Source organism: Ambystoma mexicanum, chromosome 10, assembly GCF_040938575.1.
Source record: "Ambystoma mexicanum isolate Mex_15411 chromosome 10, UKY_AmexF1_1, whole genome shotgun sequence".
Classification (NCBI taxonomy): Eukaryota; Metazoa; Chordata; class Amphibia; order Caudata; family Ambystomatidae; genus Ambystoma; species Ambystoma mexicanum.
In genome coordinates this window covers 653,833,764-653,977,942 of record NC_090932.1, presented here as the reverse complement: position 1 = coordinate 653,977,942, position 144,179 = coordinate 653,833,764, and positions in this window count along the sequence as shown.

Here is a 144,179-nt window from a genome sequence, read left to right as displayed (position 1 = left end):
CCAGGTTACATAGTATCTCACTTAAACTTGTCATCCCCTTTTTTTTTTGGGCACCTCAACTTGGTCATCCCATTAAACTCTGTGACTCTGTGACCATTCCATTTTTTTCCTCTTAATACTCTATTACTCTGAGGACCCTTTATTGGAATCTCACTCTCATCACCGTCCGTCAGATGAAATCCAGAAGAAGACTCAACACAATTTACCTGATCTGCGTTGGCAGTAGCTAAAGCTTGTTTCACTTTAGAATTTTTTAATTTACCCCTTTTTTTCGGGGGGAGGTTCGGTCTTGTTTTTATTGAGTTCCTTTTTTTTGCTATTGTAATAGGCCCATATCATTTAGGTGTTGAATCTCTTCTTGGTATCACCTGATCAGGAGGGTTAGTTGAACTGACTTCAATATCCTCATGTACTGTCAAAATCGAGTTGTCCTTATAGAGCACACTCACTTGTGATATTTCTGCCCCAGGTATATCATAAGAATCAGTCTGTGACCCAGTCGACATATAAGCTGTATTGCTTAAAACCATTTTCACCAATTTACCCACCCCCTCCTTCAGAAGATGTTGCTCTTTAAATATTGTATTGCACATTGTAAAGAGAGCCTTTAGGATTTTCAGACTCTCGATTCACTCACCAAATCATCTTCAGATTAATCTAAGGATGAATAAGAGTCATCCACACGGGCGGATAGTGCCCCGCCCTAGCTGCAATATTCTCTAAATCTGTTGATTGTTCGAGATTAGTGACTTGAAGCGAGTCCACTACCAACTGACCATCCACCCCAGGTGTAAGGTGGCCCTCATCATTGGTGCTCACCTCACAAGGAACCCTCCTACTTGGATTTAATAGGTTTAACACCATGTTCAGGAGTACATTATTACCAATTGGAATTATCTCAATGAGGTCAATATCTATCAGACCTTCACTTTCTATGTTCTTTTCTACTACCGTACCTGTGTCCATACTTAGGACACCCTGTTTAATCATTGGTTTTAGGTACATAGTCATTTTAGCTTGCACAAATGCAAATTTGCCTCTCCTGTCCCATACTGTTTCTATCACAGCCTTAGTCAATCCCTCAGAGGGGGCACTATGGGCCTCATTACGTGTCCGGCGGTAGCCGTGCCGGAAAAACTGCCAGGCTGCCGCCGGACCGGTAGTTCCATTCCACCTCCGTGATTGCTGGAATCACCGGGAATTACAACCCCAGTGACCCGGTAATTCCGGAGGCGGAATTCTGTAAATCCCCATTCCCATGGAGTCCTATAGGACTCCATGGGGATGGGGACCATGGAAACACCGGTTCCGTCTATGACAGAGCTGATGTTTCCTGTCTGCCTGCAGGCAGGTGGTGTTACTCCCGCCAGGTCTGACATGGCAGGAGTGACACCTCCCACCTGCAGGACTCGGAATCAGCCTGTCCGGAAACAACAGTGGTGGCAGATTTACCTCCACCGTTGTTTCCGACCGGCTGACTCATAATGAGGCCCTATGTCTCATGGGGAGTGTTTTTTAACAATCAGATCACCATTCAGCTTTTTCATTGTTAATTTAGTGTTGCTCCTTAGCTGATACCTTTTCTTGACAGCTGGCATAATACAGGCAACAAAATGCCCATTAGAACCAGTTCCACACACGCCACTCACACCACGAACAGCAGGAACAGCACTCACTGGGCACTCAAGCAGGGCGTGCACGCAGGGCGTGCATGCAGCAGTTTTTATAGAAACTCTATGGTTAGGGGCAGAGAGACCAATTTCCGTACTCAAAAGTCCTCTAAAAAGAAGATATAAACATAAAAAGATGTTTGAGTAGTCCTCTTGGTAATCACTAGAGGTAGGTATAGTTAAATACTATGCCGGTTTTGGAGCAGTACCTTGACAACGAGCCACAGTATGTCGAGCAGGGCACAAGGCAGAGCAACAGGAGCAGGAACAGCACTCATTGGGCACTCAAGCAGGGCGCGTGTGCAGGATGCACGCAGCTGTTTTTATTGAAACTCTATGGTTAGGGGGTGGAGCCACCAATTTCCATATTCAGAAGTCCTCTTGACAGCGAGCCACGGTATGTTGAGCAGGGCACAAGGCAGAGTGTCAGGGCTGGCAGGTGGTCTGTGGTGGTTCATAAAGTAGGAGGTTGTTTTTCATTAAGGAAGGGTGTCAGTTGTTAGAGGAAACTCATTTTTTCTCTATCATTTTAATTCACAGTGTTAAGTATTAAGGGTTCCCGAGCTAAAATGGTGGAGTATAGGGTTGTTCTAATTGGTGGAGAGAACAATAGCTTGGAGTACCTTGCTTGAACCCTGGATTCTATAACTGCCTTTTATCCATAGAGATTTTCTGACAGGTCGTGTACTCTATAGCTCCTTAACTAGGCCCAATTCAGAGTTCTGATATTCCCCCGAAGACGTAAGAAGACATCAGCAGCTGTGAGGTTCGGTACCTAAGAAGGCCACAGGTGGGAGTGTTACAATATGAGAGTCATTATAACTTAAAAGTGAGTGCCACGACAGAGGCAATGCATGCAGCAGTTTCAGGAGTAAATGAACTATATGATTGTTAGAGAAATCCTCTTGTGGGTACCATTAGCAGAACTCTGTTTCTACTAACAGAATGTAAATAAGTATTTGGAAGACTTTTGAGAAGTTCATGTTATTAAAAGTAATTATGAGACATTCAACAGCAGTTTAAAAAGTGTGCAAGCAGTTTGAGTGAGCTACGTGTTGAGGAATGGAAAGGCTGTTCAGTTTACGACGCGTGTGTCAGTAAGAGTTTACAGTGTGGCATGATGGCATAAGTTTCAGAAGGAAGCCTGCGTCGTCATTTACTGGAGAGTGTGAGTGAGTTGTGTGTGCGGTAAACTCAAGCATGTGTTTTTTTATAAAGATAATTGAGGTGCAGCGAATCCCTCTAAAGGCAGAGAGCCAGCGTAGCGCGTGCCATTGAGCGCATGGGTTTGTGAGCGTGTAGTACGTTTGAAGGACGCAATAGTTTCAGGGCCAGAAAACCATTAAGGCTTGTACCCTGAGCATTCGGTTTACGCAGATGCTTACTCATCAATTTTGCCTGCTACTGAAGTGGTTCTTGCAAACAGAAGAGGCACTACGCTTCTCGAAAGAGGAGAGCAACATTCAAGGGATCTCTAGTGTTGCAATGCAGACGTTAATAAAACTGTACAAGCAGTCAACCCTTCACGCATCTTTAATTTAAAAAGTGAAAGAGCAAGCCAGGCAATAGATACATGAAATTAGCAGAACTACTTACAGTAAAGGAAAAGACTATGGGCCTCATTACACGGTAGGCGGAGAACCATTGCGCTATTAGCGCCATGGTTCATGCCGGTAAAATACCGGCACCGCCTTGTTGGAAAGGGGAATTACCACCCCATTCCAAGGTTGGCGGGGCGGTAATTCCCCCTTCCACCATTGCCCTTCCCCATTCCCATTTTTGCCCCATAGGGCTCTATGGGAATGGGGAAGGCGCTAATTGCGGTACCGCAATAGCTCCACTGGTCCCTTTGCGGGTTGGTTTTTAACGCCTGCAAAAAGCAGGCGTTAAATTCCCCAACCCGCAAAGGGACCTCGTAGTAAGGCGGTAAGGATTTACCAGTACCGGTAAACCCTTACCGCCTACCGTGTAATGAGGCCCTATTTATGTTAAAAAGAAAAGTTTAAACTCTGCAATTCAGTTTCTAGTCAATGTTTTGTTTGAGAACTACAGTGTGTTACCACTTTTCTTTCAACATAAGTACAGAAGAGTCAATCATTTCCAGAAGTCTGCAAACCGTCTGCAAACCTGGCTTTTTACCCACCTCTAAGCCAACAGCTGAGGCAACACAGTTAATATGTAAATTCATTAAATACAAAATGATAGTTCACATGTTTACACAGTACAAAAGTAATCTGGTGTATGTATTCCACTACAGATACCAGAGACGGGCCAGAAGGTTGGGAGTCTGCAATGTCTGAGTTTGTCATTTTATCCACTACCCCTTACCCTTCCTTGGGGTTCTTGACTCAGCCGTGAATAAGGGGTTGAGCAGGGAACTCCTAGTGAGGGCCTGTGGGATCAGCATGTATTGCAGTGGGTCTGGACATTGTGAGGGCAATAGTCGTTGGTCTCCCATGACCCCTTCACACACCAGCAGTTCAAGAAGTCAGCAAGTAGCCAACACATTCCAAGCAGCAGTGCTGCACCTTACCTTAAAGATATCCTTGTCAGTAAAAGGGGTATTAAAGGGGAGTGGTCTGGTGGTAATAGATTTAGGTGCTACTGGAAATTTCATGGATTGGAATGTGGTCAAGTCCATGGATGTACCATATATTCTTAAGGAAAGGGCAGAACAGGTGAGAGCGGTGGATGGGTCTCAGTTAACTTCAGGTTTGATTACACAAAAAACAGTTTCCTCCCAATGTCCCAGTGGGACATTGGGAGGAAATTGTTTTTGAATTAATTGATACACCTCATTTGAAAGTGATTTTGGGTATGCTCCGGTTGACGTATCATAACCCTCAGATTGATTGGGGAAGGAGGGTGGTGGAATTCTCTTCAAACTTTTGTATGGATAATTGTATGAAAGACACCATAACACTTGAAAACCGTTCTAACAGGTGGTCAGAGGTAGTGGCAGGGTTGGTAAATGTGGGTGCAATAGTACATACTATAGGGGCAGCTGTCGGGAAGTTACCAGAATGTTATCAGGACTACAGAGATGCTTTTAGTGAAAGAGAAGCCAATGAACTACCTCCTCATCGAGACTACGATTGTAAGATAGACATAGAACCTGGGGCTCAAATTCCATGTAGTCGCATTTATGCGCTGACAGAGAAGGACTTGAATTTGAATGAATATATTCAGGAGATTTTGGCAAGAGGTTTTATCAGACACACCCCCCGTCTCTTGAGGCATCTCCACTGTTTTTAATTCCCAAGAAAGAGGGCACCTTATGGACATGTATTGATTACAGAACACTAAATAAGATAACAATCAAGAATAAATATCCATTACCATTAATTTCAGTATGCTGGACCAGATTCAGGGAGCATAAGTGTTTACCAAGTTACATGTACATGGAACTTGTCATTTGGTGAGAGTATGCCAGGGTGACGAATGGAAGACAGCATTATGGACTAACTAAATTTGGGCTGTTTGAGTATCAAATAATGCCCTGTGGTCTAATTAACACCCCAGCAGCATTTCAATTGTTTATAAATGAAGTGTTGCAGGAGTTTCTGGACATCTTTGTAGTGGTGTACATGGACGATATTTTGATATTCTCCAAAGATTTTCAGCATCATGAAGAACATGTTAGGTTCTACAAAGATTGAGAGAGAACATTTATTCGCAAAGTTGGAGTAGAGCCAGTTCCATACTGAGGAGGTGGAGTTTTTGGGATTCGTTATTTCTCCCAATGGCTTGGAAATGGACGTATGAAAGGTCAAGACAGTGGATGAGTGGCTATCATCAGTTTGTGTGAAAGATGTTCATGGTTTCCTTCGCTTTGCAAACTTTTATAGGAGATTTATCAAGGATTTCTCTCAGATTGTTACCCAGATTACTAAACTCTTAAAGAAGGGAGTTAAATATAATTGGACGATGGAGGCGGAACAGGCTTTTCAGAATGTGAAGACTTGTTTTACTTCTGGGCCCATACTGTTACACCCTGATTCATTACAACCTTTCTTTGTGGAGGCCGATGCGTCCAATTTGGCTATCGGAACAGTACTCTCTCAAAGACACCCAGAGACTGGTCAGTTACACCCAATGGCTTATTTGACTAAGAAATTACTTCCTGCTGAAATGAATTATACAATTACAGATGGGGAACTTCTTGCCATCAAAAAGCCTTTTAAAAAATGGAGGCACTACTTGTTGGGAGCCAAGTTTAGAGTCAAAGGGCCTCATTACGACCCAGGCGGTAAGTTACCGCCTGGGCCGTGACTTTACCACCATGGCGTAAACTACGTTTACGCCATGGTGGTTGGCGGACTTACCGCCCCATTCCGAGGTCGGCGGGGCGGTAAGTCCCCAATCCCCATTTACCCTTCCCCATTCCCATTTTTGCCCCATAGGGCATAATGGGAGTGGGGAAGGCGTTAATTACGCCACCGTAAATTACGGTGGCGTAATTAACTCCATGGTCCCTTAGCGCCATGGATTTTAACACCTGCTAAAAGCAGGTGTTAAAAGCGCCATGGCGCTAAGGGACCTCGTAGTTGGCGGTAAGGGGTCGGCGCAGCTAACGCTGGCGTTAACCCCTTACCGCCAGGGTCGTAATGAGGCCCAAAGTTTTAACCAACCATAGAAATCTGCTTTTCTTGAAATCAGCCAAAACATGATCTCCTCGACAACTACGATGGTCACTGTTCTTCTCAGATTATGATTTTGTTATCACTTTCAAGCCAGAGCAGCTGAATGGAAAGGCAGATGCCTTATCCTGACAATTTTCAAGTGGAGAAATAGAGTGCAAGGCCAGACCGGAACCAGTGATTGCTAAGGAGAGATTTATCTTAAGTGCCACTTTAGAAGAGGATTTGTTTCTTAAGAAGATTTTGAAGGAGATGCCTGAAGAGGAGATTATATCCTGGGTAAAGGAAGATTCGGAACGACAAAGAGTAAATGGCCTTCCGTATATGAAATACAAAATATACTTACCTAATAAGGAGCTTTGTGAGCAGATTTTACGAGAATGTCATGAGTCTAGTTTGGCAGGATACCCTGGGATTTGTAAAACACTAGAATTGGTGGGTGGGAAATTTTGGTGGGAAAATATGAGACAGGATATTGAAGAATATGTAAAAACTTGTGAAGTATGTGCTCGATCCAAGTCAGGATGAGGGAAGACGTCTGGTCTGCTCAATCCTTTACCTGTCCCTCTGAGTCCTTGGATCAAGGTTGTACTATGGTGGTGGTGGTTATAGATTTATTGACCAAGGCTGCACATTTCATTCCTATGAAAGGAGAGATCTCAGCAAAGAATTTAGCAAAGCAATGTTTACAGGAAGTAGTGCGATTACATGGGTTGCCTACACAGATAGTATCCGATCGGGGACCGAAGTTTATCTCTAAATTTGGGCAGGCTTTCTCCAAGGAGTTGGGGATTAAAGTACAGGTCTCTTCTGGTTATCATCCACAAGCTAGTGGGCAGACTGGGCAGGTGAATCAAGAATTAGAGAAGTATTTGAGATGTTTTTTAAGGAGAAGAAGGGTTGGGTAGATCTACTGTGGTTGCCGGAATTCAGATACAACAACTCGACTAATTGCTCATGTTTCTTCAGTAATTATGGTTATCATCAAATATTCTTAAAGGAGGTAGTGCCACTAGAATATTCTAGCCCAGAAATTGAGGACCAGTTGACTAGTATTAGAGAGGGATTGCTGGAGGCCACTATAGCTCTTAAGAAGAATAAACTAAAGTACAAGGCTTTTGCTGATCGGAAATGTAAAAGTGGTCCACATTATGGGTTGGGCAGAGGGTTTGGTTGTCCACAAAGAATTTACATTTGAAAGGGTGGACTAAAATTCAGCCAACGGTTTATAAATCCATTTGAAATAGTCATTAACCCAGTAGCCGTTACCTTTTAATATTAAAAGTCATCCAATTTTCCATGTGAGTTTGATAAAAACCTTGTGTTGAGGGAACTTGTTTGGGAAAACCACCTCCAGTTATCATTATAGAAGATAATGGGGATAAATTTGAAGTCAAAGATAATCTTAATTCAATAGTAGTTAAAGGAAGTCTTCAATATCTTGTTGATTGGAAGGGTGATGTCCCAGAGGAAAGATCTTGGGAAGACAAGGCAGATGTATATGCACTCCCTTGGTAAGGAAATGGTAAGGAAATGTCATAGAAGGTTCCCAGCTAAGCCAGGCCCGAGGACAGGGCTTTGTGGGGGAATGGGTACTGTCAGGGCTGGCAGGTGGCCTGTGGTGGTTCATAGAGTAGGAGGTTGTTTTTCATTAAGAAAGGGTGTCAAATATTAGCAGAAACTCATATTTTCTCTATCTTTTTAATTTGCAATGATAAGTATTACAGGGTTCCCAGGCTAAGATGGTGGAGTATAGGGTTGATCTGATTGGTGGAGAGAACAATAGCCTGGAGTATATTGCTTGAACTCTGGGTTCTATAACAGCCTTCCATCCTTAGAGATTTTCTGGAAGGTTGTGTAATTTTTAGCTACTTAGCTAGGCCCAATTCAGAGTTCTGATTTCCCCCCTAAAGAAGTAAGAAGAAATCAGCAGCTGGGAGGTTCGGTACCTAGGAAGGATACAGGTGGGAGTGTTGCAATTTGAGAGTCATTATAACTTAAAGTGAGTGCCAGTACAGAGACAATGCATGCAGCAGTTTCAGGAGTAAATGAACTATATGATTGTTAGAGAAATCTTGCTATGGCTACCATTAGCAGAACTGTGTTTCTACTAACAGACTGTACATAAGTATTTGGAAGACTTTTGTGAAGTTCAAGTTATTAAAAGTAGCACGATAGTTACGAGACTTTCAGCAGCAGTTCAAAAAGTGTGCAAGCAGTTTGAGTGAGCTACGTGTTGAGGAATGCTGTTTGTGCGTGACACGCGTAGCAAGTAAAGGTTTGCAGTGTGGCGGGGCGGCATAACTTCAAGAAGGAAGCCGGCATCGTTATTTACTGGAGCACGTGAGTAAGACATGTGTGCAATAAACTCAAGAGCGTGTTTTTTTAATAATGATAAGTGAGGCGCGGTGGATCCCTTTAAAGGCAGAAAGCCAGCATAGTGTGTGCCATTGAGCACAAGGTTTTGTGAGCACGCGCTACCTTTGAGGGACACGACAGTTTCGGAGCCAGAAAACCATCAAGGCTTGTAACCTGACTTCATTTTACACAGACGCTAGCTTGTCAATTTCGCCTGCTACTGAAGCGGTTCCTAGAAATAGAAGAGGGACTTTGCTCCTCGCAATGGGAGAGCAACGTTAAAGGGACCTCTAGTGTTCCAATGCGGAAGCTAATAAAACTATACAAGCAGTTAACCCTTCATGCACCTTCTATTTCAAAAGTGAAAGAGCAAGCCAGGCAATAGATACACGAGATTAGCAGAACTACTTACAGTAAAGGAAAATACGATTTATGATAAAAAGAAAAGTTTAAACTCTGCAATTCAGTTTTTAGGAAAGGTTTGTTTGAGAACTACGGTGTGTTACCACTTTTCTTTCAACATGAGTACAGAAGAGTCAATCCTTCCCAGAAGTCTGCAAACCTGGCTTTTTACTCGCCTCTAAGCTAACAGCTGAGGCAGAACAGGTAATAAGTAAATTCATTAAAGATAACATTATAGTTCACATGTTTACACAGTACAAAAACAATCTGGTGTATTTATTATACTACAGATACCAGAGACGGGCCAGAAGGTCGGCAATCTGCAGTATCTGAGTTTGTTATTTTATCTACTACCCCTTTCCCTTCCTTTGGGTTCTCGACTCAGCTGTGAATAAAGGGTTGAGCAGGGAGCTCCTAGTGAGGTCCTGTTGGATCAGCATCAGCTCCTGTGGATTTCAGCAAGCCAGTCATGACACAGAGCAGAGCAGCAAGAGCAGCAACAGCACTCACTGGGCCAGTAAATCCTATTGTTTTTTTCCAATATACACTGTTTTGGCACATTTACAACATTTTTTGCGGAAGAGAGTGGGTTCCGTTGATTTGCTTGGTTACTTCCTCATATTCAGGGGGTGTTTAGGGGATTTTTGCTCCAGAGTGAAACATTTGGGGGTCCCAGTGACTGAATCTGGGACTTGTTGGAGCTACAGTTATTGGGTCAGGAGGGGAGCTCCAGGGTTTCAGTATGGTGTGGGCTCTGCAGATTGGGTCTGGGGGGGACTTAAAGGATTGGTGTGCAATAGTGATTAGGTCTGAAGGTCTGAAGGGCTATGGTGATTTGGTCTGTTGAAGATTTAGGTTTTGAGTCTGCAATTCCTGGAAACACCTATGATGTTTGGGGCTGTGGTGATTAGGGATCATACGCTATGGTGAGTGCATCTCGGGGCTGCTATGGTAATTGGGTATGGGAGTGCATGTGCCATGGGCATTGAGTCTGGGGTCTATGGTGATTTGGTTAGGGGGCTCTGGTGATTAGGCCTAGCAGGCTATGTTGCTTTCATCTGGGGCTGTGTTCATTGCATGCAGTGATTGGTTTTGGGGCTATGGGTATTAGCAATTAGGTGTGCCCTGGGGATTGTATCTGGGGATAGGGTGATTGGGTGTCAGGTTCGAGGGATTCAGATTCAGATTCAGGGCTTACCTGTTTGCTCTTTTTCTTCTTTGTGATGATGGACTTCTCCTTTTTCTTGGCAGTTCTAGTTTTGTGAAGATATGGGCGAGTCTCCCCCGATGCCACCCTGGTGACTCTGAGACCCAGGCAGTCTAGCATCCTGGGCCCTGCCTGGAACCGTGTTGTGCTTTAGAAGTCGGGTTTGTGGTTATTTTTGAGGTGGTTCAATTCCAGGAAGGATTCCGGGGATGAAGAAGCCAGGAAGGGTAGCACACAAGGAGGCCGCCAAGAAGGCAGATGTCACGCAGCCAGGGGGGCGGCGAGACAGAGATCCAGTACCGGTATGCAGTACGCTTCAGAGGCACAGAGCAGCCAGGTAAGGTAGCAGTAGCAAGAAGGCAAGAGAAGTTCGAGGGCGGCTACGCAGAAGCGAAGCCAGTAAGGAACAAGGAAACACGGTTGGATGAAGGGCAACACAACTGGGAAAGAATCAAAAGGAAAAAAGGGTATAGCTGATCACGGCGAACAACAACCGAGCGTAGAGACGCGCCAAATGGTTTGAGTGCGGTGCTTATCACATGACTAGGCCGCACTATGGTGATTTCCACAGGCAGCGGCCATGTTGGATGGAAAGATGGACGCTGCAGTGCTTCGCCGGTGTAACCAGGCTGACCAGGAGGGACAAAGTCGATAATTAATGACAGCTTTCCCCCTTCGAAGTCCTGCTTGATCTGGCTTGCTTGGATGTATACGATGGAATCAACGGATCAGGCGGGGGGCATGTAATGGGTTTCTGTTCCCATGTCCAGTCGTCTGGTGGATAGCTCTTCCATTCCACAAGATACTGCAATCGTCCTCATCTCCATCGTGAGTCACATATCCTTGAGACCTCATACTCTAACTGATCATTTGTGAGAAGAGGAGGAGTGCGAACCTCGGTTCTAGTGGATGGATGGTAAGGTTTTAGTAGGGAGCAATGGAAGACAGGATGTATCCTCCTCCATGATACAGGAAGACTAGCCGAATGTCAGGGCTGGCTGGAGTAGGTGTCTGAGGAAAGGGCCTGTACATAGAATAGGAAGCTGTTTCCTTAAGTATAAACATTGTGGGTTGCCCAAGTCAAGATGGAGAGAAGGAAACCTTATCTGATTGGTTATAGGGACAATGGTATGTTTGCTTTGTCTGATTTGTGGAAGCATAATGGGTTGGATTCTTTGGAGGTGAGCAAGATTCTAAACTGCTTTTCATCCATAGGAATTCAGTGGCTGGTTGTACATTTATTAAGCTCCTTATGTAAGGCCTTTCCAGAGTTCAGAAAATCCACTAAAGAAGTAAGAAAACCGATTGCAGTGCCTATGAGAACTTGAAGACATCAGGTGGGATTGTTCCTTTATAAGTTTATAGACTTTCACAGAGAATTTTTAATACTTAAAAAATGTAATTGAGTGGAAGCAATTTTATGATTGTACAGTGAGAGAACTATTTTAACACTGTTTAAAGCAATAAGAAAAGAAGAAATAAGACTGTGCACGATAAGTTTATAATGTTTTCTGCATGATAAAATTTAAAACGGCATTAGAACGATCGCGAGTCTTCAAATCTTCAGCAGCGTCATTCATGGGAGCGCGCATGTACTGTGAGCGATAGTGCGTGTGTCCAAATGAACTGTGCGCAAGATTGTTTTTAGTGCTTTCACGTCTTTAGCAGCGTCGCATATAAATCACGCATGTGCATTGAGCGGCAGTGCCTGTGTCCAATTGAATTGTGTGCAAGATCTCTTTTCAAAGAAGAGCGCGGTTGTGATCAGAACTAATAGCGTGTACGTGAATTTTAAGCACGGGTTGAGTAAAGTACTAGTGCAAGATTTTTTCTGAGTTTTGAACGCGTGTTGTTTAAAAAGTACGTGCGCGTGTTTATTTTTCTCGTCGAATATGCGCGTGTGAATTATAAACTCATGCGCGGGAGGAGCTGCATTCAAGAAAGTTAAAGAATATTCATTTTCACGTAACATTTACACTAAAAGAAGATTCTATACTACAAGAAAAACTGCATTAATTAAAGCATCTAGGTTCAGACTTTACAGAGATTAATGTAATGAAGCAAAAGTGAATAATATCCAAGACTGTTAAGCACTTGCAAGAGTCATTCACTTTAGAGTTTTAAAGAGACTATTAATGGCATCGTGGCAAGTTTCATTAAGACAACCACAACAGTTTTTAAGGGTTTTCAACATGAATTTATAATCTCTATGTCATAACAGAGGTTAAAGAGGTAAAGAAGTTAGAATATGTTAAAAAATATTTTAAGAAAATAAATTTACATTATGCATAAGTAACCAAGCGTATTTGTTTTATCACAGATACCAGAGCCTACCAGAGGGTTGCAGGGCAGCAGTATGTTGTTTGTTATTTTCTCCACTTCCCCTTTCCCTTTCTTGGGGTTCTCAGCTCAGCTTTTATTTTAGGGTTGAGAGGCTCCAGAACTCCTGGTGAGGGTCTGTGAGGCCAGCATCAGCTCCTGCGGAATTCTGACAAGCCGGACCCTGACACTGAAAGGCCACTGGTTGATGACTTTGGTGATAGTGAAGGGTCCATAAAACCGTGGTGCAGCTTGTTAGGTCTTAAATGTTTGGGCAGGTATCTGGAAAATAACCACACCTTGTCTCCAGTGATGTATGTTGGGTTGGGTCGTTGTTTGGTGTCTGCGAACTGTTTGACAGCAGACCTGGCTTCCTGCAGATGTTCCTTAACGTCCTTGTGTATGGTCATCAGGTTGGTTATCCAAGCATCCACCAATGGGACCCGACTGGGATGAGGCAGAACCGTGGGAAGGACGTACGGGTGAAAACCATGAGTACAATACAAGGGAGTGGTCTTCGTGGTGGAATGCTCTGAGTTGTTGTATGCAAATTCTGTCACAGTAAGCAGCACTGACCAGTCATCCTGTACCTGAGAAGAAAAGCACCATAGATATTGTTCAAGGGTCTGGTTTACCCTCTTGGTGATTCCCTTGGTCTGGGGATAGTATCCAGAAGACAGAGCATGTTCAATACCTAACAGTTGGCACAGGTGTTTCCAAAATCGTGATGTATATTGAGGTCCTCGATTTGAGAACATGTTGGTAGGGAGCCTGTGTAGTCTGAAAATATCTGTCATAAAGATCCTCGCCATTTTGTTGGCAGATGGTAACTTTGCCAAGGTGGTAAAATGCGACATGTGCAAAAAGAGGTCGATGGTGACCATGATGGAAGTGTGTCCTCTGGATGGAGGGAGGTCCACAATAAAATCTGTGGCTATAAACTCCTAAAGACGTGAAGGCAGCTCTGGTTGAAGCAAAATACCTGCTAGCCTCCTATTGTCGTGTTTGCTTTGAGTACAAATAGCACACGCCTGGATGTATGCTTGTACGTCTAGATACATCTTCGGCCACCAGAATTGTCTCATGAGGGTTTGAAGGGTGGCTCTTATTCCACCATGACCATAGAAGAAGGTGTCATGACAGAGATACGTTGCTCTTTCTCTCAGTTTCTGCGTGGGAATCATTAAGGCATTATCTTTGAAGAGATATCCATTCTTGGAAGACAAGGCCCACGGATTGGTGCTGATATAGTCCCTCCATAGGTCCGAAGTCTGAGTTTCCATTCTGATCTGTCCAGGAGCATGTCGACCTGAGCAAGGGCTACTTTATCTGAAAACATTGTGGGAAGGGGAAGAGGTGCCTCGGGGACATAGTCCTTTTGCCTGGATAGAGCATCAGCGATGACATTGGATGAACCTGGAATATGATTGATGTTGAACTGAAGTTGGGCAAAGAAGAATGGCCAGCGTGCCTGTCAACTATTCCCACATTCCATGGACTGAAGCACCTGTAGATTCCTATGACCAGTCCATACCTGTACCGGGTACCTGGCTCCAAGACGAAGATGACTTCACACCGTGAAGGCTTGACGGATGGCTAGGAGCTCCTTCTCAAGGACGGAATAGTGTACTTCACTATGGGTCAATGTCCGGGGGAGGTATGCTATGGGATGTTCAAGTTTGTTCTCTTGTTTTTGTTTCAAGACCGCCCCAATAGCATATGCTGAGGCATCAGTCTCCATCAGGAAGGGTTTGGACATGTCTGGTTGACTTAAGATGGGTTTCTGAGTAAACGTATCCTTCAGTGCTTGAAAGGCCGACTCCTGAGCAGGGTGTGTCTTTCTTCAACAGAGAAACAATCGGCTGTACAATGGATGAAAAGGCCGGGATGAATTTCCTATAGAAATTCGCCAGACCCAGGAAGGACTGGATCTGTTTCACAGAGGAATGAGAAGGCCAGGAGGTGATAGCGTGAACCTTGGAGGGATCCATGGCCATTCCCTGAGGACTTAGGATGAATTCCAGGTATCTCACCAGGGAAGCGTGGATTGTACATTTCTTGTGCTTGGAAAACAAGTGGTGTTCCCGCAGGCATTGCAGAACCAGGGTGATGTGTTCTTGGTGCAAGGCTGGATCTCTTGAGTACACCAGTATACAGTCTAGATAGACAATAACAAACAAAGATAACATGTCTGAGAAGACTCTGTCCATGAAGCGCTGAAAGATAGCAGAGGCGTTAGACAGACGAAACGGCATCACTAGGTATTCAAAGTGAGCAAAAGGTGTTCTAAACATGGTCTTCCACTCATCGCCCTCCCTTATGCAAATCAAATGGTAAGCTCCTCTCAGATCCAACTTGGTGAACAACACTGCTCCTCTCAGGGCTTCCAGGATATCTGAAGTGAGCGGCAATGGGTATCGATCCTTCGGAGTACATTGGTTAAGGCCTCTGTAATCCAGACAGGGACAAAGTTCCTTGGTGTCTTTCTTGGGTACCAAAAACGGAGAGGCACCTCCAGGTGACTTAGAAGGATGAATAGTACCTTTTACCAGATTGGTATCCAAGTATTCCCGAAGGGCTCTTTTCTCGGGCTCAGACAGAACAAACATTCGGCCGTAGGGTATTACAGCATCCTTGTCCGTTTCGATGGCACAATCTGCACTATGGCCATGGAAAACACGTTGGAAAACTGGTGGTAGGCCTTAGGCACCTGATTGAGGTGAGAAATGGTGACTTGTTGCTGGTCGTGCTGTTCGTTGTTGGTGAACACCACAAGTTGCACTTTCCGGGAGAGACACTGAGAAAGTCAGAACCCAGAAACAAGGACCTGCTGCCCAGTTGATGCAATGGTTGTGACAATGAAGCCAGGGCATTCCCAATATCACTGGGTAGTGGGTTGCCTTTATGATATCAATGTGCAGTAGCTCCTGGCGGTTGTTGAAAGCGAGTAGCAGTTCCACCGTTTGTTAAGTGATGGGTCCAGAAGACAACGGCCGACCATCGATGCCTTCTACGGCCTGTACCATATCCTTGGTTTCTCGGGGTATCTGATGTTGCTGAGCCCACTCGTCATCCAGGAAGATGCCCATCGCACAGCAGTCTACTAGAGCCAGGTCCTGATGAAGTTCTCCTATGTTGGAGGCCAGGGTCACTTCGACGATTACCAACGTAGATTTATGTGCTGGACCTAAGGAAGTAGAATAAGTGCAGCATGTATAAGTCTCCCGAAACTGGGCTCCGTTCAGGATTGGGACCTGGTGTTTCCTGTATGCCTTGGCGGGGCTATAGGGCAATCACTGACCAAGTGTTTGTCTGATGCGCAATACATACACAGACCGCTGTTCATCCGACGGATTCTCTCCTGGGGAGTCAAGGAGCCACGCAGGGTACCCAACTGCATAGGTTCCGCTTCTGTTTGTGAGAACTGAGGAGGCTCTCGAGAATTAGGGTACACAGTCAAGGATTTCTGCTCTGGGCTACAAACCCTTCTTTTCGAGGACTTTCTTTTCTGGAGGCGGATGTCAATCTGTAGTGATAAGTCAAGGAGGGCCTGGAAGGAACCAGGGTGGGCCACCCTAGCCAATTCGTCCTTGATCTCCTCATTGATGCCTTTGCAAAACAAGGTGAAGCGTGCTTCAGGAGACCAGTCTGCTTCCTTGGCTAGTTGTTTGAAACGTGTGACATATGTCAACATGTCTTGGTTTCCTTGTTGGAACTCCAGTAGTTTCTCTTGGGCGGAATACCCAAGATCAGGACAGTCAAACATGGTCTTGAACGCCACGAGAAACCCGTCATAGTTATCCAACAGAGGGTCTCTGGCGGCAACCAATGGTGTAGCCCAGGCAAGGGCATTGCCAACGAGGTGAGAGACTATGAATCCAACCTTGGCCCTATGAGTGGTGAAATAGTAGGGCTTAAAGGTGAAATGCACTATACATGAATCCAAAAAGGAGCGCAAGGTCCTGGGAGCACCGTCATATTTCTCCACAATGCCTCCCAAGGAAGCACTTTCCTAGAAAGTGCAGTCCCTGGATAACACAAGCTGTCTCAAGGCTGTGTTCTCTGCCTTGAGATTTTGAACTTAAGTGGATAACTCATGCATACCACGCAGAAGGTCCTGGAGAGAGGGCTCCATCTTAGCTGTTACAGCAGTCTTGCAGCGTCTCAAACTGTCAGGTTTGAGGGCTTCAGATTCAGGGCTCATCTGTTTGCACCTTTTTCTTCTTTGTGATGATGGGCTTCTCCTTTTTCCTGGCAGTTCTAGTTTTGTGAAGATATGGGCGTGTCTCCCCCGACGCCACACTGCTGACTCTGAGACCTAGGCAGGCTAGCACCCAGGGCCACTGCCCGGAACCGAGTTGTGCTGTAGAAGTCTGGTTCGCAGTGATTTATGAGGTGGTTCAATTCCAGGAATAATTCTGGGGATGAAGAAGCCAGGAAGGGTAGCAAACAAGGAGGCCGCCAAGAAGGCAGAATTCACACTGCCAGGGGGGCGGCGAGACAGGTGTACTGGAGTGCTGAGTGACCTCTGAACGGGCCCATGACATTCAGAGCTCGCACTCCGGCACCTTAAATCGAGATAGCTTACCTTGAGGAGGATGGGGTGCAGGATTCTCTTACTCCGACACCAATCAATAAGGACAAGTCAATGGTTTGGCAATGTGAAGTCTGTTTAATGACAATTGCAGAAAACGGGGAAACAAATGGAAATCATCAGAGCTGCGATATCCTGTCTCGCTTCAACTTCCAAATTCTTCATGCAAACAGTAACTTTTATAGCAAATTCTCGTCATCATTGACGTGTAAAACTCCTAAGTTTGACATGCAATTCTATTGGCTGGGAAAGGTAACTTAAGTATAGGTACTATATCTGTATATGGTAACAGAGTGGGGGGATTGGATAACTCTTATCGGGTGGGCATCTATGCCCATCCCTCTACATCACTCGTGATAGACGTCACTAAAAGTATGACGTCTTATTGGTTCTACTCGCTATAGGACCCTAGATTATTTGGTCCATCGTGATTGGGTCAGTTACACCCCTAGACATAAATCTCCACTTTAATTAGCAGCATACAGAATGGACACCCAGATGCGGTGTGCCCCAAGATTCACCCTACCTCCCTTCCATCAATCAGCACTTTAGGGCTATGTGTCAATTAGTTGGCTGAGAGTGGCCTCGAACTGTAGCTTCCTATGGCATCCTCTGGGTTTGGATGACATCAGATGTGGGCACCTCTCCGCGCCAGGCTGGTCACGTGTCTGTTCACCGTGGATCAGCTTAATTTTCCCTCTATTTGTGTATTCGATTCTTTGTTCTACCACGCCACCTGATTGGGCGTCCTTAGTTCGACCTTCACAGGGTAGGCTTCAATGCTCTTAAGTTTCGATTCTTCAGAGTTGCTGCTCTCCTCCCTTCCTTGGGTTGACCTCGAATTCCTAGCCATGAGCTCCTTCTTGCTGAGTTTCAATTCCGCTCTTTCGTCTGACTTTGAGCTAGTTTATGAATCCCGGCCTGTTGGTCCTCAATCATCCTAGGCTTAATTCTGCTTTTGTAAAGATGGAGTCGTACTTGTATAATGTGCTTCTTGAGGTAGATATATAGTTGGCGCTTGCCGCTCTATCCTTATATTTAAGCATTTCAAGCAATATCGGTTCCTTAGCTTCTTGCGTTCCAAGCCTATTTACAGGCATTTAGCCACTAACATAATTCCATTCTGCTTTAATGGTTACATTTCTTTATAGTTCAGCATCGTTTCTTCTTTGATGTTCATTACATCCTTGTTTGCAACATTTCGTCTTTGTTTATTACCTTTTGGTTGTCGTTTCTTTCATCTGTGAGTCTGTCCGGACCATTGTGACATCAGAATTCGCCTCCAATAAGAGCCCTTTGGGTCTCTTCCGGGACAGTTTGTAAGTAGTCTTCATTTCGCGTCAGCTGCTGATATGGTTGTCTCAATGGGTATCTTGCAGCCCATGGTTGTCTGGTTATTGGTGCTTCATTAGGTATACAAGTCCTTCTGATGGGCACTGGACAGATCCCTACTGTGGCTCTCTGTTGGTTTATTTGCTCCTTATACGTCACATATCTTGGCAAGTATGCTTCTGGCATCTGAAAATGGGTGGCTGGAGTGTAGGCTGTATTTGGGACCTCTTCTACACACCCCCCTCTGGTCAGTTTATCGACCACTTCTTCTTCCTCCTTTAGATTACTCTTACTTGGTTCTTCTGCATCCAATTCTTCGTCTTCTGGGTTTGTACATGAAGTTGTGAATGTGTGTTTCTTTGGAGTCCATATTTTTATCACTCCTTTCGGGGTTCCTGCTGTTTTTACATGTTCGTCTTTGTTCCATAAGCTGCACTGACCATTTGGGCTGCAATAGATCCAATTTCTTTCATAATGTCTACGTCTTCTGGGATACACACATTTTGTTCCTTCTGGTGCAAATTCGATGGCCTTCACAAAGTCTCTTATTTCTTCACCTGTTAGGTCTCTCGGCTTCCATCCTGGTTTGGCGTCAATCATGATCTTCATCCCGATGGCTTTCTTCGCACTTTTCTGGCATTGTGTGATGATTATCTTGATAACACAGAATCCTAGTAGTATCATCAATAGCAGGGCTCCCAGAAACTTGAATATGTCTGACATCCATTGTGTGACACGTGAAAATAGTGTTCCAAACTAGCTGTCATCATCAACTTCATCAGTTTCATTGATCATCTGGTTCTGTAGGTTTGTCAGCATACGTATGGCTTCTGTTAAGGTTCCATTTTCTTCGTCATGCGAAGTTATAAATGTGCAACACGATTCTCCAATTTTTGTGCAAACGCCTCCATCCATCGCTGTGATCATGTCAAGTACTCATCTGTTCAGGAGGGTCATCAGTCGGATTGCCCTTAGTTCTTCATTAATAGCATTGAATCCTATTATGGTAGTGTTGATGGTCTACAATAACTCCCATCTGGTTATCTGCAACCATTTAGTATTTACTCCAACGTGGATCCATGGCATGAGGATCGTTGTGAACACTGATGAGGTGAGGCTGAAGAGCCTGTGTTCATACGGGATTGCATGGAATGCCTCTTCTGATTTGGCAGAAAAGTAGTTTTCTCTCTTCATTCGGGATACCAGTTCTCCAGATCTCCTTTTCCTCAGGTGGGCATCTGCTTTTGGAAAGCTGTTTATATTCAGGTCACTTTTCGGGATCATTAGTGCAGGAACGTGGACATTCACTATTGTGCATATGCCTCCCCAGTTTCTCGGCAGCCTTATGTATGCTTTGGATCCACATACCCAGTAATGATCCATAATTACTGCGGTTCCGTGAGTCATACCTGGAGCTTCAAAGATGCATCCGCAGTTCTGATTCTCTCCAATCTTCCTCGTGCCATTGTTCCTGAAGCACAATTTTGGGCTTTCCAGTGGCACTATCTGCAATGGTCCTCCTCTATCTTTGACCCAGGTTAGTACCTTTACCAACTTTGGCCATAGAGGTTTGCACAGTTTTTGTGAATGTTCTACTGCTTCTTTGCAGGCTCCAAGGACCATCCATGCTCGGCATATCACTACTCCTTCTTCCCATCCGTCTGGTGAAAGCACTGTTCCCCAAATCTGCATTTGGCCTCTGTTCTTCCAAATCTGGGCTTCCTCTGGAGTTTTTCCTTGGACGTTCTGTCTCAGGTTAATTTCCCATCTTGTTCCAGCTCCTTTCACTTCTGGCTTTTCATACCTGATCACATGATTCCTGGTATGAGCTCTGTTTCTTGTCTTAATGTCCTGGACATAATCATCTTCATCGGGATATGCTGTTTCAGTTGCGCATATCAGTGAGGCATCTTTTCCCATAAACTGTCCTCTGGTGTTGCACATTGCTATGTGTGACAAACAGTGTGCTGTCGGGACATCAATTCTACAGCCACAAAGATTTTGGATTTTCCAATGCTGTACGGTAGAAGTGCACACACGAAGCATTCTCCTTCTGAATTTCGTCTTCCAACTTCTTTCATGTGCTGATACCAAATGTAGTTCCTCAGATGTGCTATGCTGTCCAGGTAATCGTTCAATTCATTGTTATCTTCATGTGGGCTCCTCTTGATTCTTAATGTCTTCCTGTAGTTAGCTATAACTACATCTCTAAACACGTCTGTGTGACTCTTCAGTGCAGGAGGGCTCTCAGGCATTTCAATCCATGGTGCAGGATTTTCTATCTGTGCCATTCAAATGGACACGATTCTGTCTGCTCCTTCCTGGTCCTCATGCATCTTTTCTTTTCTTTGTGCAAGTGCCCATGCTATCCTGCCTGACACTGGTTCTGTATATGGCTGTATGGTAGGTCTGATGCTTGTCCCTTGGGTTGGAACTTGTGTGTTTGTCGGTACAGTCTCTGTGGGTTTATTTTCCAGTCCCTCATGGAGTTTCTTTGCTCTAACTATGAGCAGGAATAAATAATCTATCAACATTTGTGTTCTTGCAGTGAATTCTCTCATTGCCGCTTCAGTCTTCTCGAGGTCTTTTGCTATGTCTGCATTAGTCGTCTTTCACTTGCTTTCTTTCGGTCTCTATCATTGTTTTCTGAGGCTGATTGTTCGGCAGGCAGTCTTGTGCTCTCTGCTGCCTTTGCTTGAGGTTCTGCACCCATTGACACTTGCCCTATTTTGTGTGCATTTAGTGTGTGGGTGCATGTAGTGGTCAGTTCTATGTTTTCATTCGTTCCGTGCTGACCCTGTCTCCAGCTTTTCTCTTCATTCGTTAACTCAAGTGTGTCTGTATCACTGCTAATTACATTCAATTTTAATTTGTTTATCACACCATCGATTTTCTCGGGACTGGAATAACTATATAGGGTCTAGGCGCTTTTGTGGGACTCATGCGTACATCATCAGATGGTTGCACTGCAATTGAACCGTTTCGTGCACCAATAAAGAATGCAATTCTGATTGTTAATGACAGAAAAACAATGATAATCACCATGCATATACATATGATCTTGCGGTAAGACAGGTGGCAGCATTTCCTTCCAGGGAAGCGGGGGCGCCCCTCTGCTGGTGGGATGACCAGGTTACTGTTCTGGGCCCCCATTTCAATCCTACCAAAATGTCAATGTTCTATTCTTTTCGCTCACTCCATTATTGGTTCTCGAAAAGTTAGTGTCTTAAAGTGTCTGGTGCTTCGCAAGTGTCCCCCTCTTGTGGGTGACGATTGTCTCTGGATATGGGATGCAGTTCCCTTGCTAGACTATGGAAAATAGGTTAGACTTACAGCTTTGGTGGGTCACATTCATTGTGCATATTCAAAATAGGTGAGATCCCAGTCCACCCCCGAATCTGCTTCTATCCTGAAGACATGCTGAAATCTGTTCAATGTGATGCAAAAATAGAAAAAATTGAATAAATGACAGTTAATCAAAAAATAAAAGGTGAAGTTCTTGTCTCTGTCCTCTCGATCTGTCCCTTGGCGGAAAGTTCACTGGAATCTCCTCAAATACTCTCTTTGAAAGTTGGACAGCTCCACTTGGAGCATGATACCATGGAGGAGTGTTCCCATATGCGCAACATTAGCTGGATCTCTGATGAAGGTGATGATATCAACCTCGTCAGGTCTCCCCACCATTTCTGGAAAGTCAGTGACTAGGTGAAACAGGACATTGTCCGCCAATCGGCTGTCCTTGGGTGACAGGGACATTTGTCCTGCTTGCTGGGTTCTGGATCACAGGCCTTTCCCTTGATGTGAACAGTCCCTGCACTTTCCTGCTGCGTGGATTGCTACTAGGTATTTTAGTTTAGTCCACAGTTAACCCAAATGTTCCGAGTTTGCTGGATCTCGAATGAACGTAAGGGTGTCTGTGGTTCTTCTGTTCTTCCGACAATAGCTAGGCACTCCTCTATGATGCGAAAGAAGAGTGTATTGACGAGTTAATTTATAATTGCCTGCGATGGAAGCATTTGTGTCCTTATCACTGTATTCAGGCAGGGAAATGAAGGCTTCCGCGATGACAGTAAGCAGTTGCCAGATTACTTTCTTGTTGGCAGGATCTTGGATAAAGTCTGTGATACTGGTGACTCTCCCTACAAGAGACGGATATGTCTCTAGCACTAATTGGAAATAGGACAGTACATCCCTAGTAATATTTCTGCTAGGTGACAGCATAGATGCTGCTAAGCAATGTCGTTCTCTTTGATAAGTCAGGATGCTGTGTTTAGCTCTTTAGGCGAAAGTCTTTGATCATAATCTATTGGAGTTTTGTTTTCTCTGACGCTTCAGTGTGATTTCTTTACAAGTTTGAGTCCACAAACGTGTTGTGACTTAGATGAGCAATTGTCTTCTAAACCCTACAACTGAGATGCATAGAGTGTCCGTTATATCCTTATCCCCTTTTTGCTTAGAGGAACTGTTCAGTTTAAGCCACAACTTGCAAATGGGTTCTTTGTCTTGGCTTTGCTGCTCATGCGTCCTTCTTCCTCGTCATGGATCTCGTCTGCACGTGCTGAGGTTCTTCCCCGTTGTCTGTAGTTTCTTCGCGGTGGGGTGGAGCTTGAGGGCTTCCTCCGATGTAGGGCTTAATGTCATTGAGAATAATCCATGCTCTCCTGCCCTGCAATTTTACCGCTGATGGAGTGCAGTCTTCTACGATGAAGGGACCATTGAATCTCGGCTCGTCCCACCTTTTTCTTGTGTGGTTCTTGATTAGGACTGCGTCTCCAGGGAAAACGAGTGGTGTACAAAGACCTTGAGCTGGGTCTGTTGCAGAGACATTGCTTTGTGCTGAGCTGCACCTTTTTCGTCACCGCTGCAGCTGGTCTGAAATTACAATAAGGCTGGATGTCATACAGTTCAGGTATTTTGGCAATTCAGTTCCCAGGCCCTCTATGGTTGGCTGGGCATCACGTCTAGATCTATCTTGTGGGGTGAGAGGGGTATTCATTCTCCTTCCTGTGACTATCTGGTGCGGTGTAAAATGATGGTCAGAGCCTGGTTGGTTCCGAAGAGCATACAATGCCACTGGAAGGCAGTGCAACCATCCCCTCTTTAGAGAAAGCTTCAACTTGGCTATCCTTTCCTTTAACAAGCCGTTGAGCCTCTCTCAAATACCATTTCCTTCCGGATGATACACCGACAAGAACTTGTGCTTTATACCAAGCAACACGCTGATCTGCTCAAAGACTGAGTTAACAAAATGAGCCCCGTTGTCTGACCTCATCACCTCGCACACCCCCCATCTAGGGAACACTTTCCTCACCAGGAATTTGGCCGCACAGGCTGAGTCTGCTTCTATCCATCTAGAGAATGGACACACCACTGCAATTAAATATCTATACCCGTTACACACTTGGATCATGTCGACATATTCGATATGTAAGTGCTGAAAAGGCCCATTCGGCCGGGGGAGGACTCCTCTCACTACTTTTAATGTGTGCTCAGCTGTGAATTGCTGGCAGATTATGCAGTTCACTATAAAGAATGCAACATGCTCAGCTAAATTTGGTATAAACCAGTCTTCCGCGAGCGTTGTTGCTAGATTCTCTTTTGACATATGTAATGGGTAATGCAATTGTTCCAGTGCTATTTTTTATAGGGCTATAGGCATGACTGGTTTATCAGTGCTGTCTTGCCACCACAATCCATCAGAGGTGTTTAAAGAACACCCTGAACGTTTCCAAAGATTTTTTTCATCTTGTGGTGCTTCCCCTTGTAGCTCCATTAGTTGTGTCTGCCCCATGTTACTATAGGCTTCGGGTGTGGTTTGTGTCACCATCATTCGTTCATGGGTGCACGCCACTTCTACTTCCATGATCGTCTTACTTTTCGATGCCATTCGCTTGGCTTCTGTATCTGCTGCATGATTTCCGCGCAACACAAAATCTGCCCTGTGAGTATGGGCAGCGCATTTCATGACCGCTATGACTACTGGTAGCTGTAGTGCCTTAATCAGCCTGTCCAATAAGGCTGCATGCTGTACTGGCGTGCCGTCTGCTCAGAGATAGCCCCTCCTTTTCCAGCGTGCTAGGCCTGCATGCACTGTGGATGTCACATAGGCCGAGTCACTGTACACTGTTACTTCCTGGTCTGCATGATTCTCAATGGCGAGTAATGAGACAGTATTCGTGCAATGACGAGTACTCGAAATTCTCCGTTTGCTATGGGTTTCATTAAGGCAACGCCTGAATATCTTTGTCCGTCTTCTTGGTCAATTCGTGACGAACCGTCAATGAAAACGACCTCTCCTCCTGCTAGGGCGTTTTCCTTTACCCTGGGGATTTCATCCTTCATAGTTTGCACAGTCATGTATCGGTTCTCCTTCATTAACTGGCTCGGCTATGAATGTAGCTGGGTTTACCGTTTTACATCAAACTATTTTGATCGGTGGGTTTGATATAATCACCTCATAAGCAGAAGCTCTTTGAGCTGTCAGCGTACCCTTTGGTTTCTCTATGATGGCAAATAATGAGTGCTCGACGTATAACGTCATGGAACATCCCATTACAATGGTTGTCGCTTTCTCTATGGCGAACGCTGCGGCAGCTAAGCTTTGTTCGCATGGGAATTGGCCTCTCATTACTGGGTCCAGATTCCCACTGTAATATGCCAGGGGCTTGTACCCCAACAAGGTTTTTTTAGCTAGCACTGCTGTCATGACGCTGCCATTCGTGGGCGGGAACAGGTAGAATTCCTCTACATAATTAGGAATTCCGCGAACTGGAGCCGTACAAATCGCTCTCTTGAGTTCTGTAAACCCGTTTTCCATGGCCTCGGTCCATTCAATCTTTTCCTTTGTCATCTGGGCCTTTTTCAGGGCCTGGAGCAAGGGCTTGGTATACGAGCTGTAATCGAAGACCCATGCTCTAACATAATTGTTTGTTTGTTTGTTTATTCACTTTTATTGCGCACCAGACCCGTAAGTAACAGGGCGCAGTAAGAAAATGCAAAGCTTACATGGTTACAAGAGATACAATATATACAATAAAGGCTTACATAGTATCTGTAGTTATAAAATATACACGATATACAATAAAGACTTATGTGGTTACAAAAATATGCAATGTACAAATATACAGGTTACAGAGAGGCACAAAGTTTAAATGAGAATATAAAGGCGAGTGAGACTCAATTGATCAAGGTACGAAATAGACCTAAAGGTAGGAGACTAGGGGTTGGTGGAGATGAGGTATTTGATGACATTTTTTCGGAAAAGTGGGTAGGGTTGGTCTACTCTTAGATCTGGTGGCAGTAGGTTCCAAGATTTAGCAGCCTTCACTGGGAAGCTATTACCACCAATAGTGTTGAGTCTGTATCTAGGTATGGCCAAGCAATTAGCATTGTCAGCTCTAGTAGGTCTGAGAGAAGTTCTTCTATGAAGTTTATCTGTGAGGTAGCTAGGGGCAGCGTTGTTTAGAGCTTTGTGAGTCAGTGATAGCGTCTTTAGCTGTATTTTGTTACCAGTAGATAGCCATTTATGATGGCGTCTAATGGAGGAGATATGGGTTCTTGTGTTTATGCCAAGTGCTGCTCTCAAGGCATTATTTTGTAATGTTTGGAACCGCTTGATGGTATTTTTATTAGCCCCACCTATAGGGCATTACAGTAGTCAGTTCTGGACAGTATTAAGGCTCTGGCCAGGATCAGGCAGCTGTCAGAGAGGAATGGCTTGCCAGCTCTGATCAGCTTACAGGTGTAGGCTGTGGTGGAGGCCAGGGATTTTACCTGTTTATCAAAGGACAGGGTGGAGTCCAGGTAGAAGCCAAGGGTTTTTACTTCCTTGGAGACTTTGATGGTATTTCCATCGATGTTGAATGAGGAAAATTCCTGACCTAGTTTTTTGATGTTGGCATGTGTTCCCATGATTATCAACTCGGTCTTATCATCGTTCAGGCATAGGCCATGAGTGGCCATCCATGCCTGGATGATAAGATATACCCTGTTCACCAACTCCGTGTCCTCGATATGGTCCCCAGAAAGCGGGAGGAGAATCTGTGTATCATCTGCGTAATTGGTGTAGATGATACCCAGATGGTCCAAATCATCGAACAGGGGCTTGGTGAAGATGTTGTATAGAGTTGGAGAGACGCAAGAACCCTGAGGAACACCGCACAGGATAGGGGTAGGGTCTGCAGCTGCCGAAGGAGAGAAAACTCTCATGGTTCTCTCACTCAGGAATGATTCAATCCATCTGATAGCCTCAGGGGAGAAGGGAGCAGCAGAATCTAGGTGTCTACAGAGGATCTTATGGTCCACAAGATCAAATGCAGCTGAGAGATCAAGTAGGAGCAAAAGTACTGACTTCCCTTTGTCTCTCAGCTCATCAATTTGGGATTTTAAATCGATAAGGGCAGTTTCTGTTCCGTATAGAGGGCGGAAACCAGATTGTCTGTCTCCTAGGAGTTTGTGCCGTTCTAAGTGTTTCTGAATTTGGTTATAGGCAGCTTTGTCCAATATTTTGAGTAAAAATGGTACAGTGGTAATGGGGCGGTAGTTGGTGGGGATGAGGGGATCTAATGTCTGTTTTTTTAGGAGAGGGAGCACCCAAGACTGTTTTAGGTTGGCAGGGATGGAGCCTGAAGTAAAGGAGGCATTAATCAATTTAGCAATGAACGGGGATAGTTCCCTGGCAGCATCTTTTATTAGTTGCGCAGGACAGATGTCGCCTTTACAATTAGAGGGCTTCAATGAAAGGATGATTTTTTTCTACTTCCAGAGTAGACATTTTGGTGAAATGGAAGATATTATCGCGTGCCTTCGGTGGGTCGCTAGGCAGAGGGTTTTTAGGTGAATGCTGTAGATTCAGCGTTTCTTTTTTGTGCTGGATTTTATTTTGGAGCATGTTAATTTTGTTTGATAATGCCTGTTGGATTTCTGTACACCAGGATTTATCCTTAGTACAGATATCGGTTGTGGCTATAGGTGACTCTAATTCTTTTAGTATACAGAAGAGTTCCTTCATGCTAGAGTTGGATTTGGCGATGCGCTCGTCATAAGGATTATGTTTAGCCAGGCAGACTTAATTCTCATAGTGTGAAGAGAGCAAGGTTAATTTGGCTTTATTATCGGTGGAGGGGCAGAGTCTCCAGTTGGTTTCGCTTTTTCTTTTCAAAAGGCATAGGTCTCTAAGTTGTGGCGTGAACCATTTATTTAAGTGGGCTTTAGGTTTGCTAGATCTATGTTTAAGAGGGACCAGCTCTCTATGGAGCAGGAGCTCCTTCGGTCCACTGCAGGAGCAGTGGGCAAGCCTCGGATGTCCCAGCTGATTTCCCTGTGATGCGACGGTAAGCGCACTAAAACTGCGCATGCAAATTCGGAAAATGCACTCCCAGCCACGCGCGCCGGAATTGCCTCTATCTGCCTCCATATTTGCCCTCTGTGCCTTATTGCACCTTGCCACCCTGTCCCAGGCCCAGTTGGCCTGCCCTGGGGTCCTTTGTGCTTGTGGATGCCATTGTGGTGCACGAGGAAGGAAGCACCTTCCAAGATGGCCGCCCGCCGAGATTCACTGCCTTCTTCATCCTAACCCCAGCCTCAGGCCTCCATACACGGCTCTGATTGGCTTTCTGGCCGTTTTTCACCAGCCTATCCAGTGAGCCGACAGGCGAAAACCGGCCCACGTCTGCAAGGCCTAAGGAGACAAGGCCAGCACCTGTCCTCAGCCTGTCACCAGCCGTCTGCCTCTGCATGAACCCCTGCACCTTGGTATTAAGGTAACATTACAGCCCTAGTGGCTATCGGACCATTGTCTGCTTTGCTTGAACAGCTGTCCGTGAACTACTCCTCTTGCCCACGTGTACACGCCACCTACCGACTCATAGTGCTGTCCTACTTTCACTAGCCTGCTGTGTCACAGGTGCACGCTCAAACTATATCTGCTTCTTAACGATGCTCAGCGACCTGTACTCCCATCTCCCATTACTCTCGTCTTCACCTCCTCCCACAGCCACGTATTCACCTTGATGTGTTTTCATTACTGCTGTACTGTATGTGTTCTCATTATTGCTGCACTGTAATATGCCACAATCATGCGCATGTGTCTATGATACACCTGCTTCTTTTGTGAAACCCCTCATATTTGTGTCATTTGAACTGCTGCCCATTGGTTGTCTACACTTCGTGGCACCACATAGGTATTGACCTTATTCCATACTTGGTAACTTACCCTGCTGCCCAACTTGCATTACCTTATCAGGGCTGTCTAAATGGCTAATTAGCTAACTGTTACCCTGCCTACATGCCTCACTTGTATTAACATATTTTGTCCACCACCGCTGCCCACTTGCAATCTGGCCTAGATGCTCAGATGCCATACTTGCACGGTACAATCTGCGTTGCATAAACTGCCAATTGTGAATAGATATCTCACCCAGTTGCCTATTGCCACTGGCACACTCGTGTTGCATGGCGGTGAGCTGGCCCAGGTGCCTCACCTGCATTGACCTACTTTGTCTATTCTTGCTGCCCAATTGTGTTCTGGCCCAGGTGCCTTCCCTGCATTGACCTACTTTGTTTACTCTTGCTGCCCAATTGTGTTCTGGCCCAGGTGCCTTCCATGCATTGACCTACTTTGTTTACTCTTGCTGCCCAATTGTGTTCTGGCCCAGGTGCCTTACCTGCATTGACCTACTTTGTTTATTCTTGCTGCCCAATTGTGTTCTGGCCCAGGTGCCTCACCTGCAATGACCCACTCTGCCTAATTTTGCTGCCCAATTGTGTTTTGGCCCAGGCGCCTAGTTGCCTCACAAGTACTGCCCTATTCGTGTTGACCAACTGGTACCCGGAATAGGTGCCTCTACTAGCACTGCCATTTCCCTGCCGCCTAACTGAGTAAGATGTTAATTCTAACTATTCTGTTTTGCACTATGGCTGCGACATTACATACTAATACTAGAAGCCTAACGTGCTTCACTGAGCTCCCTCTAGCACCCATACTAGATCCTAGCCCGCTCAAACCGACAAATACAGCTATACACTATGCTACGCCCTCACAACCCGCATTCCATATTGCCCCAGGGCCAGCATCCTTTGCTTCCCGACCTTGTGCCACGTCTAATAGAAACCTTAGACTCCGCGCCAGATTAACAAAATTACACGAACCATTAAAAAGATCCCTACCTCCCACCAACCTGAAGACTAACCTTCAGCATACTTTGAAACCTATTCATTCTAATTTATCACCCTCACATTCTATCGCCAATACTAATGCCCACCAAACCAATAATCATAAACGGAAATCAAGCGAAAATATCACAGCTAAACTTGTCCAGGTCAAAACTGTTACTGAGGCCCCCTCCTTTAAAGGAGCACTTCACAATGCAAGATCGCTTGTCGCCCATGCCCTTGACATTGCTGATCTAATCACAGAAGGCAATCTTGATTTCCTTGCGATTACCGAGACATGGCTACATAACGCAGCCGGACCATCGCTTATGCTAGCCATCCCAGATGGCTACACAATAGCCAGACAAGACAGAGATGGTGCACGAGGAGGCGGTATCGCTATCATCTCCAGAATGTGCCTATCCCTCAGACTAGCCCCTACCCAATTGTCACAATCCTGTGGAATTCTATCTGCTAAATTCCAGATAAATAATTCTCAATCACTCACCATCCATCTAATATACAGACCGCCGGGTCCTCTTGGCACTTTCAAGGAGGACCTGCATAATATACTTTCTAATAACCTCAAACTAACCTCTCAATTACTCCTATTAGGGGATCTCAACATAGGCTTTAATGACCTGATGGACAAAAATGCTACAGACATAGCTAACTCAATCAAGGCATTAGGCTTGTCTCAAAAAGTCAACAAACCCACCCATTTGAAGGGGAGAACATTGGATTGGATAGCGGATTATAACTGTGCAGCTACTATCTCATCCATCACTCCTCTTTCCTGGACAGACCACTCACTGGTGTCCTTTCACTTATCTACGACCAGACCCACTCCCACTGCCCCCCTACTAGCGCCACCATGTCTTACAAGAAATAAAAAGAGTATTACAGTTGATAAAGTAATCCCTGCGATCCTTCCCACTCTAAATGCTTTACCAGAAAATCTAGATCCCAGCATCCTAGTCCATGAATTCAACAATATCATGCTCACTACATTGGACAAAATTGCACAGATCTAGAAAGCTCTGCATTTGCTTTACCGTGAGAGGCATTGCTGTGTTCATGATAGCTTCAGCCCTTTCTGGGCTTACCTTTTTCCCCTCATGCAAAGTTAACTGGCCTATGTACAGCACCTCTTGTTGACAACATTGCAGTTTTTCCTTGTCAACCTTATAACCTTTCTCAGCCAGTATAGTCAGTAGCTGAACTGAATCGCGCCTGCATTGTTCTTCTGTTGTGCTGCAGATTAGAATGTCATCCACATACTGCAAGACGACACTTTCTACTGCAATATTGCTCAGGTCCATCTGAAGGACTCGGTTAAAGATGGGCAGGGACTCACAGTACCTCTGTGGCAACCTTGTGCTTTTCAGACGCATTTGTCTGAATGTGAACGATGTCAGATCCTGTGAATCACAGTGCAACGGGATTGAGAAAAAGGCATTTTTCAAGTCAATCACTGTGAAATACTTTGCCTCAATGGGTATATTACATAAAATTGTCAAAGGATTAGGGACTAGAGGGAACTCGGCTTCAACAATATTGTTTAACGCTCTTAAATCTTGGATTAAACGCCAAGACTCTCCTTTTGATTTCTTGACAGGATAAATCACTGTATTACATGGTGACTCTGACGTGACTAAGATGCCCTGGTCCATCATGGCGGAAATGGTCTTCGCGATTCCTTCATCCACCTCTCGGGACATGGGATATTGTCGTGCTCTTGGTAACATTGCTCCTGGTTTCAGCTTAATTTTCACTTCTCCCACCCCTTTCAGGAGGCCTACGTCATAAAGTTGTGTGCTCCATAGTGAGACAGGCACCTGGGCTATGTCGTCATCAAAGAATTCTGGACATATCAGTGCCAACATCATTCTCTGGGGCACTTCTCTTTTGATCATTTTACCCAAAATATGAGACTCACTACCCTTGTCTCTTCTGAGTCTGGTAGCTCTTCAAACAGATCGTCATCGGTGACGTCACTCACTCGATACCCTTCTTCAATGGCGATAATCGCACACCATTGTCTGCCTTCATCATTCTAGCCTTCAACTAATGCTATCCTACTTCGCACTGCTGCAGCATGTATCATTAAGGGAAATATTTGTCCCTCCTCTTCATGCATTGGTATTCTTGGCCTGATGTTAGGCGGAAACCTGTGCAGTTCCCTCTGGGACCACTGCAAAAGATAGGTGTTTGGCAGTAAACCCACTTGGTAGCAGTCTGTACCACACAAATTCACTTGGTAGCTGTGGCTGAGCAGTCAGACTTCCCGCAAGAAGAGTTAGACAGTATGTGGAGTATACAAGATAGGGCAATCTACACAGTAGAACAAGCAAACACGGAACAAGGCTTCGGTGTAAAGATATAAAGGTATTTATTTATAACAACACATCTATGGAAAACACTCTGGTACTCTTACGGCAAAATAGCTTCAATCACAAATTACTATACAAAGGCAATAGATCAAACCCCCTAACAATATTTCGACAAGTCTAGGGTCACCGGCATCACTGATTTGCAGACAGAGGTGTATGCGTTACCCTAGATGGCACTCTAGTATTCGTTAGGACAGAAGAGAAAAACAAGGCAGGTTATTAAATCACCTCGGTACCAATACTTTGCGGACAAATGCAAGATGAGTAAGGCAGGTTACTGTAGATCACAAAGTTCAGAGGCCAGGCCCACTCGGAGAGAGGCGAGGCGATATGTCCACAAGTGTCTCAGAGGAAATGCGCTTCAAGTCTTTATCGCAAATTGTTATGGAAAGGTTGGACCAGTTCAGAACAGAAAGTTAAAGAACGCTTGGAGGCGACCCAATGGAAAGGCGAGGATTCAGACACCTCACTCTATCCGGCAGAAAGGGAAGCCAGGCGGGTACGGTACCTTGTTTGTGGAGAGACAGCTCCGGCGGGGGCAGTTGTTCCTGGTGGTGGATGCGTGTCGGGTCTTTGCCAAGAGTAGAGATGATCTCGTCGTCGAAGAAAAGTGAAGTCCGGTGCACCACCAGGGAAGAGACCAGCCGCGGAGTGCTCTGTCACAAGGCACCACCTTTTGGTCGCGGTACAGGGGTAGTGGCTATCTGGTTGCCGGGGTGCTCTGCACGGGCAATTCGACCACTGCGTCCTGAAGCGAAGAAAAAGCAAAGGTGACTGGTTGTTCCCACTAGTCAGGGGAAGAGACTCTCCGGCAGGGAGATCTCCTCTGTCGTCGGGAGGTGGTGAGTCGCTTCCGCAGGCCTCCAACGAGGTGTCGTCGTTGCAGGTCGGCTCAGCTTTACCCTCGTCGGATTCTTAGGTCCTGTCGCGACTTCTGAAGATCCAGTCCCAAAAGCCCTGCTTTTATGCAGAAAACCCCCATTCATTTAGTCAAGCTGTCACTCAAAACACGCTAAGCGGTGAGTGGGGAGGCTCACCACTTGGGCCAATCACACTAGAGTGCGACCGGAGTTGGCAAGGCAACTCGGTCCAGGGTGCCTAAACCCCCTCCCGCACCCCTGTGGTAACCCAGACAGAATGGCACCACTTTGGAGGGTCTCTGTACAGAAGCCCGCCAAAAGTGGAACAAAGGGCTCAACCTTTGGTTTAGGAGTCACAGAGACGAACACAGACGCCATTTTAAAAAACCGAGTTCTGGCAGAAAATACCATCCGATAGACTTATTTAAGATAAGTAGACCGGTGGTATGTTAGAGATTAACGAGAAACAATATCAATCTCCAACAATGGGAAGAATCCCATAGGGTTATATTCGGGGTTGAATATAACAAGTAGTTTCCACTGCCACCAGCCAAAACTCGACGAGGGGGGACGGGACAGTGCCCCCTCGAATAACAGACCCAGGAGTAATCGAATTACCCCTACTAGTACGTCCATAATAGGATGGTATGTACTAGTTCTGTTAGTAAATTTAGGTCTAGTAAAGCCAATGGTGACTTTACATGCCCGGGGAGACAGTAGTCAGTCCCCGGGTATGGAGTCTATGATGGAGGTCCGCTAGGACGCCCCAGTGCTACGGCACGTAGGGTGCGGTGTAACACACATAGAAAAACATATGAGACCCTAGGGAGTAAAAGACCCCATAGCCCATAGAACACATTGACATTTGAAGGAATTACACACATTCATGTCCAAGAGTGGGAGAAAAAGAGTCTCACTCTTGGCAGGATGGAAAAAAACAAACTCCAGAAATCCAGCAAAGCTGCTGGGGGACTCACTAGGTTAGGAAATTCAGCCTAAACAGAGAATTCTCCCTAATACCTGAATAAAAATTTGTGTGGGGTTCTCCTGACCTTATCTGCGAGGCCCGGTAATCCCGCCATAAGTACACGTATGCCATATGCGAAAACCTCAGGTTCTAGTGGTGTAGCTCTCATGGCTCTGTGTCCAGAGTAGGCTCTGATCATATCACACACGTTCGAATAATGCATTCCCGGAGTAGAGCATGCTATGCCCTCCTCTGTAAACGAGATGGTCATATTCAATTTTGTCATTAGATCTCGACCCAAAATTTTACTGGGGTCTGATGCGAATACAACAAAGGTACATTCATTTCGCATTTCCCTATGGACACTGTGTGTGTATCTGTAAAGGGAACTCGACCTGTGAGCTCCTGTAAAACTCTGAGTATCTATAGCCTCGCCTGACAGGGAAAACTTGCCTTCTCGTATGCACAAGCGTGTTGCCCCAGTGTCAACTAAGAAGGAATATTCTTTACCCCCTATGGCGACATTCACCCTAGGTTCCCTATTAGGGTCTGATGTCACTGATAGGATAGAGCACATCAGGGTTCCCAGTGAGCTGTCCTAGTTCATATACAAGTTCTGTACACTATATACTTGTGGATTTTCTCCATTCCCGGGGTTGCCTCCCCTAGCAGAGTTTGTGCCCTGCGACAATTGCGGTGGTGCCTGTTGGAATTGCCCTTGCGGCAAGTTCCCCATGCTCGGGTTGAACCCCCTGCTGCGCACCCTGCTGCATGCCTAGCGCTTGCTGCTGTACTGTGTGATTCTGTGCACCGCCCTGTTGCGGGATTGCAGGTGCATTCTCCGCGCCTGCTCCCAATCCTTGGCTATTTTGCCATGTGCCTTGGCTTCTGCACGAGCGTGCCAGATGCCCTGTCATTCCAAACAGCCAACACACCGGCGGTGGTTGGGCTATTTGTCCATTTGACATATCTGGACTGCCCATCTGCACATTACGAATGCCTCCTTGATTACTCTGGAAGCCTCCCTGATTACTCTGCCATCCTCTCCTCTAAATCCCCTTCCCCTTGGGTATTGTGTTATTCTGCTATGGGATCGTCACCTGTTGTGCGTTCTGTTCAGCTGGGCTAGTCAGCATGGCTCCTTCAAGAGCGTATTTGGATAATTTCTTTTGCACTAGCTTTGCTTCCTCAACCTTTCGCGTTGCCTCCTTTTTCCGATTCTTTTCTTGCAACAATCTACAGTAATGTGCAATAGTCAACTTTATTTCAGCCCAAGGTTTAGCCTCAACTCCTACCAATTTCTTAAGCTGTTTTTGCACAGGCTCTGGTAACCCCTGGCACAAAATGTGTAAAAATACGGGTATAGATTTCATCCAAGATTCATGCGTTTCGAGCACCCACGCATCTTGGAATTTATGGATATAAATTAACAGATCTTCTGACTCCTTCATTTTACGAGTCATTATAGCTCCCATATCGGAAGTGTCTGGGTAAAGCACTCGTAGCGCTTTCCATACTGCTGCTCTGCAATTGTTGAATGGTGCTCCATTGTGGGCAGTGTTAATTATGGTAACACCAGAGTACCCAGCCCATGCCCATACATCGTCTGCTCTCTCACCAAGTATGGCAATCAGGAGACCTTTAATGTCCCCTATAGCTAACGTGACACCCCCTGTCATCAACTTGGGTACCCACTTCCCAGCTCCCGATGTCAACATTGGAAGCTTGTTTTTCAAGTTCTCTCGATCCATGTGGGGCCATGGAATATATTGCGGTCTCGGTCCCCCCTTTTCTAGGAGCGGAAATTGGAACGCATAGACTGCCTTCTCTTTCCCCATAGCTCTCCTGTCTACCGCTGGGGTAATATTCCCACATCGCTGTCTACATGGCAATGTCCTCAGTCTGTCTGCATAGGCGGGCGCTGCCACCCCCCTCTGACCGTGGGGTGTTCCTTCGTGTCGGTCAGACTGTGATGTAGATTCTGATGCCCTTGGTGCGGACTCACTAGCGCCTGACCATCTTACCCCATTGTCCCTTGGGAGCCGCTCTTTGCGCCGTCTCCCTTCTTCAATTGTCTCGCGCTCCGTATCCTCTCCGGAGTCGGACATCGATTGTTCCCAATTCACGCCACTCCTTGCGTCATCTTCGTTCTTATTGATTTCTAGCCTATCCAGGGACAGTCTCCTGCTCCCACTACTTCGGGTGACGTCCTCAGTGTCATACAGCTGAGTGCTTTCCAAGCGCTCGTTTTCCTTTTGGGATATTGGTTCTAACCCCATTTCATCATATACCTTATCGATCGTTTCCCCGATGCTTCTGGTGTCGAAGTCATCTTCAATATTCGCCCCACTAGTGCCTGGTACTGAGTCGTACGCAGGGAAAAATTCTTCAATGTCTTCCCATTCTACAGCAGGATTGGGTTTTTTAACTCCCCGCTCCAGATATTCGAGATTGCGTGCCCTTTGTCGACGCTTACGTTCGATGTCCTTGAATTCATTGCGCTTTCTTGCTTCTTCTCTGACCTTATCTACTTCCCTCTTCTTTTCGTATCTACGTTCATTTGCCCTTTGAACTTCCTCATCTTCTCATCTCTTTATCCTATTTCATGTGTTCTCTGCTCTTCTACCAGTTTTTCCAGGTTCTGCCTGTACTGGTTGTAGGCTACACTCTGTTTACAACTGAGCAGCTTTCCTTGCTCTTCGCGATATAGCTGTTCTCGCCTTAGCCTATCTTTCCTTCTCATTCTTTCATCCCATATTTCCCTTTCCTTCTCCCTTCTCTGTGTCTCATCTGACCTCTCTCTCGGTCTCACATCGTCACTTCGTTTTCCATCGAGTTTCAACAATATCTGTCCTCGCATCCATTCGTCTTTCACGAATGCTATCTCACCAGTTTTGTCTTCACTTCCTTTCCATTTTGCTCCCTCACTCTCTTTATCGAGAGATGCACTAATCTGTGCCTGGTCCTTCCTCTCATCATTGCGTCTCTCCTTGCCCCTTGGGACTGTGGAGGTAATATTTTTATCCTGATCCTTCCCCTTAATTTCGTCACTATTGTACATAGGTGACTCATATGCAGGGTTGCTGTGCCCCGTGGTTGCCTTAGCACTCTTAATGGGCAGAGTCCTTCTGACTTACTTCCCTTGGTTTCTGTTTCAGGTGGGGCAAGTGGTGAGCTAGGCGTCTGACCCCCCTCCGTGCATATGTTTAATATCCAGTCTGCAGGTGGCTCTTCCTCTTTCGACTGTTCGAACATTTTTCAAAGCTCTAGAACAGCGAGGCGTTTCTCTAATTTTTTGCCTGTATATGTGGTATGCAAATAAGTCATCATATGTTGTAAGACGGCTTTAGATAAGGACCTGTTCTGTGGCCACGGCATAAACATCTTGTGGGCGGTACCCTTAAGCCACTCTGTACTGTATTTTTTAAGCTTGGATGCATGTTTAGGCAATTGTTTATATAAATGTGCTAGCGGAGTAATATCTTCCATGCTTAACCCTGTTCTAGCAACACTTTCATGCAACTTCACCACACCCAACAATATGAGCGAGCACTAAATAGCGCAAGCTCCAAACCAATTTTTTCCCGGCAAATTTTCTTTCTCTTCAATTCATTCAAGAACATCAATTCATGTGCGATTCCCTCTTAACTATAGAATCGCGAAAAACCCCTAGTCAATTTCAACCATCAAGGAGACAAATTTCCTTACATGTGACACATCAATAGAACATGTATGATGAACGTTAAACAGACTTAGACAGACACCAGCTGGACACCGATATCCCTGCCTTCTTATCAATACCCCGACATGGATTTTAAACAAACTCCTTTTATGACGTCTTTAATCATCATAGTAGCCTAGTTTTTCCCTATTATGTGGGACTATGAGTTCACGTTTCTTCTGACCGCTATATTAAAGCACAGGAACAAGGCGTATCCTCTCTCTCGAGTGTCTACTCCGGTATCCTCTCTCTTTATCTCGGGTGTCCTCCCCGGTATCCTCTCTTTTTTATCTCGGGTGTCCTCCCCTGTATACTCTCTTTTTTATCTCGGGTGTCCTCCCCGGTATACTCTCTTTTTCATCTCGTGTGTCCTCCCCAGTATACTCTCTCTTTATGTCGGGTGTCCTCCCCTGTATACTCTCTCTTTATTCAATTATTCTAGAGTCATTATCCCCTTATATATATACAGTCTTCTCTACTTCTGACTATTTTGTTTCTTCCACCTCCCTCTGTTACCTTTGCCCTTACTTGTTCTATTGCCTAGGAACATTTGCTAAAGCATCAATTTTCATTTCAATTACCGCACGCATCGTTTCTCTTTGGATCCTCGGGATCACAGCCTCCGTTACTGCCTTTTTTTGGTCTTTCGTCTGATTCACTACCCGTAGGAATAGAAGGGTTTATGTTATTTAAAACGGGTGCCTTCAACCCACTGCAGATTTTTTGACACTTTTATACTATCATTTTCCACGGGAAGCTTCACAGTCTACTCGGCCAAAATGGCGAAGGACTTGTTATATTGCCGAAGACCTAGAGTTACTTTGTGTCAACGGTCAATAGGTGTCTTTGTCAATAATCAAAATTCAATAGTTGATGGTCAAAACCATCCTCTGCTACCAAGTGTAACCTCTGAACGGGCCCATCAGATTCAGAGCTCGCCCTCCGGCACCTTAAATCGAGATAGCTGCACCTTGAGGAGGATGGGGTGCAGGATTATCTTACTCCGACACCAATCAATAAGGACAAGTCAATGGTTTGGCAAAGGGAAGTCCATTTAATGACAAGTACAAAAAACAGGGAAACAAATGGAAATCATTACAGTTGCGATCGCCTGTCTCGCTTCAACTTCCAAATTCTTCATGCAAACAGTAACCTTTATATTTGTGATAAAATGAACAGAGAGCTGCGAGAATATATTCAATTGGTAACATTAAATATGCTGATAAGAGACTTAGACTCCCTTTAATAGACTGACTGAACAGTTTCACACACTTTCGCACAGCTCCCACTCGCTACTATAATTACCTTATCTGTTCAGCATGAGTTTTCTTCGGCTATTCTCTTCCTGAATTTGGCTCCCTTGAAAATCAACCCCAGTGAGAACAAGCGTCTGCCGTTCTCAAACCGGGGTTATTGCCTGGAACTCTCAGCTTTTGCAGCAGGAATCCCCAGCCAGGAAACAGATCCTTCTCCCAGCTCTTGTAACAAACTGATTTCCTGTTCCTTCAAGCTCTTTGCTTCCTGTAGTTATGTGGACAGAGCAGACAGTGCAATCAACACAGTATTCATCTGAGTTCATTAGTTTACAAAATGTTCTACATTTGCCTTCTCAGTGGAAGTGGCATTACTCTAAGTTTCAATTTTACAAGTCAATTAAACACAATAAAATAAAACAACTAACTAAAACAAATAATTAATATAACAAATTAAAATAAATAATTAAAATAATAAATACGTGGAACTCCATATGTCAGGACTCTTGTCTGCCTCTGATATGTCCCGACCAGCGATGTCATTTGGTTCATTCGAGTACACTTTCATCTTGGCAATCCTGGATCCATAGGAGTCATCTTTTTTGGCATTCTGGTTATCTTGTCTTCACCTCCACCTGGAGGCAGGCATCTTTTGGTCTTCATCCAGGGGACTCCAGGACTCCATCATCTCCCGTGGCCTCTGATCCCGGAACCTCCGACCAAATAATGTTAATTTTCTAAATCAAATAGAAAAGAAACAAATTAAGTACATAGCACAATACTAACTTCACCCTTTTTCTTCTGAAATTAAACACAAGTTAAAAAGAAAACAAGCACATATAAAACAGCATTCAATATTTAATACATTTTCTCTCTGCACACCAACCATGAGCTTCCATTATATATATTTATTTATTTACTTATTTTATATTATATATTTTTACATATATTACAGTGTTTATGTGCCATTATAACAATCAACTTTTTAACTTCTCTGTCGCTGCCTCCTGATTGTACCCATGTATTTTCTCTTTTTGTGTTCAAGGGACTTTATCTGTTTCTACATGCTCAAGCTGCCTGATCTCATGTCTGGGATGGCATGGTTTGATTTGATTTACATGGACGAACTGCTCTATTGCCGTTTCACCTTCATTTTTCAAAATTTTATAAACTACAGGAGAGACCTTATCTATAATTCGAAATGGCCCCTGCCAGGCTGCTAGAAATTTTGAATTTTTCTGTTTACTTTTTCCAAAATGAAACTTGTAAACCTGATCCACAACACTGTAATTCTCTCACTGATGTTCTTTTATCATAGTATGTTTTAGCACTGTCAGCAGCCCTTTCCAGATTTCTCTGCACAAAAGCAAATGCATGTTGCAAATGCTTCCTCAGTTCATCAATGTACTCATGAACTGTGGATGCACCCACAAGTGTCTGCTCATGTGTTCTGTATAGTAGGTGTTGTGGTAACACCATTTTCCTACCTGTCAAGACCTCATGGGGGCTAACACCTGTTGCTTTGGCAGGAGTTGATCTGATTGCCATCAAAACCAACGGTAAACTTAAATCCCAGCTGGAACCTGCTTCTGCCACGAATTTCTTTAAAATATCCACAACAGACCTATTGCTTCCTTCAACTCCACCTGAAGAGGCCGCCCGATATGCAATATGTAGTTTTCTTTTCACACCCATTATTTGCCATACCTTACTCATTAGAGTACTTGTGAAATGACTTCCTCTGTCTGACTCAATTCTTTGTGGCAACCCAAACCTTGAGAACACATGGTTCACCAGCAATGTGGCTGCTGTTTGCGCACTACAATCTGGTGCAGGAATGCATTCAATCCACTTTGACATCAAACATACCACACTTAAAATATAACGGTTTCCTCTGCTCGACCTTTTTAAAGGCCCTACATAGTCTATTTGCAAATCTGACCATGGAAGAGTTAGGCCTCTTTTCATTAATGGGGCTCTATGCATTGGTGAAGCAGGTTTAAATTGGGCGCATACTAGACATCCTTTAGTATATAATTCCACATCTTGGGACATATGTGGCCAGTAAGCATAATCTTTTAGTATTTCTAATGTTTTTTGTGAACCTCTATGGCCTGCAGTTATGGCATCATGTGCATGGTGTAGCATTAGCCCTCTGAATGAAAGGGGTACCACCCACTGTATTTGTCCTGTTATGGACTCTCTAATCATGAGTCCATCCTGTAATCTAATTTGTGTTTTGTTCTTTAATAGCACCCTCAACTCTTCTTTTCCCATACAATCATTTTCTGTTAAAGGATTTTGTTCAGGATCTATCAAATGATTATAATAGATTCCCAAAATTCGATCATTCTTTTGTGCCTCAATCAAATCTTGGTCTGGCGTGTCATGACTCCACTGTACCACTGGTTGATATACCTCCTTTGGTGCTTTAGAACGTGTTACTGCATCAATTTGTATTTCACCCATTAAATAATCAATAGGTAGCAATTCTCCCATCACAGCCCCAATCTTAGCCAGGTGGTCTGCCTTATCATTTCCCTCCTTATCCTCTCCTGGTGTTTTTAAATGCCCACAAATTTTTCTCCAGTATATTGGTAATTATTCTCTGACACCAATTTGTCTATGGCTTGTATCATTTTTCCATGTTTAAGTGGCTTTTTGTTGTATGTAACCATGCCTCTTGCTTTCCAACCAGGCAAATAGTCCACAAAGCTATTCCGTGCATAGTCAGAATCAGTCACCAGGACATTTTCACTGAACTTTTTATCAACTGCAGTAGTAATTGCTTTATAAATGGCTGCCAATTCCGCCACCTGACTGCTCCTATCTCCAATCTTCATCCCTATACTGGGGACGCCTTCACATTTCAACCAGACATTTCCTATTCCTGCCACTAATTGTTTATTACTGTCATTTTCAATGTGAAAAGCACAACCATCCACATATACAGTTGGCAAATCCTTGCATGTTTTTTCATCAAAAGCTTTGTGTGGTGATTGTTCAAATTCCTGCAAACTAGTTTCCACTTCCATTTCATTTGGTATTTGTTCAGCTGCACAGTCATGTAAGTCAGCTAACCCTTGAGCAATTGGGTTCTTTTTATTTTGTCCATATCTCACTTCTACAGGAAAACCTTGTAATGCCAGCGTCCATCTAATTCTTTTACTCTCTAAAAATTGCAAAGGTTGATGATTTGTTTCAATAATCACCTTTTCTCCCTGAACAATGGGGCGGAAATGTTGTAGCGCCCACACAGTGGTTAATAGGGCCTTTTCACATTCATTAAATTTCATTTCAACTTGGGAAAATGCCTTACTTGCATAGGCAATGGTTTTGTGATTCAAATCGTGTTTTTGTGATAACACTGCTGACATACAATGTTCAGAAAAACCTATTTCTATAAATAAATTCCTGTCCTTTATGGGATATGCTAAACATGGTGCCTTTACAAGACATTCCTTTAATTTAGCCACTGGATCAGACTGCTCTTTTTCCCATTTACAGGGAGTATTCAGTTTAAGCAGTTTAGTCAATGGTTGAGTGATTTCTGCATAACTTTCAATGAACTTTCTGTTATAGCCTGTCATCCCTAATAAACTTTTTACTCCTTTCACATTTTTAGGATCTTTTAATCTTTGTATGGCCTCTATTTTCTTCTTTTGTGGATTTAGCCCATGTTCAGTCACTTCATGCCATAGAAAGTTCACTTTTTTCTTGCACCATTGTGCTTTTTTCAAAGATACTTTGGCGCCTGCTTTCTGCAATTGGCCAAGCACATGTCTTATTTCATCAAAATGGCTTTTCAGGCTTTCATTTTATATCAGGACATCGTCCACGTAAACTATTGTTCCTCGTTCCGCTGCATCCGGCATGGCCTTTCTCAAAAATATGCCAAATTCACTCCCACTATTGATGTACCCGAACGGAGCTCTAAGCCAGGCGTATTGAGTCCTGTCAAATGTAAAGGAAAATAAATGTTGTATCTCCTCTGCCAATGGCACGCACCAATATCCAGAGGTGAGATCTAATGTGGTAAATACTTTTGAACCATGTACCTGAGCTAGGCCCTGATCAATGAATGGCAGTGGCCATCTAGATACTGGTACTCTTTTATTTAACTCTCTCAAGTCTGCACATAGCCGCCATTGACCATTTGGCTTTAACACACCTAAAATAGGTGTATTGGATGTGCTATGAATGGGCCTGATGATTCCCCGCGATTCCAAATTTTTAATAATCTCTGCCAATGATTCTAAACATGCCAGCGGTAGTCTATACTGGCGTACAAACACTGGACTTCTGCTACACCCTTCTGGTAGTGTGGCCACATGTAAATCAGTTAAACCACAATCATAAGCATCTTTTGCAAATACATCCTTAAACTCCATAAATATCTCCCTCAGATTGTCCCTATCCTCATTGCTGTCACACGCATCCGCTAAGGAGATCTGCTCTTCTACCATTTTGGAAAATTCTGGAAAATCTTCTGGTAAGGGAATCTCGGCGCTTTCCTCTAACTGTGTGGCTGTGTCTTTTTGTAAAGCTGCCACTTTTAAATATTTTGGCATATCAGCTTCCACTTCAATGGGCTGATTTTCTGTTTCATTTTCATTTAAATTAAATGTTATGCAATCCTCTTGATGGCAGCACACTGTCTCATTTGAATCATAAGGATACACAGAATGAATTTTAAATATTCCTTTGGGCTGAGAGTCCAGGTGTTCTGGCAACTCACCCTTGGCATCTACATACTTTTCAGGAATATTTCCAATCACCATGTTATTTAAATCTGCCATATAATGTGATTTTTGTATGGCCATTCCTAATGGGGAGTTTTCCTCTAAATGAATATCCTGACAACCTTTATTATTTACCATAATTTTTACAGATCCTTCACCAATATCTACCAATGGAATGTATTTATAATACAGGCCTTGCTGTTTTATGGATTCATTCAGGCATACAAATGCATCAGAGCCTTTCATCTGCTGTCCATTTTTGCATTTCAGTGTTATTGCAAACTGTTTTGTAAATGCAGGAATAATAGTATCTTTCCTCATTTGTAATTCGATTGCATAAGGAACCAGTTGTGCACAATGATAAGCCCTTCTTTTGTCTTCAAATTCAGGTGCCGGACCACCTAGGCGTGACCATATTTTTTGATTAAGGAAATCTAACACCATACACATTCTGTGCATGATGTCATTGCCCATGTAAAATTCATTTTGTGCTCCACTCACTATCCATACATTATGGTAAATTGTTTTCTGCCCAATGCCAATTTTAAGCATGCATCTGCCTGCAATTTGGTTTTCAAAGTCTGGACTGTCCAACCCAGAAACATATTGGTTTTTAATCCTAAATTTCAGGATTTCTTCCCTCTCCATTATTTTTTGCAACAAATTCTCATTAATGAAACTCCTTTCATGTCCAAGCGCTAAAGTGGATTTTATTGTTTTAAAATAGTCATTTATACCAACATGAACCCATGGTTGCTCATCTTCCATGTGTATTTCTGCCAGAGTGGTAATGTGTTTTTCTGAATCTGTTTTAGGAGCAATATTCTGTTTGCATGTGTTCTCTTTTAAATAAAAACGTAATGTGTGCTCATCTATGGCAGTCTGCCAATTTTTCCTTGGGTCCAAGTATATTTGTACAGGTAGTTTTTCATTGTCGCTCTGCATTTTGTCTTGACACATTAATATAACAGTGACACTAGGTATGCAACTATTCTGGAGATATACCTCCACAGCATCATTTGTTTTGGCAACGGTGTAACATTCATTTATGTTACTGTTTTGTGATTTTAGTTTCTTAGGCCTCAATGGTTTTTTGGTTAAAGACCACAGCACTCCATTCACCCCATCTATGAGAGGAGACAATCTTTTCAGGCAATCTGTCCCAATCAGAAATGGAATTTCACAAATAGATGTGATCAATACCTCTTGTTTCATTCTGTGCTTTCCTATTTTTATGTCAACCTCAGTTACACCTATGATGGGCACCTGCTCCCCATTAAAGTTATGCACTGGACCTTGATTTTCCTTCACTGTGATCTGACTCTGTGGGGGTCTCCCTTCATTGATACTCTTTACCAGCTCCTTGGACATAATTGTGGCCTGTGCGCCAGTGTCAATCATAGCAAAGGTGTGGCATTTTTCTTCTACAGTGATGGGTACATAATATCTGTCCTCAACTTCCTCTAATACACATAAGAAGTGTGAATTCTTACTGATTTCAGGGCTCACCTTTCTCAGGCCTTTTTCACTTTTGGCTAAGCACATTGGTAAATGGAAAGACATTTTTGCCTCCTTTTTACCCATTTCTGCGCGAGAGACTTTATTCATTTCTCCATGATCAGAGGTTTTTTGGAGTGTGGCCACTGTTCGCACATCCATCTGGGTAACATCAGAGACCACATTACAACCTTCCAACTGAACATGTGTAACAACATCATTCAGCAATTTGTCATTTTTTAATTCTGTGCATTTGTGATCATTTAGTGTGATACCAGCCCTTTCAGCCTCTTCAAAAATATGTGGCTGAAAGAATTCTTCAGGTGATTGACTTGTACCCTCCTTTTGAGTATTCCCTTTTTCTGCCTGTGTTTGGTCATTGTTTTGCTTGCCCAGGGAAGGAGCTATAGCATCCCCACTTACTCCCTGTTCACTGGTATTCCCCATGCATGAGTCATTTTTCTTAAATCTGTCCCTTTGTTCTTTTGGAATTCCTAATGTTTCTTTTTCATTTGTGCAAATCTTTACTGTTTTATTTAGCTCTAGGTTAAACCGTACCTCTTTTTTAGAAGTATTTGCACTTTCTGCCACATGTTCATTTACTGGCACTTTCATTTTTAATTCATTAGGCATCTCAGAGTCGTTATGCAAAATTATATCAGAGCAATCTGTCATTTTGGCACTGCAGTTATCATGAGTACTTAGTCACTTTTCGGAAGCCCCCCGGTCATTGCTATAGCCATAAGCCCCCTCTTTGGAAGGTTGTTTTTGCGCTGTATAGAGCTTTCCTCTTTGCTCAGCTAACATTTTCACTTGGGCCTCAAGGCACTGGAACCTTTCCATCTCTCTAGAATCCTCTTTCTGTGGCCTAGGTCGATATTGGTTGTTTTCCCCCTGATTGGATCTATTCTGATACCTCTCAGGTGATTGATGTCGGTTGGGATGGTTTCTGAACTCTTGATTCATTTGTGGAGGGGAGCGGGGTGCACCCATCCTTTGATTATAGTCCCCTGGTGGGGAATCATTGTACTGACGTGGATTGTAGTTCATGTTTTGCCTCATATCCTGTCTCTCAGATTGTGGGTACTGGCCCCTATGTTGATTTCCATTATCAGTAAATCGATCCACATATCGGGGTCTATCCTGATTACCATATATCATGGTTATTGTTCATACCTGCCATATCAGGCCGATATCCTACCCGGGGTCTGTCCCCTAAATACCTAGGGCTGATGTAGCTCTCCCTATTACTAGGATCATGTGATTGGAACATTGGTACAGGGAATGGCGATCTTTGTTGATTACCCCTTTGTTCAGGCGTGACATTATTTTTACCTTGGCTTTGAGCAGACTCAAGGGACATTTTGGCTGACCTAATTTCCATTACTGTGGCTGAGGGTTCTTTAGATTTAGGTCTAGTATCTTTCATTTTATCACTTTCTCTACCCTGACATTAGAGTACCTCACATAGTTTTGTGCTTTGATGTACACTCCATTCAAGGGACTTGTCACTGTCAAATTCACGGACCAATTGGGATATGATGTCTTTCTGTAGCCCATAGAAGTATGCAGTTTTAAACTCATTGGAATTTGGGTCAAAAGATACATCAAAGCGAGAAAATGCTCTTTTTAAGTCTTGTAAAAATTGGCGGGGGATGTATTAGGTCCAGCAGTAATTGTGTAAGCGACTTTCTTTGCCTCCTGCAATGACTGAAAAGAAGAAAAATGACGCCTAATTTCTTTTTCAAACTCCACCGAGGTCATATTCTGCTGTTCATTTAATCCTCTTATGATGCTGGCCGTCGGGGCATCTAAAGTTAAATGAAAATATTGTCTGTACTGTTCCTTAGGTATCTGGAGTGCTTAAAAAATGTCATGCACCGCTTCTAAGTGATCCTCAATGCAGCATTCACCTCCCTTTTTAAATGGTTTGATCAGAGCTTTAATGGATTTCATTATTTTTATGGGGCTACTTGTTGCAATGCATGGAATTGCACTATTTTGTGATTCAATCCTGTTTTCAGGTGTATGAGATTGGTGGCTGCCCCCAATGGGAGTATCAAATCCCCCAAGGGCGCTGCAACCAAGTTCAGTCACCGGCCCAGTCACTGGAGCACTAGCTCTTTGGGCAGATCTAGAATTCACCTCCACTCCATTGAATGTGGTACCCTGCCGCCTCTCCTGGGACCTGGGAATGCACATTTGCTGTTCTAAGTCCTTACACTTTTTAAGGAGTCTGTTTGCTTCATTTTGCAAATAGTTGTTTTCATCACTCATCTTATTAATCACCTCCTGCATGTCGCACATTTGCATTTGGCATTCATTGAACTCTTTATTTCTCTTGTCTCTTTCTTGAATCATTTTAATCATTTCTTGTTCTGCACTCTGGAGATCACATTCTTTTTCACAATGTTCTTTTTGTAAAATCTGCATTTCAGAAATAACTTCATCTTTATCTTGTCTAATGTGGTCCACTAAGGCTTTTAAGTGTACCAATTCTGGCTCACTATCCTCAAATTGTTTTTTTCTTTTGGATAACTGAGCATCAAAGTCTCTGCATTTTAATTGCATGTCTTTTTGGCATACATCCAATTCTGCTCTTAACATTTCCTGATTTTTACTTGCCCCATCTAATTCAGTCTTTAACCTGTTAATTAGCTGGGTATCATTTTCCTGCATTTGCAGGGACTTATTCAAAATAAACCATATTTTGCCGCATAGCCGTATTAAACAGTCTTTCTCTGCGCTTTTATCGGCTGCATTCAATAATCTTGTAAGGCAGACTTTAATTATGCTGCCTTCTGCAAAAATATTGTCTAGTTTTTCTTTCTGCACCTCACCCTGAATGCGGTCACGCCATTCTAAGGTGCTGTTCGACGACCACGTCCCATGTGCAAACAACTTTGCCTCTAAATATTGCACTAGGTCTGAAAATGTGGTTTCCCTTTGTGACATTCTGAAATTCGTTTTTAGTGGCACACTGCTATTATAAAATGGATTCCCTTTAGTGTGCAAATGGCAGTGTGAGACACGCTTGCCACGCCCAGTAGGTACTCTATGATCACTTTCCCGGCCTGCAACGCAACATAAATATGTTGGGTATTTTGTGGATATTTGGGGCTTTGCAGTATTTTCTTACCGCCAAAATACCTTTAGCAATAATCACTCTCTGGATTCATATTTGGTCACATATGACAATAATACATTGCATTATTTCAGAATTCAGACCTATTTAGATGGTGTGCGCGGTAGTTTGCGTGTTTGGTTGGTATAGTGGTTGGTTTATTTGTGGCCCCAATATCCAACATCCCTTGTTTTTTATCTAGATTGTTCTTGATCACTAGAGAGACCTCAGGCCTACATTTTAGGGATACCACATTTTCAGTGTTAGTGTTGTGTGCCACCATGGGCTATTGTGGTATTTTTGTGGTAATTTCCACTACCTTATATACGGTAGGGAACTATGTCCAGAGAGTCTCTCTTCCCGTTGGCTCATGTACCTCCAACAGGCTATGCTACAAACAGTCACTCACAACTGTCCATACTGAATAGAATCATGCACACATCTGTTTTAAAATGACAATTGCACTGTTTAAAAATCTACCCACGTTTAAACCTTTCCCCATGCAAAATGAAAGAGAGAAATAATACACACTAGCTATCTGTTTTCAAATATTTTTGTATTATAGAAATTTCTTTTAAACACAGTTTCACTTTTTTTACAGAAATAAATGAAATGGTACAACATTATTTGTGATAAAATGAACAGAGAGCTGCCAGAATATATTCAATTGGTAACATTAAATATGCTGATAAGAGACTTAGACTCCCTTTAATAGACTGACTGAACAGTTTCGCACACTTTTGCACAGCTCCCACTCGCTACTATAATTACCTTATCTGTTCAGCATGAGTTTTCTTCGGCTATTCCCTTTCTGAATTTGGCTCCCTTGAAAATCAACCCCAGTGAGAACAAGCGTCTGCCGTTCTCAAACCGGGGTTATTGCCTGGAACTCTCAGCTTTTGCAGCAGGAATCCCCAGCCAGGAAACAGATCCTTCTCCCAGCTCTGCAAGATCTCGATTGTTCTCCCCTCCCCTCAAGCTTCTCCAGCAAAGTTCTAATCACAGTCTCTAGCATGATACTTGCTATGACGCTGCTCCAATCAGAATCAATCATGTCATCTCCTCCCTCACTACACAATGGCTCATTTCTACAGTAAAAATTGTAACAAACTGATTTCCTGTTCCTTCAAGCTCTTTGCTTCCTGTAGTTATGTGGACAGAGCAGCAGAGAAAAAAAAATGAATGTGCGTTTAAAAGTTCACTTTCAGAGTAGACCTAATTCTGCAGTGGAGACACATTTTTATTAGTGGGTTATGTTAAATGAAGTTTTATTAGTCAAGTTAGTTATTAATAAGGTTAGTTATTCATTTTCAAATGTGTCTCTTGCAACATAGGCATTTCAGGTGAAAAATAGTGTGCATTTTGAATGTGCACATGTGTGCTTTTAACTGTAAAAATAGATTTGCATCTTATATGTAAAAATCGTTTTTGACTGAATAGCCTGTCTTTACTTATATGTCCATGTTACTCTGGCAACACATACAGCAATGCACCACACCCATGTGGTGGTGCTGCATCAAAAGAAAATGCTACCTGTGCAGTAGTGCTGTACTCTGTGCTGTAACACGCCAAATATCCTTACAGTCCACTAGGTGTTGCCAAATGTTTTTGTCTTTTGTAGGTACACCATTTACCAGGATAATCAAAGATTCGTGTATTGGCCTTTGCACCAGTAGAGTGTCTACATTTTCTTTGAGATCTAATGGTAAATACACTACTTTACCACGAATGCCTTTCAGTAATTCAGTGGGAGGCAATTTTTCAGTTTTCGGTTGAAGACGTATTATTGCTTGAAATGGGTGCACTGTTTGGATTATAATGCTCTCATACAAATTAAGCTGCTGCAGTGCGTTTGGCAGTGGAAATAGTTCCAAATTATTAGTAATTGCCTGTGAAGGCCTTTGGTTATTGTCAGGTTTTGCAGTGCGGTATGTGCACAGTATGAAGGTGTTGGTAATTTCGTACTTGTTTTCTGCTAGAAGGTACAGAGCTAATTGAAACCATTGGGATTCATCATTGCTTTCTATTTGCTGCATTATATCTACAGTTTTGGTGTTCTTTCTATAGAAAGCGCTACGACAACACACACATACTTGGTTTGGTATTTCACCAGAAGTGCTTTTGAACTTTTGTATTTCTTTTCTGTATGTGTGATATAAAAGGTTGATAGCTGCACTGTTGTCAGTATTGTTGTCTGAAAATGCTGGAGTTTGCAAATGCTCTTCAGTTGCACAGTATTTCCTTTGGATGTGCTCAATTTCATCGAGGACTTGTTTGGCTGTACCGTGTAGGAGAATATCATTTAAATGTTGGAGTGCTAAAGCTGGACTTTTTGCATAGTACAGTTTGTAAACTCGATTCCTGACTTTTGAATGGTGGGTTGCTAACATTTTGATACACTGAAACATGCTTTTGCAAGCAGGTCCAGAAATACAGGCTAAGAAATGTCCTCGTATTCCATTGTAGTTGCACACTGGACAGGAGACCATAGTTTGTAGTATTTTCATTTTTCTTTTGTCATTGCCTTTGACATACTGATTGAGGAATTTTTGCAAACATTTGATTAAGCATTGGCAAACGTTGCATATTGATGTGCAAGGCCATTTGTAGGTGAGGCGTGTTGGTTTGGTGGATTGGAGAGTGACATCTAAGTTTGATGGTGATATTTCTGAAAGCAGTGTTTCCTCTTCCATTATGGTATTGTGTAGTGTAGGGTATTTTGTATAGATTTGGGGCCTAACGGTATTTTCTTACCGCCAAAATGAAAATAATTCAGTAATAATCACTCTTTGCATTCAGATTAGATTTGGTATATAGTACTACAGTATACATACATTATTTCAGCACACAGATACATTTAGTGGTATACATTATGTTGGTATGCCTTATTGGTGGTATTTCTGGTGAGCATAATTCCTTTGTTTTATATGTGGCCCCAATATCCAGAACCCCTTATTTTTGCTTAGTTTGTTTGTGTGATCACTAGAGAGGCCTCAGGCTTACATTTCAGAAACACCACATTTTCAATTGGAGTGCCACCATGGGCTGTCCTCACTGAATTATCTACGACAGCGAGCTAACATGTGGTATTCATCACCAACTTATCTACATCGGTGAACTATGTCCAGGGCCTCTCTTTCTGCTGACTCATGTACCTCCAACAGCAGTCTATTTCATTATGTTATTATTATGTTCCGTTCAGAAAACATACACTTGTATACTGAATGGAATCATGCACACAGCTACCGCTAAGTCTTATTTTTAGCTAGCTTAAAAATGACAATTGCACTGTCTAAACCTCTCCCCATATTATCAGTACTGTAATGGTAGATGCACAAATAAAAGAGAAAAATAAAACACACTATCCGTCTGCTTTCAGATATTTTTTGTGTATTATAAAAATTGCATTTCAACACGATCTTACTCTTTTTACAGAAATAAATGGAAATTGCACAGTAACAACCTTATCTGTAACAAAATGAGAAGAGAGCGGCGAGAACATATTCAATTCACAACATTAAACATGTTGATAAAACACTGGAGTTCCCTCTTCCACGCTGACTGAATAGTTTTGCACACATAAACACTGCCCCCACACTCTGTAATATAATTACCAGTCCTGTCCAGCATGTGAAATTCGTCGGCTGGTCGCCTTCTGGAAGTGGTTCAATGAATTCTTCTTAAATCACCGCAGCAAGGAGGAGCATCTGCCGTCACTCAAACCGGGGCTTATTGACTGGAATTCCCAGTCTCTGCAGCAGTACACTGGGATCTGCTTTTTCAATCAGGAAAATTCCTAGCCACCAGCCAGGTCTTTCTCCCAGCTGTGTAAAAAGTCTTCTCCTCTCTTCTTCCCCGAGATTCATTAGCAAAGCTCTGTTACAGCCTGCCAAACGAGTTCAACCAATGAAATTCTATCATGTCCTACCCTCCTTCTCTTTAACAATGGCTTGGCTTATACAGTTGCAACTGTAACCAAACTGATTTCCTGCTTATTCGAGTCTTTGCTTCCTGCAAATACTGTGGACAGAGTGCAGATAGAAGCAAAGAAAAAAAAATCTGGATGCGCGTTTAAAATGACTTTCAGAGCCTGTCATTTTCCATCTCATTTTGCACTGGAGAACACATTATATTATTAATGAGTTAGAATCGTTAGTATTGTTAATGAGGTTAGTTCATTAATCCTCAAATGTGTCTCCTGCAACAGAGGAATTTCAGATGAGAAAAAAAAATATGCTTTTAACTGTGAAAACAAAATTATCTGCATTTTAGATGTAGAAATCGTTTTTGACTGAATAGCCTGTTTTCATTTACATGTCGTTGTCACACTGGCAACACATGTCTTGCTGTACCGCATTATAGCAATGCACCAAACCCATTCAGTGGTGCTGCATAAAAAATAATGCTAAATACTCTTACATATTCCCTCCTTTTTTCTGAGAATTTGGCAGTCCAAGCCATAATTAGAGGAAAATCAACTTGCTCCCTTCCTTCTTTTAAAATGTAGCAATCCAACAAAATGAATATTCACATGCAAAAACGAAAAAGTTGAAAAACCACTGTCCAATCCACATAATATCAAAATTCATCTTTGGGTCCATACGTTCCTTCCCAATGGAAGTGTCCATAGTCCAGTGCTTCAATTTTATACTTGAAGTCAATCAAAAACAATAAGATAAAACAAATAACTAAAACAAAGAATTAACATAACAGATTAAAATAATTAATTAAAATAATAAATATGTGCAATGTGGCTGCTGTTTGCGCACTACAATCTGGTGCAGGAATACATTCAATCCACTTCGACATTAAACATACCACACTCAAAATATAACAGTTTCCTCTGCCCGACCTTTTTAAAGGCCCTACATAGTCTAATTGCAAATCTGACCATGGAAGGGTTAGGCCTCTTTTCATTAGTGGAGCTATGTGCATTGGTGAAGCAGGTTTAAATTGGGCACATACTAGACATCCTCTAGTATACAATTCCACATCTTGGGACATATGTGGCCAATAAGCATAATCCTTTAGTATTTCCAATGTTTTTTGTGAACCTCTGTGGCCTGCAGTTATGGCATCATGTGCATGGTGTAGCATTAGCCCTCTAAATGAAAGGGGTACCAACCATTGTATCTGTCCTATTATGGACACTCTAACCATGAGTCCATCCTGTAGTCTAATTAGTTTTTTATTCTTTAATAGCACCCTCAATTCCTCTTTTCCCACACAATCATCTTCTGTTAAAGGGTTTTGTCCAGGATCTATCAAATGGTTATAATAGATTCCCAAAATTCGATCATTCTTTTGTGCCTCAATCAAATCTTGGTCTGCAGTGTTGTAACTCCATTGTACCACTGATTGTTCTGTCTCCTTTGGTGCTTTAGAACGTGTTACTGCATCAACCTGTATTTCACCCAGTAAATGTTCATTAGGTAGCAATTCTCCCATCACAGCCCCAATTTTAGCCAAGTGGTCTGCCTTATCATTCCCCTCTTTATCCTCTCCTGGAGCTTTTAAATGCCCACAAATTTTTCTCCAGTATATTGTCAAATTAGTTTCTGACACTAATTTGTCTATGGCTTGTATCATTTTTCCATGCTTAAGTGGCTTTTTGTTGTATGTAATCATGCCTCTCGCTTTCCAGCCAGGTAGATATTCCACAAAGCTGTTTCGTGCATAGTCAGAATCAGTCACCAGGACAATTTGACTGAATTGATTATCAATTGCAGTAGCAATTGCTTTAAAAATGGCTGCCAATTCCGCTACTTGACTGCTCCTAGCTCCAATTCTCATCCCTATGCTGGGGATACCTTCACATTTCAACCAGACATTTCCTATTCCTGACACTAATTGTTTATTACTGTCATTTTCAATGTGAAAAGCACAACCATCAACATATACAGTTGGCAAGTCCTTGCATGTTTTTTCATCAAAAGCTTTGTGTGGTGATTTTTCAAACTCCTGTAAATTAGGTTCTATTTCCATTTCGTTTGATGCTTGTTCAGCTGCACAGTCGTGTAAATCTGCTAAACCTTGAGCAATTGGGCTCTTTTTATTTTGGCCATATCTCACTTCTACAGGAAAACCTTGTAATGCTAGCGTCCATGAAGTGATTCTGGACTGCGCTAGATTACCTGGCCTAATTCTTTTACTCTCTAAGAATTGCAAAGGTTGATGATTTGTTTCAATAATCACCTTTTCTCCCTGAACAATGGGGCGGAAATGTTGTAGCGCCCACACAGTGGTTAATAGGGCCTTTTCACATTCATTGAATTTCATTTCAACTTGGGAAAATGCTTTACTTGCATAGGCAATGGTTTTGGGATTCAAATAATGTTTTTGAGATAATACTGCTGACATACAATGTTCAGAGAAACCTATTTCTATAAAGAAATCCCTATCCTTTATGGGGTATTCTAAACATGGTGCCTTACAAGACATTCCTTCAATTTGGCTACTGCCTCAGACTGCTCTTTCTCCCATTTCCAGGGCGTATTTAGTTTTAGCAGTTTAGTCAATGGTTGAGTGATTTCAGCATAATTTTCAATGAACTTTCTGTTATAGCCTGTCATTCCTAATAAACTTTTCACCCCTTTCACATTTTTAGGGTCTTTTAGTTTTTGTATGGCCTCTATTTTCTTCTTTTGTGGATTTAGTCCATGATCAGTTACTTCATGGCCTAGAAAATTCACTTTTTTCTTGCACCATTGTGCTTTTTGTTAAGACACTTTGGTGCCTGCTTTCTGCAATTGGCCAAGCACATGCCTTATTTCATCAAAATGGTTTTTTAAGCTTTCATTTTTTTATCAGGACATCATCCACATAAACTATGGTTCCTCTTTTCGCTGCATCAGGCATGGCCTTCCCCAAAAATATTCCAAATTCATTCCCACTATTAACGTACCCGAACGGAGTTCTAACCCATGCGTATTGAGTCCTGTCAAATGTAAAGGAAAATACATTCTGTATCTCCTCTGCCAATGGCACTCACCAATATCCAGAGGTGATATCTAATGTGGTAAACACTTTTGAACCATGTACCTGAGCTAGGCCCTGATCAATGAATGGCAGTGGCCATCTGGACACTGGTATTCTTTTATTTAACTCCCTCAAATCTGCACAAAGCCGCCATTGACCATTTGGCTTTAACACACCTAAAATGGGCGTGTTGGATGTGCTATGGATAGGCCTGATGATTCCTCGCGATTCTAAATTTTTAATAATCTCTGCCAATGATTCTAAACATGCCAGCGGTGGTATATACTGGCGCACAAATACTGGACTTCTGCTACACCCTTCCGGAAGTGTGGCCACATGTAAATTAGTTAACCCGCAATCATAGGCATCTTTTGCAAATACATCTTTAAATTCCATAAATATCTTCCTCAATTCGTTTCTATCCTCATCGTTGTCACACGCATCCGCTAAGGAAATCTGCTATTCTACCATTTTGGAAAATTCTGGAAAATCTTCCGGTAGTGGAATCTCGGAGCTTTTCTCTAGCTGTGTGTCTCTTTGTAAAGCTGCCACTTTTAAATATTTTGTCATGTCAGCTTCCATTTCAATGGGCTGATTTTCCATTTCATTTTCATTTAAATCAAATGTTATACAACTCTCTTGATAACAGCACACTGTCTCACTTGAATCATAAGGGTACACAGAATGAATTTAAAATATTCCTTTGGGCTGAGAGTCCAGGTATTCTGGCAACTCACCCTTGGCATCTACATACTTTTCAGGAATATTTCCAATCACCATGTTGTTTAGATCTGCAGTATAATGTGATTTTTGTATGGCCATTCCTAATGGGGAGTTTTCCTCTAAGTGAATATCTTTACAACCCTTATTATTTACCATAATTCTTACAGGCCCTTCACCAATATCTACCAATGGAATTTATTCATAATCCAGGCCTTGCTGTTTTATGGATTCATTCAGGCACACAAATGCATTAGAGTCTTTCATCTGCTGTCCATTTTTGCATTTCAGTGTTATTGCAAATTGTTTTGTAAATGCAGGAATAATAGTATCTTTCCTCATTTGTAGTTCGATTGCATAAGGAGCCAGTTGTGCACAATGATAAGCCCTTCATTTGTCTTCAAATTCAGGTGCCGGCCCACCTAGGCGTGACCATATTTTTTTGATTAAGGAAATCTAACACCATACACATTCTGTGCATGATGTCATTTCCCATGTAAAAATCATTTTGTGCTCCACTCACTATCCATACATTATGGTAAATTGTTTTCTGCCCAATGCTAATTTTAAGCATGCCTCTGGCTGCAATTCGGTTTTCAAAGTCTGGACTGTCCAACCCAGAAACATATTGGTTTTTAATCCTAAATTTCGGGATTTCCTCCCTCTCCATTATTTTTTGCAACAATTTCTCATTAATGAAGCTCCTCTCCTGTTCAAGCGCTAAAGTGGCTTTTATTGTTTTAAAACAGTCATTTATACCAACATGAACCCATGGTTGCTCATCTTCCATGTGTATTTCAGCAAGAGTGGTAATGTGTTTTTCTGAATCTGCTTTAGGAGTAATACTTTGTTTGCATATCTTTTCTTTTAAATAAAAACGTAATGTGTGCTCATCTATGGCGGTCTGCCAATTTTTCCTTGGGTCCAAGTATATTTGTACAGGTAGTTTTTCATTGTCGCTCTGCATTTTGTCTTGACACATTAATATAACAGTGACACTAGGTATGCAACTATTCTGGAGATATACCTCCACAGCATCATTTGTTTTGGCAACGGTGTGACATTCATTTATGTTGCTGTTTTGTGATTTTAGTTTCTTAGGTCTCAATGGTTTTTTGGTTAAGGACCACAGCACTCCATTCACCCCATCTATGAGAGGAGACAATCTTTTCAGGCAATCTGTCCCCATCAGAAATGGAATTTCACAAATAGATGTGATCAATACCTCTTGTTTCATTCTGTGCTTTCCTATTTTTATGTCAACCTCAGTTACACCTATGATGGGCACCTCCTCCCCATTAAAGTTATGCACTGGACCTTGATTTTCCTTCACTGGGATCTGATTCTGTGGGGATCTCCCTTCATTGATACTCTTTACCATCTCCTTGGACATAACTGTGGCCTGTGCGCCAGTGTCAATCATTGCAAATGTTTGGATTTTTTCTTCTACAGTGATGGGAGCATAATACCTGTCCTGAACTTCCTCTAATACACATAAGAAGTGTGAATTCTTACTGATTTCAGGACTCGCCTTTCTCAGGCCTTTTTCACTTTTGGCTAAGCACATTGGTAAATGGAAAGACATTTTTCCCTCCTTTTTACCCATTTCTGCGCGAGAGACTTTTATTAATTTCTCCATGTTCAGAGGTTTTTTGGAGTGTGGCCACTTTTCGCCTATCCATCCAGGTATCATCAGAGGCCACATTACAACCCTCCAACTGAACATGTGTAACAACATCATTCAGTAATCTGTCATTGTTTAATTCTGTGCATTTGTGATCATTTAGTGTGGTACCAGCCCTTTCAGCCTCTTCAAAAATATGTGGCTCAAAGAATTCTTCAGGTGATTGGCATGTACCCTCCTTTGGAGTATTTCCTTTTTCTGCCTGTGTTTGGTCATTGTTTTGACTGCCCAGGGAAGAAATCATAGCATCCCCACTTACTCCCTGTTTACTGGTATTCCCCATGCATGAGTCATTTTTCTTAAATCTGTCTCTTTGTTCTCTTGGAGTTTCAGGTTTTCTTATTTCATTTGTACAAATTTCCAATGTTTGATTTAGCTCTAGGTTAAACCGTACCTCTATTTTAGAAGTATTTGCACTTTCTGTTACATGTTCATTTACTGGCATTTTCACTTTTAAATCATTAGACATCTCAGAGTCATAATGCGAAATTACATCAGAGCAATCTGTCTTTTCGGTGCTGTAGGTATCATGAGTACTTAGTCACTTTTCAGAAGAAGCCCCCCGGTCATTGCTATGGCCATCAGCCCCCTCCTTTGATGACTGTTTTTGTGCTGTTCAAAGCTTCCCTATTTGTTCAGCTAACATTTTCACTTGGGCATCAAGGCACTGGAACCTTTCCATCTCTCTAGAATCCTCCCTCTGTGGCCTAGATAGATATATTAGTTACTTTCTCCCTGATTGGATCTATTCTGATACCTCTCAGGTGAGTGATTTCTATTGGGATAGTTTCTGAACTCTTGATTCATTTGTGGAGGGGAGCAGGTTGCACCCATCCTTTGGTTGTAGTCCCCTGGTGAGGAATCATTGTACTGACGTGGAGTATAATTCATGTTCTGTCTCATGTCCTGCCTCCCATGTTGCGGGTACTGGCCCCTATGTTGATTCCCATTATCAGCAAATCGATCTACATATCGGGGTCTATCTTGATTACCATATATAATGGTGTTGGGATCAACTTTGCTCTGTGTCCCCAATGTCTGGTAGGGACCATCATTTCTTTGATCTTGATTTTGTCTCTGATTATAGTTCATACCTGACATATCAGGCTGATAGCCTGCCCGGGGCCTATCTCCTAAATACCTAGGACTGATGTAGCTCTCCCTATTACTAGAATCATGTGATTGAAACATTGGTGCAGAGTGTGATGACCTTTGTTGATTAACCCTTTGTTCAGGTGCCGAATTATTTTTACCTGGACTTTGAGCAGACTCAGGGGACATTTTGGCTGACCTGATTTCCATCACTGTTGCTGAGTGTTCTTTTGATTTAGGTCTAGTATCTTTCATTTTATCACTTTCTCTACCCTGACAATAGAGTACCTCATATAGTTGTGTGCTTTGATGCACAATCCACTCAAGGGACTTGTCACGATCAAGTTCACAAACCAATTGGGATATGATGTCTTTCTGTAGCCCATAGAAGTAGGCGGTTTTAAATTCATTAGAATTGGGGGTCAAAAGATACATCAAAGCGAGAAAATGCTCTTTTTAAGTCTTGGAAAAACTGGCGAGGGGATGTATTAGGCCCAGCAGTAAGTGTGTAAGCAACTTTCTTTGCCTCCTGTAATGACTGGAAAGGAGAAAATAACGCCTAATTTCTTTTTCAAACTCTACCCATGTCATATTCTGCTGTTCATTGAATCCCATAATGATGCTGGCTGTCGGAGCATCTAAAGTTAAATGAAAATATTGTCTGTACTGTTCCTTAGGTATCTGGAGTGCTTTAAAAATGTCATGAACCGCTTCTAAGTGATCCTCAATGCAGCATTCCCCTCCTTTTTTAAATGGTTTGATCAGAGCTTTAATAGATTTCATTATTTTTATGGGGCTACTTGTTGCAATGCATGGAATTGCACTACTTGGTGACTCAATCCTGGTTCCAGGTGTATGGGATTGGTCGCTGCCCCCATTGGGAGTATCAAATCCCCCAAGGGCGCTGCAACCAAGTTCAGTCACCGGCCCAGTCACTGGAGCACTAGCTCTTTGGGCAGAACTAGAATTCACCTCCACTCCATTGAATGTAGTACCCTGCCGCCTCTCCTGGGACCTGGGAATGCACATTTGTTGTTCTAAGTCTTTGACTTTTTAAGGAGCCTGTGTGCGTCATTTTGCAGATAGTTGTTTTCCTCACTCATTTTATTTATTACCTCCAGCATGTCGCACATTTGCATTTGGCATTCATTGAATTCTTTGTTTCTCTTGTCTCTTTCTTTAATCATTTTAACCATTTCTTGCTCTGTACCTTGGAGATCACTTTCTTTTTCAAAATTTTCTTTTTGTAAAATCTGCATTTCTGAAACAATCTCATCGTTATCCTGTCTAATGTGATGCACTAAGGCTTTTAAGTGTACCAATTCTTGCTCACTGTCTTCAAACTATTTCTTGCTTTTGGACAACTGAATACCAAAATCTCTGCATTTTAATTGCATGTCTTTCTGACATCCTTCTAATTCTGTTCTTAACATCTCCTCTTTTTTACTTGCCCCATCTAAGTCAGTCTTTAACCTGTTAATTAGCTGGGCATCATTTTCTTGCATTCGCAGGGACCTATTCAAAATAAACCAAATATTTTGGCGCATAGCCGTATTACACAGTCTTTCTCTGCACTTTTATCGGCTGCATTTAATAACCTTGCAAGGCAGACCTGAATTATGCTGCCTTCTGCAAAAATATTGTCAGGTTTTTCTTTCTGCACCTCACCCTGAATGCGGTCAACAACTTTGCCTCTAAATATTGCACTAGGTCTGAGAATGTGGTTTCCCTTTGTGACATTCTGAAATTCGTTTTGGTGACACACTGTTATTATGAAATGGGTTCCCTTTAATGTACAGATGGCAGTGTGAGACACACTTGCCACGCACAGTAGGTGCTCTATGATCACTTTCCCGGCCTGCAACGCACCATAAATATGTAGGGTATTTTGTATAGATTTGGGGCCTAGCGGTATTTTCTTACCGCCAAAATGAAAATAATTCAGTAATAATCACTCTTTGCATTCAGATTAGATTTGGTATATAGTACTACAGTATACATACATTATTTCAGCACACAGATACATTTAGTGGTACACATTATGTTGGTATGCCTTATTGGTGGTATTTCTGGTGAGCATAATTCCTTTGTTTTATATGTGGCCCCAATATCCAGAACCCCTTATTTTTGCTTATTTTGTTTGTGCTCACTAGAGAGACCTCAGGCTTACATTTCAGGAATACCACATTTTCAATTGGAGTGCCACCATGGGCTGTCCTCACTGACTTATCTACGGCAGCGAGCTAACATGTGGTATTCATCACCAATATATCTACATCGGTGAACTATGTCCAGGGCCTCTCTTTCTGCTGACTCATGTACCTCCAGCAGCAGTCTATTTAATTATATTATTATTATGTTCCGTTCAGAAAATATACACTTATATACTGAATGGAATCATGCACACAGCTACCGCTAAGTCTTATTTTTAGCTATCTTAAAAATGACAATTGCACTGTCTAAACCTCTCCCCATATTATCAGTACTGTAATGGTAGATGCACAAATAAAAGAGAAAAATAAAACACACTATCCGTCTGCTTTCAGATATTTTTTGTGCATTATAAAAATTGCATTTCAACACGATCTTACTCTTTTTACAGAAATAAATGGAAATTGCACAGTAACAACCTTATCTGTAACAAAATGAGAAGAGAGCGGCGAGAACATATTCAATTCACAACATTAAACACGTTGATAAAACACTGGAGTTCCCTCTTCCACGCTGACTGAATAGTTTCGCACACATACACACTGCCCCCACACTCTGTAATATAATTACCAGGCCTGTCCAGCATGTGAAATTCGTCGGCTGGTCGCCTTCTGGAAGTGGTTCAATGAATTCTTCTTAAATCACCCCAGCAAGGACGAGCATCTGCCGTCACTCAAACCGGGGCTTATTGACTGGAATTCCCAGTTTCTGCAGCAGTGCACTGGGATCTGCTTTTTCAATCAGGAAAATCCCCAGCCACCAGCCAGGTCTTTCTCCCAGCTCTGTAAAAAGTCTTCTCCTCTCTTCTTCCCCGAGATTCATTAGCAAAGCTCTGTTACAGCTTGCCAAATGAGTTCAACCAATGAAATTCTATCATGTCCTACCCTCCTTCTCTTTAACAATGGCTTGGTTTATACAGTTGCAACTGTAACCAAACTGATTTCCTGCTTATTCGAGTCTTTGCTTCCTGCAAATACTGTGGACAGAGCGCAGATAGAAGCAAAGAAAAAAAAATCTGGATGCGCGTTTAAAATGACTTTCAGAACCTGTCATTTTCCATCTCATTTTGCACTGCAGAACACATTATATTATTAATGAGTTTATTAATGAGTTAGAATCGTTAGTATTGTTAATGAGGCTAGTTCATTAATCCTCAAATGTGTCTCCTGCAACAGAGGAATTTCAGGTGAGAAAAAAAAATATGCTTTTAACTGTGAAAAAAAAAATTATTTGCATTTTAGATGTAGAAATCGTTTTTGACTGAATAGCCTGTTTTCATTTACATGTCCATGTCACACTGGCAACACATGTCTTGCTGTACCGCATTATAGCAATGCACCAAACCCATGCAGTGGTGCTGCATAAAAAATAATGCTGAATACTCTTACAGTATCTTTTCATACCCTCGTCCACTCTGATGTAAGGTCATTTGGTATGTTTGCTGTTGTTTGTATGATTGTATGGCTCCGTGTTGATGGTGTGACTACACTCACCTGTACAGATGTGGCCAAAAGTATCTATGCTGACATTGCATTTGTTTCAAAGTACTGCTTGTAATTTACCATCTAATCTTGTTAGTGGTTTAATTCTGTTCAAAATTACTGTAAACAATTTCCACTTCACGCTTAAAGCACTGTCTACAAGAGCTTCTATGATGACTTTTCTGCAGTAGGTTTTGAGGGTTGAGCGTGATTTTTGCCCTCTACTTATAAGGCTCTGAAGGACTTTGTGGTGGAACATTTTTTGTAAAATTACTTATTTAGAATGCTTGCTTGTCATTAGATTACCATTTGTACGTGCTCTCTTAGCAGTAGTGTGCGTTGCACTGTACTTAGTGGTTTTCTTTTTATTGTCATTTTTGGACACATCAACTACACTGTCTTTATTGGTAGATGCATCAGTTTTCCTTAATGACTGAATTACCTCTACTCCTTCACCTTTATGTTGCAGTGGATGGCTAATTTCTGTGATTATAGGATGCGTGGCTCGCCTTCTGCATTGCTTTCCTCAGAGTTGCCGTTTGGTAGGCATTGTGTAGTAGCTGTTGGCGAAGAAAGGGAAGTGTGGGTGTGCACATTTTCAAATGTATTATATGTGCAATGTGCATCTGTGGTTCAATGGGAGGGTAGGCATCCGTGCAAGTGTGTCGCTGTGCAGTGGTGTCTAAGTTTCGGATGGGGACAGAATCTTACTATGTGGGGATTATTCTAATGGTGGTCACATAACAAACACTTGAGGTGTGATCAGTAACAATCAAGTACATACGGGTGGATGGCTGCACATCTAAATGCTACCGTACTACAATAGTGCACTTTTTTAGTAAGACATACAACAGTATGCTACTATTTTACTTCCTTTGTTGACAGCTGAGAATAGGTTTATTGGAGGATGTATGTTGAAGTGCACACTCCAGTGGCTTTCCAAAGAGAGGTGGGTACTGCACCTGTATAAAAAGATGGTAACAAACTATGTTGGCTAATGGCATAGTGCTTACATTTCCGAAATACATTCTTCATAACTATAGGGGGATGTTTTGGCAGGAAGAGGAAGTGTGTGTGTATAAATGGAAGGCTTACAGTATGAATTGGCACTTGGGCGCATACGGAGCTTTGTTAAGGAGGTAGGTGATATGATATGATAGTTTATTTATATAGCACCTATACACAATGTGTTTCAAAGCGCTTCAAGGCAAGGGAGCGAACAAGGTAAAATACAATGACATTCTTACATGCCATGAACAGTAAGGATGGGAAATTAACTATTGTACTCGGCCTGACGACATTTCAGATAGTGCAAGCGCTAAGACATAGATAAGGAAGGGAGGGGGAGAGTGGGAAGAAAATGGAAACAGACAGACGAGGTTGCTATCATACTAGGTCCAGAGACAATTCTGATAGAGTAAGTGCATAGAAGAAACTAAGGGGAGGAGATAGGAAAAGGGAGAATGGAAAGAACAGAGAGTAAGCAGTCAAAAAGAGTGGAGAAGCAAGAGGGGAGAGCGAATATAATTGCATAAGTCAGTAGTAACACATAATGTTGCAAGCCAGGATACAAGATGAATATGGGAACAGCATGATTCAGGGCCACCATGAGTACAAGATGCAAAGAAAGTCCAGCATGAGAGTTGAGAAAGAGTGACGCAGGGTGAATAAATTAAGTCCATAAAAGTCAAATCCAGCATTGGCCACAAGATTGTGATGGAGAAACCAAAATGTATCAGGACAGACTCCTGCAGAAGTAGGCTGGGGGGAGAGGGCAGGGTAGAAGAATCAAGCAAAAATAGGCAACATCTGTGAGCGAGAAGGGGGGTTATTTGGGAGTGTATTGCATGACTTGTTATGAAAAACGTGTGTTTATTAGTGTAGGCCTATTTACTTTCAAAATGCAGTACTGCGCAGTGTGGAAGGATTACAAAAAAGTGTGGAAAGATGTACAGAGTGCAAAGCAGAATGTTTTTGTGCGTGCATTTGCATATGTATGCTTATTGCATGAGTGCAGGCATTGCTTCAGGGCTTTAATTTCCTTATGCACATTTATGAATGTTACTGTTGTGAATGTGCACATAACTTTTTTATTGAATAGCTGCTGTTGTTATCTGTTGTTATCTATGACGTTTGGCTGGAAACTGTCGTTATGTTTGCAATGTAAGCACGGGGCTTAGTTTGGTGGGAAAGGCTGTCTGATCATTTTGTGTGTGATTTGTACAAATTTGCTAGGAGGTGCCTTAGTGGGGGAAAGCATTGTAAAAATTAAGGAACTAAAGAGCAGAGTAACTTTTCCATATACCAATGCCTGTTATGGGCAAATGGCAACTGGCAACTTTGCCGCCGCCTACCACTGTAGCCTACCACTGTAGGAGCAATTTAATGGTAGGTGATGGGAGACATAACCGTATAATTTTTGAGTATGTTATGGAGATTCACTGCTAGGTACCCTGTTGCTACGAACTTATAACACAGTTGCCACTGTACTGTACAAAACATATGAATACCTACTAGGCATGGTGAAGCGTAGCAATGCCGATGTATGTGGGTGCAGAATGCGTAGATCATTGTACAGTACTTTCTCGTGCAGGTGCTTTTGATTTACAGGACATTTGACCTCTGCGTGTTTAACTGTTGGTATGGACTGTTCAATAGATGTGATTGCATTACATTCACAGTTCTTGGATGTAATTGGTAGATGCGTATGTAATAGTTTAACAGTAGCCAATCTGGGAGTGCTGGTAAAATAGTACTCGAAAAGGAAGAAGGACTGGCTCTGCTTTACTGGGCCCCTGCGCTCTTGGTAGTTGGGGAAATCGCACATGCTATATGGTGTCCTTCGTAATGTGCTTGCCATGGAAATCGGACTACGGTTTACCGATTCAGGTGTATGTTTGCTTTTCTGTTACATGGTAGGATGTTCTTCTGTGCCCATGACAACGTTAGTGATTGTAGTGTGACGTTTGTCAGTGGCAGTGAAACATTTTTTTCCCCCTAGAGCAATTAGTAATCTGTTGCACTAGGTAGAATGTACGCTACGGTCACACATGTAGTAATGTAAGGAGGAAAAGCAGAGAGCAAACCCTAACAAGGAGCACACAAAAATGTGTTTCTTTACACGTTGCTGTAGCAAACAACGAAAAAGACTTTTCACAACTTCCACCAAGAAGCCCACTTTCTATGATGCTTAAAATGTGTTTGTGCAGCCCGCCACACTGGACAATATGTTTGCGAAAGCCATGCCTTTTGGAGGTGCGCACATGCTACATCTGGGTCGTTTGAGGGTGGCTGCAATGGAAATCGGACTTTGCAGGAATTGGGATTGGTCAATATTATTTCTTGTATGTGGCGTGAAGCAACAGATTGTGCCAGAAGGTCTGTTTGCCAATAGGGGTGGAGATGGCTACGAGGATGGGTGTGCCGTTCAGTAGGCGGACTATATGGATTTTGGGCGATTCATGGATACATTGGGTACAAGTTTATGCAGAACGCTGTGCACTGGCAGCACACCTTGGTTTCCATAATGTCGATGTGCACTGGTACACAATACGTGGGATGAAGTGGTTCCATGTGGGTCCTCTTAGTACCAGTTTGGTGACGTTTGCTCATGCAGACATTGTTATTGTTCATTGTGGAGGGAACAGTTTGGGGCATGTTACCGGCATTTCACTGCAGTTTGCGATGAAGGAGACATTTCAGCAACTCATGGAAATGTTTCCAACATCACACATAATTTTTCTCAAATTGCCCAGAGACGGATGTGGCTGCATTCTTCCTCGTGTGGCCCACAAATGGAGAAAGCATGGCGCAATGTGAACAAGGCTGTTTGCGCTTTTTTGCGTGACGTTGGCATATTCTGCTTCCACAATGAAAACATTACTTTTGCTGTATAGGACAATAACCTACTGCCGGCTTGAAAGGGGACAACCTTCTAAACAGCTGTTTGGTGGTTTGCTTTCAGGTGCCGCCCCATTGAAGTGGTGCCATAGCTGTACAACCCAGTTTTTCCATGACTGATGTTGCACTCAGTGCATTGCACCTGGTTTGCACACGATTTTGGCACATCACCAATGGTCCTAAATAGTTTCCACACCCAGGACTCATGCTGTCTCCAGGCAATGGGATTCCTTCTACTTTATTCTTGTTTCCTTTTCAATGTCCCTCCACATTATGATGCCTGTCCCCTTGCTCAGGACCTTCAGAAGGAGGTGTTGGTGGTGACGGTGTGGGTGCTCCACGGTCAAAGGTAGTAGCAGAAGCTCTGGTGGCCATTAGTTGGAGAGGTACTTTGCAGTCACACAATTGGTGAGAATGCAATTTCTGCATGAACCAATGTGCATGGCTGCTCTTCTCTGGAAAGCCAAACAGCAGACTTGTGGGGTGCGCCCTTTTATAGGACTGTTGTGGAGCACGTGGCACCGCAAAGTGGGCCTAAGTCTTCCCCTACAATACCTACATGCAGAATGAAGAGTGTAGGATCTCTGTAAGGGTGCACTTTCACTGTAACACTCCATACATTGCTGAAAAATGTCCTCTTTTGATGTGTACGAATCTGCCTCGTGTCCGCCAAATAAGGGACCACGTGCACCGTTGATTCTTTACCATGGTGACGTCACCATTGTTCTCCTTTTGGACGCCTGTCTGCGGGACGTATATTGGCCATTATCCTTTGTGGCCAGGTGGATAGCTCTCCTAAGGATACTCTTGCCATCCCCGGAGTACTTAAATGTACCGCACACGTGCATTGAACATTTCTACATAAGCTTGGTGTGAGCACGATACAGTAGGTGGAATGTTTACGTGCAAAAGTACTCGCAAGACGTAGGTGCACACTTCCAACTACTACAAGTACATCACACGTTTCTTCACATATGTTCACCAGGGGCAGTGTTACCAGGTGTCACAGGCCGCGATACGCATGTGCGCAGTTGTGCGCCCGATAGACGTACACTCCTGCAACTACTTACAGGCGCTTGTGTGCATGCAAACATGCGGCCCGTAGTGGCATTGTATGCATGCTTTTATTGTGATTGCACATAGGGCAGCCAGGTGCGGCGGTCGGCCGACTCCTCAATATTTCTCACTTGCAATCATCCCCACTAGTGGCGTGCCCTTCACACTTACAATGGCCTTTTTAAAAGAAAGGAAAAGGCACATATACAGTCAGTAGACATTAAGATATCAATCTTTATTAGCAGACATTCATAGCCACTATTCGGAAAGGGAAGGGGGACCAGTAACAGATACATATACTGGGGATTTTCCCATTTCAACAAGCTGCTGGTGAGGGGAAGAAGAGATTGAGGTCTCATCGAAGCGTCTATCAAGACACGCAATTTGCGGGGGAAGGTGAGCTGGGAAATGGGGAAGGCGGGCATGTGAAAGTAGGGCAGTGATATCTGATTTTCCCCATTATATGTTCTTCAACAAAATTTCACAAGGCGGCAAATTAGAGGAGCAATTCTTCAATTTTGGTGTCCAGGCAGTCTACTTGTATATGTCAGCGTTGACTTCAGTTTCGGTGCCCGTATGTTCCTGTAGAAAAGGTGCGCTTCTGGTGTATTGCTTTGCATTCCTGTATGTTCTGTTAAAAGACAACAAATGTGTTTAATGTACATGAAGCACTATATTGTAATTGTTTCAATCTTGCCCCCGCGTTGCCTACCTATGGGGTTACTATGCTCACTCATTTTCACATGCGGGAAATTCTCCTCCAGCCATTCTAGGGTGCTTGCCCTTGCAGTAACTCTTTCCCGTCTCACAGTGCAGCGGGTACCAATGGGGCTATCGTCCTCACTCATTTCTTCATGCAGAAAATTCTCCTCCAGCCATTCTAAGGTGGTAGCCATTGCTGCGCACAGATAGAAAACATCATACTTTCCCACTATTGTACACTAGCGTACCTGTGCAATTACAACATAAACATTTGTGAACTTACCATGTTTCAGTGACGTTCAGCTCTTGGTAGTTGTCGTCTGCACCTCTGCATCTTCCTCCTTTGTTGGATTGTGCAGCAGGTGTGCGGGTACATTGATGAACGCAAACGTCACTTCTCTTGTTGGTGCTTTCCATTATGCTGCATACCCTATGCCTTTTACGCACTTTGTTGCGAAAGTACAGATTTTGTACAGCTACTGCATTTTCCCTTCCTATTCACGCACTTGTTGCTGTTTGTATATGTTTTTTGTATTAGCTGCATGTTACCACTTTTTATGACCATCCCTCCCTTTCTAGACACGTTGGACTCCAACCGATGTCCGCAAATGGACGCAGTGTTCCCAACCTTTGTGGCTATTACTATAGAGCCATCGGCTTCAGTATGTTGTACAGCACATCTTTAAAAACTAAGCGTATCCTGTTAAAAACTAATGCAATTCAGTGAAAGAAGCATTATTTACGGGACGCTATGGTTAATTTCTGCTACTAAAACCTTATCACCTTTCCTCAAAACGATACTATAAGAACGTTATGGTTACAGCGCCCTACTAAAAACCTATGAAATTCACTCACTAAAAACATTGTTAAAGGGATCTTATGGTTAAGTTGCGCTACTAAAAACATTTCCCTTTCATTGAAAAAACTCGCCTAAAGCAACGTTATGGTTCAAGTGCCCCACCAAAGACCTATGAAATTCACTAAGAAAAAACGTTATTAAAAGGGACGTTATGGTTAAGTTCCACTACTAAAAAACCTATGAAATTAAATGGAAACCTATGAAACGTACCTGACGGCATTCTGTCACTGTACTATGAATATCATGCTTCACCTGCAACTATGCCTGTAATTGTGTATCCATAAGACCTCCGGTCTCATGCATATCTGCTGAATTAAGAATCCAACACCTACTTGTAACAGCGCCTCGATGCCCATGGGCTGCAAGTGCGCTATACAAATGCGAATAAATAAAATAAATAAAATAAAATAATGGAAAAACTTTGCGACAGGGACGTTATGGTTACAGGTAAAATGAAAAAGTTATGGTAAGGTATGCAATCATAACTTGTGCTACCACTGTGCACTGTAAGGATTAACACCCATGACATCAAAGATGACATCACACATGTAATTGATGGCATCACTGATGACATCACATGGCTATTTAGTTTTGATGAAAACCCTCCACAAGGGATTGTAATTCTAATGCTGGCAGAAAACTATCAGAGATCATTGGAGTTTTTTCAATAAAGGGGAAATGTTTTTAGTAGCGCAACTTAACCATAACGTCCCCTTAACAATGTTTTTTGTTAGTGATATATATTCAATTATTATAGAGGGAGTTTTGTATTTCATGACATTTTACTGTTTCAATGTCCAAGGCTGGACATTTTCATAGGTTTTTGTTAGTCCATTTAACCATTTTTTATTTTGTGAATTTTATGGGTTTTTACCAGTTCACCCTAATTTCCTACAACTTACTAATATCATACTTACCCCAATATAGCACATTTTCTCGCGATTTAGAACGTTTCACCTTAAACCTCTGCCATTCACCACCTGGCATCATTTTTAACACTTGTATGTACTTTTTGCAACTTTTTCCACAGTTTTTGTCATCATCAATGTTCACGAACATCTGACGTAATTGTTGATCTTTCTGAACAGTGTCACATGACCACACGCAAATGCACAGCATGATGACGTGTTCGTGAATGCGTCTGTGCTTTGCAAACAGTTAGGAACTGAATTTTTCAGCTCATCTAGAAACTTTGAAGCTCAAAATGTACCCTTGCACTGCTCCTACGCCTATTCTTACTCATTCTCCATTAACAATCTAGCACACAGCACATACTTGGAAGAATATTTAAAAAACTGCTATTTGTCTTAAAAATAGCATCAGCTATTGCCACCCCTCCTCCCCAAGAGCCACCACTGCCACCAGCTGGAGGACCTACACAATGAAAGAAGCGCAATACTTCAATAGACAATGAAGAGGACCAGGAAGATAAGGTAGAGATAGTGCCTACCTCTAGCACCGAGAGAATAATGGGTGTGACAGTTTTTTACCACTGTTGGGAATGTACCAAAGACTAACGCTTCTGAAGTGAAATGCACTGAGTGCAATGTTGTACTCAGTCGCGGACTACCTGGGCATTACTCCTACGGGACGCACTCCATGTGCTGCCACACCAAATTCAAACACTGCAATGCTCTCAAAAAGGCTGTTCCTTTCATAGGAAGTAGTAGGCTGTCTTCCAGTACCTCATCTTCCTCATCCAATACTGTAACTATACAGCCTACTTCTGTGCGACACTGTCATAAAGCGTGCCCAAAAGCAAGGTCGGCGCAAGATAGTGGCAGGTGTGGTGGGGGCAGTCTCATGTAGCAGATGTCTCGGCCCTTACTGCAGGTGTGTTTGGTGTGGCGGGATGACAGCTGCAGGAAGAAGGCATGAGGGACTCAATGGGAGTGGACCACACATCCCAACAGTCACTGTCCCCCAGAAACTAAAACCCCAGTAACCAGGGAACTGCCTGAAATCACAGCACCAGCAGCCCGGGAACTGCCTGAAGAAACTACCATGCACACATGGCCTGCAAACTCGCGGGCCAACACCCAAGCCAACGCCCATGCGAGCGCGCATGCGTGGATGCACAACTGCTCATGCGCAAGCCTCAGGGCTCTGTTTGCGCTTGTTGATTCTCCCGAGCAGACGCACAGCAGAGGAGCTGCGTTCCCTAAGATTCCCACAGGACCTGCGCTCGCCAGAAGTGATTCCTTCGGCCCCGCCAAATGAAAAGATAAGTGAATGCATGTTTGGGAGCGCAGTAAAACTCCAAACGCATGATACTAAACCAGGGAGGGGCCCTGCTTTCTTCCGCAGTGACAACGGAGAGCATTGGGAAACCACACATGGGGAAATAACAATCCCTGAGACTGATTGAAACTTGGATACTAATTACATGCGTCTCAGCAGCGACTCATTCGGCAAGCATTCTCTTAACCCCATGACAAACTAATGCTACGTTCTGGTAAATCAGTGCTAACAGACAGAAGAGTGCACACTAATTGTTTTCCCTTTTGGTAGGAAAAATGCTGTTCCGGCGTCCCGCGATGCTGGGCATTGAACTCCACGAGCCTCCGCGGAGCCACACCGCACGAACACAGGAAGCCAGAGCTAAGTGCTTCTTTATTTGTTCATGTTAAAACACACAGCCATGCAAGTATGTTATAGCACAGCAAAAGAAATGTTTCTTATGATTTGTTTTAAGCACCACAGGTGCAGAGACATGAGTGTTATCAGAAATAGGTTTAAGAGCTGGGTTAGTAAACCAGCCTCACAACCCAGTTGCTGTAAGGAACACAACTCAGTGCTCGGGTATACTGAGTGATTCGCCTCAGCAGCAGAAACGGGTGCAAGCACATGTGTAGTGTGAAGTAGCGTGTGAGTGAGAGTGGTGTGGTGCTAAAGCTGAAGCATCACAACAGCACAACAAAATACCAACGAGGCTCACAGGACAAGAGCCAAGAACCATGCCTTTCCTTTGTCCCCATTCCCTACCCATTACCTCTCCCTAACACTCTACCCGGTTTCCCTACTAACCCCTTCCCATCCAATCCGTGGACCCTAACCCTCTTTCTCCGTGGAGGTCGTGGTTGCCTGTGTTCTACAATCCAAGCGCCAAGACCTCCAAGGGGAGGCAGGAGTTCGTGCTGCTTGTGCGCTGGAACAGTTGGCTGTGACAGAAGCGCAAACCCACGTATAATTTGGCACCCAGGCAGCACAAACTCACCATGGAGGAAATAGCTTGAGCCCTAAATGAGCTGAAGACCAAGTTGGCCACCACTAGGCAGGACTATGCCACGTTGGCCACTAGAGTCCAGGTGTAAACAGCCCAAGGGAGTCCGCTTCCTGATGGGGGGCCCCCTCCAAGTCCCGTCCAAGTTCAGGTAACCACTGAGCCACCCATGCCCTTAGCAGCCCCAGAAAGGTACGGGTAATCTGCAGAAATTCTCTGTGTTCATTACACAGTGTCAGTTTCATTTCTTAACGAAACCCACCATATTCCGTTCAGACCAGTCCTGCACTGCGTTCGTCATTTCTTACCTGACGGAAGACACCGCCGCCCTGGCCAACCCTTAAGTACAGAAGGATGACGCGGTTTTGTATGATTGGAGTAGTTTTCAAGAGGAGTTTGGAAGAATATTCAATCGGCGGGCAGCCTCCCTGAAAAGGGAACATGAACTCCTAGCTCTCCGCTAAGGCAGCAAATATCTAATCACCTATGTGACTACCTTCAACCGCCTTGTAGTGGAAGCAGATTGCCCTCACGAGAAGAGGTTGGCCCTTTTTTACCAGGGCCTAAGGGGTGACCTAAAGGACCTCATAGTGCAGGATGATCCACTGCCGGATACGTGCATGGGATTGATCAATTCGTCATTGCGCCTGGATCACTGCCAAGGCAAGAGAAGACAGGACAGGAGGCGGTGGGAGAGCAAACCAGGTCCGGTAAGACTGGACTATCAAAAACCCACGACAATCACTGGGCAGAGGGAGAAGGCCCCCGAGGCAGAGCCTATGCAAATTGGAACAGTCCAGGGACCGATAACTAAGGAAGAGAGAGGAAAGAAGTGACAAGAGAAACTATGTATGTATTGTGGAAAGTCTGGCCACTTCGTGAAGGAGTGTGAGGCCAAGCCCAAAGGGACGCAGCCGTCGGGAAATGCCAGCGCTCGCCAGTAAGTGGGGTGCATCTGCTGAGCCAAAGCCACCATGGCACCCCTACGTATATGTTAGCCAACGTGACCCATGCACACGAGACCCACATCACCATGACTGGTGTCCTGCGAACACGTCAATGTGGCCAAACTGTTATCCTGATGGTTGATTCAGGGGCTACGGGGAACTATGTGGACATGCATTAGGCACAAAGGTTGGGCTTACCCGTGAGCCCCAAAGGAGGTCAAGAGGTGGTCTGTTCGGTGGATGGATCCCCGTTAAAGTCGGGGCCAGTAACGCAACATAGGAGGGGAAATGGTGTGGGATATCCAAGGACACAGAGAACTCATTTGGTTCAACATCATAGCAGCCCCACAGTTTGGGTTCATCCTTGGTCTCCCATGGCTCGCATTGTACAATCCCGCTATTAACTGGACATGTGTCACGGTACGTTTCTCTTCTGACTACTGCAGCAGTCATTGCACTAAAGAGGCTGGTCGCATAGTACAGGTCCTAGGAGCAATACAAGAAACAGAGGCATTGGAAGGGCTTCCTCCCGAATACAAGGGCTACCATGATGTCTTCAGCAAATCAGCGGCGGAAACGTTGCCTCCCCATCGGACATTCGACTGCAGGATAGACCTGGAACCTGATGCTACACTGCCTTGCAGCAGGATTTAAGCATTGAAGGAGGCTGAGAACCAGCATTTAAAGCAATATATAGACGCCAACCTGAAGAACGGTTTTATTTGCCACTCTATCTCGCCAGTCTCCTCTCCTTTGTTTTTCGTCCAGAAGAAAACTGGGGACCTTAGAACCTGCATTAATTACCGTGCAATAAACCACATTACTATCAAAAACTGCTACCCACTTCTTCTCATACCGGTGTTACAGGATCAGGTCCGCGGAGCCACCATCTACACCAAGCTGGATCTGCGAAGGAGACGAATGGAAGACTGCCTTCAGGACGAAATTTGGACTGTACAAATACCAAGTCATGCCATTCGGTCTCTGCAACGCACCCGTCTCATTCCAACACTTTCTGGATGAGGTACTGCGAGGGCTCCTAGACATCTTCACTGTGGTTTATATTGATGGCATCCTGATTTACTCTGGGAACAAAGAAGAACACTTGTAACACGTTAAGGCAGTCCTGCAGCGCTTGTGAGAACATCACTTATATGCCAAACTAGAAAAGTGCACGTTACATTGCACGACGTTGGAGTTCCTCGGGTTCATTCTGTCACCGGATGGGGTCAAGATGGACACCCATGAGATACAAGCTATTCTGGACTGGCCTGCCCCAAGGAACATCAAAGAGGTGAAATCTGTGCCAGGATTCGCAAACTTTTACTGGAGTTTCATCCAAGGATTCGCTCAGAAATCTATAGCAATAATGCACCTTCTCGGGAAAGGGGAGCCCTTTGTATGGGGTGCAGAAGCGGAACGGAGCTTCCAGCAGTTGAAGGAGGCTTTTACCTCAGCACCAGTACTCCTGCACCCGGACCCGATGCAACAGTTTCTGGTGGAAACGGATGCCTCCAGCTATGCGCTAGGCACTATTCTGTCGCAGCGGGATCAATGAGGCCAACTCCAGCCGGTGGCATTCTACTGAAGGAAACGGAACCATGCAGAATAAAATGATACCATAGCGGATCGGGAGTTGCTCTCTATCAAGACTGCCTTCAGCGAATGGAGGCACTATCTCTTAGGGGCACGACACACCATCACAGTCCTAACGGATCACCGAAATCTCTAGTTCCTGACGTCAGCATGGGACCGCACCCCGCATCAGCTACAATGGGCCATGTATTTAGCAGAATTCAACTTTGTGGTGACATACCGCCCCGGACAAGACAACAAAAAGGCAGATATACTATCAAGGTACCCAGAGTCGCCTGCCCCGGCCAAAACGGAAGGAACAACAAAACACATAATATGCCCAGCTAGGATCATAGGCAGTGTGACAAATACACCATTCCAGCAAATCAGAGATGCAATGACAGCACAAGACCTACTCCGATGGGAGGATCCCAAGAAGGGGCACCAACTATTCAATGGGCTGCCATATCAGAGAACCTCTGTGTTTCTGCCTACCATGGAACTGAGAACAAAAGCACTCAAATGGTGCCAATACTCACTGTTAGCCGGCCACCCGGAAATAAACAAGACCCAAGTACTAATGCAACAGCACTACTGGTGGCCTAACCTCCATAAAGAAATCCAGGAGTATGTAAAAAACTGCGAGGTAGGTGCCCAGAATAAAGTGGACCACAAAAGGCCTATGGGTCTGCTCAGGCCTCTTCCAACGCCAACACAGCCCTGGCACACTGTCTTGTTGGATTTTGTTGTGGAGCTACCTCCGGATCAAGGATACACTACAATATTGGTGGTCATAGACTCGCTTTTTAAACTGGCTCACTTCGTACCCAGTAAAGGCCTACCCACGGCTAGTGAATTTGCAGACATCTTCCTACAGCACATAGTCCGTCTACAAGGAGTACTGCAGCACATCATCTCAGATCGGGGATCCCAGTTTACGTCCAGGTTTTGGCGTCTGTTCTGAAAGAAAATTGGCATCGAGTTACAACTGTCCAGCAGCTATCACACCGAAACCGACGGGAAGACAGAATGATTGAACCAAACTCTTGAACAGTATATATGCTGTTTCACTAATGGTGCTGAAGTTAAGTGGGTGGAGACCCTTTGGCTGGCAGAACTAGCATATAATAACTCCAAACATGCCTCCACAGGTTTTTCTCCTTTCTACATGACTTTTGGATACAACCCACACATCCAACCTACTGTCACCCACATCCCGGACATGTTACCGTCGGTCCAAGCCAGAATGGAGCTATTGACACAGGTATGGAAAAAAGCACATCTGAATCTAACCACGGCCAAAGATGCCAGCAAAACATATGCAGACAAGAAACGTCGGGCCAGCCCCAACTACAAAGTGGGCCACAAAGCTTGGATCTCGACGCGACACCTACAGTTACTCGGGTCTCAAAAGTTAAAACCTTGTTTCCTGGTGCCATTCCGCAATATGCAGGTCATAAATCCCATGGCCATGAAACCCCAGTTACCCCCACATATGAAGATACACCCAGTTTTCCATGTGCCCCTCCTCAAACCAGAAGCACCACACACGAGAATGCAAAGACCACTGCCTGTCTTAGTAGAGGGATATCCCGAGTATGAAGTGCAGGCTATACTTAACTCACAAATGCGGGGAGGCCAACTATACTATCTGATTCACTGGGTGGGTTTTGGCCCGAGGAACGTTCATGGGAACCTGTCACCAATGTTCATGCTCCTCGGCTCTTACGCCTATACCACCGTAACCATCCCACTAAGCCAGGCCCTTCTGCGGGGAGGGGATGTACTGTCATAAAGCATGCCCAAAATGCAAGGTCGGCGCAAGATAGTGGCAGGTGTGGTGGGGGCAGTCTCATGTAGCAGATGTCATCTCTGCCCTTACTGCAGGTGTGTTTGGTATGGCAGGATGACATTTGCAGGAAGAAGGCATGAGGGACCCACTGGGAGCGGACCACACATCCCAGCAGTCACTGTCCTCCAGAAACTACAACCCCAGTAGCCCGGGAACTGCCTGAAACCACAGCCCCAGCAGCCTGGGAACTGCCTGAAGAAACTACCATGCACACAGGGCCTGCAAACTCACAGACCGACGCCCAAGCCAACGCCTGTGCCAGCACGCATGCGTGGAGGCACAACTGGGCATGCGCGAGCCTCACATCTCTGTTTGCGCTCGTTGATTCTCCCGAGCGGACGCACAGCAGAGGAGCTCCATTCTCTAAGCCTCCCACGGGGCCCGCCCTAGCCAGAAGTGATTCCTTCAGCCCGCGGAATGAAAAGATAAGTGAATGCATGTTTGGGAGCGCAGTAAAATTCAGAACGCATGATACTAAACCAGGGAGGGGCCCCGGTTTTCCCCGAAGTGACAACAGAGAGCATTGGGGAACCACAGATTGGGGAAATAACAATCCCTGAGACTGATTGAAACTTGGATACTAATTGCATGCGGCTCAGCAGCAACTCATTCCGCAAGCATGCTCTTAACCCCATAACAAACAAATGCTACGTTCTGGTAACTAAATCAGCGCTAACAGACTGAAGAGCGCACACTAATTGTTTTCCCTTTTGGTAGGAAAAACGATGTTCCGGCGCCCCGCGATGCTGGGCATTGAACTCCACGAGCCTCCATGGAACCGCACCGCACAGACACAGGAAGCCAGAGCTAAGTGCTTCTTTATTTGTTTATGTTAAAATGCACAACCATGCAAGTATGTTGTAGCACAGCAAAAGGAAATGTTTCTTTCTGATTTGTTTTTAGCACCACAGGTGCAGAGAAGGGAGTATTATCACAAATAGGTTTAAGAGCTGGGTTAGTAAACCAGCCTCACAACCCAGTTGCTGTATGGAGCACAACTCAGTGCTGGGGTATACTGAGTGCATCGCCTCAGCAGCAGAAGCGGGTGCAAGCACGTGTGTAGTGTGAGTGAGAGTGGTGTGGTGCTGAAGCTGAAGCATCACAACAGCACAACAAATTACCAACGAGGCTCACAGGACAAGAGCAAAGGAGCATGACTTTCCTTTATCCCCATTCCCTACCCATTACCTCTCCCTAACTCTCTACCCGGTTTCCCTACTACCCACTAACCATCCAATCCATGGACCCTAACCCTCTTTCCCCATGGGGGTCACGGTTGCCTGTGTTCTACAATCCAGGCACCAAGGCTGCCAAGGGGAGGCAGGAGTGTGTGCTGCTTCTTCGCTGGAACAGTTGGCTGTGACAGACACAAAACCCCACCAGCTACCTTGTAAGTGATAAAAGAGGCTGTTGATCCATATCATTCAAAGAAAACAGTACTCTGTGTATATTGCAACACACCACTCTGCAGTGGAGAGCAATTTTGAAGTGCTTTTGAAGCTGTAATCAAGGAGAATGAGAAACACTACCCCCTACCTTAGATGTAACACACGCGCAACATCTTGCCCTGTTCACTTGCCCCTCCATATTTGTGGTATGCGCCCCTTCCTTCATTTCCCTCCCCATCTTAATTTGTAGCCTCTCCTGAAATAAATACATTTAAAAACGTTAATTTCTGAACCACCTTTCACAGTTAAAAAATAGAACTAAAAATATAAGCTTATAGACTCCATCTACTTTACATTTTTCAATGAAGTATTTAGATTCAATCAGATTCTCCAACATTCCCTTAGCATGTCCTACTATGCTAATAGAAATAATGGACAATTGTATACTACAAAAAAACAAAAAAGCACAAACAATTTTGGGTCTGAAATTCTTCTCTCTAGTATACAATAAACACCATGATCCTTTGCCCTTTATGACTATCCACAGTCTCTGCATTCTCCTGTCTAGCCCATGCCTTATTAGAAAACCTGGATTGCACATGCATGAAAGACAAGACACCCCTTTAAACCATTCACACATATATCCGTCAATCACTTAAAACACTCTACTTATAGCCTATCAACATATTAAACTTCCACCTACCAACTGCCACTTAACAATGGTCTACAAATATTTTGCATCTGCATTTCCCATACTTATACCAAAAAATTATACATAGTGCTCCTATAAATGCACATATACATTGTGCAGTGAAAGAACTCCATTAATAAAAGGAGCAGTACGGATGGAAAAGTGCTCATGGTAGCCCAGGAGGAAAGTGCCAAGAGATGCCAAGGTGGGAGGCCAATAGCTAACTGCTGGGCCACAGAAGTCCCAAGGGTGGGGTACATCTTAACCATAACATCACGTTTACCAAAGATTTTTCTGTCAATTTCCTAGGTTTTTATGAGTGAAAATGTTTAATGATCTTACATCACTGTACATAAGTTATAACCCCCACAGTATAAACATTCCAAAATACACTCAAAACAAGAAAATACCTAATTTCAGCAAAAATATGCAGTCAAGATTAGCATGACCACACAGCATATGCACTAACCCCTGCTGCGTATAACCCAACAGCGTACACATTCCAACATACATTCAAGCAAGGAAATACATAATTCCAGCAGAAATATTCATCCAACATTATCATGACCACTCACAACATATGTGCTCTCCCCCACTGCGTATGCATCACAACATACACTTAAATATGGAAAACATATCAATTAATTTAAAAAAAAGTATATGATATATAGAAGCAAAAGTAAAGCAGCTTATTACTGTAAAACATAAAGTAGGCATTTAACAATATTGCCTAAAAAGAAACTATTCCCCTCATTAGTCAAATGTACTCCATCCATCCTGAAGATAATGTCAATTTGACTCTGCTCCAGCCAATAGATCCAGAAATCATCGGCCACAATTAACAATATTTTTCCGTATAGTTAAAAATAAATTGTTTAAATAAACACACGCACATGAAAAATACACATACAAATTCATGCATAGTTTTTAACATAAGTAAATTATGCGAACCTAATGTGCAATACGTGTAATTAAAAAACAAACATTGTGAGCATGTATACTCTAATAACTCTGCACCTAAATTTATATTCACGTGACTGCACTAATGCTGCATCACTACAAATATGCACACATGCATAATGACTGGAATAAATCTGCAACATTACAAATACACACTCATAGATAATGCTAAATACATTTACATTGCAGATGTATAAGAATATTTTCTTAAACAACTTTCACAACGTAATATTTAAAAGTACACACAATATATATGCAACATTTTTACCTGGTGTTTCATTTTGAAAAAACTGCAATGTGAACTTTTTTGCCAAAAAAACACTTCTTGATTTACAAACAGCACCGGTATATAATTACCAACAGTACATGCAGTCAACCCATCAATAAACAGAAACACTACGCTGAACTTATGTTACAACAAATGCATGTGCTGTTTGTGCTTTAGACCACACCCAAACATGCAACTTATTCAACCACACCTATTAACAATATTAATCACTTCAATAGAAGACAGTGACCAGTGAAGATGCAAAGTAAGTACCATTCACAAACTTACATACATTTTTTATAATGTTATACTTGTAATTTTTACATTTTACACTTTAAAATAAATCATGTATTACAATTTAATTGAAGCAAATTTCAAAATGTCAACAACCATTCCTTCAACTGAGCCATGTTAGTAACATATTTTTTTAAACAAAATCTTCTTTTAACAGTGAATGCAACTATTGTTTAAATGTGAACATTGTAAATAATAAAACCTACCTTTTTAGTTACTCATTTTATAATGCAATAAACCAATAGATATAAACTATAAATACATTCTAGAACACAAATTCCAGAACACTCTCTATTCCTTAATCCTTTTCAATCTGGCTTCTGCCCCGGCCAGGGCACGGGAGTGGGCTGGTCTCTGTCTTTGATGACCTGTCCTAGTTGGCTGACCGGGGGGGGGGGCGGGTGGGGGTCGGTGCCCTGATTCTGTTAGATCTCTCAGTGCCATTTAACACAGTAGACCATCTCATGCTGTTGGATTGTCTCGCCCTGGACGTTCTCTCGGGACAGGTCCTCTTCTGGTTTCCCTCCGTTCTGACGGTCCAAAGCCAGACACCAACACTCTTCTCCTCTTCTGTTGAATCTATCTTTCTACTCTGTGGGGTCCCACAGGGAAATGCTTTGTCCCTGGCATTGTTTAACATCTACATTCAGCCTCTTGTTTTGCTCATCCGCTCCCACGGCTTCAGGTGTTACTCCTATGCTGATGACACTCAAATCATCGTCCGGCTGGACTACGCCAGTCAGATATAGCATCTCAGTTTAGGAGCTGCCTGGCAGCAGTGGGTTAGTGGATGGGCGACAACTGGCTGAAACTCTACGGGGATAAGACGGAGGTCCTGGTGGTGTACCCCACCCTATGATACTCTTTCTGCCCTATCATCCTCCGTCCCAGCATGGTGCTCAGCCTTTTGGCCCCCTGAGCTTGGTCTCTGCCCTACACCTGTGCTTGAGGTATGGAATTTGGGATTCAAATTCTGTTCTATATCCACCAGGTAGGTAATGTGTGTAAGGTTGGCTTCTTTGAACTCAGAATCCTACCATTCATTCCGGTTCAAGTTTGTCCTGTGAGGACAGCTTCCCTGGTGCTCAGACAGCTAGACTATTGTAACTCTCTATTTCTTGCTCAGCCCCTCTATCTATTTCACCAACTGCAACAACTTCAGAACCGTTTTGCCCAGATCTGCACAGGTACTACATATGGTTCTCATATCTCACTGGTTCTCTGCTCACTTCATTGGCTACCTGTACTGCAACGGGTACAGTTCAAGTCACTCTCTATAGTTCACTGGGCCTTTTATGGCCTAGGAGCAGAATATCTGCAGGAATAATTTCACCCCTACCAAATGTCCCATGTGCTTTGCTCTATGGACGCTTGCTGCCTCCTTTCGGTATCTCGCTAATGTTTTGAGCGGGTTGGTGGTCAATCGTTCTTAGTGGCAGCAGCCAAATTATGGAACTCCATCCCGTCCACCCTCCACGCCACAAGTAATCATCTTGCCTTTTGGCACGCTCTAAAGACCTATTTGTTCTAACATCACATTACTGGCCTTAAACAATTCCTGTTGTACTGCTTATAGCGCCAAGATGCTTCGGCGTACATGCTCTTTATAAATAGTAGCATACATTTAATTTTGTGATGGTGCAATACACTTAATATGCTGTATAGTTTCAATAAGTGTGTGCTCAAAATTAATTTATGTTTGTAGTGCTAGGTGAAAATTAATACATATGTAGCCATTAGCATATTTTTCATAGCACTATATGTAAAATGTCAATATGAATGTAGGCACTATGAAAAGTACAAGATACAAAATATGCTGCATAGCTTCAATAAGTGTGTACTCAAAATGTATTTATACTTGTAGTGCTAGATGAAAATGAATACAAATGTATCCACTGGCATACTGTTCCTAGCACTATGTGTAAAATGTCAATATGAATGTAGGCACTATAAAAAGTACTAGATACAAAATGTAAATTTAACATAAGCAGTAGCATCTAATGTCCTCACAGTTATAACGTACAAGTGCGTACATTAAACAGTTTGACAAGTGGACACGCTTATATGCTGCATAGCTTCAACAAATGTATATGCAAAATTCTAAAGCGCAACCATGCATGGGAGGAGAAGACATAGGGAAATCAAGACAAACGATCTTACTAGGCATGGGTCTTTCAGATTATGCATGTGAACAGAAAGGAAGTGCGTGGGGGGGGCAGTAGGGACAAGTTCACCCAGACCTTTCAGAACATGGGTTAAGTGCAGAGAGATCCCACTCTCATGGGTTGTAACCGAAGTGCAGGAGTGCTGCGGCAAGTGCAAGGCCCAGGGGCAAGTGCAGGAGACTGGCAAGGAAAGTTGGGTCCTGTGAAGCTCTGAGGGTTCACAGGCAGCCAGTCAGTGAAACTGAGCAGAAGTAGAGGAGAGAGAGCAAGAGAACAGAAAGAGGTGGTTAGCAGGGGAGGGGGAAAGACAAGGAGGAGGTAAAGAGGTAAGTCTTCAGGAGTTTCCAGAATTTAAGGAGATCTGGCTCAAGACTGAGCGAGGCAGGGAGTCTGTTCCAGAGGGAGGTACCTGCAGAGGATAAAGATCTCCCCCCGAGTCTCTGCTTGGAGAAGCGGCTCACCCACAGAGAGTTGGAGGAAGATGAGCAGAGGGCTCGGGAAGGTAAGTATTTAGGAAGAGAGCGTTGCAGGTAGAGTGGGCCCAGACTCCAGAAAGCCTTGTGGACAATGCAAAGGGTTTTGAACTTAATCCTTGCAGCCACGGGAAGCCAGTGAAGGGATTTCAACACAGAGAGAAGCAGTCCCTGGGCTTGAGGCCAAGGATATGTCTTGCGGTTCTGTTCTGGATGAGCTGAAGAGGACGTAGGGTAGAAGAGGGCATTTTGAGGAAGAGGCTGTTGCAGTAGTCCAGCCTAGACAGGACCAGAGCTCTGGAGATGGTGAGTCTCTGGGGAAAGGTGATAAAAGGTAGAATACCTCTCAGAAGGTGCAGTTGGTAGTGGGACTTTTTAGAGATGTCTGTGATTTGTGACGAGAAGGAGAGTGTGGAGTCGAAGATGACCCCCAGGTTTTTTGCCTCTTTGGTAGGTGGAGGAGCAGGGCCAAGGGAGGCCAGCTAGAGAGAAAGAGGGAAGGCGGGAGCAGGGGTCCCGATGAAGGTAATCTCTGTCTTACTGGCAATGAGGCAGAGGTCCTTTGCATCACACCATGACTTAATTGCAGACAGACAGTCAGGTATGAGTGAGAAAGAAGAAGAGGCAGAAGGCAACGTGAAGGAGAGCTGCATGTCATCCACGTAACACTGAAAGTGTCACGCCACTTAACCGGAGACCGGGATTCTCTGTGCCTTTTTACCCACGCTTCCGCGCCGCTCAGAGGTCGTCCAGGGTCCGTGTTGACATGCCTCTGTACATGCGTGGACGACCGTGTTCGCGTTTCCGCGCATGCGCAGTTGACTGGGCCCTCGCCACTTTGAAGGCTTGCTCTCCAAGCCTCGTTCTGGGCTCGTCAGCACCTGGAGATGAGACGGCTTGCGTCTCAAGCCTCTTGGTTGCTGGCGGCCCATAAAGGGAGCGGAGATCAGGACCAAATCCCGTCTCAACGCGGTTTGTTCCGGATGGTGTTGATCGCTCCGCTCGGGGGTTCCCAAGCCCACCTGTTTTCCTGGTCCTGTGTCCTCGCTCCTTAACAGTGGTTACCTGCTCCACGGTCCTGCACCTACCCACTAGTCTGTGGGTTCCTTCTCTGGGCCAGCCTCCCTCCTACTTACCTGGGGCTGCCTTCCCTCCCTGTCAGTTTTGGCTCTTCTGTCCCTGGGTTGGTTTCCCTTCAGTCTGCCTAGTTGTATTTTCCCTGAGGTTCCCCCTTCTTGCCAGTTGCCATTTTTCCTTCTTCCTGGATCAGTTTCCATATCCTCCTGCCTGTGTTGCTTCTCCTGCTCTGTCCTGAATCCTTCCTGGACTCTTGTTTGTGTGCCTCTGTCTGGTCAGCCATCTCCTCACCAGCTACCATCTTGCCTGCATTGGATCTCCAGTTGTTTTCAGCACCAGTTTCCGTTATTATGTGGACTTGCTCCTCCAGCACTTCATCCTTGTTGAATCATCATCTGGTTATCCTCATCTAGCGGAGAACTGCAGTACACAACGCCTCTCCTGCCAGTGCTTGCACTGTCCTGACGTCACGAAAATCAGGAGAGAGTGCACCGTGACGTTGGGAGTTGGTTCATCTTCCACCCAGTATCTATCTTGGGTTGAGGAAAGGCCGGTACCCCGCGTCATACGCTCGTCTGGAAACAGCTGACAGTCTGGCTGCCACTTCAAGACCTTCAGGCAAACCAGCAGGTACGCAGCACTCCCGTGATACTCACCTTAACAGAAAGTTGGAGAGAAAGGTGACTCTCATAGAGGCCACAGGTGCCATGTAGCCATTGAAAAATCAGGGGGATAGGTTAAATCCCTGGGGGACACCGCACTAGCATACCAAAAATAGCACTACATAGAAAATGTTAATATAAATGTAAGCTGCAGCATCTAATGTTCTTGCAATTATAACATGCAGGTGTTTACAGTAAGCAGTACAACACATGGGCCCTCATCACGAGGTTGGCGCTAAAAATCAGCCCGTACCGGCATGGCGTTAATAACATGTCTCGCTTGGCACCAACCCGCAAATAGCGGGCGATCAAGAGTGCGCGAGCACACGCGCCCCTGCATGCCGGTAAGGGCCGTACCGGCATGCCGGTAATGACCCTCAAACCCCCAGATAGCGGCATTGACCAATACGCACAGAACGCCTCCGCCCTCGGCAACCCCTTAATAGCGGTAACGGTATGAACTAGTGCTAATAACGGGTCCGTTAATACCGGACCCGGAAGTAACGTCATCGCACCGGAACGGGAAATGCCATGGCAGCCATCTTCAAAAACACAATCTATTGCCATTCTTCACCTACAGGACCTTCAACACCACAACTCCTATGCCACCACGGACAACATGTCAAAGGCCACCCGGAAAGGCACAGCCCGCCTGCGAAAAACCACGTTTCACGGACAATGAGCTGAATATGTTAGCTGACACCCTAGTGGCAAATGCTGAAGTGGTGTTCTGCAACGACCTCAGGTGTCCAGCCCAGTTTAAGAAGACGGCCATCTGGGAAGAAGTTGCCCAGAAAGTAAGTGCAGTTGGCACCACTGCACGCACAGTGCGCGATTGTAAAAAATGGTAGGACGACCTCAGGCTGAGAGTCCGGCACATATTGTCGGCCAATCGGAGCCAGGGGCTGGCAACAGGAGGAGGACCACACTCACCACTGAAATTGTCCAGATAGGAGGAGACCTGCAGCTCTGTCATAGACGTGGAGTCAATCGAAGGATTCGGTGGATCAGAGTTTGGCGTGCCAACATCGGCAGATGAAGGTGAGTGTCCCTACAAAAACACGATAACTAATCAACTTCATTGTCCTCCAAATGTGGCAGCAATGCCAGCCGATACATGGCCCATCATGCACACCTACACATATCCATATACACATGCCGGGGCCACCACTATCCCATCCCAATGCATGCTGCGCCCACACACGAATACACACCCGACACACAGATTACGTGCATGTGTCACCCAGGATGACACTCCCAACACGCATCAAGGCCCAACAGCAGTCAACATGGTGTACATGTGAACACCACTACGATTTCAAAATGCACCCTCCAACATTGCATGTACACAGTCCCCTACAAAGCCAAGCATGCAAATGATCAGGTGGCGCCACATGCCCAAAGACTAATGCATGCATAATGCAAGCACCACAATCACTGATGCCCTGCCACTCTCTGTCCCCCACAGGTATGGATGCAGACAGTGATGAAGCACATGGGAGTGCACAATGCACAACAGCAGCCAAAAGGCCTAGGAGGCAAGCTGATGGCACAGGACCATCAACCTCAAGCGGACCAAGGATGGGCCAAGCGGGTCAACAACCGGTGCCAATACAGCCACACAGACACCCACACAGGACGAGCAGACACCTGCCCCTGCACCCCTGGTCACACCATCCACACTGGCTGAGGACACAACAGGCATGGAGGATGGCACACAGTCTGCTGCTGCCAGCACAACTGAGGAGATGGCTGCATCGGCAGATCATAGTGTTGATGAGGGAGCTGAGCCGGACAATGAGGGTGATGCAGGACTTGTCCACTCAGAGCCTGTAGTTCACACACCAAGCCCGCAGGCCACCCCACAGGACACACCTCGGAGGGACTCATCCGACCAGGGCTGCCATGGAGAGTGGTCTCCGGAAATGCACAGCCCCATTTTCATGCAGTGCCACCACATCACCCACCGACCACAACCCACACTGCCATACGGGACCTTGAGGGACGTCTGTGCAGGATGGAGGGCCGGCAGGAGGCGATGCAAGGCTATGTGCAGCAGTACCTTGCTGAAGGGGAGACAACACGCCGTATCATCCAGGACAGCACTGCGGCCGTAATCCAGGCCATCAACTGAATTGCACAGCAAGTGCCCGATGGCTTCAATGCCTTGGGTCAGATCCTCACCAGGATTGCTGACGGCATGGACCAATGGCAAACCCTGCCCCTGGGATCACAACCATCTGGCTCATCTGTATCATCCATGCCAGCGACTTCGAGGCAGACCAGCCCCGTGCGCATGTCCCTGCAGAGTTCGCGCCGCTCAGAGATCCAACCCCCACCTCCGGAGGGGGCTCCACAGTAGCAGGGCCACCCTGCAGAATCTCTTTGGACATATATCCCGACACATGTCATGCCATAGTTAACTTTGGGTGTTTGGGGTTAGGTGGAGGGTGGTGGTGGGTGTCGTGTGTAGTACTGGGGTGTTTGGGGGCATGGGAGTAGGGTGGGGGAGGTGTAGGGGTGGTGGGGGCGTGGATTGTTGAATCATGTTGTACAGAATATCTCACGAATACACCTGTTGTGTAGCAAACATCACATGAGTGGACATTGCTGATTTGTTGTATGTCAATTTATTGCTTTGTGGTGAATCGTGCACATGTGCCCACACACCCAGTGCCCACAGTTCACAACACATAGCACCCTCTGCATCAAAGTACATCAGAATGATTAGTCTGTGACCATTTGCCGCACTGCGCGACCCTCACGTGTTTCGCGTCCTGGCCTATGTCCTACTTCTACTCCTTCCTCTCCTTCTACTTCACCAGGTGGTGGCAGCTCCACGTCAGGTGGCAGGGGTATGTTCCGCCGGATGCACATGTTATGCAGCATTGCACATGCCGTGATGATCTTGCCCACCTTCTCAGGCCCGTATATGAGTGCCCATCCCGACCTGCTGATGCAGCGAAACCGTGCCTTCAAAAGGCCAAACGTCTGCTCAATGACCACACGTGTACGTGTATGTGCACAATTGAAGTCCTCCTCGTGCCTGTTCTGCATGTTCCTGACAGGGGTGAGTAGCCACACCTTCAGAGGATATCCAGCATCACCTACATGGGAGCAGAAGGAGGTATGGGAGATGAGGCTCCGTTGACAAGTGTGCTCAGCCTGAACATCATTCAAGTTCATATGCACAATCTAGTCAATGGCAGCCACATCCACATGACTGTCAGCCCTGTACAGTGCATGCCAATCCATAGAGGGAGCCTTGGGTGACATACACAACCTAGGCACCTAGGCATTTAAACCACCATGCCACCCAATGTATGTCTTGGCTAGGGGCATTTTGTATGCAAATGTGAGGGCTGTGTGTCGGCGGATGACTCAAGAAACCTCCATTTCCCCAAATCCATCTGCTCCCATGGCCCAGAGGGCATTCCCCTTGCATATGCATGTACCCCTCCCCCCAGTCCATCTGCTCCCATGGCCCAGAGGTCATTCCCCTTGCATATGCATGTACCCCCCCCAATCCATCTGCTCCCATGGCCCAGAGGGCATTCCCCTTGCATATGCATGTACCCCCCCCCCAATCCATCTGTTCCCATGGCCCAGAGGGCATTCCCCTTGCATATGCATGTACCCCCCCAATCCATCTGCTCCCATGGCCCAGAGGGCAGACTCACCCAACAGCCAGCCACTTCGTACAACGTCTCCTTCCATGTAGCAGGGTAGTGAGAAGTTCCGCAGCACCATGGCAACATGCGTGGATCCTGGGTATCTGGCACAGCAATGTGTTATTATCTGGCTGGCATCACACACCATCTGCACATTGATGGAATGGTATAGCTTCTGATTGCGGTATACCGCCTCCACGGCATGTGGGACTACCAACTCTACATGGGTGCAGTCGAGGGCACCAATTACATTGGGCATGCCTGCCAGTGCATGGAATGCTATTTTGGTGGCATTTGCCTCCTGTGGTGTCTTTGGTAGGGATATGTGGGCACTTGCGTGCTTCAGTAGTGCATCCAGCACTTGGTTTAACACAACAGAGCAGCACGATTGGGACATGCCATGCATTTGGCCCAGTGTGTGTTGGTAAGTGCCTGTGGCCAGGAAGTGGAGCACAGATGCCACCTTCAGAAAAGGGAGGATGGCTGTACGGATGTTGATCAGGCTGACCAAGTCATCCTGTATGAATTCCACTATGTTGGTGATGGTGTCTCTGTGCAGGTGGTACAGGGTGTGGATCTGTGCTGGGGTTAAGCCAAATGGATTGGCTCTTATACGTGGAATTGTTGGCTGTCTGCGGGGAGCGACTGCGTGCACTGGTGGGATTTGCTGGGCATGTCTCACCCTCCTTCTCCTCCTGCATCTCCTCTGTGTTTCCTGTTGTACTGCCTGCTCAAGGAGTAGCAGTGCAGGCATGTCCTCCAAGCCCAGTAGGGCAAGTACAAGTGGTAGCATTTTGGCTTGGAAGGGGGTGTGGTGTGTGGGTGTGCTCCTTTTGTGCTGACCCTGGATCCATTGCCTCACCTGTGCTGATTGTGTGCACCTGTGGCACTTGGTTACACAGCAGTTTGCTGTTTACGGGTGGTCCGGTATTGCCGGCATCATGGTGGCCCTTCTTACCGGCATCTCGATGCCGCTATGTACTTGTCCGTGTGACTCGTGGTGTCCCCTTCTTTGCGGGATGCCGGTATTAAGGCCTCCCCATCTGCGCACGTGCCCGCATGCCGGTACGGTGGTGCACGGCCACAGCGGGTCCTTGACAATGCCGGTAGCAATGGCATCTAGAGTCATGATACACCGGCCCGGTAATGGATGCCGGTATTGCCTTACCGGTGCCGTTCTTACCAGAGCGCCAACCTTGTGATGAGGGCCATTATATTTTACAAGTGTCCTTACAATTATAATTTACACGTCTGTACAATAAACAGTAACATTAGCATATTTGTAATGCTACATAAAGAAATATGAAAGTAAGCAGTAGCTTACTATTCATTTAACTGTATAACATTTTTTTAAACAAACCTAGGGAGAAGTTTCAAATTCCCTTACAATTATAAAACACAGGTTTATATAGTATACAGTACAGCATTTTATATTTAACAATTGTCCTTACAATTATAATGAAATTATTGTAATTATTTACGCTCAACAGGAAAAATTGCATAGTACATGATGTGCAGCTTATAAAGTACATGGTCTACATCAGAAGTGTATTTTTGTAGGTTTTGTATTAAATAGTAGCATGTCTGATATTTAACAAGTGTTCTTACAATAAGAATGCACAAGTGTGTATGGTAAACTCCACAAATAGCTTAATACACAATACACAGCTTGTAAAAGATACGCTTTACGTCATAAGTGTATGCATCTATATAATGTTATTACAAATAATAAACTTTACATAATTATACATGTACACTTAATGTCTTGTTGGTAGCACTGCATACATATGGTACACTATACACCTTTAACAGGTCTATAAACTAAACAGTATGTATAGCATCATCAGCATTGATAAATAATGTCCCACTTGTATAATGTGTACTTTACTTCAAACTGGTAAAATTCATAAAATCTCTATTAACAGGTTTGTTTGTTTGTTTTATTATTTATAATGCACGAGCGTACCCAAGGGTATCAGGGCGCAGCCTTTACAAGAAATTGCGAAGCTTACTTACAAGTCATAAGGTATGCACAAGAACAGTAAGTTACACCAAAATTATTTACATAACAACAATGAAGTACATGGATATTATGTACATATATACATGTGGGCACACGTGGTAACATTGTGTGTAGGTAACATGGGAGGAGGACAGCCTGGCAGTGGAATATCTTTGACAGCCTACGTTTTCAGCCAAGAAACTACTTTAGATCGGAAGTTCTGGTTCAACACATGTGTGTGTGTCATTGATATGATATGTTATGATATGATATGATGTGGCATTTATAACGTGCCTGTACACAAGTGTTTCTAGGCGCGAGAAGACAAGGAGGGGGAAACAAGGGAGGACAACATAATGATCTTGCTGGGCCTTTAGTTATTCAGATTGTGCAAGTGGAGGGAAGAGGAAAGAAGAGACATGCCAAGGTGGAGGGGAAGGGGAAGTGCAATTAACTCACAAGTGCAGCCAGCGGGTGGCTCATAAAGGCAGAGAGATGGACTGTAGGGTTGCAGATACAGACCCTTAAGTGCTGGGGAGCCTAGAGGCAGTGCGAGGGCAACTGGAAATGCAGGACCTGGGCCCAAGTTCCGAGGGTGACCAGGTGACCAGTGTGTAGAGCAGTCAGGTGCATCAGCGTGGAGGGACATAGTTGCCAACCCTACGGATTTAGGTGGTAGGCTACTGCTTTTCAGACAGACCTACCACCTACGTGTTTTACTATCCTATCCTACTGCATTTTTAAACTGGTGTAGGCTGTGACACATCACATCATGACATTAACCTCTAGTTTCTGGCAACTTCTGTTAGTGATTGATGGAGCCGCACGTCTGATAGACTCTGACTACAGCAAACGAGCAATTGTCATGTATGCACAAAGCACTGTGAACCCACTTGCTCTCACGTGCTGGCTGGATCGTCTCATATCCATAGTAATGAAAACAACATAGCTGTGTTTTCTGAGCGAGGTGGGATTAAGTGGCATGCACTTTTTTTTAACAAGCTAACCAAGCTTTCGTTATTGGAATGTAATTACCAAACCTAGTATCCTGCAAGAAACAAATGTTACTTTCCCAGATTATTTTGCAGTGACCGAATGGCAGGAGATAAATAGCATGCAACAGACTTTTTCTTTCACAATGACAGGTTTATTGTGGCACTCTTGATTTTTAGGCTAAAAGGTAAGTGCATCAGTATTTAGGAAAGAGGATATTTGGGATGTTCTTTATAATTGTTTCTATATATGTTAAATTCAAGATGACCATGTTTAAAAGAGGTGCGTTTTATACCATGGTGTGTGTGTGTGTTTGCTTATGGGTTAGTGTGTGGATGGTGCGCACATTTTATGAATAAGTATGAATTAATGATGTTACGTCCGACCACAGTAAAATGAATTCCCTGACACTATCCTCTGTGATAACATCTCTGGCTGATTAATAGCACCATACTACGTCTTACAATATAGAGGGCCTCATTCCGAGTACGGCGCTAACCAATGGCGCTATTAACGCCTTGGTTGACACCGTACCCGGACCGGCAGCCCCTTGGTGGATGGTGGAATTACCGCCCCATTCCAAGGGTGGCGGGGCGGTAATTCCCCAATCCCCATTTACCCTTCCCCATTCCCATTTTTGCCCCATAGGGCATAATGGGAGTGGGGAAGGCGTTAATTACGCCACCGTAAATTACGGTGGCGTAATTAACATCAAGGTCCCTTAGCGCCATGGTTTTTAACACCTGCTAAAAGCAGGTGTTAAAACCTCCATGGCGCAAAGGGAACTCGGAGTATGACGGCAAGGGATTACCGCCACCGCTCTCGTTAGCGGTGGCCGCTATCCCTTACCGCCATACTCGGAATGAGGCCCATAGTGATGTTTATTCAGTGTGTTGGTTAATTCTTTTGCTTGAACTTCTGATAGTCTAATTTTCTTTTCTTATGTACCTATCTTTGGGTCTTTATTCTCTCTCCTTGTAAAGTTTGTGATCTTTATTGTTTTAGGCTGTTTGAATTGTTCTATGATGAAAAAATCATGTGGTTACATCCATTACTGTTTTGTGTTTGTATTTCGATTGCCTACTAAATGTTTAAAGAAAAGCAATGTAAAGGCAACATGTTTGGGCTTTTCTGTAGTCAGGTGACAGGCACTTTTCAAGCACTCCCATACTGGTACTACTGCCCATTATACGTCAACAGTTGGAAAATGGTAATACTGTGGCACACTATGGCTGTGCCTAGCAAATACCACTAATGTCTACACAAAACTCAAACCTGTTAGATGTGCTTATAGGCAAATGTGTGTCCCAGAATATCTGTTTATTGCACCACACTCCCACCGAAAATGAGCAATGGCAAAGCCAAACGTCCTGGCTGTTGTGTACGCATGCCATAGGCACCCTCCAGGCATTTACACAATGGCACTGCTCTCTGCCATAAAACATTAACAAACGGAACATTATTTTAGTGACTAGGCACATTATGGCTGTGCCTGGCAAATGCCCATATAATGCCCATGAAAGATCCAACAACACTATGGCCTTGCCAATGCTCGTCCCCAATAGGAATGTAGTGCAAGGAACAGACGCAAGGACACACACTTCCTTATAAATCAAGTGACTGAGGGCATACTTGGTCAAGACATTTTTCTCACACTAGGAGCTGGTTTACAGCTGCAATTAATCCATTGCCTTTCAATAGACTGCTTATTAATAATTTTGGAGTCACCTTAAAAGAACAAAGCTTGCTCATACAAATCCAATTGATGTGTATTGTGCACAGGGAGGGGCATGCAATGGATATGAATGGCATCTGAACTAGCGTGGTGAATAAGTGGGTATGAAGTCAAACCTCCCCGCAACAGACTGTGCTTCTTCATAGCACATGGGTCTCACCTATCTATCTCAACTGTCCTTGCCAATGGTTGACTTATAGGCAGCGCTCATAACACCCTTAACAGCCAAAACAAAGAAGGCTTACCACAGTGCTCAGTCACTCCTTCGTTATGTGATTTCTCATGAAATCTGACAATCCCAGTTAGACAATTCTTGTAATCTGATCAGGGGCACATTTTGTGTGATGCCATGTCCTGCGATGATACCATTTTGCTGATGACTATTTTTGAAACTTGAAAAAAATCCTACCTCTTTTTGATCACAGAATGTTGGCAAGTATGGAGAGGAAGAGAGAAAGTGGAAGTGAGAAGGAAGGTCTTGAGTTGCTTCCGGAACCGGAGGTGGTTCTGCTCAAGTCTGAGAGAGGCAGGGAGGCTGTTCCAGAGGGAGCCCCCAGCCGAGGAGACAGATCTGCCCCCAACTCTCTGCTTGGAGAAGTGTCTGACCCTCAGAGAGTTGGAGGTGGATGAGCGGAGAGCTCGAGAAGGAAGATTATTCTGGAAGAGAAAGTTGGAGGTAGAGCGGTCCCAGGCCCTAGAAAGCCTTGCGGATAATGCAAAGGGTCTTGAAGATGATCCCTGCAGCCACAGGGAGCCAATGAAGAGATTTCAGAGCTGGAGAGATACGATCCCTGCGCATGAGGCCCATGGACAAGTCTTGCTTGTTCTGGATAAGTTTTATAGGTCGAAGCGTAGAGGCAGGAAGATTAAGAAAGAAGCTGTTGCAAGTGTCCAGCCTAGAGAGGACCATAGTTCTGGAGAGAGTGAGCTTCTTGGGGAAAGTGAGAAAATGAAGAATACATCTGAGGAGGTGCAGCTGATGGTTTGACTTCTTAGAGATGTCAGTTTGTGTGATGTCATCAGCGTACATAAAACATATTAAACTTGTATGTGTACTTTCCTTTGTATGTGTGCTTTCCTTTCATCTCTTGCTAAATTCATAAAATTACTACTAATAGCTTCAACAAGTGTGCATGTTAAACATTACATATAACCTCATCAGCATACATAAAGAAGGTACAGTTGTATGTGCACTTTCCTTTCATTTGTTATTAAATTCATAAAATGTGTAGTGACTATGATACTAGAAATGCTTTGGAGGGACAGGACCTTCCCGCCCTTGTCCCACTACTTCACTGTGTGTGTTTTGTTTTTTAATGTTTTCTGCCACAGGAGTCCAGTGTGGACCTCTGGCAGTGCAGCTTTTCATCTTTATTTTTTAGTGAACCATACCCGTGGGCTTCCCCTATGGCACTCCTGGGTAGGGCTACACCTTGGTACCCCTAGTTGTGTTTTTGGGCACTTCCGTCGTTCCCCACAGAGCAGAGAATGGGCTGGTGACAGCTACATGCTGACTTTGTAGTGGCTCTGGGTATCCCCTATTTTGGACACCCAGGCCCTGCCATAGGAATCAATGAACAAAAGCAAGATGGCCACCGAAAGCCTAATGCTTCCCGACTTTCCCTTCTGTTTCTCAAAGGCACAAAAAGCCATGGCTCTATCCCCTTGCCCCTGATTGGGTGTTGTGTGGAAGGACCCTAAATGGCTCTGGGGCTGACCTTGCTAGACTTGTCGGAGCCTTCCCAGAGGCTACTTGTTTTGGTTAACACCTACGAATGGGACCTGACTGAATGGAGAGAGGAGTCAAACCACATTCTGTGTCACAATGCCTGTGGCCTGCCTGAGATAGCCCTTTTTGAAACTGGATTGAATGCAGTGTGTGCTCTGAAAGGCCGGGTGTTTTCCCTAATACACATCCACTGTTTTTGGTGTCTTGTTTTGTGTGAAGGATCGGAATGCATGTGATCCTAATTGTGTGCTGCATAATGAGATCACTAGAGTGTGAGATTGGCTGACTCAGGCTAGCTCAGCCTGAGTGAATGGGGGGATTTGTGTATATCAGAAGACCCCTCACTTACCTCAATGTTAGAAGCTTGGAGTTTTCCTGAAGCCATATCCTGAATCCAGCTGGAGGATGAAGTTCTGCCCTTGCACATCTTCACAAGATCCAAAAGCTGCTCTGCTGATTCAGGGACTTATTAAGAGATGGCCTGGACAGGTGACCTCTTCCCGTAACTACAGAGGGACATTTTGCAACTGCTGTTCTTTACCTCGAAGTGTCCTGGAAGACATTTCTGAGTGCCTGCCATCCTGCAGAGGTATATACATGGGTCCTGAAGAAGCGTCACCAGACATCTAGAGTCCAAGAAGTCCACCAGCATTGTTCACAGTCTGGAGGCTGTTCTTGACAATTGGAAACCAGACTGCAGTGTATGACCCAGAAGAGGGAGTACACTGACATAGTGCTGCTTGACATGTGAAGCTTGCAAAGTTCCAACCAACTGAAGAAATATTCAAGTGGCACTGCACACCCGACATCTCTCCTCTTTTCCATGGTTAAGGAGTCCAGTGTCGCTACCTGCAGAAAATTTCCCACCGGTGGGTTTCCCGCCACTCTGCATCGAAGAACGAGTCCTGAGGTTCCAGACTTAGTGGAGGTCTACAGGGCAGTCCAGTGCTCAGGTCCAACTTGCCAGAAACCATCCTGTCATCTGTGTTGTGGCTGCAGTACCGAAGAATCAACCAGTGATAAACTGCAAACTGACAAAACATGACACCTACTTCTGCCACTGTACCTGCTGCCACTGCAGGTCCGTGACAAAACACAAAGGACTCATCCTCACCTTGCAAGCCTTGTCGAGATCCGCAGTGAGTTTCATCTTTGTGGGACTTCCACCGCTTGGGTAGCAACCCGGATAAGGGGGCCACTGCAACAGACCTTCACGGCTGCCTTTCTGGCGCTGCTTGGTTCCCTTCTCCTGCTCAACAGCAAAGACCCAGTGACTTCTTCTTCCAAATGGTCCATCCTTGAGAGGCATTATCGAGTAAAGCTGAGAGACACTGCCACTTCACCTTCTAAGGCACCCAAGGTACTGTAACGAGGAAGAGAGTCTTCCTCCCTCAGGGTCCCTCCAGGGGTATCAGATTGATCTTGCGCCCAGCTCCCCTGTTGCTTCCCAGGTACTTTGCATGGTTGGACCTGCAAAGAGAAAAGCAGACAATTACTGAACATTTAAGGATTGGAATTTAATATCAAAGGAAAGTATAACTTACATTTTATTGCAGATTTCCCAGGTGGGGGTTATCTTCACAAAGATTTGCATTTTACCCTGAAAAGTATTCTGCCAGTGTTATAAAGTAGTTTGCCTACATTTCTAGAACTGTGATTTTGAAGTTAAACAGTGCTTAGAAATGTTGGTGGATTTTATTACAACTAGCAATTGGTGCATTATTGCTGAAGCTAACAATAACTGTGGTACCGTATAGTACTGTGCATATTGTGTTGACTGCTGAAGTAGAGTTTCCTGAGTACAAAGTGAATGTTATTTGTATGTATATATTCATCTGAACCAACTTTTATCTAACACAAGAACTGTGTTAGTACATAAGTGTGTGGACATTCCATTTTTGGTGGCTTGGGGATTCACTGTACCTAAGAGCCAGCCTGCATCACCTCCCTTGAGTATCAGCCTTGGTTGCTTGTCCATTGCTACCATTTGAGAGCCTTGGCTGCGGTTCCTATGTGCCTCTACCCCAACCATATAGTGGACAGTACCACAGACACCCCTTCCTGTCTTTACAGTGACAGCATCAACACAAGTATGTATTAAAAAGCATGTATGCCATAATCAGCATACATAACAAATATTACACTTGTATGTCTACTTTCCTTTCATATCTTGTTAAAATCATAAAATGTTTAGTAACAGCTTAAACATGTGTGTTTGTTAAACAATCTGTATAACATCATCATTGCATAAATCTAAAAATGTGCCTGCATTAAGCATAATGTACTGCTTGTAAAACTGTACAATTAAACTACAATATCTAGTAATTGAAACCTAATCTTGCAATATTTTACTTATTAATTTTAACATTTGACATATTACTTAATTTACCTGAACAATTAAATGTACTAATGTCATTATTGTTACATTATCATTAGCATACACATGTTTTACTATTATAGCAACCGCTTCTATTGTATAGGTGAAACATCAATATCAAGAGAAGATGAAAAAACACGTAAAAACAACACAAGCACCATAAACTCAAGCATGAAAAGAAAGAAGTAAAAGAAAAAAGAAAACAAAGAAAAACACAACATACATTCCTCTTAAAAGAACACAAAAAAGGAACATGAAAGCACACATGCTATTAGCTAACAGGATGTTGAAATAAACAGTACCACTGATGACATCACAAGTTTACAATCTATTGGTAATATCACAGAACAAGTAGACAAAGACATATTTTTTAAAGAAAAACTTATAACAGAAACAACAAAAGGTATTGCACTGGTTGAAATCTTGCCATTGGTAGCCACAAGTCCTTAAAACATTTAAAACAGACAATTGAAAATACTAATACTCCTAATGTTACCACTGAGGCTAGCTTTACCTTACCACATGAATTACGTTTTCCATGAGAAACCCCTAAAGTCAACAAATTACAATTCATTTAAAGCAATCCGTCTAAATTTGAATTGCTCCTACAGTACTAACCCCTCATATGTAATAATATACAATCTACATTGCCTACTACTAATTCTACCACTGCTTTAATAATTGAAAGTGATGTTACACTACAAAAAACAAAACATACACCACTTAATAATAAACATGCTACTATTCCAAAAGTTCAAAGTCCACAAATCCCACAAAGTTCACAAATACATCCACTGTTACTACTGCTAATACTAGTACTACCAGTACTATTTCAATAGTGCAAAGTACTTTTATTCAGCCAAATAAAAAGACATCCTAGCACTTCGACTACTTGTATTTCAATAACTAAAACCTCTCATATATGTAAAACAATGAATGTGCCAATGCCAACTCCTATAATTTCAGCATTTCAGCATAAAAATAACCTAAAACTTCTACACTTTCAAGCAGAAGCATTTTAAAAACTAAAACTAGCATGGCCCATAAAACAATAAAGATAATTTACCTATTACTAGTACTTCTTTAACATATACATCAGAAAGTTCCACAACTGAAGAAATATCACACAGATATGACCTAGTACTGACAGTATTAAAAGCATTTAAAGTGCTCTTACTTGTGAAAAATAAAAAGCAACCTCTAAAAAATATAATTTCCTCTGGAACAATTCCATTTGGCAAATTAAGATCTTGGTTTTTGGACCTCTTTGAATCTTCTGAACCAGATGATGTGCGAAATGTAACAGAAGTAATCTGTGAATCAAAATGAAAAAGGGTTAACCCGGGGGGCACTGTTGAGCAGCCAACAAGAAGGCTGCTTGAGCGAAAAGCTCCAGCCTCTCACAAATCTGTGCTTTGTTAAAAACCTGTTTGTGCTCTGAAATAAGAACTTTGACCTGCAGCCCATACAACGTCAGATAATTGGACTTCTGCTGGAAAACTTTGGAGTGAAACCAGACTGTGCTGGCAGTGTATCAGCCAGCTGAAAATTCGCCTTCGCCCCTGCGGCTGTCTCTACTTCCCGTTTCCCGCCCCCGGCCACAAGTGGGGCTGAATCATCTGCGGCTGCTCCTTTCTGAGCTTTCTTTGTGGCGGCAGCCGGGGACCCGACTGGTTGTGGGGCCGTCCCGCCTCTCTGCGATAGCACTGTCTGTGGGGGCGCTGCTGAGGCCCCCTGGCTGTTATTAGACCCTCTGGGGTTTGGCTGGCTGTGCCTGGCGTGCTGCCTGGGTCGTGGCATGCCATAACTGCAAGCCACTTAGGAGCGACAACCTGCCCCTGCATCTGGATGCATTGGAGGCAGAGCTTTCTTTGAGACCTGCAGCCGCCTCGGTGGGAAGTGGGAGAGTGCCATCCTGCTGCATGCCTCGTTCCGCCGCCCTGGTGCCTAAATCCTTACCCTGCCACTGGATGAAGCTGAAGTTGGATCGTGGACAGCTGTTCACTAAACAGGAGGAGTGTCACCCTGTTGCTCTTCCCGCCTGGACCCGAGCTCGCGTAGGACCCTGCAGGAGGTGCATGACAGCTCTGATGTCGCTTCTCCTCTCACTTTTCACACGCGGCTTCCCCGCTGTGTCGCTGGAGCGAGCACTGCTCTCCAGGCCGGACCGGTGGCTCGCAGCCCCATGTGCAGTGCTAAATATTTACTGCCTCTAGGCATACCCAGGTCTGCTGCGGGCTGTGGAGAATCTCGCCGACATTGCCCAGCACCTGCTGCAACTCTAGTTTTTCATGTCCCTGTGACAAGCCCTCACGCCTTCAGCACCACAGTACCCCACTCTGTGGCCCCACTAACTGCTGTGCATGCTTCACCTTGGAATACCCATCTTTGAGGCACAACATATGTCGCACATCACGGGGGGCACCATTCTGCAAACCATGTTCTTGCAACGCCCTGTTTCTTCCCACGCTCACATCATCCTAGCGCCTTCTACTGCACTGGTTCTAATTAGGGGCTTGCAATACCGACTGGGCACACCCCCACTGCTGAGGCCAACCGACTTCTGGTGCATGACCCTGACATCTTGCACTGTGCGGTACTCGATTGATTGGACCCCTGGGTTGACCGCTTGCTGGCGCTGTCTGATTGGCCTGACTGGACCTTGTGGAGTCGGCTACCTGTAACTCTGGGTGTGCGGAGCGGGCTGGGTTTGCTGGTTTCTGCCTTACTGCCATAGGGGGGCACCATGTCAGGCTGAGATTCTGGTCTTGTGTCTGCGGAAGCTGCTGAACCCCTGACAATCCCCCTGAAATGTAGCTCTCAGAGCTCTGAATTGTTAAACAGCTCAATTTACCACACTTCCAAGGGAAAGGGGGAAATGGATAAAATAACAAACTCCAGGCCAGAAGCATATTGACAAACTAGCTCAAAACCTGTAGATGAAACATAAGCAAATACAAACACCTTGATTACTCACTGGGTCACTGATCTTGGAAAAAATATCCTTAATTAAATAGTTTTAACGACCATACATGATACTCCTCTTGAATATGCCCCGAGAAGTTTTATTTGTAGTTTTCCCTACTAGATGACTGGAATCTTAATGATCATTCTGCCTCTCTGTAAGGTCCCAGAATGCATTTGCAAACTTTTCCTGCTTCTCCTTAAGCTTCTATTAAGTAAATGTCTATGTCTCAATGTTGATTCTGTTCTCAGCAAAAACTAAGACACAAGACTTCAGAAGATAATCTTAGAGCAAGGAAAGTTCTAAAGAAATCCAGTAGCAAGAAGTATTCATGCATTGAATAGTCTCGTAGAAATGAAGAGCTCAAAACAAGCGCTGAAAATCCACATAGCCAGATGAACACAAACTTGCGATAAAAATCCACGTAGCAAAGAACATGCACACACGCTGTAAATCCAGGTAGCCAGATGAACGCAAACTCGCGCTAAAAATCCACGTAGCAAAGAACACGCACATGAGCTGTTAATCCACATAGCCAAAAACACGCACACACGCTGTTGATTTCACGTAGCAATGTTGCTCACGCACTCGCACCGTAGATTCACATAGCAAATAGTTTGAGCACACGCACTGACATTTTCAGATTGCAAGATTGTTCACGCGCTCTAGCTGTAAATTCACGTATCAAGTAGTTCGTACACACGCGCTGAGATTTCATCGTAGCAATTTGTTCACACTCTTGCGCTGTAGATTCACATAGCAAGTACTTCACGCACACGCGCATAGATTCTCTTAGCAGAGAGACCACGCGCTTGCATAGTTGAATCACACAGCTCATAAGAACACGCGCACGCGTTATACTTTATACGTAGGTATGATGAACACGCATGCACTAGCACAGTTGAAACATGTAACCAAATGAACACACGCTCGCGCTCTTAAACATTTCAATCCGAATTATTTTGTGTCAAATAAAACTTTTCAGTCTTAATAAAATATTACTGATTATAAGTTCAGTATGGATATTTACAGCACGTTGAGTATTTTACAAGTCACTTATCACCTGAAACAGTCTCAAAGGGAGTAAATCGAACTTTCCTTCTCCTGTCCTGTATCCCAATCAACTCCAGACTCTAATCCAGTTTAATTCTCAGATGTAGCCGCTCGACCGCTTGAAACTTGAAACCCCTGATCAAGTTAAGCAGGAGCAGCCTTTACATGCGTCCTCTCAGCTGGGCAATGACGATGAAAGGCAGTTTAGAATGTTCACTGTCCTTGCAATAAACAAAGGCCAGCCAATCAAACTTAAGCTGGACACTTCCATCTTGGCTCGGGACACTTTCCAAAGGCTGCAATTAAGGTTAAGGCTAAACTTTTATATCTAGGTAAAAAAACAATCAAAACCTCACCAAAGCCCTTCAAATCCATGTATGTACCACACCTGACTTCATGTATATGTGTATATGTCATGATAACCTGACACACCACAGTGGCGTCCAACATGACAAAGGGTGCCGGTTCCAAAAAGAAGGGCCCAATGGACACCTATACCAACACTCCAGCCAAACACTCGGATCCCCCTGCTGAGACGCCCCTGGGTGACGGCCCCTCGGGCCCCAGCTTGACAGATATGACCACCTGCTTGCAATGCGGAGAATGCAGATGCATATCATATGTATTGGGACTGCCCCAAGATAATCCAATTCTGGCGAGAGGTTGCAGTGGTACTTCATAAATACACAGGAGTCCTGCCACACTTAACCTTTCCTAAATACCTGTTCGGGCACGTAGGCAAAGTGACCATAACACTTAGACGTCTCTTTAATTTGGGCTGTCTGCTAGCAAAAAAAATGCATCCTATTGAGATGGAAATCTAGAACGGCAACTGACGGGAATATGTGGATTCATGAAATGACATATGCCAATGAATGCGAGGACACCTATGTATCACTGGTAACTTCAAGTTGTAGGCCAAGGAACATATGGGTGCCATTCCGTGAATACCTATCTGAGCAGAGCCCTTAATAGCGTTGACTGAGCATGAATTATATGGAAATTGATCATAAGATCCTGTTGTTTTATTCGTGTCTCTGAATGTATTCTTTAGTCTAACATGCTACCACTTGTGGTTGACTGTTCTGCTGTGCTATATGTTATTCTTTGCAATGAACAAATAAAGTGTTTTAAAGGGGTATCCCTCAAAAATATCATTTAGGAAATTTAGCAATGTTAGCTCATATGCGAAATAAACATGAGCAAATACACTTTAGAAATGTTTATTAAAATTAAACTAATGAATACACTTCAATAAAAAATCAGTTCCACTGTAGGTAGTACAACTAAAAAAACAAAAATACTAAAAGAAAACATAGAAACTGTACTTGTAGACACATGAAATGAACCTGTACCTTCTCAAGTTCCTAAAACATATCGTTGGTGATGCTCTGTCATTTCCAGATGTACCAAGTACTGATCCAGAGTAGACTCACTCTTGTTTAGGCTGCTTAAAATGTGGAACAATAATTGTAGCAGGAGAAACAAATGCTGCTACTCGTCTGCAAACGTTCAAGTATCATCAAGTAAGACATGCTTTTAAAAAGTAAATATATCAAAACAAGTTATTTTTTAAAATATAGTATACATTTTAAAGTTATTATATGCAAATTGTTGCTATTTAATAATAATCAATGTATTCCAATGTATTCCAATAAAATATGACTATATTAACAATAATACATGTATTACATTAAAACATAGGTATATTTCCAAAGCAAAATAAAATTATATTTATTAAAAATAACTATAAATCCCACCAAAAAAATACAACAAAAATAAATACATGTTATACCAATTTAAAACAATCAATCCATGAATATCAAAAATGGATGCAAACATAATATCATTTTAAATTTTGGTTCAGGCTGTGCAACACATACTAACAAAAATTAAAGTTTTTACTAATAATAAACTTTTAAAACTACCAAAATCAAAGAAACATAATAAAAGTTTACCAAATATATTTTTTAATATGAATAACATGTAAGTCTACTTTTGTGTGCTTCCTCAATGTCTGGTGATGTTCTTAATGATACCCAGAAAGAATTGAACAATAACATAAAAGTATTCTGGTTATACCTTTGGAGAACCTTTAATTGGTATTTTTTCAAAAAGCTGTTATATGTAAATAAAATGTAATTGGAATTTTTAAAATGTCATATTTGGTATTTTCAATTGGACTCTTTTTCAAAGGTTCTTAATAAAATTGGAGGTAAGGGACAGCTTTAAGGGGTGATGTGGAGGCTGTCAACAAACCTATATTTATATTTTCACAAATATAATTAAAATTTACACAACTACATAAAAACACAATTAAAACAAATATACATATATTTCAGTTAAATACATTACAACACATACTAATTTGTACAATTAAACAGTAATTTAAAACCTGTTACATATAAATTGACAATGTAGATTATTTTAAGATTAATAACCTGTAAATCTTCTTTTACATACCTCCTCAAGTTCTGGTGATTTTTGTAATGATGCCGAGAAGAAATTGAACAAGTACATGAAAGTATTCACATTATTACTTGGGGAACCTTTCATTTTTATTTTTCAAAAAGCTATTCTACATAAATAAAATGTACAAAAAAAGATAGCAGGTGCCCCTCTCTAGAAAGAACATGGCATGATAACCTGTTCTGTGGTTTTTTCCCACTTTGAGCGTCCGCAGCATTTGCTTTTAGCTCACTGGGAAACCTTTGACAGATTGAGACGCCAAACGATCAACACTGATACCGCTATGGAGAAAGCGGTCCAGGACCTCATGCGCGGCATGCAGGAGCTAACAACCGAGGTACAGAACTTAAAGGCAGAGAACGCAGCCTTGAAACAATTAGTGCTGTCATGTGACTCTGCCAATAAGGAAAGCGTGATACTGGGTGGAGTGGTAGACAAATACGATGGCTTGCCAAAATCCTTACGTGGATTTCTGGATTCCTGCTTGGTGCATTTTACATTCAAGCCCTATTATTTTCAACTTCCAGGGCCAAGGTGGGCTTCATAATCTCCCATCTTACAGGGAATGCGTTATCTTGGGCCACTCCCCTAGTGAACTCTGGAGACGTCCTCCTGGACGATTATGATGCATTTATCCAGGCGCTCAAGTCTATGTTTGACCGCCCCGAACAAGTGTTCAGCGCCCAGGAACGCCTACTTGATTTTCGGCAAGGATCCCAGGATATGCTAACGTTCGTTACCAGATTCAAACAGCTGGTAAAGGAGGCTGATTGGGGCCCTGAAGCGAGTTTCACCTTATTTCGCAGGGGTCTAAATGACGATATCAAGGATGAATTAGCCAGAGTGGCTCGCCCCAGTTCGTTTCAGGCTTTGATAGATCTAGCCTTACAAATAGACTTTCGTATCCAGGAAAGAAGGGCTGAAAGGAAAAAGGCTAAGACTGCCTTTCAACGAACCCCTCCGGAGTCGACTGTGAAATCCGATCCTGTCTCAACCCCTGATAACGACTCAGAACCAATGCAAATAGGCGCCTTTCGCGGTCCAATTACTCCACAAGAAAGGATGAGAAGAATTCACACCAGCCTCTGTATGTATTGTGCCTCAGACAAGCATCTCGTTAGAGAATGTCCTTTAGCCCCTCCACGGCGTTCGGGAAACGCCAGCTCCTGGCCCTAGATGGAGCGAGGTTTCAGGAGAAAGATGTCTGCTCCACATCAATCACATCCTTGAACTCTCTTGGACAGAATAACCTGGTTGTGCTACAGGTCTTTCTAACACCCTCCAAGCACAAGACCTATCCCATACTGGCCCTGGTGGACTGTGGAGCTATGGGAATTTTCATTGATCAAGACTGGGTTATCAGACATAAAATACCATATGAGTCATGGAACATTAAACAGATGGTAGAAGCAATTGATGGGAGACCTCTCTCTTCAGGACCCATAACCCTACAGAGAAAAGAGGTCCGTCTCTCCATAAACCACCACCAAGAGCAGATTACATTCGACATCATCAAATCAGCCCATTACCCAATGGTTCTGGGTATGCCCTGGCTTCAAAGACATAATCTGTACATTAATTGGACAGCAGGGCCATTGTTTCTGGGCTCTGAGTTTTGTATGTCCCACTGTTTATCCCTGGATCTCTCCTTAACACCAGCTATTGAACATTCAGGAGAGCAAAAAACCTCACTCATGGTTTCCAACATTGTACAAGTCCCAGAGGTCTACCAAGGATATACTGATGTCTTTTCGACTGCCACAGTCCAGGCTTTACCCCCTCACAGACCCGAAGATTGTGCCATTGAATCAGATCCCTCGGCAGTAATTCCCTTTGGCAGAATGTTTATCCTTTCAGAACCTGAGAATAAGGCCCTCCGAGAATACCTGGACATCAATTTGGAAAATGGCAGCATAAGACCCTCAAAATCTCCAGCGGTTGCCTCATTGTTCTTTCGTTCCTAAGAAGGATTCCAAGGAACTCAGACCCTGCCTCGACTACCGTGGTCCAAATCAATGCACCCTCAAAGATTGGTACCCTCTGCCTCACGAAGTTGGACCTCCGGGGTGCCTATCACTTAATCCGTATCCGGGAAGGGGACGAATGGAAGACCGCCTTTAGAACGCCCTTTGGTCACTTTGAATATCTAGTCATGCCCTTTGGATTAGCTAATGCCCCTGCAGTTTTTCAACGTTTCATGGATAGGGTGTTTTCTGACATGCTTTTTCTCTGTGTCATTGTCTGTCTAGACGACATTTTCATTTATTCCAAGGATCCCTTGAAACATGAAGAACATGTCATGGCGGTACTACAACGGCTCCGTGAAAACAAGCTCTTGGTCAAACCTGAGAAATGTCTTTTTCATGTGACTTCAGTTCATTACCTTGGATTCATCCTCAGCCCAGAAGGAGTTGGAATGGACCCTTCAAAGATAAAGGCCATACTGGCCTGGCCTGCCCCTACATCGGTGAAAGAGTTTCAGTCTTTCCTGGGACTTGCTGACTTTTATCGAAAGTTCATTCCTACCTTTTCTGAGCTCGTCCAACCGATCGTTGCTCTGCTGAAGAAGGATGTTCCCTTCATCTGGTCTTCCTCGCAAGAGAAGGCTTTTCAACGCTTGAAGGCAAGATTCACGCAAGCCCCCGTCCTGGCTCAGCCTGACTTAGATCGCCCTTTCATAGTGGAAACGGATGCCTCCAACCATGCCATAGGAGCAGTCTTGAAACAGGTGCTTGAGGACAAGATGGACCACCCAGTGGCTTACCTCTCTAGAACCCTAACAACCAGTGAAACCCATTACTCCGTCCTGGAAAAGGAGCTGTTGGAAATCTGTCAAGCCTTCACAGAATGGCGACATTTACTCCTGGGTGCTAGATATCCAGTCCAGGTCCATACGGATCATCGAAATCTACAAATTCTCCAATCTATGGAGTGCAGGAACAGTCGTCAGGCGCGTTGGGCCTACTTCTTCGCCCAGTACCAATTCCAAATCACTCATGTTCCTGGATCACAAAACGTGATTGCGGACGCCTTGTCCCGACGTCCTGACTATTTAACCACTGAAGATAGGACCTATCCTACAATGTTTCTCAACACAATCTTTATAGCTCAAGCGATCAACCTCTTAGAAGAGATTCGAGCCAAAACCCAGTCCTCTGACCTCTGGAAGGACGTCTCTAGGAAGAATCCCTGGAACTTAAGAATCAAGGAAGGATACTTATTCAAGGACAATGCCTTGGTCATTCCCACACCGAAACTTCAACATAAAATAATAACTCTCTGCCATGATACTTTTCATTCTGGACATCGTGGTGTAACCAACACGCTCTGTCTTATACAAAGACAGTTTTGGTGGCCGGAAATGAAATGCAAGGTACAAGAGTACATCAAGACCTGTACTGTCTGCAGTCAGAATAAGCACGACAATAAGAGACCGGCGGGCCTTCTATTGCAACCTACACTGCCGACAAGACCATGGGAATGTATAGCTACAGACTTCATCGTGGAATTACCACCTTCCCGGTGTTACACGACCATCATGGTAACCATAGACTTGTTTACTCATATGGCACATTTCACGCCTCTCTATAAACTTCCTTCCTCTTCAGAGCTCACAGGAATTTTCCTAGAACACATTTTCCGTCTTCATGGACTCCCTTCCAAGATCATATTGGACCGAGGACTGCAATATATTTCACAATTCTGGAAACATCTCTGTCGTGTTCTAGGGATTCAATGCGCTCTTTCATCTGGATATCACCCACAGACCAACATGGCCACAGAACGTGTTAATCAAACCCTGGAGCAATATCTTCGTTGTTTCGCAACCAAGGTACAGGATGATTGGTCCCTCCTTATCCCCTTGGCCGAACTTGCCTATAACAATTCAGATCACTCAGCGATCAACGTTAGCCCCTTCTATTGCAGTCAAGGTTTTCATCCCTCCGTGTTACCTTCAGTTCTACCACATCCAACTCCAGTACCTTCACTTGATTCCTGGATTGAAACTCTCCTCAACATCCACAAGGAAGCCAAGGAACAATTGGGAAAGGCCCAGATTCGCATTAAGCGATATGCTGATTCCAAAAGAAGACCAGCACCCTCCTATTCTATTGGTGACCAGGTCTGGTTGTCCTCGAAACTATTACCACAACATCTACGCCCTAACAAGTTAGCCCCCCGATATTATGGTCCATTTTCCATAAAAGAAATCATCAATCCTGTTTCTTATCGGCTCAAGCTACCAGACTCCTGGAAGAGGATACATCCAGTTTTTCACACTTCTCTACTCAAACCCTACATCCACTCCACCCGGAAAACCAGCAGACCCAGTCCTGTGATTGTGGACAATCACCTGGAATATGAAGTATCCAGAATATGTGACTCCAGGTACAAACGGGGTCGGCTTCAATACCTGGTCGAGTGGAAAGGCTATCCTCCTAGCGAGAGAACATGGGAACCACTATCCAACCTAAACACCTCTCGATTGCTGAGAAGATTCCATCTCTTACACCCTGGCAAGCCTGGTGGGATGGGGTTTCGGAGGAGGCATGCTGTCATGAACCATGGACATAGCCCCTTCTGGTCTTCCTGGTCCTGGTCCAGACGAAGAGTGTGCTCCTTGATACTTCCAACATGGCCGTGCCCAGTGCCGTGTTCCGTACTAGCCTGTATGTCGGACACGGCACGTTCTATAAATGGGCCACGCCCCCGCGCCTCCACGCGTTTCAACGCTATCTCTAGGTAGTGTCTCGACGTGTGTGTGCTGCTCGGCGTTACCCTTCCAAGTTCCTGGCCAACTCCCTTATTCTTTCTTCCCTTTTCCCTTGTTTCCAGTATCTCTTACCTTTCTTCGATCCTCTTCCTGGACGTCCTGGAGCATGCGACTTCCTGGAACTTTGAACGCTCGCGCTGGAGTCAGACTCGACTCGCGCGCACTTATACAAGTCCCGGTCCGGCCGGGAGAAGGAGTCCTCCATGGAACGCCACAAGAAGAGAACTCAGGTGAGCCGGGGGGAAACCTTTGACATCTCTGAGCACAGTGAGCAAGGGGTCCATATCTTGGTTTCCCCGGTATCCTAGGGTGACCAACCCCAAATTTCTTTACAAATACAAAAAAGGGTAGCAGGTGCCCCTTTCTAGAAAGAACATGGCATGAAAACCTGTTCTGTGTTTTGTTCCCACCTTGAGAGTCCGCAGCCATCTCTTTTAGCTCACTGTACTTTTCACAAAGGAGGAATATCCATTTGCATATCAGTCTTTGTCCCGCCCACAAGGGCAGTTCAGCACTGAAATGCCAGGCAAAACTCCTTTGAACAAGAGTAACAACAGCAACCCCATACACATGTTTCAGCCTTATTGGGCCTCATCAGTGAGGCAGAGCTGTGCCTCTCTGAGTGCAGGGAGCAAGGGGTCGACGCCTGGGTTCCCACAGTTAACTTAGGATGACCAACCCCACATTCCTTAAAAAAATACAAAAAAGATAGCAGGCGCCCCTCTCTAGAAAGAACATGGCATAATAACCTGTTCTGTGTTTTTTTCCCACTTTGAGAGTCTGCAGGGAGCCATCCACCCAAAAACAGGTCAATGGGCCATGTTTGTGCAGGTAGAGGGACTCCCACAACTCCCCTGGATTTGAATATTAAGGAACTTTGGGTCTCACCCTAAGTTATCAGGGTAATCCAGACGTGGACTCCTTGCTCATTGTTCTTAGAGAGGCACTGCTCCACCTCACTGACGAGGCCAAACTAGGCCGAAACAAGTGTCTGCAGTTGCTGTTGGTACTCTTGTTCAGAGGAGAATTGCCTAGCATTTCGGTGCTGGACGGCCCCTAGGCAGGACAAAGACTGATATGCAGGGATATTTCTCCTTTGTGAAAGGGACAGTGAGCTAAAGACTTGGTTGAGAATCTCCCAGGGGCCATCCACCCAAGAACAGGTCAATGGGCCGTGTTTGTGCCGGTAGAGGGACGCCCAAAAAAAACTTGGTTTTGCATAAATAAAATGTAATTGCAATTTTTAAATGATCAAATTTGGTATTTTCATCTGAACTCTTTTTCAAAGGTTCTTATTAAAACTGGAGGAAAGTGACAGCTTTAATGGGTAATGTGGAGGCCATCACAAAAATTACATATGCATTTTCACAAATATGAACAATTTCAATTTTACACAAGGACATCAAAAACACAATTATAACAGACATTCCTATATTTCAATTAAATAAGGTATAACACATAATAATTTATAAAATCAAGTACTACTTTAAAGCATTTTTTATAAACAGTTAAGAAACCATAAAAAACACTGACATGATTTGAATTTTGTTTACAAAAGAGTTAAGCTAAAACCAACAAGAAACTTAAAGTCTATGAACAAAAGAAAGCATAATGTAAAGATAACAACATAAAAATGTATTATCAAAACATTTTAAAACATTACAAATATATCACATGTCATGGTAACCTTAACTCACCCATGAAACTAAAAACATCAAATATTATTAGATAATAAATAAAATATGCATACAAACAAATAATGTTTTTGTAACGTGAAAGTATTAAAAACGTAATTAAATTGACATTAATAGATCATCAAAAAACATACACATTTTAGAAAACAGAAATAAAAAACGACTTAATTAAAAACATATACATTTATTTATATATAGAACACTTCTATTTAAAATAAAATACTCAGCAGATATTTTAAATCAAAATAGTACATCAAAATAAAAATGACTATATACATAAACGTTTAAATGTAATACTTTGCATTACAAAAAATGAACAAATCACATTTTACCATTACAAATATGTAATTCAGTAACAACAAACATAACATAAAATACAATATAGAGTAAAAATAAACATAAAACATACACTAGAAAAAAAGTACAATATAATAAACAATATTTAGTCACATGTATTTTTAAAAAAGTATAACTATAAAAGCATAAACCTCTGGGTATTAAGCACATTATAAATAGCCTATCATATCATAACCTGTCATATACAACTTACACTATTTGCACATTTTGTATTACTAAAATTATAAAATTCATACTTTACATAACTACAAATACAAACATTTAATTTCTACAAAAAATAATTACTATATAATACAAAATGAAAATAGTAACAAAAGCAGCCTACGTGTAATACATATTAAAAACATAAATCACAAAAAATTATTTTACATTTTTTCCAACACAAACAAATATTTATAAAAGAAATTACATCCAGTTATCTGCAAACATTTTTACAAACCAATGTTAAATATAAAAAAGCAATAAAAGGGTGAATTAAGGTTATCATGATATAATATGTGTGTATATTGCCCACATTTACTAACTAAGGGCCCGATTCATGGAATTTTTAACATAGTGCAAAGTCACTTTGCACTGCTGCAAAGTCACTCTGCAATGCCACCAAACACACTGATTGATGGAGCTGTGCAAAGTGTATTTTTATAGTGCAAAGACAGTTTGCACCCGGGAATAGTCAGTGCAAAGTCACTTTGTAATGCAAAAATACACTTTGCAAAGCTCCTTGAATGAGGGTGTTTGTTGGCAGTACAACGTGACTTTGCACTGTGCTAAGAATTCCATGAATGGAGCCCAAAGAGTTTTTGCAATGTAAGTTACATGAAAAGTCATTTAGGCGTACGTGCAGTGCAAATTATGTGAAGACTGGGAAATGTACCAAGTCAACACAGCAAACTTGCGGAACTTACACTTTGCACAAATGTCAACGTAAGTCACATCTGATTCACTATGAAAAAGGATGTATCCCACAAAATAGCTGATACAACCAAACATGACAAACATTTTCACTGCAAACACAATTTTTTTTTCTGTACAACCTAGGAAAAACCTGAGAGTATTCTCACTCCTACTCTCCCTGGATCGTCTTCTTAGGTGGCCAGAGAAAGCCATCCCTTTTGGATACTGACCCTGGGGGGTGGAGGAACAAGGGAGGATCACCTGGGTGGAGGATTCTTGCAGATTGGGAGTGGGATACCCAGAGGCAAGACCCCCATTCCCTATTGAGAACCAGCCTTTATGGGTGATTGTAAAACATCTCTCCTCATTTTCTGACATTTTACTCATGACAGTACTGGGACATGGAAGAGGTGACTAGGAGTAATGAACACTAGTAACTTGTTTTACCACTCTTGTACTGGGATGAAGAAGATGCCCCCAAAGTGCTGTGTAGGTCAGGCATGTCCCTCTAACTACAGTCCATCAAATCCAATTGAGAAGGCACACCTGCAACCTGTTAAGTGGTTGTAGGTGTATACAATGAGAGGCAGAGAACAGCAAGAAGATGACCAACAGGGAGGTATCTGTGCGAGAGACCAACAGGGGACCCTTGAAAGCGGGCGTCCCCCAAATAGGCATTTGAAACTCTACAATGGGAGTCAATAATGGACACAACCCGGAAGGGAATGAGTCCAAGACCAAGTGCGGGTGAAGTATAAAAAACTTTTATCTAAATTAAAACAGGGCATGCAATGGACTCTGCAGACTCCAAGAGCGCTCTGCCAGACAATTGCAAACAGTCACATTTTGTTACAAATCCACGTCATCTATGACGTGGGAGCTAGGGATTACATGAATCAATGAGATTAGGCAAATGAGCATGGCCAGAATGGAATCTGTAGGGTTGGCCCTGCTGATTGGTGAGACTCTGTATGGTGTCGTAACGATGCTTCTAGGTCAGCTGGGCTCATCTGGGGTGAGTGTCAGGTCAGGAGCTCAGGAGCTTGTCCGAGTGGATACATCTTGGCTGTGCTAACATTTGCTCTTATGGCCACACACACACACACATTCATCACTAACTTCTGCTTCAATCTGTCATATAAATCCTACAAAGGGTTAATCTAACATCACAAAAGAAATAGCATATAACTCTGGGTTGTCCCAATACATCATCATAAAAATCATTGTTAGCAAAAAGGTGCAGTATCATAAGTCCAGCTGTCTTATCGGGGGGGGGCATGGGTTAGGGCACCTTTATCATTCTACCTTGTTAGATGTAGTAAGCGACATTTTTATAATATGTTAGTACAAGAGCGAATAACTACCACCATGAACAGTCGAGGTTGGGGTGAACTGGAGTACCATTGGGTCAGGGGGCACATAGCTGGTACATCAAAAGGCGGTGGAAAGTGGGGCCTTGCTGCCCATAATTCTTGTGACCAGAGCATAGAGGTACACAGTGGTTTTATGGTGGCTCCATGTGTCAGGGGGCAAATACCTGGTGCAGGTTCAGCAGGGAAGCAAGGAGGTGTATCTGTGTTATTCTATCATCAATAAACCAAGGGCCTTCAATCACCAGCCGGGCATTGGAGAGAGGAAGGTGGGGGCTGAGTATGCACTTTGCAGGGGAAGGGAGGGATGACCTTGTAGCTTCTCGTGCATCTACGTTACAGGGTTACATGTACATCATTAATGAAAAAACTGAATTATGCCAATATGATTATATATATATAAATATACATTGAAGATTGTGCGATCGTGTGAACACTTTATGTATTACACCTTTTCGTATTTCATGGGCACCATGTTTACAGAATCAATAAAGGTTTTGTCAGCATCACATCAATCGCTGGGCTATGGTTTTACATCTGGGTGCGGGGACACATGGGAAAAGCTAGCATAAAAACATGAGGTAGAACCAGGTTGGTGTATACATGAGGTAGAACCAGGTTGGTGTGTACATTAACATAGGCAAGAGCCTAAAACATTCTACGTATAATCAGAAAGGTTAAACAATTACTTAAAATGACTTTTCATTACTCAGAACATTACTTATTACTTTAGAAGACTAGTGCATATTGCAACACTTAATTGTTCACTTGCAAACTTGCGTATTCATGAGAAATCATATTGTACATGGAGATACTACACATTTGCTTTAAAAATATTGTGCAACAATCTTATCCTGTGATTAATAATGGCAAGTTCGAAATTATATTTGTTTGATAATTTTACAAGTGGGTGTTCTGGGATGGAGAGTTTGTCCCATTTTGATATGAACCATCGGCCTTATGGATTTGAGGCTATTTCATACAAATGGCTTAGCAGCACGGAAAAAGCTGGGTGGCACACAGGCTTAACATTCATGTCTGATACTTCAAACGGGGATCAAGGTTGGGGGTTATTCACAACATGTATTATGGATGGAGGGGTCTGTGAGGAAACAGAGCATATTTTATAGAGACAGCTTTGTTTTCTCAGACCCCAGCTTGAGTCCTGGTCATTGTCGGGTCAAATGATGTACTGTGGATGGTGAAAGATACAGTGTTTGTACTGTTACTTGTTCGCGACCTGTCTCCGTGAGAACAGGCCTTCAGTTCAGCCGCCATGGGGAGGAGGGTGAGGGGAGTGCTGGCTCGCTGTGCGCGGTCGGGTGGGGGAAGAGCCGCAGCCCTGAAGGCCGCTTGTGCCGCTGAGGCCTAGACTGTTGTGCTCAAAATGGAGTCTAGGTGTATCACAAAATGGAGTCTGTATCATGCTATAGGGTGAGCCATCCAGTCGCATGCGTTGTCCCGCAGCCATCCCGAATCCCGGGCCCAGGCGCACAGATGGCTGTCGACAAGTCATGAGCCCCACGAGAGAGTAATGTGCGGGTGGGGGGTCCTGGAGACCCTTTCTCCCATACAGTCCCTCCTTTTATTACTTAAGTAACGAATATTGTAACTCACCCAACCTATTTCATTCCTTATCATTAGCTACTGCTTCGTCCCAAGCTGGCGTTCCCTTTATTGGCATCCATGCTCTACATACTCCCCGGAGACTTTGGCCTGCTCTAGCATATTCATCAGCGGTACAGGTCATATATATACACCCTCCATGTGCCTCCAGGTGCACCCATACCTCTTTATACCATTCCAGTGTACGGGGCTCCTTTATTGTTGTATAGTACAACCTGTCCACTATGTCCCCATCATAATACCGTGCTACCATTCTATATTTGGCCCCAGGGTCCTCACCTGTTTGTATGTGTGCCTCTTGCGTCATCTGTGCCACTCCTCTAGCATTTCCCATTGTCACCATCATCACTGCACCATTAGGAACTGCGTTTGCACAGCACCAAAGACCCAGGTGCCACACGCAAAAAATCAGGAGCAAAAACACGATGATGGGTATCAGCAAGTTGACAATCATCCCAAGCCAGGAAGGCACCCATGAAAAAATGTCGTCGAACCACGAGCTCGGCTCCACACCTCCTTCTTTCTTCATCTGCTCGCCCAGGTTGTGCACGGATGTGATAACCTGGGACAGGGTTCCATTGTCTGCGTCTGCAGAAGGTACAAACGTGCAACATGTGCTCCTGATTTTTCGGCAAACACCTCCATCCATCGCCGTCAACAGGTCTAAGACATACATGTTCTGCATTGTCATTAGCAGCTGGGCCCTCAGATCCACCTTGATCATGTTGAACCCCTCTTCAGTTTGAACCCCTCGTCATTGGACAATTGGATCAGCTCCCAGCGTGTAATTTGAAGCCATTTTGCATTGGCTCGTGCTTGGATACTGGGAATAAGGGAGGCGAAGAATGTTTCCGTGGAATTGAACAGCCGGAACCTGTCTGGAATCTGTGCCAAATGTTCTGTGGATGCTTGGGATATGTAATTGGACGATCTCCGGTTCCTGGACATCAGGCTCTGCATGTTGTCCGAGTATAGGGCATACACTGGCATCTTATCCATAGGTTGTGTGTCACCTTGACCACGGACAGCTTGCAGCCCCTTCCCCCCTTCGATATGACTCTCCGGAACCACCATCAGGGCGGAGTGCAGCGTTGCCAGAGAACATGTGCCCCTCCAGGACTGTGGGAGGTGCAAGTATGCCTGTTTACCGCAAACCCAGTAAGTGTACATCAGGGCAGTTGTCCCTTTCTTCAGATCTGGGATGATGAGCGTTTTGTTACAGTTCTTGTTTGTACCCATGTTAGTTTTCCCTTCACTGAGGAAGCATAGTTCATATGTAATCTCCTTTTGAAGTTTGAAGGGTTTTTCCAGGGCTGTGACCCAGGTGAGCTTTGTGATATGTTCGGCCCATACTGGAGCGCATGTTTTCTCACCCATTGCAATTTTTCTGCTGCCAACCCTCGCAGTCCTTCTGCTTTGCCTGTCACTTGTTCCTCTTTTCATTTATTGTCCGAGTACAGTGTCCCTTTAATCACTAGAAACGGCTCCTTCAGGCATATCACTCATTTGGGTCTCAAGTAGCACGTTTTCTCGTTCTGCAACATTTCAAAAGAAACTGTGTGTGCCTGGAAGGTGTTCCTTATTCTGCAAAGGGTGAGATGACGGAGACACTGGGCATCTGTAAGAGGTAGTTCTTGTGGCAGGAGCACCTTGGGGGTGCCTGCGGCATGGGGTATTAGAGAGCATACATAGCAGCTCTCGTTGGTGGTTTGTTTGGCAGTGGAGCTCATGTCTGCGTACCAATTGTTGGATTGATGCGTGTGTCTGGGATCTTCTATTGTGTCTAACCCCAACCCAGAGTATTCATCGTACTTCCTGCTCCCAACCTCCCTCCTTCTCCTATTTCTTCTGGGGTTTACTCTCTCTTTTTCTACATTGTGCTGCAATAAAGGTGTTTCCTCCACTCCCCCCTTTTCCCATTCGTTATAGAGTGCAAGGAACATCTCAGCTCTTTCCGCATTTACTTCCTTTATAGTTGTAGGGGGTTCATACCCTATGGGTGTTTCAAATGTTGATGTTGCAGCAGTCGTAGTGTCATCATATACCCAAGGTAAAGCGGAATGATTTGGGTTGTTCTGTTCATATACATTATATTCAGAGGCATTATACAGGGAAATAGGACGTGGGACTACCTGCTCATTGCTTGTATCATTTGGGTGCCCTGTGCCATCATGGCGGGTACCATACCCCCATATGAACTGAAAGCCGTCCCATATGAGGTATGTCCCTTGCTTTATCATGTTTGTTCCATTTCCTCCCCCCTCATTTATATTGATAGATATAAATGCAACTGTCCAGTATATTACTAGGCCGAACATCATTGTAAAAAATATTACAGCACACACAAACAAGCCACACTCGTACGAATATCTACGCAAGTCAAAATTAGTGTTTCCGTTTCTATCTATTCTAACGTTCACGGCGGGGGCCTCCTCTGTTGCCATTGTTTCTCCTAGATAGTGAGACATAAATGTGCATTAAGCATTCATAACATTTATTACATACTTCTTTTTCATTTTAATTCTCTATACTAATCATAATTATATCATTATCAGGGAGAGAGTGAGAGAGAGAGAGAGTGAGATCACAACATTTGCTCATTTCATTATCATTATTATGTACATTATGATATGTATTCATTTTTGGTTCCTTTTCAATTTTCACATAGATACCTATTAGAAAACGTTCACCTTTTTCATTATTCAGTTTGTGTTTCCCCTTCATTCATGTTTCCTTCTGTTTCTTGTGTTATACTTTTGTACGCATTTCGCACGTCTGTTAAATGTATCCAATACCTCAGGCCCTTCACTTTGACCGCAGTTGGAGTGCAATACACCACCTCGTACGGGCCATGAAATCTTGGAGCATTTCACTGACGAACGAAACTCCTCACGTATACCATCTCCCCTGGCATTTGCTGACCTGTTGGACGATCTACTGCAGGTGTTATGGTGTCACTGGATTCTTTGTGTGTAAATGGCGGTGCTAGCTGCCTTGCTATCATACGAGCTGCTTTTGTGAGCCTTGTCAAGTATTCATTGAATTCTTCCCCTAGTATGGTAGCACTTCTGTGAGCAATTGAGTGTATGCAGAGTGGGGAATTTGCAGTATGCATGCGCTTTCCTGTTACAATTTCATGTGGGGACAAATGGTGATCCTTGCTGGGTTGATTCCTCAACTCAAACAAGGCCAGGGGTAAACAGTACACCCAATTTTTCTTGAGTGTAAAGCATAATTTTGACAACCTTCTTTTCAGGAGGCCACTGATCTTTTCCACTATGCCATTCGACTGCGGGTGATAAATAGTGCATAGTTTATGTTTTATCCCTAACAGTGCAGTTACTTCTTTGAACAGATCACTGACAAAATGTGTGCTGTTGTCGGAGCGAATTACATCACAAATTCCCCAGCGAAGAAATGCTTCCCGCACTAAGAACTTTGCAGCACACTTCGCATCTGGGTGGGCGCACGGTCCTGCCTCTACCCATCTAGAAAAAGGACAGACCACCACTATCATGTATCGTGATCTGTTGCACCTTTCTCCCTTATCTGTATAGTCAATATGCAGCTCTCTGAAGGGGCCTGTTGGTTTGGGCAGTGTTCCTCGCAATGTTCTTAATGTCATTCCTGAATTGTATATCTGATATGTTGTACACTCCATTGATAATTTTGATACTTGTTCCTGCAGCCCCGGTACAAACCAATTGTCTTGTATCTCTGAGGCAATGTGTTGTTTTGCATTGTCTGCTGGGAAGTGGAGCTGTTGGAACGCTATCTCTAGTAGTTTGCAGGGCATCGCTACTTTACCTGTGTTGTTCTGCCGCCAAAGGAGATCCGTGGACGATCGGCTGCACCCTCGTTTCTCCCATAACTCCTTTTCCTCCTCTGACACTCCCGCTTGCAGCTCTAATAGTTGGGATATGGGCATTGAATTATATCCATCTGGGCGGTCCTCTTCCACATGTTTCTGCACTATATACTCACCTGTCTTTTCTCTTTTTAAGTAAGATGCATCATTCGCTGCAGTGTCTGCTGCCGCGTTTCCCAAAGAGATGACGTCATTGTTAGTATGGGTCTGGCATTTCACTATGGCCACAACTGTGGGTTCTTTTATTGCCTCTATTAATTCTTTAAGTAACTCTGTGCGTTGCACAGGGGTTCTCTCTGCTCTGTTGAATGCTCTTCTCCCCCATCTAGCTAACCCCCCATGTACTGTTGTAGTCATGTATGCCAAGTCCGTATAGATTGTTACTGCGCAACCCTTGGCTGCGTGTAAAGCTTCAATTAGTGCTACTAGCTCTGCTGCTTGTGCTGAGTAATGGGCTGGTAATCTTTGTTGGATGAGTCCCTCATATTCACCTTCCTCTAGTCTCACAACAGCTACCCCCACATGTTTTTCTCCCGTTTCTGAATGTATTGGTGCTGACCCATCTATGAAGTATATTTCCCCTTCTGTGAGTGCATTTTCACTTACTCTGGGCGTGTCTCCGTCCTCTCCTTTGTATGTTGCACATCCTCCTCTTTGCATGCTTCTGTGATGAATGTTGCAGGGTTAACTGTTTTACACCACACTATGTGTATGTTGGCGCTAGATAGAATAACTTCATATGCTGTAGCTCTCTGTGTTGTCAATGTGCTCTTTGACCTTTCTAAGATTGCAAACAGTGAGTGTTCCATGAACAGCGTCACAGAACACCCCATCACATTCGTTGCACTTATTTCAATTGCGAATGTCCCGGCTGTTCGAGATTGCTCGCAAGCAAAGTGTCCTTGCATCACTGCATCGAGTGTCCCACTGTAATAGGCCAATGGTTTGTGTCCCAGAGACGTTTTTTTGTGTCAAGGCTGCTGTCATGAGTGTCCCATTGCAATGTGAGAATAAATAAAACTTGCGTTCGTAATCTGGGATCGCGAGTACTGGTGCCAATGAAATTAGATCTTTAAGTGTGGTAAAGGCCTCATGCATCTCTGCTGTCCATTGTATTTCTATGTTTTCTCTTTGCACTTCCTTGAGTGCCTGCAGTAAGGGTTTTGTATATCCCGCATATTCTGATATCCAGGCTCGGCAGTAGTTACACATGCAGAGGAATTTCTGCATTTCTTTCACTGTTTTTGGTTCACTTACTGCCTTCATGGCTGCTGCCCTGTCTGGTATGATTCTTTTACCATCCTTTGATATCAGTTGTCCCAAATACAATACTTCTTTCTGACAATATTGTAGTTTCTCTTTGTCTACTTTGTAAGCTTTGTGGGCAAACAATGTCAAAAGTGTAATAGAATCCTTCCTGCACTCATCCTCCTCTTTTCCACAAATCAGTAGGTCATCCACGTATTGAATATTTGTGCTTTCTGTGACAACATTTCCTAGGTCTTCATGTAAAATTCTGTTGAATATACTTGGGCTTTCACAGTATCCCTGAGGTAGCCTGCAATGTTCATATCTCTTCCCTTCCAATGTGAATGCTGTTGAATATCTTGATTCTGGATCTAGTGGTGCTGAGAAGAATGTGTTCTTCAAATCCACCACTGTGAAACATGATGCAGCTTTCGGTATACTACACAGAATCGATGCGGGGTTAGCAACTAATGGAAATTCTTTCTGTATGATGTCATTGAGGGGGCGTAGGTCCTGGATCATCCTCAACCACCCGCCCTTTGCTTTATTGATGGGGTAAATGCAAGTATTGCATGGTGAATTTGAGGGCACTATTATTCCCTGCATTAATAGTGTGTGAATCATTTCTTTTATCCCTTCTTCTGCTTCTCGGACAGGAGGTACTGTTTTTCTCTTGGCAATAGTGCTCCTGGTTTGAGTTTTATCTTTACTGGTGTCACCTCATGCAACAGACCTACATCATGTGGACCCGTGGTCCACAGGTCATTGGGCACTAGCTGCATATCGTTGTCAAAGAAGGACGGATGCGCTCCTACTACTGCCATTAGCTGCACTGGCACCTGTCGCGTTTGTATCATAATATCACAAGGGATTGCTATTTCCATTATTATTTCCCCATCGCTGTCTGAATCTGTGAAGAGGTCCTCGTCAGACAAATCTCGCAGGGCGATGTTAGCATTAATGCACAGCACAGTACGCCACTGACACCCATGTATGTCAATTCCGATAACTGCTATTCTTTGTGATGATACCTGTACTGTATGCAAGTCTAAGGTCATCACTGTTCCTGGCATTATTTCTGGGCGTGCTATAGGAAGAAAAACAAACTCTGCGGAAACTCTCCATTCTTGACGTTTTAGCTCTGGGACCACTCGTGCTAGTGTTTTTAATCCCTGAATGAACATGTCTGGGTCCACCGGTATGCCACGTATTTCTGGTGCTGTGGCTTGTGTGTGTACTACCAACATGACTCGCAATGGACAGATCCCTGGGGTTGAGCACACCATCCCCCTCTCTGTAAAGGAAATAGTCATATTGAGCTTGCTGAGGAGGTTCCCTCACCAGCAAGTTGATCGGAGATTCTTCATAGTACAGCAGGGGTGCTGGTATTGTTTTCCCCCTACTGTTACATCCAAATCTTCTGTGTAAGGAACTTCGACCACCACCCCAGAGAACCCCTGCGTTTCTAATTTTTGATTAGATAGTGGAAACCTACCTTCTCATAGGCATGATTTTTCAGCTCCTGAATCTACCATAAAAATGAATTGTTTATTCCCTATCTCTGCCCCCACCAATGGTTCCTCTGCTGCATTGAGGGTCGTTGATAGTACTGGACATGCAATTGCTCTCTATGGGCTGTCTTATGCTGAATTCCTTGTTGTACCCCCATTGTCAAAAACATTTCCCTATACCACAGCCACTCCACCAAAGGGTGCAGGAACGCTGTTTGCCATCGTGGCGAAAGGGTTGCCCGGTGTGTGTACCATGTGCTCACGGCATTGCAGATGTTGCTGAGCATTACGCGGTTGCACACTATGCTCCTCTGGGCACCTCTGATCGTGCTGTCCTCCTCCCCCTCGCCGCCCATTGGCAGCCCATATGGGCTTCCTGGGTGAGGTTGGCCATACTGCTGTCCACTTTGGTGGTTACCCATAGGTCTGCTTCTACACTCTCTTGAGAAATGTCCCCATTTCCTGCAATTCCAACACTTCCCTTGCCCCCCTGTGGACCTGGACCTCCGTACCCACCATACCCTGCGTACTCTGCACCACCACCTCTTTGCCCTCTGTGCCCACCTTTTCCTCCCCGGGTGCTCCACTCTTGCCACTGTGGCCCGCCATACTGCTCCTGTCTGTTCCACTGCTCCTGCCTGTTTCCCGCCCAATTAGCTGCCATTCTTCCTTGTATTGCTACTGACCCCTCCTCCTCCTCGTGTTCTTTATCTGTGGGGATTGTATCTACAGCTGCTGTTTGTATTACCAGTTTCGTTTGTATTAATTTTGCTTCATCTGCCAACCTTCTCTGTGCTATCTCCTTCTCCCTTTCTTTGATCCTTTTGCAGTGGTGTACTATAATGCTTTGTATCTCGGGCCAGCCCAGGCTTCAATCCCAGCTATTTTGTTGAATGCTTTCTGTACTTCTTTTGGGAGCCCTCTCTTTATTATAAAGTAAAATAAGGAGGTTGACTGCTCCCAGGCCGTACCCGTTTCCGCTCTACACATCTCCTGCACCCGCAGAATGAAAGTCATAGCATCTTCCCCATCATTCATTGTCCACTGTATTACTGACTGTAAATCTGGGGTGCCTGGGAAGGTCTCTCTCAATACATCCCAAATTCTTGCTCTTAGTGTGTTAAAAGAGGCACCATCATGTCTGTCACAATCTAATGTTATTCCTGGGAATCCGGCTTTCGCCCACTCCCTGTCAGCTTGGTCACCCACTGCGGATAATAGCAAACGTTTGACATCACCTACCACCAACAGAACCCCTGCGGTGTGTTTCTCAAGTGCGTATATCCATTTACTCGCGCCTCCTGACAGTGGAGGCAACAATTTCAACAAGTTGGCCTTATCCATCTGTGCCCAAGGTATATAAGTTGGCCTCACTCCTCTGTGTATCAAGGGCAGCTGTAACCTACCTTGTGTTCCTTTTCCAATACTCACCATTGACCCTTTATTTCCCACTACTGCCATCCTTCCCACTGTGCTCCTTAGTTGTCCATTCCATTCAACCTCCATTGCCATCCCCAGAGGTGTTTCATCTAACCTCACTGGTGCCCCTCCTGCTGCAAACCCTATACTTCTCCCTTCTAACTCATCTTCCTCTATGTCACAACGTAACTCCTCCGCCCCTCCTGTTGCCATCCCTTCTTCTTCTCTCTCTTTCTCGGGCATGTGTTATACTAGCTCTATTATTCTGGCCGGCTCAACCTGTATTCTGAATACTATCTCTCCTTTTTTCCACCCTTCTTCTATTGACCTGTCGGGTGTTTGCACCCTCTGTGTTTGCTCAATTCTGGAACTGCCTGATCCGCTCTGTTTACATATATTTCTTATTCTAGACAGTTCTTTTCGGGCCATTGATAATCTAGAATCTAAATCTTCTGTACATTTTTCAATATGTATTGTCGGGGTGCTTACCTGTCCACTTGTTCTTGGGCATTCGTATGGTGGAGGTGGAGTGGGTTGTTGTACAATCGGGGGTGGGGGGGGTTACAACATATATTGGGTCACTGTATCCCTCAGCGGGCACTGGTTTATTCAAGAGGGGATATATTTGTGTTACTTCTACTGACCCTTCCTTTCCTTCGCCCTCTTTTTCACTCATTTCTGATGCCAGGGGAGATGCACTCTGTTCCTTTGGTTGTTCCTTTCTCTTAATTGGGGGCACTTCTTCAAACAACCTCCATAAATCTAATATCTCTCTTCTATTCTGTAATTGTTTTCCTTTGTACTTTACAAACAAGCATGTGGCCACCATGCCCAGCACACTTTTATCGAACAATCCTCCTTGAGGCCACACCTGGGGTAGCCCTTACCCTTTTAATTCTGTGACCCATTGGTCATGGTATTTTGTATGCGTTCCGCGTAGCCTTGTACATTTTGGCAAATATGGGCCAGGGGTGTTTCCGCCCCCATGTTACTCACCCATCTCTCACCCTTCTGTAACACCCTGTTTTAATTGGTAGACTCTATGTGCACACTACTAGTGATGGTAGTTTTCTAACACTAACGTACTGCTTTTACATACCCTACATACCAAACGCAGAAGGTCACACTTACAATGACCAATTCTCATCAAGACCTAACACAATCATTTCATCACTTCATCAACACATTATAATCAAGAAATGAACATAACAGATTCAATACATGACATTCATTTGACACATGTTTTACATACAACATTAACATATACCTCCCTCTCCTCCCTGCACTATGTTTCATCCAAAGGACCCCGTTTACTATAACCCGTCACACCCCTTAACCCTTAAGTTGTCGGAATACCCCCTCATAGATTTTTAGAAAAGATGGAAAATAAAAAGCGTTTTCTAAATTATACTCTGAGTCTTCTCCTTATATGAGACTCTTACTATTCGTTTCTATGTTTCACATATTCCCACTACTAGTCAAGATAGCACTATGCGGCACCGCCTTCTACCCCCTTGCAGAGCTAGGTTCCTGTCTTCCCTTTTCACCTTGCAATCTCCTTACCTCGTCCTAAAGGCCATATGCAACAGACAGAAAAAGAAAGAATCAGAACTCCACTATGTTACCCTCAAAGAAAAGAGCCCCCTTTATCTTAACTCGACCTCATATACTATTGTCTATATCCGACTCCTTTTATTGTCGCTCACCATTGATACTCACGTGCCCGTCTTGATTCGAGACCCTCCGGACCCGGTCCGTCCAGGCGGCGCTGCCCCACGCTCAATGGCCGCCCCTGGCTCCAGCAAGCAGTATTATGGGTTTTGTGAAGTGGGACCCAGACCCTCTCGCCCTACTGCGTGTGCACGTCTAAGCATACCAGTTGGCCTAGGCGGGCAACTCTCTTGAGGGGATGCGCCGTGCGTCTCCGCTGTGGCTGGGGACGTCTCATGCCAAAAGGGACAAAAAGACAAATCACGTCTAAGGGGTCACCACTTGAAAGCGTGCGTCCCCCAAATAGGCATTTGAAACTCTACAATGGGAGTCAATAATGGACACACCCCGGAAGGGAATTAGACCAAGACCAAGTGCAGGTGAAGTATAAAACGTTTTATCTAAATTAAAATAGGGCATGCAAAGGATTGTGCAAACTCCGAGAGCGCTCTGCCAGACAATTGCAAACAGTCACATTTTGTTACAAATCCACGTCATCTATGACGTGGGAGCTAGGGATTACATGAATCAATGAGATTGGGCAAAGGAGCATGGCCAGTATGGAATCTGTAGGGTCGGCGTTCCTGATTGGTGAGACTCTGCATGGTGTCAAAATGATGCTTCTAGGTCAGCTGGGCTCATCTGAGTTGAGTGTCAGGTCAGGAGCTTGTCCGAGTGCATACATCTTGGCTGTGCTGCACAAACCTTGTGGCCACACACACACACATTCATCACTAACATCTGCTTCAATCTGTCATGCAAATCCTACAAAGTGTTAATCTAACATCACAAAAGAAATAGCATATAACTCTGGGTTGTCCCAATACATCATCATAAAAATCATCGTTAGCAAAAAGGTACAGTATCATAAGTCCAGGTGTCTTATCGGGGGAGGGGCATGGGTTAGAGCACCTCTATCATTCTACCGTGTTATATGTAGTAAGCAACATTTTTATAATATGTTAGTACAAGAGTGAATAACTACCGCCATGATCAGTCGAGGTTGGGGTGAACTGGAGTACCATTGGGTCAGGGGGGCACATAGCTGGTACATCAAAAGGTGGCGGGATGTGGGGCCTTGCTGCCCATAATTCTTGTGACCAGAGCATGGAGGTACACATTGGTTTTATCGTGGCTCCGTGTGTCAGGGGGCAAATACCTGGTGCGGGTTCAGCAAGGAAGCAAGGAGGTGTATCTGTGTTATTCTATCATCAATAAACCAAGGGCCTTCAATCACCAGCCGGGCCTTGGAGGGAGGAAGGTGGGGGCTGAGTACGCACTTTGCAGGGGAAGGGAGGGATGATCTTGTAGCTTCTCGTGCGTCTACGTTACAGGGTTGCATGCACATCATTAAACATGAAAAAACTGAAATATGCCAATATGATTATATATATATATATATATATATATATATATATATATATATATATATATATATATATATATATATATATATATATATTCAGTGAAAAAACTGGACGTTATGGTTAAGTTGCGCTACTAAAAACCTATGAAATTCAGTGAAAAAACTTTGTTAAAGGGACGTTACGGTTCCAAGTAAAACCGAAAAACCCTTGAAATTCGCCAGTTATGGTAAGTTAAGCAACCATAACTCGCGCCACCACCGTGCATTGCTAAGACTAACACCCACAACATCAAAGATGACATCACAAATGTCATTGATGAGAACAACCTTTTACCAAGATGGCCACCATGGAAAGGGAAGGCGGGGTGTATAAAGAGAACACAACAGGGCATGAGTGGGGGATGGGGGGAACAGGGGAGACACGGGGCATGAGCGGGGGTGGGGGAACAGGGAAAACACGGGGCATGAGCGGGGGGGGAAATGGGAGGGAGACACGGGGCATGAGCGGGGGTTGGGGGGGAAGGAGGGAGACACGGGGCATGAGCGGGGGGTGGGGTGGAACAGGGGAGACACAGGGCATGAGCGGAAGGGGTGGAACAGGGGAGACACAGGGCATGAGCGGGGGTGGGGGGAACAGGGAAGAGACACAGGGCATGAGCGGGGGGTGGGGGGAACACAAGGGAGAAACGGTGCATGAGCGGGGGGTGGGGGGAACATGAGGGAGACATGGGGCATGAGCAGGGGGTGGGGGGTACACGAGGAAGACACGAGGCATGAGCGGGGGTGGGGAGAACACAATGAAGACACGGGGCATGAGCAGGGGTTGGGGAGAAACAAAGGAGACACAGGGCATGAGCGGGGGTGGGGGGAACACGAGAGAGACACGGGGCATGAGCGGGCGGTGGGGGGAACACGAGAGAGACACGGGGCCTGAGCGGGGGGTGGGGCAACAGGGGAGACACGGGGCATGAGCAGGGGGTGGGGTGGACCAGAGGAGACACGGGGCATGAGCGGGGGGTGGGGGATCAGGGGAGACACAGAGCATGAGGGGGGGTGGGAGGGAAAAGGAGAGAGACACGGGCATCAGGGTACACGAGGAAGACACGGGGCATGAGCGGGGGGTGGGGAGAACACGAGGGAGACACAGGGCATGAACGGGGGTGGAGGAACACGAGGCATGAGCGGAGGGGTGGGGGTAACACGAGGGAAACATGGGGCATGAGCAGGGGGTGGGGGAACACGAGTGAGACACGGGGCATAAGCGGGGGTGGGGGGTACAGGAGAGAGACACAGGACATGAGGGGGGTGGGGGGTACAGGAGGGAGACACGGTGCATGAGCAGGGGGTGGGGGCAACAGGAGGGAGACACGGGGCATGAGCAGGGGGTCTGGGGGGAACAGGGGAGACACGGGGCATGAGCGGGTGGTGGGGGGAACAGGGGAGACACGGGGCATGAGTGGGGGGTGGGGGATTGTGAGGGAGACACGGAGCATGAGAGGGGGTGGGGGAGAGGAGGGAGACACGGGGCATGAGCGGAGGGTGGGGGGAACAGGAGGGAGACACGGGGCATGAGCGGGGGGTGGGGGGTAACACGAGGGAGACACCGGGCATGAGCGGGGGTGGGGGGTAACAGGGGAGACACGGGTATGAGCGGGGGTGGGGGGTAACATGAGGGAGACACGGGGCATGAGCGGGGGGTGGGGGAAACCGGGCACACACAGGGCATGAGCGAGGGGTGGGGGGTACAGCAGGGAGACACGGGGCATGAGCGGGGGTGGGGGGTAACACGGGGCATGAGCGGGGGTGGGGGGCAACACGAGGGAGACACGGGGCATGAGCGGGGGTGGGGGGCAACACAAGGGAGACACGGGGAGTGAGCGGGGGGTGGGGGCAACATGAGGGAGACACGGGGAATGAGCAGGGGGTGGGGGGTACAGGGCAGACACGGGGCATGAGCAGGGGGTGGGGGGCAACAGGAGGGAGACACGGTTCATGAGCGGGGGTGGGGGGATCGTGAGGGAGACACAGGGCATGAGAGGGGGTGGGGGGACAGGAGGGAGACACGGGGCATCAGCGGGGGTGGGGGGGTAACACAAGGGAGACAGGGGGCATGAGCGGAGGGTGGGGGGAACAGGGCACACACAGGGCATGAGCAGGGGGTGGGGGAACAGGGGAGACACGGGGCATGAGCAGGGGGTGCGGGGGAACAAGGGAGACATGGGGCATGAGCGGGGGATGGGCGGGAACAGGGGAGACAAGGGGTTTGAGCTTGGGGTGTGGGGAACAGGGCAGACATGGGGCATGAGCGGGTTGTAGGGGTACAGGAGGGAGACACGGGGCATGAGCGGGAGGTGGGGGGTAACTTGAGGGAGACACGGGGCATGAGCGGAGGTTGGGGGCAACACGAGGGAGACACGGGGCATGAGCGGGGGGTGGGGGCAACACGAGGGAAACACGGGGCATGAGCGGGGGGTGGGGGCAACACGAGGGAGACACGGGGCATGAGCGGGGGTGGGGGCAACACGAGGGAGACATGGGGCATGAGCGGGGGGTGGGGGGAACAGGGCAAACACAGGGCATGAGCGGGGGATGGGGGCAACAGGAGGGAGACACGGGGCATGAGCGGGGGGCTGGGGGAACAGGGGAGGCACGGGGCATGAGCGGGGGGTAGGGGGCACCACGAGGGAGACATGGGACATGAGCGGGGGGTAGGGGCAACACGAGGGAGACACGGGGCATGAGCGGGGGGTGGGGGCAACATGAGGGAGACACAGGGCATGAGCGGGGGTGGGAGGCACAGGGCAGACACGGGGCATGAGCGGGGGTTGGGGGCAACAGGAGGGAGACACGGGGCATGAGCAGGGGGGCTGGGGGAACAGGGGAGACATGGGTCATGAGCAGGGGGTGGGGGGGACAGGGGAGACACAGGGCATGAGTGGGGGGTGGGGGACCGTGAGGGAGACATGGGGCATGAGAGGGGGTGGGGGGACAGGAGGGAGACACGGGGCATGAGTGGGGGTGGGGGGTAACACGAGGGAGACACGGGGCATGAGCTGGGGGTGGGGGGAACAGGGTAGACACGGGGCATGAGCGGGGGGTGGGGGGAACAGGGCACACACAGGGCATGAGCAGGGAGTGGGGGGAACAGGGGAGACACGGGGCATGAGCGAGGGGTGGGGGGCAACACGAGGGAGACACGGGGCATGAGCGGGGGCTAGGGGGGCAACACGAGGGAGACACGGGGCATGAGTGGGGGTGGGTGCAACACGAGAGAGACACGGGGCATGAGTGGGGGGTGGGGGGCAACACGAGGGAGACACGGGGCATGAGCGGGGGATGGAGGCAACACAAGGGAGACACGGGGCATGAGCGGGGGTGGGGGGGTAATACGAGGGAGACACGGGGCATGAGCGGGGGGTGGGGGGCAACACGAGGGAGACACGGGGCATGAGCAGGGGGGGGCAACACGAGGGAGACACGGGGCATGAGCGGGGGGTGGGGGGCAACACGAGGGAGACACGGGGCATGAGCGGGGGGTGGGGGGCAACACAAGGGAGACACGGGGCATGAGCGGGGGGTGGGGGCAACACGAGGGAGACACGGGGCATGAGCGGGGGTTGGGGGGAACAGGGCAGACACAGGGCATGGGCAGGGTTGGGGGCAACAAGAGGGAGACACGGGGCATGAGCGGGGGTCTGGGGGAACAGGGGAGACACAGGGTATGAGCAGGGGGTGGGGGGAACAGGGGAGACACGGGGCATGAGTGGGGGATGGGGGGATCGTGAGGGAGACACGGGGCATGAGAGGGGGTGGGGGACAGGAGGGAGACACGGGGCATGAGCGGGGGGTTGGGGGGAACAAGGCAGACACAAGTCCATGAGCGGGGGTGGGGGGAACAGAGAGACATGAGCGGGGGTTGGGGGGAACAGGGCAGACACGGGACATGAGCGGGGGGTGGGCGGGAATGGAGGGAAGACACGGGGCATGAGCGGGGGGGGAACAGAGGAGACATGAGCAGGGGTGGGGGGAACAGGGCAGACACAGGGCATGAGCGGGGGGTGGGGGATACAGGAGGGAGACACGGGGCATGCGTGGGGGTGCGGTTCGTGAGGGAGACACGGGGCATGAAAGGGGGGTGGGGGGACAGGAGGGAGACACGGGACATAGCGGGGGGTGGGGGTACTGGTGGGAGAAATGGGGCATGAGCGAGGGGTGGGGGGCACACGAGGGAGACAAAGGTCATGAGCGGGGGGTGGGGGCAACAGGGGAGACACGGGGCATGAGCGGGGGGTGGGAGGATCATGAGGGATACATGGGGCATGAGCAGGGCTGGGGGACAGGAGGGAGACACGAGGCATGAGCGGGGGGTGGGGGATCGTGAGGGAGACACTGGGGAATGAGCGGGGGGTGGAGGGAACAAGGAGACACGGGTCATGAGCAGGGGTGAGGGAGACACGGGAGACATGAGCGGGGCTGGAGGAACAGGGGAGATACGGGGATTAGCGGGGTGGGGGGACCGGGGAACATGGGGCATTAGCGGGGGGTGAAGGGAACGGGAGGAAGACAAGGGCATGAGCGGGGGTGGGGGGAACAGGGGAGACACAGGCCATGAGTGGGGATGGGGGGATCGTGAGGGAGACACGGGGCATGAGAGGGGGTGGGGGGACAGGAGGGAGACACGGGGCATGAGCGGGGGGTGGGGGAACAAGGGAGACACAGGTCATGAGCAGGGGTGGGGGGAACAGAGAGATATAAGCCCTCGGCACACGGTGCCTGCGGAGAGGCGAGGAGTGGGATCTGCCGCCTGCACACTAAGGTTATGTCCGTTTCTCCCTCTCGATCCCCCCTACCCCCTGCTTATCCCCCGTGTCTCCCCTGTTCCCCCCACCCCCGATAATCCCCCGTGTCTGCCTGTTGCCCCCCACCCCCCGCTCATGTCTCCTCTGTTCCCCCGCACCCCCCGCTCATGACCCGTGTCTCCCTTGTTCCCCCCAAACCCACCGCTCTTGCCCCGTGTCTCCCTCCTGTACCCCCCCAGCCCCCTCTCATGCCCCGTGTCTCCCTCACGATCCCCCCACCCCTCGCTCATGCCCCATGTCTCCTTCCTGTCCCCCCCACCCCGCTCATGCCCTGTGTCTCCCTGTTCCTCCAGTCCCCGCTCACGCCCTCGGCACACGGTGGCCTGCGGAGGGCCGAGGAGTGGGAATCTGCCGCCTGCACACTAAGGATATGTCCGTTCTCCCTCTCGATCCCCCTACCCCTGCTCATCCCTCGTGTCTCCCCTCCTGTTCCCCCCATCCCCCGCTCATGCCCCGTGTCTGACCTGTTGCCCCCCACCCCCCGCTCATGTCTCCTCTGTTCCCCCCACCCCCCGCTCATGACCCGTGGCTGCCCTTGTTTCCCCCCCAACCCTCCGCTCATGCCCCGTGTTCTCCCTCCTGTCCCCCCACTCCCCTCTCATGCCCCGTGTCTCCCTCACGATCTCCCCACCCCCCACTCATGCCCCGTGTCTCCCCTATTCCCACCCACCCCCGCTCATTCCCCGTGTCTCCCTGTTTCCCCCAGCCCCCTCTCATGCCCCGTGGCTCCCTTCTGTTGCCCCCCCCCCCCACTCATGCCCCGTGTCTGCCCTGTTCCCCCCACCCCCCGCTCATGCCCTGTGTCTCCCTCGTATTGCCCCCACCCCCCGCTCATGCCCCTGTCTCCTTGTGTTGCCCCCACCCCTGCTCATGCCCGGTGTCTCCCTTGAGTTGCCCCCACCCCCCGCTCATGCCCCGTTCTCCCTCATGTTGCCCCCCACCCCCCGCTCTTGCCCCTGGTCTCCCTCTTGTTACCCCCCACCCCTGCTCATGCCCCGTGTCTCCTCGTGTTACCCCCACCCCTCGCTCATGCCCCATGTCTCCCTCGTGTTACCCCACCCCCTGCTCATGCCCCGTGTCTCCCTCCTATACCCCCCACCTCCTGCTCATGCCCCGTGTCTCCCTCCTGTCCCCCCACCCCCCTTTCATGCCCCGTGTCTCCCTCACAAACCCCCCACTCCCCACTCATGCCCTGTGTCTCCCTATTCCCACCCACCCCATCGCTCATTCCCCGTGTCTCCCCTGTTCCCCAGCCCTCCTCTCATGCCCCGTGGTCTCCCTCCTGTTGCCCCCCACCCCCCGCTCATGCCCCGTGTCTGCCCTGTTCCCCCACCCCCCGCTCATGCCCCGTGTCTCCCTTGTGTTGCCCCCACCCCCTGCTCATGCCCCGTGTCTCCCTCGTGTTGCCCCCCACCCCTGCTCATGCCCGTGTCTCCCTCGTGTTGCCCCCACCCCCGCTCTTGCCCCTTGTCTCCCTCGTGTCACCCCCGCTCATGCCCTGTGTCTCCCTCCTGTACCCCTCACCCCCCGCTCATGCCCCATGTCTGCCCTGTTCCCCCCACCCCGCTCATGCCCTGTGTCTCCCCTGTTCCCCCCACCCCACGCTCATGCCCCCGTGTCTCCCCTGTTCCCCCGCCCTCCACTCATGCCCTGTGTCTCCCTGTTCCCCCACCCCCTGCTCATGCCCTGTGTGTGCCCTGTTCCCCCACCCCCCGCTCATGCCCCATGTCCTCCTCGTGTTACCCCAACCCCCGCTCATGCCCCGTGTCTCCCCTGTTACCCCCACCCCCGCTCATGCCCCATGTCTCCCTCGTGTTACCCCCACCCCCTGCTCATGCCCCGTGACTCCCTCCTGTTCCCCTAACCCCCCGGTCATGCCCGTGTCTCCCTCCTGTTCCCCCCAGCCCCCGCTCATGCCCCGTGTTTCTCTCATGTGTTCCCCACCCCGTCATGCCCCGTGTCTCCCTCCTGTCCCCCCACTCTCCTCTCATGCCCCGTGTCTCCCTCCACGATCCCCCAGCCCCCACTCATGCCCCGTGTCTCCCCTGTTCACCCGCCACCCCCGCTCATGCCCCATGTCTCCCTGTTCCCCCAGGTCCCCGATCATGCCCTGTGTCTCCCTCCTGTTGCCCCCCACCCCCCCCGCTCAAGCCCTGTGTCTGCCCTGTTCCCCTCACCCCCGCTCATGCCTGTCTCCCTCGTGTTGCCCCACCCCCGCTCATGCCCCGTGTCTCCCTCGCCGCTCATGCCCCGTGTCCTCCCTCGTGCTGCCCCCCACCCCCGCTCATTCCCTGTGTCTCCCTCTTGTTGACCCCCCCACCCGCTCATGCCCGGTGTCTCCCTCGTGTTACGCCCCACCCCCCGCTCATTTCCCGCATCTCTCTCCTGTACCCCCCACCCGGCGCTCATGCCTCATGTCTCCCCTGTTCCACCCCACCCCCCGCTCATGCTCCATGTCTCCCCTGTTCCACCCTACCCCGCACTTATGCCCCGTGTCTCCATCCCTTTTCCCCCCAGCCCCCGCTCATGCCCTTGGTCTCCCTCCCGTTTCCCCCCACCCCCACTCATGCCCCATGTCTGCCCTGTTCCCCCCACCCCCCGCTCATGCCCCATGTCTCCCTCGTGTTCCCCCACCACCCGCTCATGCCCCGTGTCTCCCTCCTGTCCCCCCACCCCCCTCTCATGCCCCGTGTCTCCCTCACGATCCCTCCACCCCCCACTCATGCCCCGTGTGTCCCATGTTCCCCCCACCCCTGCTCATGCCCCATGTCTCCCCTGTTTCCCCCAGCCCCCTGCTCATGCCCCGTGTTTCCCTCCTGTTGCCCCCCACCCTCCGCTCATGCCCTGTGTCTGCCATGTTCCCCCAGACCCCCCGCTCATGCCCCGTGTTTCCCTCCTGTTCCCCCCCACCCCCCGCTCATGTCTCCTCTGTTCCCCCCACCCCCTGCTCATGACCCGTGTCTCCCTTGTTCCCCCAAACTCCCCTCTCATGCCTCGTGTCTCCCTCCTGTCCCCCCCACTCCCCTCTCATGCCCCGTGTCTCCCTCACGATCTCCCCACCCCCCACTCATGCCCCGTGTCTCCCCTATTCCCACCCACCCCCGCTCATTCCCCGTGTCTCCCCTGTTTCCCCCAGCCCCCCTCTCATGCCCCGTGGCTCCCTTCTGTTGCCCCCCACCCCCCACTCATGCCCCGTGTCTGCCCTGTTCCCCCCACCCCCCGCTCATGCCCTGTGTCTCCCTCGTATTGCCCCCACCCCCCGCTCATGCCCCGTGTCTCCCTTGTGTTGCCCCCACCCCCTGCTCATGCCCCGTGTCTCCCTTGAGTTGCCCCCACCCCCCGCTCATGCCCCGTGTCTCCCTCATGTTGCCCCCCACCCCCCGCTCTTGCCCCTTGTCTCCCTCTTGTTACCCCCCACCCCTGCTCATGCCCCGTGTCTCCTTCGTGTTACCCCCCACCCCTCGCTCATGCCCCATGTCTCCCTCGTGTTACCCCCCACCCCCTGCTCATGCCCCGTGTCTCCCTCCTATACCCCCCACCTCCTGCTCATGCCCCGTGTCTCCCTCCTGTCCCCCCACCCCCCTTTCATGCCCCGTGTCTCCCTCACAAACCCCCCACTCCCCACTCATGCCCTGTGTCTCCCCTATTCCCACCCACCCCATCGCTCATTCCCCGTGTCTCCCCTGTTTCCCCAGCCCTCCTCTCATGCCCCGTGTCTCCCTCCTGTTGCCCCCCACCCCCCGCTCATGCCCCGTGTCTGCCCTGTTCCCCCCACCCCCCGCTCATGCCCCGTGTCTCCCTTGTGTTGCCCCCACCCCCTGCTCATGCCCCGTGTCTCCCTCGTGTTGCCCCCACCCCCTGCTCATGCCCCGTGTCTCCCTCGTGTTGCCCCCACCCCCGCTCTTGCCCCTTGTCTCCCTCGTGTCACCCCCCGCTCATGCCCTGTGTCTCCCTCCTGTACCCCTCACCCCCCGCTCATGCCCCATGTCTGCCCTGTTCCCCCCACCCCCGCTCATGCCCTGTGTCTCCCCTGTTCCCCCCACCCCACGCTCATGCCCCGTGTCTCCCCTGTTCCCCCCGCCCTCCACTCATGCCCTGTGTCTCCCCTGTTCCCCCACCCCCTGCTCATGCCCTGTGTGTGCCCTGTTCCCCCACCCCCCGCTCATGCCCCATGTCTCCCTCGTGTTACCCCCAACCCCCGCTCATGCCCCGTGTCTCCCCTGTTACCCCCACCCCCGCTCATGCCCCATGTCTCCCTCGTGTTACCCCCAACCCCCTGCTCATGCCCCGTGACTCCCTCCTGTTCCCCTAACCCCCCGGTCATGCCCCGTGTCTCCCTCCTGTTCCCCCCAGCCCCCGCTCATGCCCCGTGTTTCTCTCATGTGTTCCCCACCCCCCGCTCATGCCCCGTGTCTCCCTCCTGTCCCCCCATCCTCCTCTCATGCCCCGTGTCTCCCTCACGATCCCCCAGCCCCCACTCATGCCCCGTGTCTCCCCTGTTCACCCGCCACCCCCGCTCATGCCCCATGTCTCCCCTGTTCCCCCCAGGTCCCCCGATCATGCCCTGTGTCTCCCTCCTGTTGCCCCACACCCCCCCGCTCAAGCCCTGTGTCTGCCCTGTTCCCCTCACCCCCGCTCATGCCGTGTCTCCCTCGTGTTGCCCCCACCCCCCGCTCATGCCCCGTGTCTCCCTCGTGCTGCCCCCCACCCCCGCTCATTCCCTGTGTCTCCCTCTTGTTGACCCCCACCACCCGCTCATGCCCGGTGTCTCCCTCGTGTTACGCCCCACCCCCCGCTCATTTCCCGCATCTCTCTCCTGTACCCCCCACCCGGCGCTCATGCCTCATGTCTCCCCTGTTCCACCCCACCCCCCGCTCATGCTCCATGTCTCCCCTGTTCCACCCTACCCCGCACTTATGCCCCGTGTCTCCATCCCTTTTCCCCCCAGCCCCCGCTCATGCCCTTGGTCTCCCTCCCGTTTCCCCCCACCCCCACTCATGCCCCATGTCTGCCCTGTTCCCCCCACCCCCCGCTCATGCCCCATGTCTCCCTCGTGTTCCCCCACCACCCGCTCATGCCCCGTGTCTCCCTCCTGTCCCCCCACCCCCCTCTCATGCCCCGTGTCTCCCTCACGATCCCTCCACCCCCCACTCATGCCCCGTGTGTCCCATGTTCCCCCCACCCCTGCTCATGCCCCATGTCTCCCCTGTTTCCCCCAGCCCCCTGCTCATGCCCCGTGTTTCCCTCCTGTTGCCCCCCACCCTCCGCTCATGCCCTGTGTCTGCCATGTTCCCCCAGACCCCCCGCTCATGCCCCGTGTTTCCCTCCTGTTCCCCCCCACCCCCCGCTCATGTCTCCTCTGTTCCCCCCACCCCCTGCTCATGACCCGTGTCTCCCTTGTTCCCCCAAACTCCCCTCTCATGCCTCGTGTCTCCCTCCTGTCCCCCCACCCCGCTCTCATGCCCCGTGTCTCCCTCACGATCCCCCCACCCCCCACTCATGCCCCGTGTCTCCACTATTCCCACCCACCCCCCGCTCATTCCCCGTGTCTCCCCTGTTTCCCCCAGCCCCCCCTCTCATGCCCCGTGTCTCCCTCCTGTTGCCCCCCACCTCCCGCTCATGCCCCGTGTCTGCCCTGTTCCCCCCACCCCCCGCTCATGCCCCGTGTCACCATCGTATTGCCCCCACCTCCCGCTCATGCCCCATGTCTCCCTCGTGTTACCCCCATCCCCCGCTCATGCCCCGTGTCTCCCTCCTGTACCCCCCACCCCCCGCTCATGCCCCGTGTCTGCCCTGTTCCCCCCACCCCCTGCTCATGCCCCGTGTCACCCCTGTTCCCCCCACCCCACGCTCATGCCCTGTGTCTCCCCTGTTCCCCCCACTACCCACTCATGCCCTGTGTCTCCCCTGTTCCCCCCCACCCCCTGCTCATGCCCTGTGTGTGCCCTTTTCCCCCCACCCCCGCTCATGCCCCATGTCTCCCTCGTGTTACCCCCAACCCCCGCTCATGCCCCGTGTCTCCCCTGTTCCCCCCACCCCCGCTCATGCCCCATGTCTCCCTCGTGTTACCCCCAACCCCCGCTCATGCCCCGTGTCTCCCTCCTGTTCTCCCCACCCCCTGCTCATGCCCCGTGTCTCCCGCCTTTTCCCGCCACCCCCCGCTCATGCCCCGTGTTTCTCTCATGTGCCCCCCACCCCCGGCTCATGCCCCGTGTCTCCCTCCTGTCCCCCCACCCCCCTCTCATGCCCCGTGTCTCCCTCCTGTCCCCCCACCCCCCTCTCATGCCCCGTGTCTCCCTCACGATCCCCCCACCCCCCACTCATGCCCCGTGTCTCCCCTGTTTGCCCCACCCCCGCTCATGCCCTGTGTCTTCCCTGTTCCCCCCAGCCCCCGGATCATGCACCGTGTCTCCCTCCTGTTGCCCCACACCCCCTGCTCAAGCCCTGTGTCTGCCCTGTTCCCCTCACCCCCCACTCATGCCCTGTGTCTCCCTCGTGTTGGCCCCACCCCCGCTCATGCCCGTGTCTCCCTCGTGTTGACCCCCACCCCCCGCTCATTCCCCGTGTCTCCCTCATGTTACCCCCACCCCCTCTCATGCCCCGTGTCTCTTTCCTGTACCCCCTCCCCCTGCTCATGCCCTGTGTCTGCCCTGTTCCCCCCACCCCCGCTCATGCCCCGTGTCTCCCCTGTTCCCCCCACTCATGCCTCGTGTCTCCCCTGTTCCACCCCACCCCCGCTCATGATCCGTGTCTCACCTGTTCCACCCCACCCCCTGCTCATGCCCCGTGTCTCCCTCCCTTTCGCCCCCACCCCCCGCTCATGCCCTGTGTCTCCCTCCCGTTTCCCCCCACCCCCGGCTCATCGGCTCATGCCCCGTGTTTTCCCTGTTCCCCCCACCCCCTGCTCATGCCCCATGTCTCCCCTGTTCCCCCCACCCCCCGCTCATGCCCCGTGTCTCCCCTGTTCCACCCCACCCCCCGCTCATGCCCCGTGTCTCCTCTGTTCTCCCCCACCCCCGGTCATGCCCCGTGTCTGCCCTGTTCCCCCCACCCCCGCTCATGTCTCCTCTGTTCCTCCCCACCCCCCGCTCATGACCCGTGTCTCCCTTGTTCCCCCCCACCCCCTGCTCATGCCCCGTGTCTCCCTCCTGTCCCCCCACCCCCTTCTCATGGTCCATGTCTCCCTCACGATCCCCCCACCCCCCACTCATGCCCCATGTCTCCCCTGTTCCCCCCCACCCCCTGCTCATGCACTATGTCTCCCTTGTTCTCCCCACCCCCGCTCATGCCCCATGTCATCCCTGTTCCCCCCACCCCCCGCTCATGCCCCGTGTCTCCCTCGTGTTGCCCCCCACCCCACTCATGCCCTGTGTCTACCTCATGTTGCCCCCAACCCCCGCTCATGCCCGGTTTTTCCCTCATATTGCCCCCACCCCCGCTCATGCCCCATGTCTCCCCTGTTCCCCCCAGGTCCCCCGATCATGCCCTGTGTCTCCCTCCTGTTGCCCCACACCCCCCCGCTCAAGCCCTGTGTCTGCCCTGTTCCCCTCACCCCCGCTCATGCCGTGTCTCCCTCGTGTTGCCCCCACCCCCCGCTCATGCCCCGTGTCTCCCTCGTGCTGCCCCCCACCCCCGCTCATTCCCTGTGTCTCCCTCTTGTTGACCCCCACCACCCGCTCATGCCCGGTGTCTCCCTCGTGTTACGCCCCACCCCCCGCTCATTTCCCGCATCTCTCTCCTGTACCCCCCACCCGGCGCTCATGCCTCATGTCTCCCCTGTTCCACCCCACCCCCCGCTCATGCTCCATGTCTCCCCTGTTCCACCTGTAAGGATATTTGGCATGTTACAGCACAGAGTACAGCACTACTGCACAAGTAGCATTACAGCACTACTGCACAAGTAGCATTTTTTTTTTGCAGCACCACCACAAGGGTGCGGTGCATTGCTATATGGGTTAGCAGATTAACAAGGAAAGACAGACTATTCAGTCAAAAAACGATTTTAACATATAAGATGCAAAGCTATTTTTACAGTTAAAAGCACACGTGTTCATTTAAAAATGCACACTATTTTTCACCTGAAATGCCTATATTGCTAGAGACACATTTGAAAATTAACAGCTAACATATTAACCATTAACCTGACTAATAAAACCTTATTTTAATATAACTCACTAATAAAATGTGTTCTCTACTGCAGAATTAGGCATACTTTGAAAACCAGTTAAATGAGTGTGCAGATTTTTCCTCTCTTCTCTGCCTGATTATCCGTGTTGTTGTGCACAGTAACTGCAGGAGGAAGGAAGTCAGATTTGCAACAATTGCAAATGTATAAGCGAAGCTATTGTTTAAAAGTAGGAGGATGAGAGATGATGGATTTCATTGGAACACGTCATAAAGAGGGCTGAGAGGAAAGTTTTAGTGGGCAGTAGCAGGGAAAAAGACAGGCAGACATCTTTCTGCACTACTGGGGAGAAGACCTGGCTGTGGGGGTGTCCTGCTGCAGTCGAGACTGGGGAAAGCTGAAAGAATTACCTTTCCACTGGCAGAGGCAGTCCTATCTGAAAAAGCTGAGAATTCCAGGCAATGACCCCGGCTTGAGAAGGCAAGCGTTCCTTTTTGTTGGAGTTAAGCCAAGAGAGCCACATTCACAGAGAGAATCCTCTGAACAGATAAGGTAATTACCTAACTGGGGGAGCTGTGTGTGTGCACGAAAGTATGCAGTCAGTGTAGAAAAATGAAAGTCCCGTGCGTGTCTTAATCAAGTGCTAATGTTGCAATTTAAGTTCTGTTCTCCGCCACTATAATTGCAGTGTGTCATTGAAAATGCTTTGATTGTTCCCTTTTATTGCTGTAAAGAATGAGATCATGTCTAAATGCAAATTTTATAATACAGAAAATATTTGAAAACAGACGGGTGGTTTATTTTCTATTTACCATTACAATGCCAATGATGTGGGGAGATTTTTAAACAGTGCAATGGTCATTTTAAGACAGATGTGTGTATGTCAGAATCAGTATGAATAATTGTGAGTGACTGTAGTATAACTTGTTGGAGGTACATGAGCCAACGGGAAGAGAGACTCTCTGAACATAGCTCCCTACCGTATATAAGGTAGTGGAAATTACCACAAGACTACCACATATAGCTCTCTGTCGTAAATAAGTCAGTGAGTTTGCCCATGGTGGCGCACCAACACTATCCCTGGAAATTGTGGTTTCCCTAGAATGCAGGTCTGAGGTCTCTCTAGTGATCACACGAAAAATCTAAGCGAAGATAAGGGATTCTGGACATTGGGGCCACAAATAAAACAAGGGAATTATGCTCACCAAAATACCACCAACCACGTATACCAAATATGCAGGTCTGGGTGCTGAAATAATGCATGTCCATTGTATTATTGTTGCACATGGCCAAATCTGAATACAAAGAGTGATTATTGCTAAGTTATTTCTCGGCGGTAATAAAATACCGTCAGGCCCCAAATCTCCACAAAATACCCTACATATTTATGGTGCGTTGCAGGCCGGGAAAGTGATCACAGAGTACCTACTGGGCGTGGCAAGCGTGTCTCACACTGCCATTTGCACATTAAAGGGAACCCATTTTATAATAGCAGTGTGCCACTAAAAACGAATTTCAGAATGTCACAAAGGGAAACCACATTCTCAGATCTAGTGCAATATTTAGAGGCAAAGTTATTTGCACATGGGAATTGGTCTTCGAACAGTACCTTAGAATGGAGCAACCGCATTCAGGGTGAGGTGCAGAAAGAAAAACTAGACAATATTTTTGCAGAAGGCAGCATAATTCAGGTCTGCCTTACAAGATTATTGAATGCAGCCGATAAAAGTGCAGAGAAAGACTGTTTAATACGGCTATGCGGCAAAATATGGTTTATTTTAAACAAGTCCCTGCGAATGCAAGAGAATGATACTCAGCTAATTAACAGGTTAAAGACTGAATTAGATGGGGCAAATAAAAATCAGGAAATGTTGAGAGCAGAATTGGATGTATGCCAAAAAGACATGCAATTAAAATGCAGAGACTTTGATACTCAGTTATCCAAAAGCAAGAAACAATTTGAAGATAGTGAGCAAGAATTGACACACTTAAAAGCCTTAGTGGATCACATTAGGCAGGATAAAGATGAGGTTGTTTCAGAAATGCAGATTTTACAAAAAGAACATTGCGAAAAAGAAGGTGATCTCCAGAGTGCAGAACAAGAAATGATTAAAATGATCCAAGAAAGAGACAAGAGAAATAAAGAGTTCAATGAATGCCAAATGCAAATGTGCGATATGCAGGAGGCAATTAATAAAATGAGTGATGAAAATAATTATTTGCATGATGAAGCCAACAGACTCCTTAAAAAGTGTAAGGACTTAGAACAGCAAATGTGCATTCCCAGGTCCCAGGAGAGGCGGCAGGGTACCACATTCAATGGAGTGGAGGTGAATTCTAGCTCTGCCCAAAGAGCTAGTGCCCCAGTGACAGGGCCGGTGACTGAACTTGGTTGCAGCGCCCTTGGGGGATTTGATACTCCCATTGGGGGCAGCCACCAATCTCATACACCTGAAAACAGGATTGAATCACAAAATAGTGCAATTCCATGCATTGCAACAAGTAGCCCCATAAAAATAATGAAATCCATTAAAGCCCTGATCAAACCATTTAAAAAGGGAGGTGAATGCTGCATTGAGGATCACTTAGAAGCGGTGCATGACATTTTTAAAGCGCTCCAGATACCTAAGGAACAGTACAGACAATATTTTCATTTAACTTTAGATGCCCCGACGGCCAGCATCATAAGGGGATTAAATGAACAGCAGAATATGACATGGCTGGAGTTTGAAAAAGAAATTAGGCGTCATTTTTCTCCTTTTCAGTCATTGCAGGAGGCAAAGAAAGTTGCGTACACTATTACTGCTGGACCTAATACATCACCTCGCCAATTTTTACAAGACTTAAAAAGAGCATTCTCTCGCTTTGATGTATCTTTTGACTCAAATTCCAATGAGTTTAAAACCGCATACTTCTATGGGCTACAGAAAGACATCATATCCCAATTGGTCCGTGAATTTGACCGTGACAAGTCCCTTGAATGGATTGCACATCAAAGCACCAAGCTATATGAGGTACTCTATTGTCAGGGTAGAGAAAGTGATAAAATGAAAGATACTAGGCCTAAATCTAAAGAACCCTCAGCCACAGTAATGGAAATCAGGTCAGCCAAAATGTCCCTTGAGTCTGCTCAAAGCCAAGGTAAAAATAATGTGACACCTGAACAAAGGGGTAATCAACAAAGATCGCCATTTACTGTACCAATGTTCCAATCACATGATCCTAGTAATAGAGAGAGCTACATCAGCCCTAGATATTTAGGAGATAGACCCCGGGTAAGATACCGGTCTGATATGGCAGGTATGAACAATAACCAGAGACAAAATCAAGATCAAAGAAATGATGGTCCCTACCAGTCATTGGGGACACAGAGCAGATTTGATCCCAGCACCATGATATATGGTAATCAGGATAGGCCCCGATATGTGGATCGATTTACTGATAATGGAAATCAATATAGGGGCCAGTACCCACAATCTGAGAGACAGGACATGAAGCAAAACGTGAACTACAGTCCACGCCAGTACAATGATTCCCCACCAGGGGACTATAATCAAAGGATGGGTGCAACCCGCTCCCCTCCACAAATGAATCAAGAGTTCAGAAACCATCCCAACCGGTATCAATCACCTGAGAGGTATCAGAATAGATCCAATCAGGGGGAAAACAACCAATATCGACCTAGGCCACAGAAAGAGGATCCTAGAGAGGTGGAAAGGTTCCAATGCCTTGAGGCCCAAGTGAAAATGTTAGCTGAGCAAATAGGAAAGCTCTATACAGCGCAAAAACAACCTTCCAAAGAGGGGGCTGATGGCCATAGCAATGACCGGGGGGCTTCCGAAAAGTGACTAAGTACTCATGATAACTGCAGTGCCAAAATGACAGATTGCTCTGATATAATTTTGCATAACGACTCTGAGATGTCTAATGGATTAAAAATGAAAGTACCAGTAAATGAAATTGTGACAGAAAGTGCAAATACTTCTAAAAAAGAGGTACGGTTTAACTTAGAGCTAAATAAAACAGTAAAGATTTGCACAAATGAAAAAGAAACATTAGGAATTCCAAAAGAACAAAGGGACAGATTTAAGAAAAATGACTCATGCATGGGGAATACCAGTGAACAGGGAGTAAGTGGGGATGCCATAGCTCCTTCCCTGGGCAAGCAAAACAATGACCAAACACAGACAGAAAAAGGAAATACTCACAAGGAGGGTACAAGTCAATCACCTGAAAAATTCTTTGAGCCACATATTTTTGAAGAGGCTGAAAGGGCTGGTATTACACTAAATGATCACAAATGCACAGAATTAAAAAATGACAAATTGCTGAATGATATTGTTACACATGTTCAGTTGGAAGGTTGTAATGTGGTCTCTGATGTTACCCAGATGGATGGGCGAACGGTGGCCACACTCCAAAAAACCTCTGAACATGGAGAAATGAATAAAATATCTCGCACAGAAATGGGTAAAAAGGAGGGAAAAATGTCTTTTCATTTACCAATGTGCTTAGCCAAAAGTGAAAAAGACCTGAGAAAGGTGAGCCCTGAAATCAGTAAGAATTCACATTTCTTATGTGTATTAGAGGAAGTTGAGGACAGATATTATGCACCCATCACTGTAGAAGAAAAATGCCACACCTTTGCTATGATTGACACTGGCGCACAGGCCACAATTATGTCCAAGGAGCTGGTAAAGAGTATCAATGAAGGGAGGCCTCCACAGAGTCAGATCACAGTGAAGGCAAATCAAGGCCCAGTGCATAACTTTAATGGGGAGGAGGTGCCCATCATAGGTGTAACTGAGGTTGACATAAAAATAGGAAAGCACAGAATGAAACAAGAGGTATTGATCACATCTATTTGTGAAATTCCATTTCTGATGGGGACAGATTGCCTGAAAAGATTGTCTCCTCTCATAGATGGGGTGAATGGAGTGCTGTGGTCCTTAACCAAAAAACCATTGAGGCCTAAGAAACTAAAATCACAAAACAGCAATATAAAAGAATGTCACACCGTTGCCAAAACAAATGATGCTGTGGAGGTATATCTCCAGAATAGCTGCATACCTAGTGTCACTGTTATATTAAGGTGTCAAGACAAAGATCAGAGCGACAATGAAAAACTACCTGTACAAATATACTTGGACCCAAGGAAAGATTGGCAGACTGCCATAGACGAACACACATTACGTTTCTATTTAAAAGAGAATACATGCAAACAGAATATTGTTCCTAAAACAGATTCAGAAAAACACATTACCACTCTGGCAGAGATACACATGGAAGATGAGCAACCATGGGTTCACGCTGGTATAAATGATTATCTTAAAACAATAAAAGCCACTTTAGCGCTTGAACATGAAAGGAGTTTCATTAATGAGAAATTGTTGCAAAAAATTATGGAGAGGGAAGAAATCCCGAAATTTAGGATTAAAAACCAATATGTTTCTGGGTTGGACAGTCCAGACTTTGAAAACCGAATTACAGGCAGATGCATGCTTAAAATTAGCATTGGGCAGAAAGCAATTTACCATAATGTATGGATAGTGAGTGGAGCACAAAATGAATTTTACATGGGCAATGACATCATGCACAGAATGTGTATGGTGTTAGATTTCCTTAATCAAAAAATATGGTCACGCCTAGGTGGGCCGGCGCCTGAATTTGAAGACAAAAGAAGGGCTTATCATTGTGCACAACTAGTTCCTTATGCAGTCGAATTACAGATGAGGAAAAATACTATTGTTCCTGCATTTACAAAACAGTTTGCAATAACACTGAAATGCAAAAATGGACAGCAGATGAAAGGCTCTGATGCATTTGTATGCCTGAATGAATCCATAAAACAGCAAGGCCTGGATTATGAATACATT